The sequence below is a fragment of the Argopecten irradians genome, chromosome 11, assembly GCF_041381155.1.
Source record: "Argopecten irradians isolate NY chromosome 11, Ai_NY, whole genome shotgun sequence".
Lineage (NCBI taxonomy): Eukaryota > Metazoa > Mollusca > Bivalvia > Pectinida > Pectinidae > Argopecten > Argopecten irradians.
The window spans coordinates 10,726,127-10,868,392 of record NC_091144.1 but is presented as its reverse complement, the minus strand read 5'-3'; the positions used below and the strand labels follow the sequence as shown (position 1 = coordinate 10,868,392).

The following is a 142,266-nucleotide window of genomic DNA, read 5'->3' as shown; positions in this document are numbered from 1 at the left end:
GTAAAATATTGTTATCAATATCTACATCTGTGATATCTTGTACTTCCGTTACAATGCTTTGTTTTTAATATCTACATCTGTAATATATTGTTCTTCCGGTACAATGCTTTGTTATTAATTTCTACTTCATTGATATCTCTGGTACTTCCGGTTCAATTTTTTTTACATCTACATCATGCAGTAATATCTGGAATTTCCGGTATGATGTTTTGTTATTAATATTAACATCTGGGATATCTGGTACTTCCGGTACAATATTTCGTTCAACTTTTAAGCTAATAATATTATGTATTCTTCAATATACTTGATCAGAAAACTTCAATGACAAGACCTTGTGCTTGGCGGCAGAGTAATATGAAAGTTTGCCTACACTAAGTATCATATTCGTTTTATCATTAATCAAAGTTAATTATGTAATGAAATTTATAAAGTAAATGATTCATCATTTGTTTTATATGTTATTTTATATTTGAGTCGTATAGTCTTTTTAACACTTTTAAAATAGAACTACCCATAGTTTGAAAAAAATGAAGTAAAAAAGTTTTTGTAAAATGAGTCAAATGAAACAGCATTGTATCACGCCGTCCTCGGATTCTGCCGTCATATAATTGTTTTCTGACGATACGTTATTAACAGCATGATTTGACAAAGAAACTCCTTCCCGACCCAGTCTTTGAAAGACGCTCGCCAGTTAGTATTGCTTTAGCGAAATAGGCATCAAGTGTAACATTGACAAAGCCAATGGATGCCTGGCGGTTTATGTGATAAAATTGTTTGTGTTGATATACATATGTTATTACAAATGGTTGACTGTGACCTAGAGTGACCGAATGACAACCGAGTCAAAATAAAAATTGAAAAAAAATTTAGATGTGAACGAAAGCTAAACAGACTCATAAAATCATTCAAATACTAAATTAAATCATATCGCGGTGAAAGTAAAACGTGATGTAAAGGATTTTGAAGATTTTGTTCAATAACATCCGTCTCAGATTTTCCTCTAATATGCAAGTAATGTTAACGCGATTACAACCTATCAATATTCGAAATAAATATCATTGTAGATTGTCGAATCTGAGCTTGACACGGAAAAGAAGACATAAGAAATAATAGATTATTCAGATATGTAAATAAAGAGGACGTATTGTCAAATGCCTAACACACGTGGGATGTAATATATTGTCTCTTTAAAATGTCATCTAACACATTCATAAACACTGACAATTATAGTTTCTTTTGAGAAGACAGATGAAGCACTGAAGCAAGGGTTAAAGATTTCTTGCGAAACTCTATTTCATGTCGATAAAAAATGTATTTGTTGACACGCATTGATAATCCAATGTCACAATGCGATTTTACATTGCCATTGGTAGATAGTTACGTGGAATTTTACTTTTAATTCTTCTTGTATTAATATGTTCCTGTAAAAATTGTATTTAAAATGTCATATTGGGCGGAAATATGCTCAAGACGGTAAAATCAGAAGTTCATCTAGGAATTGAAGTCTCATAGGCTCTAAAGATCTCAAACGCTGTGGAGAAAGCATGCAGAAAAGGAAGGAACAAGTTACATGCCATAACTCGTATGGGACCAGATTATGGTGGCTGATTTGTACCATTCTCGCTTTTTCGCACTTTTTCCAACGCGAAAAAGCGAAATAGCGAAAAAATGCAACTCAAAAAAAGCGAAAAAGCCAAAAAGCAAACATTGAATTTTCACTTTATATGCGTTTCTTTGTTTAATCATATTTATAGACATGTAGCTTTTTGTAAATGCCTATTAGTATATTTATTTGTAAACTATAAGTATAACGTATTCGATAGCGTAGTCGATAGAGTGGTAGACGATTGTGTTGAACTAGCTGTGTACGTAGTAAGTTCGAATCCGATAATGTGATGATTTTCATTGTATGCTATTTTTTATTCGTATATCTGTGCATTACAGAATGCTTGCATTTGTTCACAGGCACTATCTGTAATATCGAACATCAACATGCAATGTGAAAGTGAAACTTCATAATCCTTGCTTAGGGTGAGTTATCATTTATTTTATAGTTTATATTTGTGAGTACTATTCACTTGTCTGTAAAACATACTGTTCTTCGGTGTTATATGACAAATGTATATAATTTAAATAATTGTGTGAACTATAATAGATAATTTATAATTCTATTATATATAACTGAATATATTATCAGTTAATTGTTAATTATTCCCTATTTAGTTTTATCTGTGTAATTTGATTATATTTGTTGTTCTGCAACTGGATATGCTTTTTGTATTTTTGCAGACCAAATGCCTGAATTGTATTGATATAAACACGAAGGAATAAAACCAGTATGATACACACATCTTGAATTTGGTGCATTTCTTCAATGTTACATACCAAATAGTACAACAAAAGATATTTTCATTCGTAGACTTCCTGAACTATGACGGAACATAAAAAATACCAGGCGGATTCGTGCCTGATATAGTCAACATTCTTCGCAACTATAATATAATATTTCCATTTGCTCGGGACTGACACTATATAGATCCTTACCAAACAAAAAAGGAAATTAGGAATTTACGTGATGATAATTTTCCTATAATTCCCGTTGGTGTAGTGATATGTTAAACATGTATTGTGACGTCGTTCTGAGCGAAGTCATGACGTAATGACGCAATCCGATTTTTTTGTGTGTACTTGCATGCTTCCTGAATGAAAACCTCCAATTGTTCTATATCATTTACAACAATATTTGTAGTTATAATTTTGAAATATTGAATAACCTAAAGATGTAACATATTCATTAAAATTTTTGAAGTGTACTGATGATTTAATATTTATTTCCATATACTCATTTTTTACCGTGAATGATGTCGGGGGTTCTTCTAGGTTCCACTGATGGGATTTGATTTGTTAATAGCGATAACAGTGTGCATTGCAAATTGGCTTAGAAAATACAGAAAACGGAAATCAAAGCATTGAATTGTCTTCTTGGGGGATTTATGGTAAAAACGGTGTTGATATATCCAGTATAATTTCTAATGAAACAGGAATATAAAACTTCTCATCAAAATTTGCATGCAAAAATTTTAATTTATATTACAGGGATCCTAAAACGTCCTCCCGGCTGGCTATGTCCATGTTGACATTCCCACGCAGCCTCGATTTCAGAATTTATCTTAAGAACTGTGCTAAATTTACACGGGACCTTTCCATAATTTAATGGCCAAAACTGGACAGCGTAAGCAGAACTACTGTCGTTTTGATATGTAAGGACTTTTGGAAGGCCAACGAACGCATTTAGACTGGTTTCATTGCCTGGCTATTCACTTTAACTACAACAACTGACTTACTTACACTTTATTTGAAATAAGCAATGTATTTGGAGGCCAATAAGGGCACAAACTATACGTAGTCCTTTGTACTTATCTGATAACTCTCTATATCAGTATGCATTTTTGCATGGATTGTATACTGATTAAACCTAAAATTGTTCAACAGATAAATCATTTATTTCTTAAAATGCTGTGTTTTGTATTCAGAGTTATCTGCCCTCATGGGTATGTATTGATTGTAACGTCATGTGTTTGCAAGAAAACGACGTGAATTGCGCCCAGAAAAATGAGGGAGCCAACTAACTCTAATAATATGCAGAGGCAATATCTAATGATGAATTTGCATAGAAAAATAATGAAATAAGTATGTCACGTGTTGTTCATATATATCACAAATACAACTGTATATGTGATTTTTTCATTTCAAAAGTTATATACAAAATCAATACTAAATTAAAAGCCACTTACTTTCGAATATCATCGCTGAAAAATTAGAGATTTAATACAGACATGCCCAATATAATATGACTGAAGACAATGCCTTAAAGGGAGCAGCCAGACGTTTCAGTAACCATTCATTATGCAATGTTTATACGTTCAATTTATGGAAATAACGGAGCCGGATTTTCTGGGGTTTTTTTCTCTATATATTCACACCTCAACCCTTATTTGAGAAGGAAATCCACATAAGAAAAGGAAGAAATTTTTATTTTTGTAACCGATATTCAGGTTTTGGCAAGCTGATTATAATGGAAGGTATAGCACTTGAACGCTTGCAAATAAAGAGCAATAGCACTGAGCTTCTGACAGATGAAGATTACGTTTGTCGGATCATAAAAGCGTTTGTACTGCTTGATTATATAATGAGCTGACTCCAAAGCACTGCATTCACGCTGATGGGATTTTATATAGTGGGGAAAAATGGCGGCCGCAAACTAAAGCTGTCATTATGTAGAATTGAATTTGAAAGATTGTTTTTTTTGTATATTTTCATGTATGTGTTACCTCAGAAGTTCTTCGCATTTCGTGCCAGAGGTGTTTTTAATAAACAATAAATTATAACGGTTATTCTTGAAAGCCAACAGCAGGGAGATGGTCAATAATGTTTGAGGAAGTACTCGCACTAATTCCGTGTATGGCATTTTGAATGGAGTTTGTTAAAACCCCATGACGAGCTAAAATATAAAGAGTGTAAATGAGTATAAATCATATTCAGTAAAATGACAGATTCTGTATATAACATTTTTATGATTAGGCATCCTAATAACTGCTTTCGTTTCTTCACAATTTGATTGTAATGTAAAGGTAAACGTTAAACTTTTTGTGAAATTTTTTGTCCATTTAGAAAGCTATGAAGACAAGATTCACAATGCACGATCGCAAAGTATACAAAGCTCTGGTATCTACATATATATGAATTATATTTTTCACAAAAAAAGATAGTTTGATGTTTATAGTTACAATATTATCTCATTTGTGAGCGTAAACCAATAAAACCATTTATCAACAATTAGATTTAACCCACGAGGCGTAACTGCCGTTTTGACGGTAATCAGTTGACGTGCCCACGTCAACCTTAATGACGTCATAGTAGTCACGTTTTGGATGCCAATTATTCAAGCATTAAACTGTATTCTTATGGTCTATATAGATGCAAGCGCTTTGCAGACAATTTTCTGCGTTTAAATTTTGTCCTGACATGTGATTTTATGTATTATGATTTAATTCAATTTAGGTTACGTATAGGGAGGTTAAGATAAGTATAACCGAACTTATTGATAGATATTTTGAAATAGACCTGTTAGATATATGAAGAGAAGTGAAAAAAATTCAACACATCACGCTATCGCGAAAGAAAAACCCCAATTTACATAATATTAGAACTAGTGCAAATATTCGTGTTAACGACGAAGTCAAGTTATAGGTACATGTATTTCTTTTTAAGATATTGTGTTCGGTACCAACAAATTGTTTTGAACTAAATAAGAGTCCCTTATTAATATGAATTATACCATGACCAACTAAGTTATTTTGTTACAAAAAGCCATTTATCGTTCATACCTATAGTTTTTGTTATCAGCGGCATTTGCATAATAGTTTTATATTGTAGACAAATAAATGAGTTCAGGCCATCTCCCATTACACAAAATAATGCATCTGGCAATAGTGTGAGACAGCATAATTTTATACAACAAAATACGTTTAAATCAAATTATTGACATTTGTGTACTGCCGATGATAAGGTTCAATGTGCAAATTTATGTAAAAATATGTTTTGATCGTCTCCTTAACTTTCAGGACAGTAGCGAAGGTGAATATGTTGAGTTTCGAATCGTGACACATAACTATGTAAGTAGAAAATTTAAATACAAATTATTCTGTTGTCATCATACTTTATATAACAATGTCACCGTAATGAGAAGTCTACGACACACACACACATGTCCTCCGAAATTAATTGTAAGAAAAACTCATGGAAAATAGTAGTAAGGCGAAATCAATGAGTATATCCACACAACATATAAACAAAATTATATAAAAACATATAATTTAAAATTTGTTTGACATTTCCTCTCATAATTTATATGATCTTACAGAAACCATATACGACAGTATATGGCTCCGTACTTTATTGACAATACCACTCTAAAGATTTTCTTTACAATTAGGTTCAAGGGAATGCATAGATATTCCCCTTGACGAATGGAGAAAGGCTTTTTATCACATTAAGCGTGACGTATGTGATGCTGACCTGTCATGTAAAATGATGTGATAAAAAAATCAACTTTTTGTTTTTCTTAGATTCAGCGGATAGATCGTACAACCAAAATAACATCGCATTAAAGGGACATGAACCCAAAGTAAGTTTATATATTATTTTCAGATTCAATAAATGCCCAATGAATTCAAAGAGAGAAGTGAAAAAAGTTCAACACATCACGCTATCGCGAAAGAAAAAATCCAATTTACATAATATTAGAACTAGTGCAAATATTCGTGTTAACGACGAAGTCAAGTTATAGGTACATGTATTTCTTTTTAAGATATTGTGTTCGGTACCAACAAATTGTTTTGAACTAAATAAGAGTCCCTTATTAATATGAATCGTACCATGACCTACTAAGTTATTTTGTTACAAAAAGCCATTTATCGTTCATACCTATAGTTTTTGTTATCAGCGGCATTTGCATAATAGTTTTATATTGTAGACAAATAAATGAGTTCATGCCATCTCCCATTACACCAAATAATGCATTTGGCATTAGTGTGGGACAGCATAATTTTATACAATAAAATATGTTTAAAGTTGTATGGTCTGTAACTTTCGCTCTTTTTGTCATAGTGAAAACTGTTTAAGTGTTATTCATATTTTTCTCCGTCTGCCTGAGTTTTAAACTTTCTAAATTTACCACTTTTTATAAAGTTGCAGCACTGGAATTATTTTTAATTATAAAAGTAAAAAATCTTTTTAACGTGTACACGTGAAAAATAGGCTCGAAAGATGCCGAATCATTCCGAACTCTTCCGAACACCGTCGCGACAATCTCGAAGTAAAATGAGAGTTGTGAAACCAAGAGAAAATGTCATCAATTTTTCATAAATAAAACATGTGGTAGACCTCAGCAGACTCTATCTACAAAGAAAAAAATGCTCGCACATAACAATATTTGATACACACAATATTTTACTGCAATGTGTATATTGGATGTTTCAAATACTCAATCTGTGGACATATACCAGCATATTTTGCTCATATTAGCCAGAAGGAAAACGTAAACAAACATGTGCGCTTACGCTAGGTACCTGGCTCACCACGTGCAGGTAGTGTCGAACGTCAGCCACGTGATACGATTCGGAATCCGACAAAACCCGAAGTCACTGAACATGGCGGTGATTGAAGGCGCTTTATTCAAAACTAGGAATATATGACACCTAGATTTCGGCTCTCTTATAGGCCGAAATATGTTTTGGGGAGCTAAATCATCAAGTTACATGTCAATGTTTAAATATCAAATGTTCAAGTTACATATCGTTACAGTGAAATTAGCAGCAATACAACTTTAAACCAAAATATAGGGACTTGTGTACTGCCAATGTAAATATTCATATTGATAAGGTTCAATGTGCAAATTTATGTAAAAATATGTTTTGATCGTCTCCTTAACTTTCAGGACAGTAGCGAAGGTGAATATGTTGAGTTTCGAATCGTGACACATAACTATGTAAGTAGAAAATTTAAATACAAATTATTCTGTTGTCATCATACTTTATATAACAATGTCACCGTAATGAGAAGTCTACGACACACACACACATGTCCTCCGAAATTAATTGTAAGAAAAACTCATGGAAAATAGTAGTAAGGCGAAATCAATGCGTCTACAACCTACAAAAGTCCCTCATTTTCTATTTCAAAACATATCGTGAAAAGACCATCAAGTACCGCTTGACGATGGGCCTTAATACTGTAGGATATGTATAAATAGCGTTTTAGTACTGTCCTGATTCTGAAATCTTTTGAATAAGATTGGCCTATGACGGTTCATCATTATTTGTTTCCATAAATGATTCAGTTAAAATATCAGCAAAATCAATAAACAAGATTTATATTGATAAGATATCAAACGGTAAATATAAATCTTTATAGTATATCCCAATAGCTGTATGTATTTGAACTTATTTGATATGCCAAAATATTATTCCGGCTGAAATGAAATCTGTGAGAAAAGAAAAAGAAAAGAATAAAAAAACGTATCTTATCATGATTCATATTACAAGTACATGTATATCTACAATGAAATGAGAAAGGCAAAAGGGACTAAAAAATATATAAAATAACATATACCAGACAGATACAAAGGTCAAGGACACAGGTCACGGTCAGACATTAATGAATGTATTCGATAGAAGAAATAAACACACCTTCATCTGCATATCTTAATTTAGTAAAACATTTATAAGCAGAACGTATTTTTTATGCGGACCTGTTACACCTACCATTGAATTTTGCCCACCAACCAATATAACAAACCTCAGGCGCATTTCGTAGTACTATGACAGAGAACCGGTAAGATACCTTTAAAAAATTCAAAAGGCCCCAGGGGCCGGTGCTAGGGATGATTTAATGTTGCCTTCCTGAGGAATACACTAGGGTTTCTTTTTAGTCCAAAACTATATCAAATTATTGTTCAATTTTGTAAAACGATATTAGATTCTGAAAAGTATATATTTCTACAAATTTTGACTGAAAATGTGTGGCTTATAAATATTCAATGAAATTTTTACAGAGTCTTGAAACTAAGAAATGGCCAATTTTGAAGGCCTATTTTAAACAATATCAAATTTTCAACGACGTGGTACACTCAAAAATATTTTGTAATTATTTGGCCTATAATGTCAATAAAAGATAGTGAAAATTTAAGAAAAGTCTGAAACCGTTAAAATTGTCATCTAAAGATAAAAGGAAATACTAGACCTTTGATTGGGATTTTTAATTAATTAAGAAAACAAAATTATTTATTTTTAAACATATTCATGATTACATCAGTGAAGGTTCATCTAATGTTCAAAACAAATTGTATTGATAGATATTTAAGGAACGTTTTTTATTGTTTGTTGTTCATTGGTGTGTCAATTGCATTTTTTGTACAGATATTTTAAATGATGCACGTTATAAATATAACCTTTATATCAAGCCAATCAATTAGAACCTTACAATGTGGCATGGAAAATGTGAAATAACTTTAAGAGACCAATCAACTTAATGATTTTTATTGCTTTGGTTTCTATAACTCAAGATAGAATTTAGTGGAGTCTGTCCGCTCAGAATCCCATCAGGGCAGCCATTGTGAGATAAGGTGCATTTTACACTGGGACATTTTAATGTTTTAGGTTTTCTTTATCATAGCTGGTATTCTGAACATAAATTTCAATGTGTCTTTCTCAATTTATATTTGAGATATTGGGATAAGGACCAATAGAATAATATCAGTTTAAAATTCCACCATCCACCAGCCAGCCATTGTCCTGAACCCAGTTAGAGATGGCCAAGGATCACAGTTTTGTACAATTACGCATTTCAAAATCAGAAATTGAAACATATTTAAATTGTGCATACAACTGGTATGAACCCAGTGTTAATTGCATTTTTTTCCTCGTCATTTGTCTGCTTAAACGCCTGGTTTATTTTAAGTACTCTTGATATTCAATGCATGACTGTGCTCGGATCGTGACAAAATAGCCTTAATAATACATTGTATGTTTTATAACTGACTATCTTATCTTGTGACCTATATATCTACAAAGAAATGCGCATGACAAAATGGACTGTAAAATATATGACACCTGCCAGGTCGAGGTCAGACATGAATCAGTGTATTTAACAGAATACATCAACAAACCTATTTTGCATACGGTATCTTTATTAATTAACACTTATTGTAAGTAGAAGGCAATTTTTATTCAAATTTGAATGCATTCCTTAATCAATTCCATAACATATGTAAAAATATTAAAACGAATACTAATTAAAATTACTTACGATATTTATAGAAAGCGTGATGACCTTAAATGCTCTCTTTGAATTGAAACAAAAGGGAATATCCCAGAGAGGCGTGAAATGTCTTATACTACATGTAGGAGATTGATAGCTAAGGATATCACAGACGAAAGGAATGTAAAGAGCGATAACTCCATTTATTTAATTAAAAATAAGAAATTGCATTCCTATGCCAAATTAAGATTGCTTGTCATTTTCTCATTGTTTCATGATATCAACTGTTTAATGTACTTTAGTTTATAAATATTTATTGAAACAAAAGGATTGGGCACAAGTTATTTCAACTTATATCAAGCCCTCTCCAACAATATTACATATATACATACATGTAATAAACATTTTAAATGTAAAGACGTTATACCATTACTATTTGACATTATCATACCTCAAGTGAGAATGCTGCATTCTGATTGGTCGAGAGATATTTGGCATTTCACACTGTCACACGGCAGTAAGCATTAGATAAATAGGCGACAATAGAAATGTTCGTAGCACCCCCCCCCCCCCTAGCCACGGGTGATAGTGTATATTTGACAGAGCAAAATATTAACCGCCCGAAAAAGATGCACACTCGCTTCTTTTTTCGACGCCATCATTGTTCTTTTGAAGTGACCTTTTTTTTAAACAATGCAATGATAATAAGCGCTACTGAGTACAGCGCATGCTTTCAAAGGATTAAAAATAATAATTAACAAATAAGCAATACCGCCCATATGTGTTGATCTGACGAGTCGAATCGCATGAGTTTGTTGTCTAATATCAAGAGTGTGCGTACCAACCGATTCCGATCCGACTCGTCAGATCAACACATATAGGTGGTTTTGCATTTATCACATACCGGGTACCAAAATTATTATGATGTTTTAATGATTCTTTAGAGCTTTGTAAGTTTTAGTCATAACCGCTTCGCTTTAGGTTTACTTGTCAGTATCGTAACAAAGTTTTCTGAGAACGTAAATTCTCCCTGCTATTTGCAAATCATGCGAAATTTAATTAAGTCTATATTATGCAAATATAATCTGAGTATCTAAACATCAATTTAACATTTAAGTGATGCTGGTCAAACTATAACATAAGAAATGAATACATTAAAATTCCCGAAACTAATGTTTTCTCTTCTATAACATAAATTCTCCAAACATAGTCACTTGGTCATATGCGTGAGCTGCAGACCGCTCGCTTCAGTAAGGGGTTCGACTCCTGCTCAAGGCGATGTCTGTTGGGTTTGTTGTCCCTACGGTGGCACGGTGGTTTTCCTCCACCATTAGACAACAAGAAGTGTCAATGGATTCTTACCGGGTGGGGGGGGATCAGGGTGTATATGGTACTAGTTAAATTAATTGTTCTCTGTGTATGGTTTCATGTGCATGTTTGTATATAAATTGTAATTAGTTTGTGTTGGTTGTTGGATGCCATAGACACTAAACCAAAACTATCATATAGGCGGGTGCTCCGCCGGAATTTACGTACATACGTACATAGCTAGTCAAACCACGTCACAAATCATTAAAAAAAATGAACACACAATGATGGAGGTCATTCTAACAAAATCATGCATCATATTGTATTTTACCATGTTTCTTGAAAGCTAAGTGTATGCTATGAGAAAGGAGATGTGCAAGTATATAAAAAGGACTACGAAACGTTTGCAATAACATTTAGTCGCTGGATGACCTCGTCATCGTGGCCGGTTTATGCTAGGCCTACTTGTGTTTTAGTTTCCGTGATTAAATGTTCCTAGTCCAGACTAGTGTTCAGTTAGACGCATGGATAGCAACAGTTTAAAGAAATAGGGTAAATTTATTACCAATCAGTTGAGTAGAGTAACATACAGCATGTTTCTTAAATCATATTGGCTAGGTTTCATCTGTACTGTACCGCGGACTTAGTCGGCGAACCCGTGGACAATCGCAGAATTCACGAAAAAAGCTCTATGAAGCTGTGTTGATAAACACATGCAAATAAATCATTTCTAAAATCTTACTAAAACTAGAAGTAATAGATATTGGACGGTAGTTAGAAATACCATTTATATCACCTTTACATTCGTAAATAGCATTAATAGTAGCCATTTCCAAGACAGAGGAATATAACTAGATTGGTTTTCTTAATTAACAGAGTGAATGGAGTTATCAGTGACGGGGAAAGAAGTTTTATAACTTTTGGAATAATATCATCTGGCCCTGCAGGTTTCTTATCATTAAGTATGTTGAGTTGGTCCCTCACAACCTTCTCATGAAATAAAATGTTACTTAGTGTATTTGGACTCATGAATAGGAGGTAAGGGATCAGTATTATCCGAGGATGTTGATATGGTAGTAAAATAGTCAACAAGGCGTTCTGCTTTATCAAGAGGATGGAACAAAACGATATTGTTATGATGTAATGGTAGAAAAGCGGGGAATTTGTTATTAATTTTCAGGAAAGTTTTTTGCTGTTTTCCACAATTTAGATGTTGAGTTTTCTAAGTTTTGCATGTAAATTTCTTCAGTGTTAGGTATGAGTTGGATAAATTAATTTCTGATATTTGCCCAATGCTCTGGATTATTGGTCTGTATTGATATTTTATGAACTCTATTCCTCTCTCTTAATTTTAAACTCACCTCGTTTAACATCCATGGCTTATCATTTGGCCGAACTGGGACTTTCTTAATCGGTATACACTCATTTACAGCTTTAATTATATTTTCAACAAGTATAGCATTCAAAATCACTTACATCCTGTTCTGCATTAATACTTACCCAATCTATGCTGTCCAACATGCGTTTCAATGTCAGCATTATTATAAATATATATTTTTTGCATATGCATGATTTCTATATGTAAGATATGAAACATTGAAATTGATAACAGAGTGGTCACTACAGATTGGGGGTGATACCAAAACATTTCTTACAATCCTGTCATTATTATTCAGGACAATATCTATAGAGGTAGAAGATTCCTGAGTTATTCTTGTAGGATCTTTTACATAATTGTACATATTATATTTATTTAAATTTTTTTTGGTGTGGTTGAATGTTAGTCATATCGACATTGATATATCCAGTGATAATGATATCGGCATTTTTTTTTTTTTTTAATCATTAATAACATGATCCAATAAATTGTCAAGCTTTCCCCAATAGTTAACATTACTGTCAGGGGTCTATAAATACACCCAAGTAGTTATTATTGTTGACTGTAGCTTCTGTCTATAATAACTCTAAATCGGGCGACTCAAGATCTAGCCTTCTTCTCATGATATTGCCCTTATAAGATTTTCATTAAAACTATCTGCACAAAAATGCAAAATAAGTTTATCTTTGTTAAATATTCCACGTTAATTTTATTCAAAATCATTTGAGTAGATCGTACGGAAACTTTTGTTTGAAATAATTTTTGCGCATTGCTCTGTCATACCATTTCTCCCTGTTAAAGGGCATGTCCACAATTTTACCCAGAATTAAAAATACTCTCGGGATTATTTTTCATCTATGTGTAAATTAGTTCCGAAATTGAATTTCGGAAAAACAGTTTTTGAGTGACTTGAAAATAGTGAGTGAAGTATATAATGGAGCAGTTCTTTGTTAGTATACATAGATAGGAATAAATTTCACACGCTTAATATAATGGTAACACCTTTAAAGACATTGGTTGCCATGGTAAAACGGAGGCCTTTGGATAGCGAAAATTGGTACATTGGGTTACGAGGTATGCTGATTTACATGATATCACTTTTCAATAAGATTGGTTGCCATGAAAAAAAATGCCGGATTGATGGAAATTTAGATATTGTCAAATTTCAGTGAAATTTGGCATAGGGGTTATGAAGTATGCTCAATAAAAAAAGTTTTGAAATACTTCTTACCATGCTAACGAAATGAATTTCCCCGATTAGTTCAAATTAAGAGTGCAATATATTTTATTTAAAAATCAATAATTCTTTTTTCGCTCTTTAATCTATATTTAATTAACGTTCATTTTTAAGGAAAAGTAGATAGTATATAATGAAGAGAGAAACTGTTTCTCCGAAGAGTATATGTAGTTAGTACAACACTAATTGTTTTAATATGACCAACTTTGAATCTAATGACGCCTTGGGCAAATGTCGACTTTTCAGAAAAAAAATCATTGGCTACATTTCTGCATTTGAAAATCTACTTTCCCTTATTTCATTTTTTCACTTAAAGATCATACCCATGGCAAGTTTTTTGAAATAATTGTAAAGTATGGACAAAGATCGATAACATCCTAATGACGTGGAGCAAACCAAAACCCCTTCACATTGTTTATCATATTTTGTTTGAAAATCAATTTGTAGTCAAACTAATTAGTAACTACATTAAAAATGGATATAAGGCATGAAGCAGTTTTCATTAGCAAGAATAATTTTAAAAATTCAAAAATATGTTCAAAAGGTGGATACAAGGGGTCCCCTTGACATATACCCAAAATATTGTCAGAGTCATTATATGCCCTTTATTCCTTTTTATAAAGGCATAATAGATAAAAATTGTACCAAAATAATCATAAAATGTAGAAATATACCTAGACTTTAACGTTGCAAATTTTGAAAGATTACCATGTAAATAGAGGGGCAAAGAAAACCAATCTAATTACGTTTATTGGCCTTCCAAAAGTCCTTGTATATCAAAACGACAGTCAAGTTCTGCTTGCGTTGTCCATTGATGACCATTGAATTTATGGAAATTAAGCATAATTCTAAACATAAATTCGCCTAACTCTTTGAAAGCGAGGCTGCATGGAAATGTCAAAATGAATTTTCTTTGCATGCAGATCATTCTTTCTATTTCATAAGAAATTATACTGGATATATTAACACCATTTTTATCGACTTCTTTTGCCCAACTAATCACTTTTAAAATGACGTGGCTAATTTTGTCTTGAAATTAAAATTAATATAAATGTAGATTTCCATAACGCGGGTCGTCTCCTTGTTTCCCGCCGTCATCCTAATTAGCACAATAGTTTACTATCACTGCACCAGACGGCAAAACAGGAAGTTTGACTGTTAACATCGATTACACTCGGCATTCGATATAAGGATCAATATTACACCGAATACTTATATAAAATGTTCTGCTTCATACCTTATCCGTACATAAATCTTTTTTTTTTTCTGAATATTTTAATTGGAATAAGAACACAAGACTGACATTCTTTTGAAAGCTGTATTAAACCGCTGGATTGGTACTGGACGTGTAAAATGTTCATATCTGAGTCCTAAGGCCTTTTATGAAACCAAGCGAGCCACCCAACCTGAAAAATCCTGCATAGCAGGTTAGCAGGAGGTGCACCAGCACTCAATGCTTAACATTTCAAATGCTGGATATAAGATGGCCGTGAAAACAAAAATATGACCGAATAAGATAGTCTTTATTTATCAGTCTTAAAACGAAGAAAAATCCAGTGGCACGTTTACACTGTAACATCCAAAATGGGACCTTTCCATAACGTTCAGTCCGATGTATGTTGGTCCTTCAGGATCCTACACATAGTCTGGAACACTGCATTTTATATACACAGATATCATTCCATATTCTACAACAGAGAAAACATCATTAGTTCCTGCGCAAATTATCTATAAATGAAACTGAAACTGAATAGGGAGAAGACCTATCTAGACAACGCCTGCTGTCTAATCCCTTTGATATGTGTCAATGACATTGTTTTTATTGGAATTGAACACTTACAACTTCATATAAAACAAACACTCTACATAAATAACAAAACACGTCCGTATATGTGGTAAATAACATGGCATGGACTCTGCAAACACACGTACAATTTACTGCATGTGCCTAACACATACATCTACCCGACTCATAATTAAAATATAACGAAACGAAATTTATTGACTGTATTTATAACTAGATATAGCACCATATATGTACACATCAATCTGGAATTTATAGAAGTCCAGAAATTTGCCATGTATCAGAATTTCTAACAACAAGCCCGATTTCTCACTGACGTCCGACCACTGCCATTCTAATCTCACCATGATATGATAATTATTGAAATATTTACAAGCGTTTAAGGGTGCTTTGGTGAAAAGTACTATTTTTCTGTTGGCTAACAATTTTTTTCTTATATTGATTTCTGGAAAGAGGAGTTCATATCAAAGTTGACAATGGAATAAAAAGAATATAATAGTGTGTCTGATTTTGAGCTATTACATCGTATACATTAGATATTTATTTGAACGAACTATGGCGGTTGCAGTGAAGAGAAATTTCCTTTTATACTTAAAAATTAAGAAATGTTATTATGGGATTACTAAGCATGCTTTAGAACTTATAAAATCCGAAAACAAAACTTGTTATTTTTTCATCATTTCTTACTAAGAAATAAAACCACTTTTAACCTTATTAAAACGTAAAAATTGAAAATTCAATAGGTTCTAATTTCGCTAGACACAAAAATCACAAAAACTCTTTGATTGATATTGCGAGTGGAAACGGTTTGCACGTGATCGAATTAGGAACAAGTAATGAAATTTGAAAGTTTGAAACAAAACAAAAAGCTTTATGGATTGAGGGACAGACGGTCGACTAAATATAAACTAATTTAGAAAGTTTGGAACTTTTATGAAATATTGTGGGGGCAGTACCAATTGTAAAAAAAAGTTAAATTATCAAGAGGTTCAGAGAATATGTACTACTGTAAGCATAAGTCCTATTACAAATACTGTTCTAGTTCTGTATGGAAAAAAAATTATCACTTATTGCACATATACATTAAAGTAACACGATGCTGTCTCGTTCTAAAAATATTAAAAAAGAATAAAGTCGATTCCTTAAGATAGCAGGTTCATGATAAGGGAGACCACTTATGGTTTGTTTTGTATAGACGCTTCATTATTGACAGATCCCTCAATGCAAGCTCTTCAAGCGCGTCTTATGGAATACTAAGCATGTTTTAGAACTGATAAATCCGAAAACAAAAATTTGTTATTTTTTCATCATTTCTTACTTAGAGATAAAATTTCTTTTTAACTTTATCAAAACGTAAAAATCGAAAATTCAAGAGGTTCCAATTTCGCTACAGACACAAAAATCACAAAAACTATTCGATTGATGTCGTGACTGGAAACGGTTTATACTTGATGGAATTAGGAAACAAGTAATGAAATGTGAAATTTCGAAACAAAACAAAAAGCTTTAAGGGACAGACGGTCTAAAAAGTATTATCTAATTTAGAAAGTTTGGAACTTTTGTAAAATATTGTGGGGGCAGTACCAATTGTACAAAATAGTTAAATTATCAAGAGGCCCAGAAAATATGTACCGCTGAAATTCCTATTACAAATACTGTTCTAGTATCGCATGGAACCTGCATCAAATTTATCACTAATTGCACAGATACATTAAAAATTAAGACTCCTTAAGATGGCAGGTTCATGATAAGGGAGACAACTTATGGTTTGTTTTGTATAGAAGCTTCATTATTGACAGATCCCTCAAGCTCTTCAAGCGCGTCTTTTGAAATCACGCATAAATTAAAGGTATTTATTTCTAAATAACAGTTATAACCTCCATTATTTGATTTTGCGATTTGTTCACTATATATTTATTAAATATTGTTATTTAATTTGGAAGATAACTCCTTAATTAGAATTCGTTATCAATGATATACAATGTAATATAACAATAGTTATATATAAATATATGAAATCTATTATAAAAAGCAATAGTCTGGTCTACAAGACAGATGGTCATAATAGCTCAAGCCAGTATTTGTAGAAGAACAAAATTTGAAATTAACACTTATTACCAATAAAAAAATTCAATTAATTTACTTCATTTCATTAAACTTACAAATTAAATTAATCGTTGAACAATAATATACACAATTTTAGAATTTATGATAATATCATTACTAAAGAATATAGGAAAGAAGTCCTTTGGAGTGAGAATGTGAATTAGTAGTTTTAATGATAGGGTCAGTTCGTACGCGCCTCCCATGTCAGTCCCGTCTAGTCGTTTGTGTCCTGTCAGTTGGGAGGGTTGTTTGTCAATGTCTTGCAGAGTGAGTATAAGGATTAAAGAACATTACTTTCCTATATTCATTAATTGGATACTATAAAAAGAAATAAGGAAATGACTCAAAAACATGGCATGATATCAGATAAATTGTTTACCACAATGGTTATCTTTAAACTTTGCACAAGATTATGTGGGCACAATTGGAAGTTTATTCATTATAAAAATTATTTTCAAAAATATACTGGTTAATGCAAGAGCGAAAATGATCCTACTGGCTCTCAGAGACTAAAACATAACATTAACAAACGTGTCATTATCATTATTATCGAAAATTCTGGATTGTTTGCAAAATACTACTACATGTAGTTTGAAATTGGAGAAATTTTGAAATTTAAATACAACTTTTACTAACTTTTAGTGAATGAGGTCTGCTTATCACAAATGGTCTTTATCAAGAAATGCCTGTCGTTATTTGTTTATATCTTTAGTTAAATTTTACAATTCAAATAAAAAAAAATCATGATGGTTTAATAGTGAAGATACCTTAATGAAGCTCTGCTCATCACTATTAATATATAATGGTCGCAATAATGGAACGTCTGTTTCGGGTGTCACTGCCACTATCTCCATGGTATCATTATCCTGAAAATATGAAAATTTGATTTTTATTTACATTTTTTTTTGTTTTTTTTTTTGGTTTAGTTTTTTTTTTTGTTTTTTTTGTTTTTTTTTGTGTTTTTTTTTTTTTTTTTTTTCCATAAAACATTGTATATACAATTTAAAAACATATCCCTCGCAGAGGGACTTTCATTCATCACACCGTTGACACTAGAGACTTTCTCTCTCTCTATCTTCATGTATTTGAATACATGAGGCACTTTTATACTTCCTTTCATTCCTTTTTATATACAATTTAAACAAATATCCCCTCGCAGGGGGCTTTCATTCATCACACCGTTGACACTAGAGACTTTCTCTCTCTCTTTCTTCATGTATTTGAATACATGTGGCACTTTTATACTTCCTTTCATTTCTTTTTATATACAATTTAAACAGATACCCCCTCGCAGAGGGGCTTTCATTCATCACACCGTTGACACTAGAGACTTTCTCTCTCTCTTTCTTCATGTATTTGAATACATGTGGCGCTTTTATACTTCCTTTCATTCCTTTTTATATACAATTTAAACAGATATCCCCTCGCAGGGGGCTTTCATTCATCACACCGTTGACACTAGAGACTTTCTCTCTCTCTCTCTCTTCATGTATTTGAATACATGTGGCACTTTTATACTTCCTTTCATTCCTTTTTATATACAATTTAAAAATATATCCCCTCGCAGGGGGGCTTTCGTTCATCACACCGTTGACACTAGAGACTTTCTCTCTCTCTCTCTTTCTTCATGTATTTTAATACATGTGTCACTTTTGTACTACCTTTCATTCCTTTTTATATACAATTTAATTTTACAATTTCCGTCTCTTCCTGTCGTCCTGAATTTAAATGGCACGTGGTTGGAGTGGGAGTGGGAGTGGGTGGTTGGAACGGCAAATGGAAAATATTTGAAATAATATAACAAACTTTATTAGATTGGCCCGCAAGGTCAGGATAACTTATAACGATCGTGCACGCCTTGACCACCATCTTATAAGCAAACTGTGAACTTCTCAAGTTCCATTAATTCAGCTAAATATGTCTGAAATGATTCCGCCATAGTTCCAACCAAGTGTTCTTTAAAACACATTTTGAACTGCAAGGATGGGCGCAAAATTCGCCATCTTGAACAAACTTTTTATTTATATCTTTTCCAATTTCACTGGTGCTATAATTGTCAGATGACAATTTATTTTCCCCATGTGGGGCAGTTGCCAGGTACTGACGGCAGGTCGGCAATTTTTCTCCACCTTTGACCCTGGCATATACTTAAATGCCCCTACCGCTGTTAACAATATAAAAAAAACTTATCAAATCAAATTAATTATTTACAATTTTTTAGAAAAAGGTCAACTGCGAGTGTACATGTAGAAAGTAGTGGTTAGAATGTTAAATACTAAATGCGTACGCGTGCTGTGTTTGTGCTGGGGTAGGTGGGTTGGGTAAAGTGAGTATTGTTAGGACCAGGGACAAAAAAAAAAGAAAAAACTTATCGACTACTTTAATTTCTGTACACTTCAGTTGAGTCAAATCCAACATTGTACACAAGTACTGATTGTAATGGGAGCCATTACACATTTACCTCAAACAACACCACAGTCCTTTCACTGCATGTTTTCAGTGTCCCTCAATTTTCATTTTTTAGCAACGTATAAATTTCGACCAATTATAGGCCTCTGTACATCACCGTGTACGTGGCGACCGATCTATCCGAAAACATAGGTATGTTGTTTGGTATCCCTTCAAACCCCATTTATCAATTTTACAACAAAACCGGGGAAAATAGCTGAAGAAAGTGGACCCTGGTAGCCATGTTGAAATTTCTATCATAAAAACCCTTTATACACACCCCACGAGTGTGACTCAAGTTTCTGGATAATCGCTCAAAACCCTTACAGACACATGTATCATGTATACCTCAAATAACCCGAGAGTAACCCCACTGCATGGGTTTAAGTCTAATTAAGGGTGTACATTTTTAGGCGAGGGATTGGGGTTGGGACGATTATTGAGGGTTACCACATCCTCAAGCAACATCAGTCCATGGACTTAACAAGGATATTACAGTACATCACATGATGTAATCCTTGTGCCAGGCCCTCCTCACACGGCCAGACCTTCGGACGGACACAGGGGCTGGAGTGGGTGGTGTAGCTGGCTCATCATCTAGATCTGCAAGGCTAAGGCTATCCTCCCCTCGGCAGTCAGACGACGCAGTGAAGTACACAACCTGCAATAACACATGCTATATTTCAGTAAACAAATAAAGATGTATTATACCCAATATTTGGTAGATATACAAGTGAGAATCTGGTCTAAACAATGATCAGATATGTTTATGTGCACGTGGTTAACCGATATCACATATATATATGTAGACATGAAGGATATGGAAGGCAAAAATATTAATTTTTTTTATAATTGTACATCACATTGTATTGAAATAATACATTTTGTGATCCTGAGTGCAGAATATCCATATTCATTGTACATGAAAGTGTTTGGTTTCTATCATACCTCGATCAATGTTATTTTTAGAAAACCATGTCCAATAAAATTCTTCAAACATGAAAATTGTGTTATGTATTAAACATGAATCCAAATGTTTACCTACTTTACAATAATATCAGATTGGTGTCAAATTAATCTAATTAAAATACAGATCCTTATAATCAATGCATTACATAGATGAAAACTGAAAATTCACTTCCTAGTTTCTGGAAGCAGCAATTTGACCAGAACGTACCCCCTAATGGATTATTGCCAGATCCTCATCGAATGGGGTGATATATGTAATAAGGATATGTATTTTAATCGTATTGTTTTGAAATTGAAAGTTCCAATTGTACAGAGAAAACTGTATATGGTACATATTCTTTAAACATGGTACTCTGATGTACAGCTATTGTGTAACTAATCTACAGCTACAGGTAAGGCATTCAACCACCTTTGACATTTCAACACAATTGCATAATGTCTACTCTGGTCATGCATGCATTGCATGTAATTTTCATGAAATTCTATACCAGTGTTATTACGAGAGATTTCTTGTGAGTTTGAATTCTCTTCATTCTGAGTGGAGCAGTACAAGAGGCAAAATGGCAGAAATGTAATTGCTGTTTATGTCGGACCATTCACTTAAATATAACTTGGAAATTCACATGATATGAAGTATTACCATGGAAACGTATTAATTTTGAGTATACCGCTCTACGTTATGAAATGAAGATTATGATTGGTCCTTTTAAAAACCATAATATCGAGATTTAGTTTATAATTCTAAAGGAAACTACATTGAAATTCAGTGAAAACGGCAAAGTGATGAAAAGAAACTTAAACATATAAAATTGTTCGTTTGACTTTGTGCGATTCTTGGATAAGAAATTATTCCGAAAGTATTCAATTAAAAAAACGTGGATTTATGTGTAACATGTATGTATTCAAGAAATGAAGCAATTTAAAATCGGTGAAATTATTCAAACAATAAATATAATGAAAGTATTCAATTTTCAAAGAAAGAAAGTGTATATTTCTGTTTAAAATCTAATCAGCATTGTAGGATTGCCCTTGCTGTCAAAATACATGTACTAAAGAGTTTGGATTTTCATCACAAGGAGTAATTTTGATGTTATTTGATTTATACCGATGTCCGTGAATCAATATATAAAACATAAAATATGTAATGATATGTATTATTGAAGTTTTGTATTCCATTTATATTGAATTTAATTGATTTATTTGTTATTCATCTGCCCAATTTTTACAATGCTGCATTTAGTGTTGCTCTCTATACCTTTCACTGTACATTAGTTTACTTGGAACAATAGATTAGTTGAAACTAATCTACAGCTACAGGTAAACTAATATACAGTGAAAGGTCTACTTATCTACAGACAGAACAAGTACTTGAAAAAAGTCTAAAAAAAGCATGTGTGATAACAAAAGATGATATCCTCAAACTGTAGATAGTTTTCGGTGTTTCTCCTATACATGTACGTACGTACCCAGCCTGACTACACTTTAAAGACACCATTATCTGTCTAGAAGTCTTTCGAGCTACAATATTACAGCAAGGAGAAAATATTATAATATATTTACAAATAGAGTTAAACTAACTTCTAGAGAGTAAAATCTTACCACGGCCTCCGTCAGAGACAGACGACGGCCAACCGCAATAGCAATCGACATTGCTATCCGGCTAACCAGGCTAAGGCCACGGAAGGACAACAGCCTACAAGAACAAAAGCAACAGAAGTTCAGTTAACGAATTAAGACACAATATCCTGCAGATGTTTAAGTAAGCATCTGACCGAACAAATTGTTCAGATATGTTCCCGTGACCCCTTTTTCCGAGTGTAAAACCCCATAGGGGCCAGATCAAATTTTCTGCTGACCGCCACCTTTATTTTCTTCCAGCGGTTCCAGAAAAACTTCTACATATAGATCACAGAAAACATTTTCATACCCTCCCCACCTTAACCCATATAATGTAATTTCATGCAAATTGATTCCTGAGATGTGGGATTATGCAAACTGTTGATATTAATTTTGTTTGCCTTTAATATATAACTTTTTGATGTCTATATATATAAACTTTGGAATGTCTATATGTGTGTTTTAATGTTGATAAGATGTTATTTTTACACTATTTTCATGTGTATATTGATGTACGTTCGTCATATGGACATCTTATTTGTATGCTTGTTACTGTAGCTTGTTCATTAGGTGGGCGCTTAATTTATAGGCACCTTACCTTCTACTCACAGAAAAATACAAGTTAAAAGTGTTAAATAACCTTAAAATAACTTTTAATAAATATTCGGCCATTCAAAGATATGTAGATGAGCCCATTTTCCTCCCCCCGCCAATCCCTTGTTGTGTCATTTTCTCTGAGTATGTAGAGATGTTAGGGTTGAACACGCAGATGAAGTGAAAAAATTATCTCCTATCATGAAACCTTTACGATAACATTATTCACCTCCTTGACGATGATATACACCCGAAATGTCTGAAATTGGTGTCTAAATGTTAGCATCCGGGGTAAACTTTTTTCAAGGTGGGGAATAACGTGGCCTACAATTGGTTAGTAACATAAATTTAATTATCAGGGGTAAAATCTAATGTAGTGTATATTCACGAGCCTATGGGTGACAGCTGCTTGTAACTAGCTAGTAATGCTTAGTGTGGTCATTACCAATGGATTCCTGGTTTTTAATGACATGAAATGTTACAGGTATTACTAAATTACTTTTAGTATGTGTATTTCATTTAAATAATAATGTTAAAATATGTTTATCTGTATTTCATCATTCCAGTATCATTGGAAAACCATAATTGGTTGCACAGGAATATCAATCTACATTTACATTCAGGTATCATTGGAAAACTATAATTGGTTGTACAGGGTTATCAATCTACATTTACATTCCAGTATCATTGGAAAACTATAATTGGTTGTACAGGGTTATCAATCTACATTTACATTCCAGTATCATTTGGAAAACTATAATTGGTCGTACAGGGTTATCAATCTACATTTACATTCCAGTTTATCAATCTACATGATAAACTATCATTGGTTGTACAGGGTTATCAATCTACATACATTTCAAGTATCATTGGAAAACTATAATTGGTTGTACAGGTTATCAATCTACATTTTATTCAAGTATCATGGAAAACTATAATTGGTTGTACAGGGTTATCAATCTACATTTACATTCCAGTATCATTGGAAAACTATAATTGGTTGTACAGGTTATCAATCTACATTTACATTCCAGTATCATTGGAAAACTATAATTGGTCGTACAGGGTTATCAATCTACATTTATATTCAAGTATCATTGGAAAACTATAATTGGTTGTACAGGTTATCAATCTACATTTACATTCCAGTATCATATGGAAAACTATAATTGGTTGTACAGGGTTATCAATCTACATTTATACATTCCAGTATCATTGGAAAACTATAATTGGTCGTACAGGGTTTATCAATCTACATTTACATTCCAGTATCATTGGAAAACTATAATTGGTTGTACAGGGTTATCAATCTACATTGATATTCAAGTATCACTGGAAAACTATAATTGGTTGTACAGGGTTATCAATCTACATTTACATATTCCAAGTATCATTGGAAAACTATAATTGGTTGTACAGGGTTATCAATCTACATTGATATTCAAGTATCACTGGAAAAACTATAATTGGTTGTACAGGGTTATCAATCTACATTGACATTCAAGTATCATTGGAAAACTATAATTGGTTGTACAGGGTTATCAATCTACATTGATATTCAAGTATCATTGGAAAGCCATAATTGGTTGTACAGGGTTATCAATCTACATTTATATTCAAGTATTATTGGAAAGCCATAATTGGTTGTACAGGGTTATCAATCTACATTTATATTCAAGTATTATTGGAAAGCCATAATTGGTTGTACAGGGTTATCAATCTACATTTATATTCTAGTATTATTGGAAAGCCATAATTGGTTGTACAGGGTTATCAATCTACATTTATATTCAAGTATTATTGGAAAGCCATAATTGGTTGTACAGGGTTATCAATCTACATTTATATTCAAGTATTATTGGAAAGCCATAATTGGTTGTACAGGGTTATCAACATTTATATTCAAGTATTATTGGACAGGGTTATCAATCTACATTATATTCAAGTATTATTGGAAAGCCATAATTGGTTGTACAGGGTTATCAATCTACATTTATATTCAAGTATTATTGGAAAGCCATAATGGTTGTACAGGGTTATCAATCTACATTTATATTCCAAGTATTATTGACATAATTGTTGTACGTTACAGTAAAAAGCATAATTGGCATGCAATATAAACTTAAAAATATGTTTATTATAACTTAAAATTATCATTCCAATCATATCATTTGGAAAGCCATAATTGGTTGTACATGGTTACCAATCTACATTGACGTTATCAATCTGATGTGTTCTAGATGAAAATCCCCGCCATTTTGTACCGCTTCGCCAGTTATTATCTTTAGCGACCATCTCGTAAGAAAGATAGTGAAGCTATATATACATAATAATATTCCGTTTAGGAATTATCGGATTTATTAGATACCACTGTTGAACATGGTTTTATAGTGGAAACGAGCATGAGATACTTGTATGGACAGGGCACAAGGGTTTGTAATGATAAACTTAACACACAAAAAATCTTCCAATCAATGTTTAAATTCTCTGACTCTGGATTGTTTTTTTATTTATCATTACCAACCCCTATGGATGGAGCAATCTAAGAATTCAGATATTGTTTGGAATAAATAAAATGATAAGAGTCTCGCTGGTGTTTTGTCAGGACTTTATCGGGACCGATATATGGACAGATACCACTGTATTTTCCCAACTACAGTAAAATTAACTTAAAACCTCAAATGATGTCTCATATCTACGATATAGTAAAATTAATATCTTGTAAAAGTTGAAGAATATCATATAAAATATCATAATAGAATGAAAAAGCAAAGCCTTCTTTATTTGTATTTACGTTTGTACCCGAATTTCATATTATTTTCACTGAATTGTAAAGAAATTTCATTAAAATGATGCTGATGATATTTTCTCATTTTTTGAAAAAGACTGATGATATTTTCCAAATTTTTGCTAAGGGTCCCTTTTCCAAAAATAGCTGACAAAAATCTTTTATACGTAGCTTCAGAATTATTTGGCTCTATATATAAAGAAAACTCAACGACGGCTTTTCAGAATATCTGATACGGAGAAATGTTCAAAGAATGTGTCATAGATTTTTCTTTATTTTACACATTTTTTTCCGTTGTATTATATTTGACATATCATTTTATACATGTATACATATAAGTAATACAGTTTTAGAGAAACAATTTTATAGAGCCAATCGCTTGTGGTCCGACACTAATGGCCGCTAAAGATGACGCAATATCTGGCGAAGTGATGAACAATCGTCGACATTCCACCTAATACAAAGCCGATTAATCATTAAGATTGGTACCCTTGTTATATGCATCGATATTTAAGTTGCTTTGATCAAATTATCACGAAGAAGCAAAGATTTCAAATTCATATTAGAAACGGAAAACGAGAAGCCCAACATCTGGCAATTATTTATGTTTGGTAAAACACCCTCACCTAATTACTTTATTTTCAATTAAATAAACAAGATCTAATTGTGGCGGATGCCAGCACATAAAGTTCCTGCAATCTCCACAGAGCCTAATTTGACAAGAGTGACCTCCCTGAATGATGACGTGACATTGTTTTACCGTTAAATAAATTTCCTTTTGCAGAAGAAAAAAACCTTTTGAAAAGTCACATCATTTAAAGCTAATACATTATATAAGTAAGGCACGGCAATCTCTATAATTTTATTAGATTTGCGTTCTCAACCATGTTCCTTTTTGTTCAATTTTGACCTATTGCATGCCGTGGTGGCCATCTTGGTTCCTGGTCTGCAAAAGCTGCACATATACAGATCACCAAAAATGATCTCAAAATAGTTTTGTCACTAGTAACAAATGATAAATAACTTCAAAATGCAACAAAAATAAACTTAGACCTAAAACGGATCCCTGTTGACCAGTGAATAAAGGGAGATAACTCTTACTCTAAATTTGAAACAGTCACATATATTTTTCTTTCTTATGATTATGGTATTTTTTACTTTAAAAATTTAGAATCTGATTTTAACTACATATTGAAACCGATATCAGGCAAATCGGACCAGTAGTTAAATATATATAAGCAGATCGATTTTGAACAATGAATGGCTGTGTCGTCCATCTTGGATGCTGATCGGAAAACATGAAACCGGTCGACACATCTGCAGGTCACCAGAAATAGTCTCGCAACATTTCATGGCGATCCGAGTTTACGAGAAAATGGTCGGACAAATATATGAACTCGCGATAGAAAAAGAAGAACAAGAAGAACAAAAAGAAGACAATAACTTCCCAACTCCGCTGAGGAACTTAATAACGAAATAAAAATATATTTCAAAGTAGGAACAAAAATATACAATAGTTCTATAATCTGTGTAGATGTATAGGCTGGTGATAACACTAAATAGAGCGTTAGCTACGTATACAATAAGTAATGGAAACAGTGGATTACATAGGCAAAGGGAAATCACTCTGAAGTTGTCTTCGTGTAGCTCAAAATAGCAAAACAATTAGAAATGTTTATTGATTTCTGATACATTAAACCAATGTGACCTTGGAAATATTTGCCAAGGTCATGCTAGTGAACCAAGTATTTAATCATATTGAATGACACTTTTAACCTTTCATTCAGTGAGAACGTTTTCGATGACGTTATTGTCTAAAATTGTCTAAGTTCAAAACATGTACGTCAAAAGCGAAAACCCCATGAAAATCAATTTGTTTAATTTGATATCAGTCCACAAATATCATTTAAGTTATATCTTCAATATGCTAGTTAAACAGCGTAGAAAATAATAAAAAATACGATGACAAATTTAAAAAAAAAAAGTATTAAAAGCAATTTCTTACATTGGTTTAAAAACGACTTTTCAACTATTGGGACGAATTGTCTTGATATTGAACATTAATAGATAAATACGTTATACCCGTAATGTTAATTACGCCAGTACAATAATTGAAACAAGAGGCCCAAGAGTGCTGCTACAGAAAGAGCATTGCAAAGTTGGTTCAAATCTATAAAAATATTTACGAATTAAAATAAACTTTCAAGTTGAACTTTCGTGTTAGAATTGTTTTATTTTTGTTTTGTTTTTCATTTTGATAGTTAGCGTATTATGTTACCAAACCTTATGCTTAAAATTCCAATTTGCTCTGCTAACGTTAAACAACAAAACAAAACTAGAAATCATTCAGTGATTTTATAAATTTCACTTTTTAATCTATGGAGATTATTTGGTTCCATCAAACCTGTGAATTCAGAAGAAGAATTTTGAAATTTTAGCCATTTTGACCCATTTTGGTCCCGCCCCTCTGGTCCCTGGGGGTCAGCCAGGACCAATATGGATATGGTGTTAAAACGCTATTTCAGGCTAATGATTCTAACCCAGTTTGACTCATTTCCTATTAAAACTAAGCAAATAATGTTCATAAATGTGTTTTTCCTATTTAGACTATAGTAAATTTGACCCCCTCCCAAGGGGAAAATCTGAGATCCCAGGGCCATGAAATTCACAATTTTTGTAAAGGGCCTTAAGACCTTCCAATCCATGAAGAGTATTTGGTTCCATCAAACCTTTGAATTCAGAAGAAGATTTCTGAAGTTTTAGCCTATTTGACCCTTTTTGGCCCCGCTCCTAAGGCCCCTGGGGGTCGGCCAGAACCAATATGAATATGACGATAAAATGCTATCTCAGGCTAATAATTCTAACCCAGTTTGACTAATGTTCTATGAAAAATAAGCAGATAACATTCATAAATGTGTTTTTCCTACATAAACTAAAGTAAACTTGACCCCCTCCACGGGGGAAACACGAGACCCCAGGGTCATATAATTCACAATTTTTGTAAAGGGACTTAAGACTTTTCCATCTATGAAGAGTATTTGATTCTACCAGTTCCAGAATTTCAGAAGAAGATTTTTGAAGTTTTAGCTTATTTGACCCCTTTTGGCCCCACCCCTAAGGCCCCTGGGAGTCAGTCATGTAAAATTTGTTAATAGGATTCAATGGCCATTTCATAATGATAATTTTGACAACATTTGACTCATTTCTTTTTACAAACGACCAAATAATGCTCAAAAATATGTTTTCCCTATATAAACTATAGTAAACTTAACCGCCTACCCAAGGGGAAACCCGAGACCCCAGGGTAGTATAATTCACTATATTTGTAAAGGACCTTTAGACGTTTCTATCTGTGAAGAGTATTTGATTCCATCACATCTGTGAGTGGAGAAGAAGATTTTTGAAATTATAGTCAATTTTACCCCTTTTGGCCCTCCCACAGCCTCCTGGGGGATGGGGACCATAAAATTCACAATTTTAATTGGCCTTATGCCTTAGAAGGTTTGTGCAAAATTTCATTGAATTTGCTTCAGCGGTTTATGAGAAGAAGTCGAAAATGTAAATTGTTTACGGACATACGACGGACGACGCACGACGGACGACGACTGACAAAAGGCGATTAGAATAGGTCACTTGAGACTTCGTCTCAGGTGATCTAAAAAAACCAACATTTTTTTATTCTAAATCAAAGATTATCCTTGTAAGATAAATCCATTTATAAAAAAGGAAATCATCAAATCACTTGTAAACATTGCATTGTAATGTGTTGGGCGAGGAACAACCACCGTTACAACCAGTCAAGATAATCATGATCAAGAGGCATCACCACAAGATACTACTAGCTTACTTTGATGTGAAGTGCAGCCAAATTATATATATATCCTTACGGTAATATCCGCTAAAAATGGCCTACGTATCCTATAGAATGTGGAATTTCCCAAACAAACTTTGTAATGACGGACACGTGTATATATGTACATGACGGATTCCGAAATTAGCCTAAAACTCGCCAAATACGAGAAAAATACAATGCAACACAAATGACCTCGTTTGAGTAAAAACTAGTCAAACTCTGATAACAACGGCGATTTATATATGTCGCGATCAGTTTTAAGGTTCATGTAAAGGCTTTAAACAGTGATATTTAGCAAGCCGAAAACTCATCACTGTGCTGCAATTGAACAGAACTAATTTCATTAATTGTTGGTATGTACCCTGGCTAACTGTCAGTCTTACTGTTGATATGTAATTTGTGAAGCTGCTTGTAAAATTAAGTAAAATATGAGAAAAATGTATATTTCTTGAGAAGACATAGAACTCGTGTGAATTGCATTGATGGAATCAAATAATCATGCCATCGTGTTCAGTTGTGAATATGCCAGGTATTCCAACAGTTTGTTTGGCAAAATCGGACCAGCAAATAGCGCAGGAGCCTATTGTAGTAAATGCAAATGGCTGCTATAAATGGCGGATCGCAAATAAGAAGCCATCTCAATTGATACAAATGTTCTTATAGACACCATAAGGTACTCTGAACATGACAAGAAGACTCTTCACGAAAAAAATAGTTCAACCGATCTATTTGGGGCGAAAAATGCAAATTTCCGGAAAGAGCCTCAAAGTCCACATTTTAACTATTTTTTTTGTAAATAGTCTTCTTGTCATGTTCAGAGTACCTTATAGTGTATATAAGAGCACTTGTATCAATTAAAATGTCTTCTTATATGCTATATTTGTGATCCGCCATTTAAAGCAGCCATTTGCATTTACAACAATAGGCTCCTGCGCTATTCGCTGGTCCGATTTTGCCAAACAAACTGTTGGAGTACCTGGCATAGTCACTACTGAACACGATAGCATGCTTATTTGGTGCCATCAATGCAATTTACACGAGTTCTATTTCTTCTCCAGAAATATACATTTTTCTCTTATTTTACTGAAATTTACAAGCAGCTTCACAAATTACATAGTAAGACAGTAAGACTGACAGTTAACCAGGGTACATACCAACAATTAATGAAGTTAGTTTTGTTCAGTTGCAGCACAGTAATGAGTTATAGGCTTGCAAATATCACTGGTTAAAGCCTTTACATGAACCTTAACAATCTTTCAAAAACTTTTCCAACGGTGCTTAAAAGTGAAATAGGTCTATAATTTGAAACTTCATGCTGAAATGGAGCCGAAGGCGAGGGCACTTTCCCATCACGAGACAATACTATGAGGCAATAGTGCCCTCTCAACCAGGCCATAATGGGTTTAGTACAACACCCTTACACGAGACACGTTTACATGTCATCGTAACAGATGCACGTCAGGCAACACCTCGCGACGCTATTTTCATTTCCACACCACGTTGTTACATTAAAAGCACAACATGAATTTTCGCAGAAATCTGTGATTCTATAAAATGGGATTCAGCTTCACGAAGATTTAAAAGTAGATCAATGTAGTGATTTTGTAGCCTGCAAAATATCACTGGTTAAAGCATATACATGAACCTTAAACAGTTACTCGATCTCTGGTAAGCACTCCAATTTGTTCTCGATTTCACGCAAGATCGACTTCACGCTTCGCTGAAAATGTACATATAGAAATCGAACACCTGAAAAGGCCTCCACGGGGCGACTCGACAAAACTTGTAAACAAATAAAAATAAACTCAAACACGTCAGGTAGTTTGTACGGAAGGTCGAAAAACAGATAATTCTGCCAAATGAAGTCAAATATTTTCCCGTACTTTTATCAAACAAAACTTCTGAATGTATGCCTTTATATTCCAAAAAAGTTAAAAAAAAAAAGAAAAAAAAAAAGAAAAGATTTACAGATCAAAAGTTATGTCATTTTAAAAGTGTAACATGATTTATGGGACACCCTGTACAACTAAATATTATGATTTCATTGCATTATGCCTAGCAAAAGTGGCAGTGAAACCCATTCAGACAGTACAATGTACACGCAGGGGCTTGGCACAATGTCCAACCAACAGTCAATATTTAAATATATATTAATTTACATAAATCAGGTTCGGCACAACCCTGCATATGGGTAACAGTTACCCATTTGAGTAACAGTTACCTGTTTGAGTAATCAATAAGTTACCCAGATGAGGAATATTGTGTAAGAAAAATGCATGAAGTTGTTTTTAATTTTTTTATCAAAAAAAGGGCGCAGTAAATTTTGACACGGCACCATTACTAACATAACATAGTACATTATTAATCAAAATGGGACAAACGTCATTGTCTCAATTTTGGTAAGTCACAAAATAAACCACCTCCATTGCTTACTATGGTGCTAAAAATAGAACACAGGTAAAACTCATTCAACCATGACATTTGCACTGATATCCCCGATAGCTATACACCGAAGTCAATGGAGAGCACCTAAATTGTCATCTGACAACACAGTTAGACAACAGAATTTGATATTTCACCGTCAGAAACGTAGAGTCTTTGATAAGTTGTAAGGCATTCTAAAAACTATGACGCCCTTTTTTTGATAATTATTTTTAAAACAGCAATATGCGTTTTCTTTTCACATGATTACTCAATTGGGTAACTTATTGGTAACTGTTACCCATATGCAGGGTTGTGCCCAACTTGTTAATTCGTGCCGAGTCCCTGTGTACGCACATGCATCAGGTGCAATAAAATTGATGGCTGTTTATAATATATATTTAAGGATTTTTTTATTTTTAATATTTTTTTGTTGTTTACTGGTATTTATACTGCATTAATTTGTTGGACAGGTGTTTAAAATGACGCGCATTAGCGCGCCATGTTGGAATCTCGGAACAGGTGGCGCCAATTTCGCGGGAAATGTTGTCAAGTTTAAAAAGTACTCAAATTATAGTTCCACAATAACACAATCTTTTTCATTCCATTGATGCAATATTTCTGAATATTTGTTGAATAGATATTTTAAATGATGCGCGTCATGTTGAAATATCAGTCCAACAAATGCAGTTTACACAACAGTAAACAACAAAATAAAAAAAAAAAAAAAAATCAGTGTAAACTCAAATTCTGGGGTTTTAACCCCAGAAAGATATTTTTCTCAACCCCAGATTTATATGTCATCACATGTAAATATTAATTAACATGTTGATTGGAGAAGGCTTCATCAGTTGTAATAACATATGGCTAATCCCATTATTTTCTTGTTCAGACAATAAAATACATTTAAAGTAAAAAAGTAATTTAATGTTAATTTTAGTTTGGACTAGGAAAAAAAACTTAATTTACATACCTTTCCACGAGCAATAGCCTCGCATATAAAATGGAAGAGCAAAAACAGCAAAGCCTCCATGATTCTTGGATTCTTGGATCGATACAAAGAGCGTGCGTGTCAGTCAGAAGGTTTCTGAGATCTGGAAAGCGAGTTGAAGAAAAATTTCTGAACCAATAATATTCTTCGTTTTTGTCATGTGACCAGTATCAGCCAATAAGGGCATCTTCCGAGTAGTGAAAAGAGGTCAACTCACCACTTCACGGGTATACACGAGTCGGCTTTTTTTTTTATACATTAAAGTCCAATAATGTTTTTATGGATTTTCTTCAAACTAAACATCGATAATCCTTATGCATCTTTAATAAATTTTGTTCAAATATGTAGTTTCGACAAAAATGCATATTGAAAATATTTATAAATAGAACACGTAAATGTGTTTGTCTAAAAATAGCCTATGTCCTGCACGTACCCGAATGAGTAAATCTCAACGACACTACGGGGAAATTTAGAACATGTTTATATTTATTCAATGTTTTACAATGTTCATCCTTATAAAACTGGTTCTTCTTTCCAAAATAAAATACAATATTTCAATAGAACTAAACACTCCATTCTGACGACTTTAAACACGCTTTGTACGCAAAAACTACAAAAGAGCGAAGTATTACTGAGTAGAGAATACCCCTCGGTTACCTCTTAATCGAGCGCGTGTACCCGCTTCGCTCTTACCTGTGTAACTGTATTGTATATGGTCTCGTGCAACACTGATTGTTCTCTTAATACTTGCTTATTTTTAAATAACTGACTTTCAATGGTTAACTCCCTTACTGGTTTCATATGACCAAACTCTGATAAAAGTTCTTAAAGGATTTGAAGATTTTAAGTAGAATTTTAATTAAGGTCTATAGAGACTCATTTATAAAAAGACGAAAATAAGATGACAATACATTAGCGTCGTCTGTCAACATATCTCAATTGACAGACATACCTGGGGTCAAAGGTTATACAACGTACAAAGCGGCCCTCATGTGTGATTTTACCCATGTGTAGACTCTGGCACCAACAGAGTGTAAATAACAGAATCTCCAGATGTTTCCAAGTCATTGCTACGTATACAATCCTGATTAACTAAGGCATTTTAAATTAAGAAATATCGCCATAAGTTTATCAACCATATTATTTGGCAAAATTTTATATTTTTTCTACGATTAACAAAATATTACGAAAACATGATGGGATTTTAAAGATGTATCAAATTTAGATAACATAGTTTAATGACACACATCCTCAATATGCCAGGGGTTACTATCGCTGACATTATGATATATATTCACAACAAAGCTACATGTAGTAACTAATGTGCATCTATCGGTCTATCGGTAACTACATTGACCAGTCATATTTAGATTATCATCAAATATGGGGCTTGTGGAGCCTACATAACTTATCTAGATATTTCCGTAAAAAATAGCTAGGAAGGGGATCTTCTGGATAACTTTCTGATTTCTACCATTTATTAAGGTTAAGGCATATTGATAGTGTAGACACTCAAACCCACACATATACCGTTACATATCCTCGATAGGACTCCAATGACATATACAAATACTCCTTCTTTCCACATATAACATATACAAAACAGCAGCAGTACAAGACACAACACTCGTCGTCTTCAAGGCATACATCCCATGTACAGTCCTTGGAGCCTTCACAATCCACTTAAATCTACTCTTTTTATACCTTTTTTTATCTTCATGCTGCACAAATTAATATCAAAGTACAATGTATACTCCCATAGACCACAAATCGTCCATATTGACGGCCTGTACCAAGAAGACCCTGTTTAAACTAGTGATTTTTGTATGCCTATAGCAAATAGGTTTGTCCCAACACCTCGGGAAAGAGTTTTGTCTGTTGACTGAAAAAGCATGAAACAGTTCTATACTATTTACCGGCCAAGTTTGACTGCTGACCGGTGCGCAACGTTCCCATGCGCTTTATTGGTGACGTCTTTATATAAATACTACCTGCATTAGTGGGTGACAGTGCCTAGTGTCACCCTGAGGATATCACTGTCACCAGAGGCGAAGCCGAGGGTGACAGTGATATTCCGAGGGGTGACACTAGGCATTGTCACCCTCCAATGCAGGTAGAATTTATTTTATTATACCAAAAGTCTAGAAACAAAAGTAGTTTTCAAGTATTTGCAATCTATTGAAACATTTTAACTGATTTTAGCAAAAGTCGAACAGTCACCGTCGGCAGTAGAATAGCAGTGATAAATCTACGTGCGCATCCCGAGTCCTGGACTCACATTCAACATTATATGGCCAATAAAGACTCTGGTACTCTCATGTATCAACATTCAACATCATTTGTAGCCATCATAGACTCTGGTACTCCCGTGTATCCACATTCAACATTATTTGTAAGCCACCGTAGACTCTGGTACTCCCATGTATCCACATTCAACATTATGTGTAGCCACCATAGACTCTGGTACTCCCGTGTATCCACATTCAACATTATGTGTAGCCACCATAGACTCTGGTACTCCCGTGTATCCACATTCAACATTATGTGTAGCCACCATAGACTCTGGCATTCCCTCGTATCCACATTCAACATTATGTGTAGCCACCATAGACTCTGGTACTCCCGTGTATCCACATACCACATTATGTTGCCACCATAGACTCTGGTACTCTCGTGTATCCACATTCAACATTATGTGGCCACAATAGACTCTGGTACTCCCGTGTATCCACAATCAACATTATATGGCCACCATAGACTCTGGCACTCCCGTGTATCCACATTCAACATTATGTAGCCACCATAGACTCTGGTACTCCCGTGTATCCACATTCAACATTATATGGCCAATAAAGACTCTGGTACTCTCATGTATCCACATTCAACATTATGTAGCCCCCATAGACTCTGCTATTCCCGTGTATCCACATTCAACATTATGTGGCCACCATAGACTCTGGTATCTCGTGTATCGAAATTCAACATTATGTGTAGCCACCATAGACTCTGGTACTCCCGTGTATCCACATACCACATTATATGGCCAATAAAGACTCTGGTACTCTCATGTATCCACATTCAACATTATGTAGCCCCCATAGACTCTGCTATTCCCGTGTATCCACATTCGACATTATGTGGCCACCATAGACTCTGGTACTCTCGTGTATCGAAATTCAACAATATGTGTAGCCACCATAGACTCTGGCATTCCCTCGTATCCACATTCAACATTATGTGTAGCCACCATAGACTCTGGTACTCCCGTGTATCCACATACCACATTATGTTGCCACCATAGACTCTGGTACTCTCGTGTATCCACATACCACATTATGTGGCCACAATAGACTCTGGTACTCCCGTGTATCCACAATCAACATTATATGGCCACCATAGACTCTGGCACTCCCGTGTATCCACATTCAACATTATGTAGCCACCATAGACTCTGGTACTCCCGTGTATCCACATTCAACATTATATGGCCAATAAAGACTCTGGTACTCTCATGTATCCACATTCAACATTATGTAGCCCCCATAGACTCTGCTATTCCCGTGTATCCACATTCAACATTATGTGGCCACCATAGACTCTGGTATCTCGTGTATCGAAATTCAACAATATGTGTAGCCACCATAGACTCTGGTACTCCCGTGTATCCACATTCAACATTATATGGCCAATAAAGACTCTGGTACTCTCATGTATCCACATTCAACATTATGTAGCCCCCATAGACTCTGCTATTCCCGTGTATCCACATTCAACATTATGTGGCCACCATAGACTCTGGTATCTCGTGTATCGAAATTCAACAATATGTGTAGCCACCATAGACTCTGGTACTCCCGTGTATCCACATTCAACATTATGTGTAGCCACAATAGACTCTGGTACTCCAGTGTATCCACATACCACATTATGTAGATACGATGGACTCTGGTACTCTCGTGTATCAACATTCAACATCATGTGTAGCCACCATAGACTCTGGTACTCCCGTGTATCCACATTCAACATTATGTGTAGCCACCATAGACTCTGGTACTCCCGTGTATCCACATTCAACATTATGTGTAGCCACCATAGACTCTGGTACTCCCGTGTATCCACATACCACATTATGTAGCCACCATAGACTCTGGTACTCTCGTGTATCCGCATTCAACATTATTTGTCCACCATAGACTCTGGTATCTCGTGTATCCACATTCAACAATATGTGTAGCCACCATAGACTCCGGTACTCCCGTGTATCCACATTCAACATCATGTGTAGCAATCATAGACTCTGGTACTCCCGTGTATCCACATTCAACATTATGTGTAGCCACCATAGACTCTGGCACTCCCGTGTATCCACATTCAACATAATGTGTAGCCACCATAGACTCTGGCACTCCCGTGTATCCACATTCAACATTATGTAGCTACGGTGGACTCTGGTACTCTCGTGTATCCACACACAACATTATATAGCCGCCATAGACTCTGGTACTCCCGTGTATCCACATACCACATTATGTGGCAACCATAGACTCTGGTACTTTCGTGTATTCATATTCAAGATTATGTGGCCACCATAGACTCTGGTACTCCTGTGTATCCACATTCAACATTATGTGGCCACCATAGACTCTGGTACTCCCGTGTATCCACATTCAACATTATGTGGCCACCATAGACTCTGGTACTATCGTGTATCCACATACCACATTATGTAGCCATCATAGACTCTGTTACTCCCATGTATCCATATACCACATTATGTAACAACCATAGACTCCGGTACTCCATGTATCCACATTCCACATTATGTAGCCACCATAGACTCTGGTACTCCCGTGTATCCACATCATTTTCATGCTCATTTTCATGTAGCCACCATAGACTCTGGTACTCCCGTGTATCCACATCATTTTCATGCTCATTTTCATGTAGCCACCATAGACTCCGATACTCCCGTGTATCCGCATCATTTTCATGCTGATTTTAGAATATTTACATCATCGTTTGTTCTTTGCTATATAACCTTATCATTTGCGAAATTGTTTACACATGCGTAAACGCAGTGGTTACCGCGCAAGAATACACACACCGGAACACTGACTTCCGCAAGTAGTGTTAATGTGCATCCGGTTAGGCCTATTGTATCTGTATGACAAATCTTCAATATATTGCATGTATGAATGTTATGTAAATCTTAAATTATATATCAGCACATAAAATATTTAACAAATAAATGGGGTGAAAAAATATAAAGTTAATTTGGAACTATATTTTGAGTACTCTCTGAATTTGACAGCATTTCCCGCCAAAATGAAGCCAACTGTTCCGGGATTCCATCGATTGACTGGCTGTTCCAACAATCGTATAACATTGAGAAAAAAACAAAGTTTTATTTCGTTTGAACACTTAATCTTAATGAATTGGTCCCTTGAAATGTATATATAAGGACCGCACATCATTTAAAATATCTATAAAATATGCAGTTTACGCACCAGTAAACAACAAACAATAAAAATCAAATATTCCTTAAATTAATACTGATTATGTTGGCCACCAGTATCGTTTAGGTAACTCCGTGTCATACATAATATATATCATTATTATACCTCAAGTTAGAATCCTGCATTTTGATTGGTCGAGAGATATTTAGTATTTTACACTCTCACACGGCAGTTGGCATTAGAACAATAGGAGGCAATAGACACGTTCGTAGCAACCCGATAAAAACAATTGATTTTAACAAACGCTGGAGACAAGACAAGAATATTTCACTGAATGCTTATTGTGATTATTCTGTTTTACAATACAATTGTAATAGACGCTATTGTGTAGAAGCTGATATGCTATTTTACTGCCGACGGCGAGTTTTTGACTTTTACTTAAAATAAGTAAAATGTTTCAACAGATTGCAAAAACAACTAGTTTTGTTTCTAGACTTTTGGTATAATAAAATAAATACTACCTGCATTAGAGCGTGACAGTGCCTAGTGTCACCCCTCGGAATATCACTGTCACCACCCTTGGCTTCGACTCGGGTTACAGTGATATCCTCGGAGTGACACTAGACACTGTCACCCTCTAATGCAGGTAGTATTTATATAATAAGTTAAATAACCCAGAATGAAGTATAGTGGCCCAGTTAACGCTTTTTACTCTACCAGAAAATGCACATAATTTTGTTAAATAAAGAATAATATCTCCAAAACCAAATATCTGATATCTGTGTGCATGTAAAAATGTACACCAACTCATGAAGTGGACAACCACCACTCGTAAACTTTTGTACTAAATATTTGTAATCAATGCTGAATGTAATACCTATTACACACGCGAGCACGGGTTAGTAACCAGAATACCAACCAATTTGGAGCACGTGTGAGAGTCCATGTACAGCTACATGACCGAGATCACCGGATGTTTAAAGTAAGACAATTTAAAAATCTCACGAATATATGCATACACTTCAGTAAGGTTGACACCTTTATACAAAAGTATAGATACGACATCATAATATTCCCAACACATATGTTATATGCCTGTGATATTGACTATAAAATAAGGAAAGGAAACAGCAAATAGTTTTTTTAAAAAGTGTTTTACTTTCTAGTCTAACATTATAATACATCTATGAAAAGGCGAAAAAATAAAAGCGATCCTTATCAATTTCATCAATATAAAACAAATCTTTGAATCTAAAATCATCGGGCAATCACAGCAGCTGTACCATTGGGCTGAGTACATTAAAAGTTGTTGCAGATCGCATGTTGTAGTATTTCGGGAACAATAAAGAAATAAGACTTTAAAGTTATATTTCATGTAATTTTAACTCTACCAAACTGTTGTAAAACATACAATGGGTAAATATCAACGCATACTGTGAACGTACTTCTTTAGCTGTACTTTTATGTAGCTATTTTCGTGCTGTTTTTGAAGAGCTAATTCATGTACAACACAAGTCTGCTAAACCTACCTACATCATTATGTTTTTAGGTCTCTGGAATATGCTGTTGGTTGTGGTTTATCTGCGTGCATCGTTTTTCCGTTACGATCTTGTTAGCATTGTTTCTTAAAATCTAGTTTGAATTTGTTTTTGCCTGATATATAGTCTATATATATTAGGTATTTAAAAAGCCTAATAAAATAGGCAGGTTTATCGGACTAGTACAGCACTACATGTTGTATTTCCGGTACTACACCACAGAATAACGCTAATTTATTTTCGTACTGCACTGATAAGCCAAATCAAATTAAGGTAATAAAGAAATGAACTAAACGTATGGCAATCTTGATTCAGTAAGATTTACCTTCCTTCATGCATTTTAAGAATTGGAGAATGAAAGCTGCGACAGTGAGACAATGCGTGAAATTGTCTGATGTTTTATCAGTTTTTAAGCAAATACTGCTGTTTGGCCTCTTTACAGTAAATACACCATTGTTTCCAATTATGAAACCTAAATCTTACCGAGCAAACAGTAATCTTATTGACACTGTGACGTCACAAGGTGGTATTGCATGGGTAATACTAACAGAGTGAAGGTTACGTATCTGTAGGGGAGTAGGAGTTGTTTCCCTTCTCTTGCTGCGTTATAAGCTTTTTCATGCGATTCCGTTCGCCAAAGCAATCGGCGAAAAAAAAATAGTTGTGTACATGGTAAATTTTGATAAAATATACAAAGAAAATAACAAAAAAAAAAAAAACCCAACAAAAACAAAACGAAAAATTCCCCTTGGATCAGCCCCATATTTCTGTCATCAAATAACCATGTCATTTTCTTAACTATGTGTCTATAGCATTATGATTAATTACATGTAGATATCGAGTCGGTTCGCAAATAACAAGTGATAAAATAATTTACAGGGTAACAGTAGTAATGCTTGATGTCCCAATGCATACTCGCATAGTTTATGTATGTGTACATCTACGAAATGATATGAATATTAAAGATGCTCCTCCGCTGACAAATGGTATTTTTTCACTATCAAAAACAGGAGCAGATGATTAAGTATTTTTCTTCAGTTACAAAAGTTACTTACTTTACACCATTACCACCATTGAAAAGTTTTAGCTTTTAATTTTACTTCGTAGTTAAAAATATAAAAAATAATTAATTGCATCCCGAAAAAATTCCGTGGCACAATATCCTATATGGAATGTAGTACTTATTGTGCATGCATCAAAGGCAAAATAAATTATTTTAAAATATTTTTGTGTTAATTAGACATATATATACACGATTAAACACCGATTATTGTTCAAATAATGAATATCATGTATGCTCTGTCGGCGGTGGAGCATCTTTAAATAAAGTAATTTAAGCAAGGAATAAATTAGTATAATTTTATCAAGGGCTTGGCCTAACGTTCTTTCTAACGTCTCCATTGACATCGACTCACATTTGTCTTTTGTTGAGAGCTCGCCCCTGTGAGGTAGGCTCTGGGTTCTGTCCCCTGGCCGAGACACACCATGAATTCTTTAGAAGTATGTGACCTGTCCTGGTATGTTTCTGGTGTCTTCGAGCCTTCCTCACAAGGACGAACGCTCAACTCAAGGCCAAAATTGAGGCGGCACTAAGGGAGGCATAAGGAAAGATAAAGCCGGTTAGGAGGAAGAGAAAAAATAGAATCCTAAATATAGTCGTCTTTTACGATCATGCAATAGGGGCAGCAGGTACAATTCTAACGCCCTACCTAAAGGGCTGGTATGTTGTGGAATAACGGAAAACTATATTAAGTATTACACGAGAAGAAAATAATTTAGAGGTGAAATACGATCCGTCGCATTTAGCATACAAAATCAATTTGTGTCAAGAAAGTAAATCGACTTCTGGAGATGATAAGGATAACGTTTGGTCCACTCAGCAAAGATATGTTTCTACCATTATACAAATATCTTTTTCGGCCACAGTTAGATTATGCTTCTACAGTCTGGAGTCCACTGCTACTTAAGGATATTCAGGAACTAGAAAATGTGCAACGTTGGGCCATCAAACTAGTAAAAGGACTTTCCGACTTACCCTATTCAAACCGATTACGCCAACTTGGATTACCATCTCAAGAGTGCAGGCTAAAAGAGGTGATGTATTGAAGTTTTCAGATTTGTTAATGGAATTGACATAACCAGTGATAGAGGTCGAAGCATGCTGACCAAACAGGACCATCACAGAACAAGGGGACACAATAAAAGATTACTGAAACCTTTGCGCAATTATAATTAAGTACAGACTATAGATTTAGGTGGTTAAGAAGCTTTGCTAAATAATATAGACCAAAATCGGGTATCAATGTATATATACAAGAAGACACAGCACGAATATACCGCAGTCTCCCAAAACACGCACCGCGCACTTCATACACGCTACACTCCACATACATGGGAGGCCGTCCTTACATAACCCTGGCTGTTAATAGGACGTTATACATGGGAGGCCGTCCTTACATAACCCTGGCTGTTAATAGGACGTTACACACACAACACTCCACATACATGGGAGGCCGTCCTTACATAACCCTGGCTGTTAATAGGACGTAATTAAACAAAGCAAAGGCTCATAGTTAGAGGCTCACTGCCTTTCCGAAATAGCATTTAATTTTTAAAATAGAAATGTGAAACAAGAATCACCCTAAATAAAATCTTAAAGTTAATAGCTTATCGTTAATACTTCACTAGTCATCATCTTTTAAACAATTGTATTAAAATATTAAATATTAAAAAAAAAAATTCAGAACATTAATTTTGGATGTTTAATTCTGATTGGTTTCGTAGAATGTGATGTTTGGACAGATTAACTTTATTATTTGCATTGCTTAACTCCAAAGAAGGGTGATACAATGCGACTTGACGAATGGCCTCTATAGCGATTGCGTTTTTACCTTCTTTACTATATATTCCTTAATGCAGGGGTGATATAATTGTGAATTCCTATCGCAGCATCCCCACTAAGGTCTGCAAGGATAGAATTCCACAACGCGTTGTTACAGAATTTACACTTTTACCTAACCCTGTGGACATGCTAAAGTGAAATGTACATTTTTGCATATTTTGTCAACATTTACAAGCAACACAGCGATCTGCGACACAACAGGAATACCTTAGGTTAGGTCTGATGCGTACACACTTTTTGTACACTATATGTTCGGACGATGAAATGTACTAACATTCAGAATACTAATTGAAAAGTTCGAGAAATCTGCGCAGGCTGGCAGTGATGTCATTCAAGCCTTATTGCAGACCTTATGAAATTTGTGATCATTTAATAGAAGAATCTGTAGACCAATAAATGATATTTCCAGAATGAACTTTTACCCTTGTTTTTGTAATGACTACTGAATGCTTTGAATATTGCCTTTTATAGCTCCAATCATGAAGGCATGCTCCGGTCAACGAGCTTTCGAATCTCTACTCATGCTTGTGTTCCGGTAACGACCACAAACTATGATGCTTATTGCCGGCACTTGTAGAAACAAAGGCTTTCCATCAGAGCCTAGCTCCTCGGGCATGTTGTTGGCAGCTGGGCGTGGATATTCATTAATTTGAAAATCGACGAGTAAATTAATCCATGTTTGTCGTCGTTAATTGGTCAGCCTCTAAATGAATCGTGCCGTCAATGTGGTGGACGATCGATAGCGCCGAGGGAGCGGTCACTTTGTATCAGTATGTCGTGTCACTAATAGGTGGCTGGACAATTCGTCTCAATGAAGGCGTATTCGATTAAAGAACGTGTTCGGGTATGAATCCAAAGCGTGAGTCAATTAATCTAGAAATCCGTCTGCAATCCCCCTTATATAATTATATGCTGTCTTCTGTTTTACGTCTGTCACACCTGAATCGCCTTACAAATAACATACGGTTGATGTTTGATATTTACAAATGCAATTTTTGTCATAACACCTTATCCTAATTCACTTTATTCCTGTAACCCCATAACGTCAGTTAATATGTATTACCATTTGTGTCGAATTAACGTTTCTCAAGGTTGAGAAAATTTAGATATTTTTTATTTAGTGCATGCAGGATAGAATATATTTATGTAAAATCTCCTTCCAGAAAGAACCCGATCATTTTCTTATTGGGGTCATTTTAGGATGGCCTCCCGTGTATACGATATGTTGCGTATGTAAAGTGCGAGGCGCGTGTTTTGGGAGACTGCAGTACGTACGTGTTTTGACTCTTTAGAATAGTGGAACTATTGACCTTTTTATAGGTTTTTTAGTCCTATCTTACTACAGCATGCATGTTCCCATCAATGTAACAGAAGTAGAGGAAGTGGTATTATCAGGATAGTTGATATGACTTGTATGTGTTGCTGAATAATGCCATTCCGCTAACAAACAAAGAATACTTGGTTCAGTTTGTTACCTCTAACCCGGATGAGGGATCAATTCTTAGAAAAGAAAACCATATGATAATGCATTTTATTTGTTACCAATTCACTGACATTGGTTTGGTTTATGGTACAGGTTTTACGTATATATTATGTGTTTATTATAACAATGACACTGTTAGATAGACATTATACGATTTTACATGAAGGAGATAGGCTACACAATGCACAGGAGTGCACCTAGGCATGTTCCACCACTCAACCATTGGCAGCACCAGCATTTCCTCAACAGAATAGCAAACATTATTTGACTCCAACACGAAGACAATTTCTCTCCGGAGACTCATTACAGCAACGACCAAATGACATTTAATTAATGGGTTTAAAGCTCAAATTGAATTTCCTTTAATTTTTATGGAAGCTATTTCTCTTCTCGACTCTGCTAATCTCAGACCTGAGGCGTATTTACTGAGTATAGGGTCTGTTTGTGTTACATAAAATGTATTTATATCCGTGTTATCTGTCAAGTTTGAGTTTGAACATGACGTAACAATCTCACTTTCTCGAAGATGATAGCATCTTCACCTCTTCATTGTCAATAGCAGCATACTTAGCATTGTTGAAATAGTGCTGCTGTGTTTCACGGGCACACTCTCGACATGCTATCTAGACACTACCGCTTGTATCATTATGATCCTCTGCAGTTGATTTCAGTCGCGTCTTAGTATACACTGAAGACATTGCCAATCTCAGTTTTTGGCTTCTTTTGAATTTCGCAAAACTAGATGGGAAGTAAAATTATGTGAATGATAATGTCAACCGAATCAATTACAGACGGCTCAATTTCAAGCAGATTTTAAGACTGATGAAAAATCCTGTCAAACAGTGTGACATGCCAGAAACTAGAACCAGGCAATAACAGTTTCTCGTCTAGACGAAATAACAGACTGAACACACTATCAGCCTGAAGTTTAAAATGATGGACTATACCTAGGAGTGAGGGCCCTTCCTTTTCATCTAACCCTAATATTACAACATTCATCTCATGGGTCTGGCAATCGACGAGCATAGCTTTATAAGACAAAGAATTCTGTCTGCGATTACGCAGACTATTTTCAAATTGAATGACCACGAGATACAAATTACCTGATAATGCTATATTGGGAAAAATTGTTTGCAAAGAGAGATTTCGATCAAATCCTTGTATAATAAAGCAATAAAATATGTTAACTTTTCTTGGAATCATGTATATTTACTTAAACATATAGGGCCATTCTCAACTTTGGGGACATAGCTTTTAAAGTATAAAATGTTCCTTTCTTTGTCGTAACAGCCACACGCTAACTGTCTCTAATACTTGAGAGCAAAGCAAACAAGAGAACCGAACTGTACCTTATTTATGATTTTTCACTTCAGACAACTGACTTATTCACATAAAATGTATTGTACAGTGTATACAGATGTCCTTATTGTACATTACTTATGTTATATTAATCTAATTAAAATTCGATGATGGTTATCTACTCCGTAAATTCCGTATAAAGTATACGGAGTGGATAATGAAGATCACATTTTAATTGGATTGTTTATGTCTAGAAATAACACAAATATTATCAGGTATCGCCTTCAATCTGAATTAAGATTACCTGTCTGATGTCAACATAAAAAAATGTTAGTCAATTGATCTCTGGATTATCTCGCACAGGAAACGATGCTGTGTATTTCTTCTTGATTATTAGCTGTGATGAATTGCAGATGTTTTAAATTGTATGTTGACTATTCAGTTATGTATTAAGGCGTCTACATGTTTCCCTGTCTGGTCACTCAGTGCCTTTGTCATTTTTGGTCTCTGCAGACGACGCAAACATTTGTTTACACAGACATTGCACTAACTTCCTCTTTATCTCGCGATCATGTTCTACCAATGCAGGCTGTCTTAGTATGGGACAACTATGTATATAATGCTCTCACCAGAAATGCGGACAACAGCTAAAACAAAAAACTCGGATTTAATGTATCTGAAATATTTTTAGTGTTTTAGCAGTTTATTGTTTTATCATAAAAGGAAAGACACAAAAAAGAATATAATAAATTACAAGACATACTTAGGATCTTATTTGGATTTCCCCATCATTTTGTCTTCATGACAAGGTCCTTTTGTGTACATCATCCCATTACACCTGTCTGCAATAGTAAATCACGTAGCAGACTTTTCAATGCGTCTCCCGAGATATTCGATTTTCGCGATCTCCGTCATATATATTCAGCGCTGTCATGTCCATGACGCTTTGAAGGATACATGTGTTATAAGCGATAAAACTTAAAATCGTCACTGATTATATACAAGGAATACGAGTGGATTATCACTAGGTTTATTGTATTACTGCGCCAGACGATTTCGTCTGTCTACCCCCTCTTCGTCAGAGATAGCTATCGGTATTATTACATCAAGTCTTAGGCGCTGGTAAACTATGGCACGCCTTGAAATGCTGGCTCTCAATCTACTTTACGAACGTATCCCCTCTTTCCTTATCGCTATCTCGATAAGAAAACCTCACACTCTTTTCAATTACTCCATTCGTAGTAAGAGTTATGAGGCAATGAAAGTGATATAAGATTATTTTCTATTTTCCAATTGTAAAGGAATTATTTTTTCTCCTCTGGTTATTATAAAACGCCAACCTTTGCGATATAACGATAAAGCGTTTAAAGTAGCAAAAAGCAGAACACTTAAGTAACAATTTTATTTGATTATGTAAACGTCCTATAAGCAACCAAAGTCATTTAAAGGACTGCATCCTTTGTATACGGTGTGTTAAGTTTTGAAATGCATACGTTTTCTAGGAGACTGTGGTATGTTCAAATTCAAATCATTTAATTGCATTAAGTTATTCCAATTTATTTGCGCAAATATTAGATAATATCAGATAACGAACAACATTTTTACATATTTTCTCAGGGTTGTAACATTATACAAAATTTATTCAGATTTAAACTTATTTTTGTAGTACTTAAACGTTTGACTAACTTAATAACGGATGATCTTTGCCAATAATTTCTTTAAATGTTGTACCCTTTGTAATTATGGACGTCTAGTCCTTGTTATCACACTGCAACAAGCCGCCAGAGACATAATAAGCTTATCCCATCCGGTCACATACGACAACGGGCAAACCAATCGTCTCACTCCTTCTGCTAAACAGTAGAATAAACTAGCACTTTTATAGACTATTGTGCATCTCGGCAGCAGAGAACCTTTTCATAAACAGCAGCTGTCTCTTATTAAAGGTAAGTGTTTTGAGAAGTAGTCATTATACGAAAAAAGAAAACAAAAGATACCTCACCAATTGTGAAACCGGTGATCGAATTGTCATTGTCAAGACGCAACATTCGCGTCTTTTTGATATCGATGACATGGATCCGCTGTTTCTGGATTTTGTTTGTTTGTTTGATTAATTAATGTCCTATTAACAGCAAGAGTAATTAAGGACGGCCTTCTATGTATCCATTGTGTAGCATGTGAAGTGCGGATGTATGTTTTGTGAGACTGCGGTATATTTGTGTTGTGTCTTCTTGTATAGTAGAACTTTTGCACTTTTTATAGTGCAATATTACTGAAGCATTCCAAGACACCCCTACCGGTCACATTATACTGACAACGGCAAACCAGTCGTCCTACTCCCTGTATGCTGAGCGCTAAGCAGGAGCAGAAATTACCACTTTTATAGACTTTGGTGTGTCTCAACCAGGGGACAGAACCCAGAGCCTACATCACAGGGGCAAGCACTCAACAGAAGGCCAAAAGTGAGGCCATGACAAGGTAGACGTTAGGAAGAACAAAGTCAGTTAGGAAGAAGAGAAAAGATAGTATCCTAAATTTAGTAGCTTTTTACGATCATGCAATTCTAGCGCCCTGCATGCTGGGGAATTATCAAATGCATATATTTTTTAGACGCTACACACCTTACAACGGACTGCGAATTATACCTTAGCATTAGTTATTATCTAAACCGCAGTATTTCAATATGACGTATCAAATGATTCAATATGTTTGTATAATGCTGCAAAACGATCGAAGTGGTTAAGTAAGACAGCACAAATGTTGTACCGTAACAGATACAGATATGTCGTCTTCCGTCTTTCTATGACCTATACCCAGTACCAGATTTCTGTAATATTAAGACGGCATCTCTCGTCGTCGGCTGTTTGACAAGTCGGTGGTACTCTGGTACTAAACCAAGGAAATGTCGAGCTAGGTGATATTCCTTCTGCGTCACTGATTAAAAGTTTTTGAATGTGATATCTGACTCGACATACATATGCTTCAACAGCATAAGTTCAGTTCCACTATACAAGAAAACAACACGATTATACCAGTCTTCCAAAATATAGCCTCGCACAGAAACTGGAGTCGGTGCTTAAATGACCGAGGTTTTAAGGATGTAAATATAACTAATAAACCATTAAATGTTTTATAAAAATCAATTTATAAGTATATATTCTATTTGAATTTTGATCTGTAAACGCGGAGGAAGCAATATTTCCTTTAACATTTAACGTTTTGTTGTACAAAAAAACACACCGTGGATTCCAATGTTTTCTTCGTTCTCTATTCTACGTCAAGAAAAGAAACATACTACAGCGGGTCTATACACTTACGCAATGCCTGGAAGAGTTGGGCAGATTTTGTATGGCGATTGTTAACTCAGAACGTCTAGCACACACTAACTAACCAGTTATTGCAACTTACGTCACACACATTGTACGTTTATACCTACGTAAACCATTTCATTCTTCATTGTTATATAAAGTCTTATTCTGTCAGCCTAGTCTTCCTCAAACTCCTCTGACGTAGTCTTTTGATTTCTCGTTAACAGCAAAAAATATGTAGAATATTGTAATATTATAATATCTTCAGTCCGTAGTTCCATATTTTCCATTCTTATTTCGGCTTCTACTGATGGCGCGGACTATCTGACAAATTACTATATTTTACAAAACAAATATAATCTCAAACAATCAATAAATAAAGACACAATCATATCGTTTTGAGTGTCATCTATGGACATGTACGTCCTCCAAAAACCTAAATTGTTTACACTGTATAGCCTTACTGACGACTTCTATCAAATCGTTTACACTGTATAGCCTTACTGACGACTTCTATCAAATCGTTTACACTGTATAGCCTTACTGACGACTTCTATCAAATCGTTTACACTGTATAGCCTTACTGACGACTTCTATCAAATCGTTTACTCTGTATAGCCTTACTGACGATTTCTATCAAATCGTTTACACTGTATAGCCTTACTGACGATTTCTATCAAATCGTTTACTCTGTATAGCCTTACTGACGATTTCTATCAAATCGTTTACACTGTATAGCCTTACTGACGATTTTCTATCAAATCGTTTACACTGTATAGCCTTACTGACGATTTCTATCAAATCGTTTACACTGTATAGCCTTACTGACGATTTCTATCAAATCGTTTACACTGTATAGCCTTACTGACGATTTCTATCAAATCGTTTACACTGTATAGCCTTACTGACGATTTCTATCAAATCGTTTACACTGTATAGCCTTACTGACGATTTCTATCAAATCGTTTACACTGTATAGCCTTACTGACGATTTTTATCAAATCGTTTACACTGTATAGCCTTACTGACGATTTTATCAAATCGTTTACACTGTATAGCCTTACTGACGATTTTATCAAATCGTTTACACTGTATAGCCTTACTGACGATTTTTATCAAATCGTTTACCTGTATAGCCTTACTGACGATTTTTATCAAATCGTTTACTCTGTATAGCCTTACTGACGATTTTTATCAAATCGTTTACACTGTATAGCCTTACTGACGATTTCTATCAAATCGTTTACACTGTATAGCCTTACTGACGATTTTTATCAAATCGTTTACACTGTATAGCCTTACTGACGATTTCTATCAAATCGTTTACACTGTATAGCCTTACTGACGATTTCTATCAAATCGTTTACTCTGTATAGCCTTACTAACGATTTTTATCAAATCGTTTACACTGTATAGCCTTACTGACGATTTCTATCAAATCGTTTACTCTGTATAGCCTTACTGACGATTTCTATCAAATCGTTTACACTGTATAGCCTTACTGACGATTTCTATCAAATTGTTTACTCTGTATAGCCTTACTGACGATTTTTATCAAATCGTTTACACTGTATAGCCTTACTGACGATTTCTATCAAATCGTTTACACTGTATAGCCTTACTGACGATTTCTATCAAATCGTTTTCATCAAATCGTTTACTCTGTATAGCCTTACTGACGATTTCTATCAAATCGTTTACACTGTATAGCCTTACTGACGATTTCTATCAAATCGTTTACTCTGTATAGCCTTACTGACGATTTCTATCAAATCGTTTACACTGTATAGCCTTACTGACGATTTTTATCAAATCGTTTACACTGTATAGCCTTACTGACGATTTCTATCAAATCGTTTACACTGTATAGCCTTACTGACGATTTTTATCAAATCGTTTACACTGTATAGCCTTACTGACGATTTCTATCAAATCGTTTACACTGTATAGCCTTACTGACGATTTCTATCAAATCGTTTACTCTGTATAGCCTTACTGACGATTTCTATCAAATCGTTTACTGTATAGCCTTACTGACGATTTCTATCAAATCGTTTACTCTGTATAGCCTTACTGACGATTTCTATCAAATCGTTTACACTGTATAGCCTTACTGACGATTTCTATCAAATCGTTTACTCTGTATAGCCTTACTGACGATTTCTATCAAATCGTTTACACTGTATAGCCTTACTGACGATTTCTATCAAATCGTTTACTCTGTATAGCCTTACTGACGATTTCTATCAAATTGTTTACACTGTATAGCCTTACTGACGATTTATATCAAATCGTTTACTCTGTATAGCCTTACTGACGATTTCTATCAAATGTTTACTCTGTATAGCCTTACTGACGATTTCTATCAAATCGTTTACTCTGTATAGCCTTACTGACGATTTCTATCAAATTGTTTACTCTGTATAGCCTTACTGACGATTTCTATCAAATCGTTTACTCTGTATAGCCTTACTGACGATTTCTATCAAATGTTTACACTGTATAGCCTTACTGACGATTTCTATCAAATCGTTTACACTGTATAGCCTTACTGACGATTTCTATCAAATCGTTTACACTGTATAGCCTTACTGACGATTTCTATCAAATCGTTTACACTGTATAGCCTTACTGACGATTTCTATCAAATCGTTTACTCTGTATAGCCTTACTGACGATTTCTATCAAATCGTTTACTCTGTATAGCCTTACTGACGATTTCTATCAAATCGTTTACTCTGTATAGCCTTACTGACGATTTCTATCAAATCGTTTTCAATGTATAGCCTTACTGACGATTTTTATCAAATCGTTTACACTGTATAGCCTTACTGACGATTTCTATCAAATCGTTTACACTGTATAGCCTTACTGACGATTTCTATCAAATCGTTTACACTGTATAGCCTTACTGACGATTTCTATCAAATCGTTTACACTGTATAGCCTTACTGACGATTTTTATCAAATCGTTTACACTGTATAGCCTTACTGACGATTTCTATCAAATCGTTTACACTGTATAGCCTTACTGACGATTTTTATCAAATCGTTTACACTGTATAGCCTTACTGACGATTTTTATCAAATCGTTTACACTGTATAGCCTTACTGACGATTTTTATCAAATCGTTTACACTGTATAGCCTTACTGACGATTTTTATCAAATCGTTTACACTGTATAGCCTTACTGACGATTTCTATCAATCCTGTGAGTACGCCTACCCGTCAATGGTAGACTGCTCAGAATGGCTGGTCCATAACCCAAACGTATTATGTGTAAAACATTCGTTGTATACGTTTTTTACTCTGGACTATACACTTTAAATGTAAAACAATACATTTTGTTTTGTGTCATTGTAATCTTTTGGTTAGGTTAATTATAATACCGTCGTCTAATAACAGCCAGGGTAATGTAGTGACTTCTGTGCGTGTTTTGGGAGCCTGTCGTACTGTAAATTCGTGTTCTGTCTTCTTGTAAAGTGGAACTCTTGTACTTTGTTTTAGTTCTACATCACAAAGCATGCCGCCGACGACACCAAGCTACACATCCCACCCGGTCATATTATACTGAGAATGAGTGAACCAGTTGTCCCACTCCGTTAATGCCGAGCATTAAGCAGGCGACTTATATAGAATGTGGTGTGTCTCGATCAGAAGACAGAGCCCAAAGCCTTCCGCACAACGGCGAGCGCCAAATGGAAGGCTAAAAGCGAGGCGGTGTCAAGGGAGACGTTAGGAAGAAGAAAGTCAGTAAGGAAGAAAATAGATACACATATATAATATCTTAAATTCAATTGCGTTTTACGTTCATGCAATAGAGGCATCAGGTACAATCCAAACGCCCTACCTGCAGGGCCGTTCATTCTTCATAGAATTTTAAAATAAAGTATGAAAATCCAAATACTATTATGGGCTCTTTGATTAGTTTTTAATTTCTTTAAAAATTGTTTTTAAACTGTGAATCCACGAAAAGTTTGTAAACACATTATTTTTCATACCTCGATGAAATTAAAAACAAGTGAAATCAATGCTTGAAATTATCTTTTAGACTGTTTGTTAAAATGAAACATGTTTTATGTACTATTCCATTGGGATTTCAATGGAATATTTTCCCAAATAAATGCACAACGTCAATCTTTCTATTGTGAAGTCACGATACCGTCGTGTTTTCGCGCCATTCTCGATATTTTTTTCACATAGATACGAAAAAAAGAATTGGCCAATCAGAAAGCCGGATTTTGAACAAAAGAATGTTTAATTATTACCAATTGAAAGAATACGGCGCACAGGTATATAGATTTGCCAAATAGTAGAAGCAAAACACTAATGACGTAGACAATGCAATCATAATTGGGTCAACCGAAAAATTGTCGTACCTACAGGTGTAAACTAACAGCGGTATTTCTAATTGCTAATTAAAAGTATATAATTAATCAGTACTTCTGTAATTTTAGTAGTGTCTATGAAACTTTTCAATGAGTGCTCTTATTCCGATTTATATTTAGCGTTTGGATGCAAATCTTTTTCTGAAACTCGTTAACAATACTACCGTTGCTCTAAACATTTATTGAATAGCTATAGATGATGTAAGAAGATACAGAAGCACAAAAATAAGTTTAACAGGTACGAAGTATGTTAATTCATTTTATTTTCGGTTGTAGTTTTTTTCTCTGTAATATAAATCTTCATTTTTCAGTTTAAGTGTTAGTTTGTACCCCGTGATCTGCAGTGGGATTACTACTCCGTAGTATTGTATTCGCGTGGAACAAATGATGACCGACTGTACAGCCGGAATGGCTCCGTGTACCTATGATGAATATGTCATATATGTTATATTCTGATTAAGGACTGCCTTCCCTCGCAGCAGACTTTTTACTGTCTTTTTTTATTTCTCCCGATCATTTGTTATGAGATAAACTTATATTGTTATATACAAATCGATGACGCATAGAGAAGAAATGGGAACATGTGCGCTACTTGCTTCTAGACGGCCAGACAACAAGACCAAAAGGATTTTGCCATACATAAAACTGAGAGGCTACCCAGGTGGGTACCTTTCCATTCGGTCTCTAGACACTTTCAAAGATTAATTTTCGTCATCTAAAAGTTTTTCGTTGGTGCAGTAATTCCCCCGACAGTGGGACTACTACTGTCTTGTTTTGTATCCTCGAGAACGATCACCGACTGTACGGCCGAAATGGGTTCATGTACTTAAGATGAATATGTCATATAAGTGATATTCTGATTTAGGACTGTCTTCCTTCGTAGACTTTTTATTGTCTTTTTATGTCTCTAGATCATTTATTATGAAATATACTTTATATTGTCATAGCAAAAAGGATTTTGCCATAGCAACAAAGAGGACTGAATAGCAACCTTAGTGGGTAGGTCGCTAGTCGACAGTTTCAAAGGTTAATTATTTATTGGCATTAATTAATCATATAATTGTATCCGAAGGAAAAAGTCTCGATAACACAATCTAATTGCATGATTTTAGTCTATAATAAAAGTCAGTTGTTGTTCAAACTGAATAATAGCTGGAACAACAACGACTGTAAAATACAGAATCGAGAAAAATAGTTTGTCAACAGAACATGGCGTGGGATACGAGCACATTAGAATGACAACATATTTCCAATGAAACTACCAATGACAATGGAATTATATATCTTCATTCAAACATTTACTTATTAATAACAATTTCAATTAATTTCATTTCATAGAAATATGAAAAGGGATCAAACAAAGACTAAGTCTATATAGGTTTTCTCCCAGGTAAACGATGGCCGACAAAAAGCCTGGCAAAAAGATATGAAAAAAATGTAACGCTTTTTATCATGGTGCATTTTTTCACATCTTTTTGTACCATGATATGGAACAAAAACATGTGAAAGTGCGTTACAGAAAGATTATAAACATTTCTGTAAAATTCAGATTACAATGTACATTCACTTGTTTATGTATCAATAGCCGAAATGAGCCGGCAAAACAAAGATGTGAAAGTTAATTTTTTTCACATGTTTTTGTACCATTAATGGTACAAACACATGTGAAAGCATGGTACATAAACATGTGAAACGACTTACCTTTCACGTCTTTCTGTACCATCAGTGGTACAAAAACACGTGAAACCGTAGTACACAAAGATGTGAAAGGAGCATTGGGATTTTGTTATATAACACCATCAACAGAGCTGACCCCGAATAGTAGCGGTTTGATTAAAATGTCTTTAAGCACTTCTGAGGACAAAAAGAAACAAAACTACTTTGCTATTTTTCGGGTGTAATTTGGAGTCTACGATTGTTAGATAAAACCGGTATGACATGGTCATTCTTATTATATAGATAAATAAATGAAACATGGTTCCCAACAATATCGTATTTGTCTAATTGTTTTGTGGTGTTTTCCCATGACGATGTATTCAATCAAACTGTTGACAACTTCATCAGGAAGTCATTCGTCAAACTCAGTAACCTTCGAGTCTTTCGCCTTTTACATATTTCTGTACCATGGCTGTTTGCGGCCGCTGTTTTGGTACAGAAAGTTATAAAAGTGACTGCTCACATAAATACTGCTTTCACATATTTGTGTACCATGCTTTCATATGTTTTTGTAGCATTTATAGCACACACAGATGTGAAAAAATGTACCATGATTGAAAGCGTTACACTTTTTTTCATATCCTTTTGTCAGGCTCTTATCGGCCATCGTATAGGTAACATTACCATATTCTAATAAGGGCGCAGTCATTCGTGCCCGATTGCGAAGCATTTCTAAGGTAACACATTCATGGAAATATAAGAAAAAAACTCAATCTTCAAAATGCAATCCTTCAAACAGACAGATTCAGTTTGCGGCCGCCATTTTTACCCACTGTAAAAATCCCATCAGCGTGAATACGGTGCTTTGAATTCAGCTTATTATGTAATCAAGCGGTTCAAACGCTTTTATGATCCGACGAACGTAATATTCATCCGGCAGAAACTCAGTGCTATTGCTTTTTATTTGCAAGCGTTCAAGTGATATACCACCTTCCAATATAATCAGCTGACTAAAAACGGAATATCTGTTACGGAGATAAAAAATTCTTCTTTCTTTTGTGTGGATTTCCTTCTCAAATGTAGGTTTTTGGACAATAGTAGAGTGTGAATATATTAATAAAAAATAAACAGAAAATTCCGCTTCTATAAATTGAACTTTTCAACACTGCATAATTAATTGTTACTGAAACATCTGGCTGCGCCCTATAAGGCCATGCCTTCAGTCATATTATAGGTCTAATATAAACTTCTTAATAACAGCTAAGGTTATTCTAGTACAATTCCTGTGTAAGCGTAAGACAAAAAGTAGTTTAAAAATAAGATTCCAAATTTAGTCGCCCTTTATCTTTCGCCTAGCGATAGGAACAAAATGTACAATTCGAACGTCCTAGGTGTGGAACATATAATTACAACAATGATGACAGATGACATCAGTCAATAACACAAATACAGTGTAAGTTGTTTGACTGAAATTACTTTCATATTTACCAACTAAACAACAATGTCATGAAGTTTCCTATATACCCGTTGGATAGAACTAAACAACCGTGTCATGAAGTTTCCTATACACCCGTTCGGATAGAACTTTTTATAATCATTTCAAAAAATTGGGTAAAAAATATCGTTTTACACTTCAACCGCCACTATTGTGATATTGGAAGGGGTGACTGTGTTTACGTTATGTTTGCTTAAGAAAAATAAAGTGCCAAGAATTTCGTTCAGAGAATAATGACATTAGAATTGATACCTTCCCGAAATAGAAGTAACTCTATAGTACACAAAGACGGAAATAGTATTGAGTTGTTAACACAAATATGTAATATGGAAGCGATATCAATATTTGGTATTATTGTCATTCCAACAGGAATCATTCTATGCATCTGTATTCACAACGACTGTGGATGATGGTAGGAACGTGGTATATGTGATCCCACATAGTCATGTCAATGTGAACTGAACCCCGCATCGTATGGTAACATATTATATATTACTATTTTACATTAATTCAAAAGAACATTTAATTTAGTTTAATGTCCAAGGGATGCCTGGTATTGTTAAAAAACGATGATATTCCTTTTTGCAAATGAAAGTCATACCATAGAGGATAATGAGAGAGAGAAAAAATATATTCGCGTGCTCGTTTTTAAGTAATTGCAATATTTGACAAAATATGACTTTTATTTGAATTATGTCGTTTTGGCCATGTACGCGGTAAATTAATTTCCTACTGGCTCTTACATATCTCTTATATAATGTTTTTTGAATTTATTGCACAATTATCTAAAGCAATTATGTTTGATACGATTACTATTTTTCTCAGAAGAACAACATATGCCACCCCCATCCCTTAATTTGCTGTTACAAAATGCACCAGTGAGGCTTAGCCAATTTTGCCTACGGTTGGCCTATATAGAGAGTTCTGGTATTAAAGTTATTGGGGAAAATGGGAGAAATATTGGTTCCTTTTAATCAGGCAAAATATATCATTTTCCACATAACTATGACATGTAGTAGCTTGGATCCTTTGAATAGAAAAGAAAGACTGTCATCGGAGTCGGGCAGTAGGTTAAACAATCAAACACTAATGTGATCTTTTTATGATTGCTCAAATCAGAACACATTTGTATTTTTGAATAAATGTATACGCTTAAAAAAATATTTGCAGTTTTACTGAATAAGCAAATTGGTATTTTTCTAAAATCACAATTGAATTCTTTTTCTTTGTTCAATTTGAATTCGCGCAAATAATAAGACAGTCATTAAGCATTTTTTGTATTTGTATATCATTTCATACTCATGAAACAGAATTTCTGAATTAACCACATAATATACAGTATATAACATACAATTATGGTCTAAAAATAATAAACGTTGATATATATATATATATATGATTATACTTAGCATGCTCAACATGTCAAGTAGGACAAAAAAATTAAAAAGAAAAAATACTGTCTAGCTTTTGATATGAATGCCTTGATCCTGCCCATGTTCAGGAAATTCATAAAGTTGTATTCCTATAAAAAGCTGTAATACGACATCTTTAGATATAACACGTCTACGGACGCAATATTTAAGAGTTAATAGGTAGGTAATTCAATTTCCTGGAAGTGGGCATGCTCGTATACAGTCACTGTTACCAGAGTTACGCATTAAGTCTACGTAATAGTACACGGAATTCAATATGCCCTGTATACCTAGACAAAGTATTGCATAATGAAAGCGCTCAAACATTACCACGAGAAAACTATTAACAATGAAACGTATTTGTCTTTCTTGTAATTTCACAGTTTTTTGTTTTTTATTACGAAGACATAGCTCTCTTATTGTAGAAACCAATTTATCTTTCAGACAACCAACTGCCGTTTTAAAGAAATTCATCTTCACTATGATTAAGGCTTCAGGGAAATTTCTTATTCTGTTAAGCCAGCTACATAAAATGTAGTCTACAGAGATACATAATGAAGTTAAATGTCACAAATATATAACTAATTCTTCATTTACCGATGTCGAATGCATTATTCAAATTTACATCACAACAAATTAAACAATTTAGGCTTTGTGTGTGAGCGGAAATCGTAGCTTTATTTTAACCCGGAGTTCATCTAAGTTTTCATGTAGATAGTAGCAGATGTAAATTTTATCGATAAAATAATTCCTGTTTTTTTATAAATGCTCGAACAAAAGTTTACATTTTTTCATAAAATAATATGTTTTAGGATTTCCTATTTTCACTTACAAAGTGCATTGTCGATAACGTCGATAATTTGTTCTAAGAGATATTGTGTATTTATGCTGTGTTTTATTGCGACAAAGGAATTTTTATAGTGTTATCTTACTGTAGTGTAAAGGGTACCGAGTAACACCTCTTATTCGGTCATCTAATAATAAATATGGAAAAGCTACCCCAGTTGTGGAACGTAAAGGGAGAGTACAAACTGTGTTTTTGGAGACAACTGTCAATTTGTACTATGTCTCTTTGCGATATCAGTAATCTAACCTTGTTACTATGACTGATAGTCAGTATTGATATCAACAGTATATCACAAGTATCACAAGTATCACAAGTATATACTGTCTATTATCCACAAATTATACTACATATATGTACCTGTAGATCGTTTGCATGTTATACAAAAATACTTCTTTATTCAGCAAAAGGTTCGAGGCATTTAGTAGTATCATAGACTAGTATTAAAACACACGTTTTTGGTTCCATTGCAAGTCTTTTTCTAAATGTGTCAATGACGGTATTTTTGACATATTCAATAAGTAAAAAGAAATGTATACCCATCATGGTATGACTCTGCGGTATTAAGGCTCGACAAGGCCTTAATAATCAAGATAGTGAATTGTCACCGCCGCATTATACCTTGTATTTTAGTTTTCCTAATTCCCAATTTAAACTTGTGACAGCTGTAATGTATTTGTCCTCCCCGTAATGAACCAATATGAAATCCTAGCAGGGACTTCTATACCTAAATACTTTTGTTTATAACCCCAAACAGGCTAGATTAGGATAAATTCATTTTCTCCCATGTTCAATTCCAGAGCAACAAAATTGACTTTTTAAGCAATCTCGTCCATTTTCTTGGCGGAGTAATTAAATTGACCGAATGATCAGTCTCTGTGGCGAACAAAATGAGTGTGTGCGGTAGAATATCAATGGCTAAGGTAAGTGAACTCGGCTGATAGAGGTCATAATAACAGTATCAATGTGTTCCTAAAAAGTAAGAATGACTAAATAGCCAAAAGAGTTAAGATTTAGTATAACTAGTGTTAACTGTTTGTAAAACAATGATAAACCAAACGAGGACAGGATAAAAGAAATTGTGAAAGTCAAAACAAAGGTTCTTAATTATGACTAGTCAACAAGAGTCCAAAGTCCAGCACATTCATCGAAACATCCATGCTGTGTGGGAACAATGTCATTGCTAGAGAAACAGGGGTATATTTTTCAACAAGAATTTAACATAAGAAAAAAAAGAATCTATAACTAAATAAAGGACATTGAGTTACCTTACAAATAGCTCTTTGACAATATGTCAATCTCTCATGAAAAGTATGCATCTATTAGTCTTCGAATGGAGTTTTTTTTCACTTATTCCAAAAATATGCATTTAAAAAATGATGAAATACACATTAGTAGCCAAAAAAATTGTAAACACCCTCGCTGAGCATAGTGTATTTCGGAGCAACCGATTAACCTAATTTTACTTGTGTAAATTATGTAAAAACGATGGATCATTCTGCGTTACTTCTATCACATCCTCAGATGATTCTGCCATTAATCAGTCCCCAAGAAATGAATTTCAATGCCCTTAACAATTAATTATAGAAAATCACAATCAGTTTCAAAACTTTTTTCATTAGAGAAAATAGAAACGCTTACCGTTTTTAATTAGCACCTGCGTATTTGATATATTGCTTTGTCAATACCCCGTACGTATTTAGCACAAAAAACAGCTATGATTAACAGAAAGGTGGATGAATGTTAAACTTCTGTAGTTATAGAGGACTTTGATGTAGTGTTTTCAACACGCATATAAATGTACCTAAAGATTAATTTTATGACAATTTGAAAAATCTTGTAATCTATTTGATAAAGTCTGTCGCGATAGTGTAGAACTTACAAAGATTAGGCTGGTCCCCGCCTTCCTTGCGGAAGCTACACAGAGTGAGCGGAGCGCACCCTGGCGGGAGTGTTGATAACTAAGGGAAGGGAATAAGTCTTTGACTATTACAAAGGTATGATGAAATGATAGGGATATATCGTATCTCTAATGGAGAGGACGACTTTTGGGTGATCATAGTGAGAATTGTCATTCAGTATGACTGAAACGATGTAGAACTAGATGTCAACTATTCAGTCTTCTGAATGAATGTTTCAGTAATAGCGAAAACTAATCAAGGTGGTTCCCAAAACAACAAACAGAAGCATTGTAAAAGTCTGTCCTTAAGCAAATATTGTGCTAAAGAATATGAGTAATATTCACATTAAGCAGTGATGTTCTACAAAAGTGAATAATCATTGTTGCCTAAGGCAATGGGTTCTCGTTTAATATACATGTACGTCGTTGCTCTTTTTCGAGGACTTCATCTTAAAACTAATTTATAGCGATGTTTGCGAAATGACAAACGTGAACTGTTTATGAACTAATACTCAAGCGAGAAATCATCTTATTATCATGGTAGATATGTTGATGAAACAATCTTTGATTTCTATCACCGAAACCTTTTACACGTGTATACTTACAGATGACATTTATAACATGAGATGGTATAGACCTACACACTGTTAGTATTTACATATTAAATGAACTGGTTGTAGTGTTGAGTCACTATGCAATGTCACATGATCTCAATCGTCCTGTTTGTTCTGTAATTAGTATACGACTGTTTAATAAGTACTACCATTACTGCCATGTAGGATGTATATTTTATATATAATTACAAAGCTAATATTGTGGTTGTTCATTGATTAGATTGTTGTTGATATACTCAGGGTGTAAGTGTTTATGTACAGTACCTCCAAGTGTAAAGATTATACAACACAATAACATCAAAGGTGCCCGCCATATACATCACATCGCCATGTTTACTGTAATATATAAAGATACATATGTAAGTATGGTTTACACAATGGGGATTCTTTAAAGCATTAACAAAGCTTTGTACCTGAGGCGGCAATTATATCGTACACAATATCCGGCATTATTAATGTTTACCAATATGTAACCTTTACGTATTCTCCCGTTAGTGATAAACCTACTATCCTTCTATGTACAAGCAAATCAGAAGATATTTATTGAACATAGGATTTTATGTAATTCGCACTTACGAGCTTACAAAGAAAAATGTTTAATTTAGAAATGATTATGACGACGCTGGTTTATTTTAGTAATCATCCATAGCCTCTAGGTCTGAGAGAGATAAGAATAAATGTAAAAGTCAGGAATAAATGTTAAACAAAATGAAATAGAACGAAATGCGCAATTTGAGGAGCTGAATGGTTTTTAATGCTGTAATTCAACTTATTTCCAAGTATAAACAGGAAAAGAATATATTTTTAAGTTTGTAATAAACCCATTCATATAGAATGCACCAAATGAACCTTTGAAATAAGATTGAACGTTTGTGTGAAGATTATCACATCAGGTAGCTATAATACTAGTCCCAACTGTGATCAATACCGGCTTTAAAGCGGAGCAGTATTGCTATGCCTATATAGTATAGACATAGAATTAATGGTGACTTATGAATATCGCAAATAAATGTAATAATATTATAAACAAAAATATAAAGCTGATGATTGGTTTTGTGTAGGAATATTTAGCGCCCTATATATAGTTTTAAAACTCATAAAAGGACAGCTTGACCTGTGTGAAAATTACTTATAATTGCTGCCTTAGATTAATGTTTATTTCTTTTAAAATGCATCCTGCATTCCCATTGTTACACAATGTACTTTCACTGCCGTAATATGCATATCATAGAGTGATCTGCCCTGATTGATGAATTAAATGGTATTCATAAGTATTTAATGCTTATGTCGACATTTTTGCGATCGGAACGTCATACAATTTAAAGAAAGGAAACTCATTGTGTAGCACAACCCCACCAAATCATACAGCAGGCGAAACTATCGGTCGTTGTAGACTGGTCATTCCCTTAAACGAAATACTTCAGTCAATCAAGACGTAAAAGCAACACATTCTTTATATCGGAATTATCCTTGTACAATTTATTTGTGTTAATGAGTTAATGTATTCTTCCAATGTTCCATCTAGTACCGTAATTCTTTAACAAAGTGCAGAGGAAGCGATAAACACATTTGGAGTTTCCAAGAGTAGTCCTACAACGTCACTACTTCCATGATTTTACCACATCTCTTAAAGGCACTTGTGTGAACATGAAATTCTGTTTGAAAATTCCCTAACGAATTTAACCTAAACAACTTGTTCTGTTTTTAACCGCTTTTCCTGGACTCACGGTTAATAGAATAGATAGCCGATTCTGAACTTACGCAGAATAGCAGCCATTTTAACTTAAAACAAAACCCGAATTCGTCTTTGTTTACTGCTGCCTTGTCCAATAGGTGTAGAGTACCAATGTGTCTGCGTCATATCGTTCCACCTATAAACAAGCACGCGGGAAGGAAATATTCTGTAGACTTCGACAGGCATAATTGCAAATGCCTGAAAAAATCCCCTAAGTGCATTTTTAATGCAATAATTTAGACTTTAGGTTGCCATGGCGGCATCTGTTTTTATTAAATCATTAAGGAAATTTATATAAAAAAAATCTTCCCACGTGCATTTGAACCGCTTGGATATGCAGGTGCAGCATTTATAATTCATGCATATTTAAAACGGTTGGATTCGGACTTGGCAGAAACTCCTTGAAATAATCAATTTTTACAAAATGAAAAACATTTTAATTAATGAATGGCTCGATCACTAATGACTCATCTTGATCCATGAGAAGCCAAAGGAATCACCTACAGATCTCACAAATCAATCAGACAATAAACATGCTCTTTGTCCAAAGATCAAACAGTTTCCAAATCCGTCTCCTAGATTCCTTAATTAGATTAAGATTCCTCTAATATTAAAGTGTGTTAATTCATAACGTGCCTACAAAAGGTAATTTTAAAGGGACGATGCTAATTCTAGGTCGATATTTTAAGGCCAGGATCAAGTGATATTGGTCAATTGGCCAAATTATATTAACTTACCATTAACACAAAAAGTATCATAACTTCATAACTTAATGGACTTTTTTTCAATCTAAAAACAAAAACAAAACACTTCTATAACGCTGGTCGTTTAATGTCTCCCGTCGTTGTTCGTATTGTCATGTAGAAAATGACCACGTGCTTAAACTGCAAAATGTACACATCAATAAATCAATACATTGTACATTTGTTTGATGCTTTAAGTTATCTTAGGTCATCGATATTGATGTTCTGGTGTTTTGATGATGTGAACAAATTTGTAATTTTTGTTTCGGATAACATTGAAACTGTAAATTACATTACTTTGAAGTTACATACCTATTACACTTTCGTTTGTGTATCCATAACATGGTATAGTTTCAGATATACTTAGACAACGATAACGTTCTGGTGGTGGCTTTGTCTAGAAGTGCGACAGAGAAGCCATGTGGTGATGAACTGATCCAGATTGAATTGTACTCTAGTTTGTACTTTTGAACAACCTGATAAAACCACACGAAGTGTATCATTTGTTAACAGATAATTGTAAATAAACCACAAAGCCTCCCTCATCTTTACCCATTACACCGCCAACGGACAAAAGCAGAGCATCACCAAGTATCGACATTAAACTCTAACGAAACAAGGAAAAAGATACTTTATTGAGATGACTAACATAAAATGTCATTAAAAGGCCATGAGTGGTATTTGGTACTAACGTAATGATAAAATAAAGTTACATTGGAATTTAGCTGCTAGATTAACGTCCTATTAACAGCCTGGGTCATATCAGAGCGGTCTCCCTTTTCAGCAGCGTGTTGCAGTGTTTAGGGGGCCTGCGGTATTTTTGTTTTGGGTTTAGTGCTATCATACTGAAGCATGTTGCCAAAGACACTGAACTAGCACACCCATCCGCTTACATTATTGTAAAAACTTTGTGTGCTCTAAAAATAAACAGCTAAGCAGTTTATGATGAGAGTACACTCAGATTTTTGTGTTATATCTCCATTATACGAAAAATATATTCAAATTAATCCTTATAATTCATTTTACAAAAAATAACCTATTCCAAATTCTGAATTCATTTTGGGACTCTTCTTTCTATGTAATTTTTATGCCGTTATATCAGCCAAACAGAAGTGACGTTACAAACGCAATACCATTACTTTATGAACAAAATAATTTTTAGCCAATATACATCATGAAACCCAGTCGTCTCACTCCCGTGAAGCTGAACGTTAAGCAGAAGCACAAGCTACCACTTTTATAGACTTTGGCGTGTCTTAGCCAGGGAATACAACCCAGAGCCTTCCTCGCAGAGGCAAGCGCACAACTGAAGACAAAAAGTGAGGTAGTGTCAAAAGAAATCTTCGATTTTGACATTTACGTTTGTTACCGCTATTTCTCAAAAAGTACTGAAGGGATCTTTCTCAAACTTCATATGTACGTTCCTCTAATGCTCTAATTTGAAAACAGTTATAATTTACCGACATATGGCTTATGCTTATCAAATGAGTTAGAAGAAGAAATAAAGATATGTATCTGGTGAAACCCAACAAAAATCCATATTTTTTTTAGATCAGTGAATTATCATCAGTTTATATTTCGACATCATACTGAATATTGGGTCGATTGCTGCTCCCTGTCATCAGTGGTTTTAGTATTAAATTCTAAAGGAGTATCCGCGTCTAATGTATCTATCGATGTCCGTACCTATGTCAGCCAATAGAATATGATTGAATTTAAATGATGTATGCTATAATTCACCCAAAAGATCAACAACAATTTCCTCCTCAAATGCGCCCATTCATAAAAAATTCACATTCAATGTCATTCTATATAATAGATATGGTATATTAATAGCCATAAGACGTTAAATATATAAATATTACATTAAGCACATGCGGTATTAATGACGAAATGTCGCTTAGGCACATTGTACCCTTTTAACTCCATTTTATTAAGATTTTATGACACTAAAGGCATAACATCCCACCAGCTTTACCAGACGGCGTGTGGTACACTAATCTATACCTACTATGTCTGGTTTATATGTATCCGACGCTGTAATTTGATCCCTTATTCCCTTTACAGTAAAGTAGTATAATACTAACAATTCTAGGGTTTTTATTAAAAGACAATAAAATAGTTTTTGTTGTGTTTGGAATAACATCAGTTTATTCTTGATCAATATGATGACGGTAAAGCTGACAGAACTTGAAGTAGTCAGGCACTAGTGTACACGGTTCATTGAAGTTTCACTAACCAATTTCCGGGCATTTCTGGATCATTGAATCCGACACGGACACATCACTAGACTAACTCACGCTGGTGATAACATGCAAACAGACCTGCTAGGCGGACAGCTGGGCTCTCGGGCAGATTCCTTCAAACATAGTGACGATCCTGCCTAGAGCTGCTCCCTTGGCTCAGCTCCATTTAAAACTGTACACATTCTGCGTGTAAAGAGCATTTGGGCGAGTGTAGCGTTCAGTGTGCAGCGTACCTCTAGAACACGCCACACCTGTTATAAGGCACAGCGATTACAAATCATCACCCGGCCTAACAGCCAGGGGGCAGGCTGTCAGCGGACAGCCTCTGGTCAGCCTCACGGTCAATCTCTCTTGACCACGCGTTCCACGTGCTGAGTAGTCAGTTAGCTGTGCTTACACTTCTTTACGTCCTAGGAAAAAAAAGGTGCGATTCTCTCAATGAAGCTATTAGACGTTCCAATGTTATTGCTAGCAGATTAAAGTTAACATTTCAGTCTCGTCTGTGTTGAGGGGAGGTTTACACAGGCGTATTATAACGAGGTTGGTGTCAAACTCTCTACAGACTTCGATGTTCAACATCCTATAACGATATATACACGGGGTGTAGAGAGGTGTACGTAGTAGTAGATCCGACAATATAAAAGAAAACTTCCAGATGCTAAGTATATAGAGCTGTCAGTGTCAGAGACAGCTTTGCGTAACGGTGTTATGTTATATTACTAGGATTTACCTGTTCAATATCATCATCAGATAGTGAGAAACCCGTAACTGGACGCCATATTTCCGACGCCGACCTGTTTAACTTTGTGAACTTGTGCAACTTTTCATTTTTTGGAATATTTACTAAGAGTTGTAGTGTCTGAAGTTCTCAATATAAATACCTGCTGAGGCATACTGATATTCAACGGATTTTACAAGAGCAGCTGATAAGAATCCCCCTGAATGGATTCTGTATTATTTTTGGCATTATCCGTCAATTGATTGATTATTCAGGGAGAAGTATATACGTTATTCACTTAGGTCATTTTACATTTTGGCAGAGATTCCGACACGTAATTGACGAGATGGTTGTTCTGAAGCCCAAAAGTACGAGTTGGAATAGTCTGTGGTCAATTATCTACTGTTTACTTGTGCTGGGGATCCAAAGCTACATTTCTTATCGAGCAATACAAACTTTCCAGGAAACTATTCTAGAACGATGGAAGGAGTACTATCCATCGGCATTAAGCGCCAAACTGGGACTTACCATACTAGGGTTGATTTTAGCTCCCCTCTTCATTATATCGTCTGTTTTCAAACTCGGGAATTACGCTAACGACGGCTTTAAGCTAGGACGTGACCATGCTTTATGTCAAACAAGTGAGAGCTTCGTCGACAAACTGAGCTCTGAAACTGTCAAACAATTATGGAAGAACTTATTCCCCTTCTCCCAAACTCTCCATGTGACTATTTCCTTCTTTCTTCTGATGCCTGATACACTAGTTGAAGCCTCAGATGTTTTTTACGGTCATCGACATACGAGTAAGTATAGAAACTCATAAGTTCATTTTGAGAATATTACGTTACTGGTTTAATTGAATTAAAGTGCAGCTGTTTCAAAGCAAATTAAATTAGCGTAGAATCATCGTTTAAATATATATATATATATTTCTTGGTAACATTTTTAGCCTGTAGTACTGTATCTGCCTTAAGAGTTACAGAATGCCGTATCAGTAATAACAGCCTCTCTTTTAATACTCCATTCCTCTTAAATAAATGGCATAATGTTGTAGATACGTTATAAAGATAAATGGATATTTGAGTATAAGTGCAACTTCCATGTCATGTATGTAGCCTTAAAGCAATTCACCGGGTTCACCTAGATCCATATCCTTGTCATTTAAATCAATATTGTAGTTCTACGGAAATATAGAATCATTTTTGAAACATTTTCAGATTTCCATATGGCATGCCATAATGGCGTGTCAAGGTATGATTTGGTAAGGCCTCGTTGATTTAAATACGCCATGCAGTAGGAACATCATTGTATAACTGTTATTATCAATCGCTACAATCCTTTTAGGTGATTTATCCATACAACCGAAAAACATGTCTCAGATAACAACTACTGACATCCAATGACATAAATATGTGGAACAAGTCTGCCTTTTCAATTAAACACGTTTTCTTTTCTTTATGAATTAAAAATTGATATTAGTTTCACCAGCTGACCGCGGACTATGATGGGGGTGGACCTCAGATGGTCGAGGTTACATGTAAGAGGAATATGACATGTAATTGTGCATGATGCTAAACCGTCAGGAAATTACGTAATTACATACCATTCGGAAGAAAAAGACAGACGCATGCAAGTTTTTTGGTCATCAACAACAAAAATGATTGTGTGTTACTGGCACCAGTTAGTTATATAACACACTACCTTAGATATACATATAACACAATACTATGGAAGGTTGACCAGGTGCAAAAGATGGTAACAAAAACAACAGCTATCACCACCAACATGAACTCTTCGATTTCCCACACTGATTTCGAAATTAAAAATTCGAAGGTATGAGAAACACAAATACGCCTCATGTTTTCTTTCCACTGATATCAATCATTCATTGTTCCCCGTGGTGTTTTCTATTCTAAAGGTCTTCATCAAAGCGAAATGGCTTCAATAAAGCCCGTTATTGTGTTTGATATAGACAGACAATAGGCTGTTGGTGTTTCTCCTCGCACGTTCGTTGTTATTGATGAATCGCTACGAGTCATCTAATTGAATCCGTAACATAGTCTTGTCCATTTAAATCATACGCAGCTTTAAACTCATTGAAGTGGCTTTGTATTGTTCAGAAAGAACTTTCCTTTCTCTGCATTTATCAAACAGTGGCGCGTTTATTTATCCTACTATGACAAAAAGGATATAGAAATGTCACTGTCACTGTTATTTATTTGTATATACAGTTTCCTGTGTGTATTCCTTAAGCAAGCAATTATTTTATTGAAATACTGGTGATTGGAGGCATACAAACGTCTTACATTGTATACTTTAAAGCGTGGTTTTCCCCATTTTTCTTTACAAAATAGCAGTTAGACACTTAAACGTATAGTTAGCTTTTTGTCCGTGTTCACATTTGTGTACATTTCTTTTAAAACTGTCATCAAGCATATTCACCTATGATTTATACACAATATCCATGTCTATAATAACGTTTCAAAACCGTACGTAAACTTGATTCCTTTATTTCTTTGCAGAAAAACGATATATGTTTTGTTGCAATAAACTAATTAAAGATGAAGATGACTAGATATAATATCCTTACGGGAAATTCACATTAATAATCCCAAATGTTAAAAGCATTTTGACGAATGGAAAGTGTAATTCTTAATTTTTACGATATTTCAAAAACGCTTTTTAATTTAACATATCTATTTTGAGCATGACTTGGCAATTATTTCCATCTCTATGAAACATGTTCTTTAAATGAGCCTACCCAACTATTCCCTACACCATTATGCACTTAAGTCAAGCGTCCATTATGACCAGCGACAATGCCGTATTTCAACTGGAAATTCTTTAAGTGGTGTAGGAGTAAATCAACACAGAAATAATATTGTATAGACAACCTTTCGCCCGTGTCAAACAAATAGATTTTGTTGACTGTTGTATTGCTAATGTCCGACATTAAGATTCCTATCACATTCAGCGTATTTTACATGTTAATAACAACACAACTACCGCACACGTGTTTCTGTGGAATGTGGAGAATTTTACAGAATAACAAGGGGTACCAGTACCGGCCAAATTATCCTTTATAAATGTTGATTATGATTTAAAAAAGATAATGATATACAAATGTTTCAATAATTCCAATTGCTTATATTTCTAATTATTGGCACATTCGTTTATCGCTTTTCTTTAGGAATGTTGTTTACCATTGATATAGTTTCGGGTTGCTTGATGCCGAGATTCAGAATTTTTTTTATTATTCAGGTGTTTTTTTCTGCAATGTTACGGTACATTTTCACTGTATGTGATGATGAGTTTTCTTTCTGTGTTGTTTTGTCTATGCAATTACCAAGTCTCTGATTGTTGTGGAAAATGGCCTAAATGTATCATAATCAATTTTGACCTTACAATATAACAAAAGCTTTTCACTAAGTCAGCTTGACATTCTGATGATCTAGATGTCGTGTTAGGCGAGATAGATAATAAAGAGACATCAAACAGGGTTGACATCTTTTTGACATTTGGCTTTAATGTCATTATAACGGATCGTTGAGTTATATGCCTTAAGCTGTTTGTGAGTTGGTCCATAGACCAGATAAAGGCGTAAATGTTCAAGGTAACGAATTTATTGAATTCATTGAACTTGTTATTTTATCCATGATAGAATGAAATGGTGTGTCGACTTTAGTTTCCCCATCAATTTTGAGGAAAATATATGTTACGTAACCATCTAGGGTTTATTCTGATTTACATAGATACTACGATATCTCTGGCAAAATCGTTCATCTAATTGCTTATTTAAATCAAAATATTGGAATTCAAATAGCGTGTGTCTGAATTAAGGAATTACTTTTAGAAGCTTCCGAGAGTTACACTATCCATATCCCAGTTACATGTACGCTGTATGGAGACTTTCAGAAGAACCCGACCCAAATAAAGATTAAAGCACAGGAATGAGATCTAGACTATGTTGTCCTATTTGTATTGATTATATGGAACTCAAATCCAAATGTGAAAGTAGCATCGTTCTTTTAATTTAATTTTAAATGCAGAAATTACCATATATCACTCCTATTCTATTGTAACTACCCATTTATAGATAAATAACATGTTTTCAACATTATATAAGAAAAAAACCACCATATGTCTACTAACATTTATATTCAGTATAGCATAACTCGCCTTTTTGAGTATTCGTGTTTCACATTGGATGTTGCCTTATATAAACAAATCTTTCTAACAGTGTCCTTCGATCTTCTTGTGGTACAATGAAAGAATATGTAGATAAGAGCTTAAGGACGGCTTCTTCTGTATACAAGGTGTGAATTTCGTCTGTGTATTTTGGGAGGCTGTGGTATGTTCGTGTTGTCTGTGCAATTTGGGAGGCTGTGGAATGTTCGTGTTGTGGCTGTTTGCAAGAGTGGAAACTCTTTTCTTTCCATTTTATAAGTGTCACCGGCCAGTACCCCACACGGTTACATTGTATTGACAACTGGCTTACCAGTCGTCCTAAGTTCGTTTTGCTGAGCTCTACAACCAGGAACAGAGGCTACCGCTTTTAAAGACTTTGGCATATCTCGTCCAGGAGACAGAACTCGGAACTTCTCTCACAGGGGCGATCGCTAAACCAAGTCCGAAAGTGAGATGGTGTAAAGGGATGCCTTTGGAAGAATAAAGTCATTTAGGAAGAAGAGAAAAGATAAGATCATGCAATAGGGGCAGTAAATACATTTTTAAAGTCCTGCTTGCAGAGCCAGTAAATACTTGTATATTTTCTATCATATATTTACAAAACATCATTTTACAAGGTCGATCGTTAATTTGACATACAACAAAGGGCGAGCGAGATATTTGTAGGAGAGTCACATAGACAATCAATATATAGTCATTCTTGATTCATTCTGACGTCGATTTTATTTAAAAAATACAGTTTGTAATGTAAAAGATAAATTTGAAAATAAATGTTATTTTTTATTTATAAACCATATGCACAAACATATGGAGCAATGCACGTGTTATGAAATATGATATTTCTATGCTGTAAAACTTGACCACCTCTGTATGTATACAGACCACTAGCTATACAGACTAAGTTTCCTCTGTCCCATTTGTGGTCTAATAAACACTGTTTAGCCCTGTAGGTAGGGTGTTAGAATCGTACCTACTGCCTCTTTTATATGATCGTAAAAGGCGACTAAATTTAGAATTTTGTTTTCTTCTTCCTAACTATCTTTGTTCTTTCTAACGTCTATCTTAATAGTGGTAATTTCTGCTCTTGCTAAGCACTCAGCATTAAGGAGGAGGGACGACTGGTTCGCCCGTTGTCATCAGTATAATGTGACCGGTTAGGGCGTGGTGCTTGGAACAACACAAATATACCGTAATCTCCAAAAAACATTCATCACGCACTTAATACACACCTCATACACGGGAGGCCGTCCTTACAGGACCCTTTTTGTTAAAAGGATAGTTATTTAATCAATAAAACAAACACAACACATGTTAATGTAACATTCTGTTTGTTCGAAAATAGTCCCAAAGTAATGGCATGTACCACTTTATGATCATCAATGACCCCCATGACATTACAACGAACTAGAAATACAATGTTTACAACTAATGACAATGGCATGCGAAGTCGTAACATTATTTTTAAGGAGAGATTTAAACTATGTAGATCATGCACTAAACGTTGCGAAAGTGCGTTGTATTCATGAAAAAGTCTAGACATAGTTCAGTGTACCACCGGTAAGGTTAAACAATACAAAAACTCACAAGACCATAAAATGTTGCCACCATACTTTCTTAATATTCTTGGTTATTTCACGATTTGCCAAGGGACATGTAAAAAACATGTCCATTAGAATATAAAATATAGAAGGGAAGTAAACGACTATTTCAACAGACAGTAATGTCGGCGGCGCCTTATTTAGGAATGTTCATTAAATCGTACAGATATTTTACGTGGGAGACATACCGATGGGTTAACAGATTATAGAGATGGATAAAAACATGTTGTAACCCTCATGAATCCAAGACACAAATATATAAAAGTGGCAAACGTACAAAACGTAGCCTGTCAATCTTCCTATACACGAAAGAAAACATAAATAGTAGTACATTTAGAGTTTACAACATCCACACCGGTATTTCACTATTCAGGTGCATAATACGAGTTCAAGATTAGTCCTAACCCATTCAATATAGCCGCTTCAACAATATGCTGTACCAATTTCTATTTTTCATAACATTTTACATATTGTCTTGGTTTATATGTTTGTCGTTTTATAAATGGTTTAAAAATTATAAAAAGGTTTAGGAATGTGAAAACGACTAAATAAAATTGCAGTGATGTAAAATATAGAGAATGCAGTATACGTCTAGAAATGTTTAGAATGCTTTTGTCTCCATATGTCATGATGCGTACGGGGGCTATAGTGGCGGATGTGACTCTTTGAATTCCAAAATACATATGTATTGCCAGACTTTATAGTACAGGGCGTGTCGCCTTCACAGCCGGAACTAGAGCGAAACAAAGCGATAACACGCCATCGATACTCCGCTATCAACAATACGGGGAGATAATTTATAGTTTTTGTCTTCTGAGTAGCAGCGATTTGTCCAGAATCAGTAGACATATATGAATGGCATTAGTCCAAGAATATCACTGAGAGCATAGCATGCTATAGGTACACTTATCAACAGATCGTACATCGTTTCCAATTACCTCCCCCGTTTATCGAAGCAGATGAACATGGCAAAAAATCATAGGATATTGCAACATGAAAGAGGCAGATATCAAAGCTGGCCAACATGCCCTGAGATTTACTCCCACTTGAAGTCAAACACAGATCGGAAAACAAGCCTGCTAGTGATGTGTTAGTAACGAGGTTCAATACTACACCACCGCGATAATAGGCAAAAGACGTATTAGATTATTCTCGTATGGCGTAGTATGATGTTTGGAAAGAACTCAGCAAGGAAACTCTCCCCAGCAGCGGTTTGTGGTCGGTAGTATTAGGATGGTGTGACACTTACCGCTAATAATGTTACCATGACACTCTACACTGATTAATGACGTCATACACCCTTCCAAGGCCCCTCCAAATCTGTCGGCCTGAATTGCACGGTACATGCCATGGTATTGTGGTTATTTAATGTTTTAACCATATATCCATCAAACGGTTGATGTTTGGGTAAAACCGGGAAATAAAATGAAGCATGTATGTTTCATATGTGATAATTTCTTTGCACGTGCGAGTTTCGTGAATTTACGCTTAGTGGTGTCACATGACTTGCGAATTTGTATTACATACATCTGTGAAGGTTTTTACCAAGGTATCTGTTTTTTTTATCAAACTAACCAAAATATATTCATGGACAGTGTAAAAGACATATTAGTATGGACATTGCAGGTCTTCAACCTTTGACTAGTATCAGTAATTGTCCTGCATTAGTTGAGGTCAAATAGTGGGTCCAAAGAGGCAGATAATTGTACATTTCACGCCTACTTAATACGTTGCGAGTCTTATCATACTTCTTCTTAAATCATTAAAAGATAGAACCATCAATTGTGCACATGGAGAAATTCGAGAGATAACAATAATCTATTCTGAAAGGTCATTGAAATACAACGATATTTCATCTCATTTTTACACTTTAAGATTTAAAGTATAACACTAAACATTTGGTTCCGATCGAAGTCTTACTAGAAGTAACTTAACGCTTAAACATTGGAGCACGTAAATACTGTATTGATTTGTTTTAAATATTCGTTTTTTAGTCGTCTGCAGTCATAAAAAGGATGTTGTACAAATAAACGGTTAAATTGCGGATTGTCGAGTCTTTGGAAGATATTTATCGACAAATGAGCGTTTTAATGGCAGATTACCTACGCTGTCATTAGCGTTTTCAAGGCATGCTCCTAACACACAAAAATGTCAAGGTCACGATCGATCAGGATTACATAGGCCTTGACGAGAGGCAGCAGAGTCAAACGCATAGATGAACTCGAAAAAGACCTGTATGAACTCGATCTGGTAATACTAATGAAGTTGTAACGTACGATAACAACTAAAATGTGTTCGCTATTCGTAAGTCTAATGCCAGAATAAAACGATATATCGAGACTGTAAAGAGTTGACTTTTAATTGCATGTCTTGGTATCAATTGTATTCTTCACCGATATTTACTAGAGACGTACATGTCTTAAATAGGTTTAGCAGAAACGCAGATTTAAATCCGTTGTAATCGCATACTGAAAATAGTAGTTTATATTAAAGTCTTCATATCACTCTAAACACAGAAAACAACACATACAATCTGTTTGCAGCCTTACCAGTCATGCAAATTTAGAAAAAAAACTGTTATATTTTTGTGCTGAAGCCGGGAAGTTAACATCAGAAATAGAGTATAATGCGACAATCTCTTGATCACGAGTTGAAAAGTTAGCCGAGAATTTCCTTCATTTAACCATTTCAATTTGCACTATATTTGTTTGTACGAATATACAGATATACTTATTCTGTTGCATGTATTTACCCAACATTGTGTTGCATTTTTGACGCAACATATATATTTTTCTGTTGATCATTGCCGGTTTGCTCTAAGTAAAACAAAAATATAGTTAAACGTGTCCCGTTAGTATTAACACAGCATTCCAATAGTGGACGGGATATTGATATGTTTATGAGTGCAATTCACATATACATATCAGAAAAAACATATTTACTACACTTAATGACAATTAATTCAATACCCATTACATACCGAACCTCTTTCGCAGGCGATCTTAGCCCTTATTTCAATTTCTGCAATTGAACCTCATTTATAACTTACAAAAATAAATAATTTGGAATGCAACAGATTAACCTTACGGAGTATAATTAAAGTACATTACTGTACTGTAAATCTTATTTCCTCAAGCTTGACATAATCGATAAATAGTATCACTCATATGATAACTCTCGGTATTCATGGTGTATGGTGACTGGTTCGGTATCGAAGGAGACGCGGTTATATATAAATACATTTGAAAGCGTCCTTTAGTACAATGGATTCGCTATTACATTTACGGGTATGGTGTGTTATGACGCAAGGTCATATTTACATCTAGGGTTATTTAAAGATGGCCTATCTTGAGTTGTATATGGCTAGTTCATGTATTTTTGGATAAACCAGTAGAAACATACCAACAAAAACATCAATCAATGTCGCATTTCCTGTATACTAAACGTTAAACTGGACCAGAATCTACCGTTTCGTACTACTGTGTTTACTCACCGTAAGACACTATGCGCGTTTGTATCCAACATCATTGAAAGAGTTACACTTCATAGATAATAGCAATGCGATACTTCACGATTAACTAGTACTCTAGCAGAAATCATGCGGGATTACTGGATGACCAATCAAATACTGATACAGTCTCCTATGCTTCATTAGTAATGCTTGTGAGGACCAAAAGTATTCATAACTAAACTGAATATTCAAGATGCGCCGCCGCCGACAGAGCTTAAACGATACTAATTAGGGTTTGTTGTATATGAGTGACATACACTAAATAAAAATAAAATTTTCTCGATGTATGTATGTTCGTAGCTGTACAGAAATTTTATCCACATCACTGTAGGTACATGAAATGGTGAATGGGCATTTGTAATGTCCTCGACGGATCACCCAACAGATCCTACCTACATGATTCAGAAAAGATGAGCTCATATCATGACGGCTTATCACCTTCATTTGCCATATTCTGACATAAAATGTTTTTTTAAAATCCAAATGCCTGAAATGTTAAATGATCTTATTGGCATATTAGGATAAGACGCACTGTAACTATTTCGGCATTTGTGCATTAAAGGACATTCCTGGTATACAAACTAAACGTGGTATCGGCAACGTTAACGACACAGCGATGGATTTTCAATAAAAGGACTTAAGACACCTGTTGACAACATACGAAGCGTGGTAACACCTACATAATTTATTCTGAGTTTCAATGTGTTTTTAGTAAGCCTTTACGCTTCATGAAGAATCCTTCACGGTTATTCAAGGCACGCTTTTGAAAGATAAGTGTCGAGAAGAAGCTTACAGTAACATTACCGTCTGATAATGGTCTTCCGTTATTCCAAATGAAAAGGGTTATGCATGGCAAAAAAACCTATCTTAATCCCGTGGCAGGAACTATTGATCCATTGTATGCGAAACTGAAATGGTATTAAGGTCCAGATCGACACTCATTAATTTGTTGAAATTCATTAAATCAGTTATAGTATAATTATGGGTCAGTTTCATTGGTGTATTCGTGTAAATTAAATGAAGAAAAAGCATGTAAAGACAGTAAATAGACAATCAAATTTTCTTTTTTACTTAAAATCATATAAGAAATCGAACGATAATACCACGTGCTATTTAATCCGGATACATGAAAATACGTCCTGTTGTAGGTTAGTGTATAACATTCGTATGGTGTAAATACAGACTACGATGGAACAATGAGGTACATTCTTGTATTTTTGCTTCCCATCAAGTGAGTTTACTTCCATCCATCTTGGTATTTCACAGCACAATACATGCAGACAGATCAATGGGAACATCCGAAGAGGGCATTACGGTTTATGATGCCGTCCTAAAATCATTATTTACTGTCATAGTCCGCCCGTTCATACCAGATAGGGGAGTTATTGCTCTCCAGATATACGTTATACGACAGTGGATGTATTGCTATCCAGATATACGACAGCGAATGCATTATGTTAGTTTAAAGACAAAAGGCAGAATAATTCAATAAAATAGGTTAGGCCTGCCTTTGTCTATCAATAAGCACCAGTCTTTATAGTGTCTGTATAAATCCCATGGTCATCTGCAGCGTTAGGGAAAAGATGACCTGAATCACGAAGCTATTTACATTTACTGACAGAGAAACTATCTTTAAACGTTCTTTTGATGTTTTCTTACTTCAATTCAAATCTGGTTTCCTGATATATCAGGTCTAGAGAGATCGGTCGAGAGTGGAATCCATTTCGAATAAGCCATTATTTTCAATCTTTGATATCTTAAAACCGCTTGAATGAGTTTAAGGTAAATACTTAATCACTATATGCATGGGACTCAAGACATCAATACGGCGTACCATACTTATCTGGGGTAAATATTTGACCTTTCGTATGACAACTTAAGTGAAATAAATTAGTAGATATGTTATTTGAATTCAATTCAATTTATTCCATTTATGTGTCGGAACTTCCAGTGACTAACAGTAGAAAAATATACTGGCATAAGTGACAGTCGCTGATCAAACGACACAGCAGTGGGTTGTAGTCAGGCGGTTTTGAAAAAAACTAATATATACGAAATGTTATTGCTTTTTCATGTAGATGATAAGTACTGGGGATGGGGATATTTGTCTATACCCTAACTTAATGCTGATTAATGTTGGAGTTGTACCTGTGCCCTCTTAAATCCTTAACGATTGTGTCGTCGGATACACACCTGATTGAGAAGTGTGGGGAGCAGGGGTGGTACGAGTGCAGACGGGGTGTAAATATACATCTGGTCTGGTCTCAGTCTGAAACCAGACTCGGCCAATCTATCCATCAGGATACCAATGCCTGGTACCGGGTCAGAGAGGCTACGTTTGTGGTTCATTCATGCACTACATCAGCTGCCGGTCGTCCAATGAGTGTCTTGGAAGGTCATGTGATGATGTAGGAGCTAATACTACCCGTAAATATCGATATGGTCATCTTCGAATTCAATAATAGAACATAATTTGAGCCAACATATCCAGTCATATTGAACACTAGATATCATTTACAATTAATTGTCGTACGCCCATTCTTATAACCACACCAGTATATCCAGTTACACAAGGAGAAGTGTCAATAATAGTCTCAGACTAATGGTATAACGCCACAAAAGGTGCGTTAATGGTCAATTGTATCATATAGAAAATTGAGTTTAACAGCAGTAATCTGTTTATATGATAAACAAAGGAAAATGGGTTGACAAGGATGTCTGAAAGTATGATAGGTTGGAAGAACGTTAGTATTAAATGGCGAGGTTTAGCTTGCGTCCCTTATCGACAATATCGCTGATAATCATTTTATACGTTCCCTTTAAGAATAAGTGTACACTTTTATTAAAACCTAAAGAGTGGAATTGGTCCCGTCGAGTTTACTCTTATTTTATTCAAACCACCCTTACGACGTTTACAAGTGCATGAGAGCTATCAAGTGCAGGATCTCACGAGGACGGACTTATTGCCAAATTAACACATGTTCAAGAGACTGGCGACACGCATGCTTTTAATAGTAATATCAGGAACGAGTGCTTTATCGCATTACCGAGGCATAGTCTCTCCACGTCGCTGACTTTTTTAGAACTCCATTAAAATTCTATAATGCATGGTTTTATCACTGCCAAAAGTGTAATTCAAAATAATATGATACTCATTAGATACAGGGATCCTGGAAGAACTGCAAATGTTTGCTTTAAAGCATTATAGATATATTTTCTTCAAAATAGATACATTTTAATGGATTTTTATATGAGCTTGGCGTCCTCAAAGCTTTAAATTTTTTAACATTGGTGACAGCATTAGCATGTATTGTAACAGCTCAGAAAATCAAATGCTTTGTTTCGATGACACAGCTCAGAGAATTGTCTGATCGTTTCGATGACACAGCTCAGAGAGTTGTCTGAAATATGTAACTATCGAACTTCAATAAATGGATAATCGATACACTGTCTCTATTTTCAATGGTGTAATATAAATCAAATAAACAATTATTTTTAAACGTTTTTTTTTCATTCAGTCTTTCGTTGTGTACTTCACGAGTTACAAAATTTGTGCGAGAGTTCCTTAGCGAATTAAAATGTTACGCAAATATTTGAATATGAATTCACTATTGTCAGTCAGACACCTTTTTAACTTGCTAATTTAGGTATTGGTAAATATGTTGAGAATAACAAAAACGCGAAAAATTGTATACGCGATTGGTTTACAGTATTTTATATGCAATATATATCACCGTATATCACTTCCTAAACGGTCACTCTGGAGAACTAGGCCTGGCCTACTATCGACTGATTTTCAACTTACTCCTTCACGCAATTTATTTCTATAGGATTTCAAATCGTGTCTTCTTCGATATTTTGGTTGAGTTTTCCAGACAAATTAAGTAGATTTGCTCCGTCAGATTGAAAAATCAGCCATCGACCTATTTCAGCAGATGTGAGAAATGGTCGCGTTGACAGCGGAAAGGGGATCAATTTATTTAAGTGATTGATCTGTGTTGTTCACAGGGACAGTGGAATAGATCCGAGTGTGGCTCTAGGGAACACGTGGGCTTGAGACTGTAATGTAGAGACTCCTCCGTGACATATGTCTCTGTAGCCTGCCAGGGCTCGGTCTGTCTGTTGACGGGAAACTGGCGGTCTCAACTCCTACATTCTCCACAGGCATACACAATACAAAAACATGGAATCTGTGCTGACGAGCAACAATCTGCTGTGGGATAAAAATGCACATGTGCAAACCCATCTACTGGCTGATTACAAAAACAGCGCTTGCCACAGGCATTGTTTCAAGGATTTGTATCTAAGGTTAAGTCTCGAGCTTTACACGTGTTCTTATCGGCACACTGATGATAGAAAATAGGATAGTCGTTATATTCAAAATATCTAAATATTTTGGAATGCATTGCACTCAAATTTATCATTCCAAGTTTATCAGCAATTGTATGCTGTAAATGCATATTGACTTTCTTGGTTTGTAGAGTTTGCCAAAAACCCAGAAAATAAACAACAAACATCTTTCTAGCCAAGTACTCAAAAATGGATATTTCGGGACATTTATAGAGACATTTTCTATGCTGATAACCCGTAACAGTCGATTGCGAATTGATTCCCCAAACTTGTGTTGGTGTGGTTTAAAGTAGGTGGAAATGTGTTGGTAATAATCGACATGGTAGGGATAACAATACACCACAGTGTGATGAGAGAGTTATATTAAGCTGTTGTTTGTTGGAAGATTCAAATGTATCAAGAGAAGGCTGATTAAATAAAACAGCAGTGTTAGAGATCGACGTACAAGTACCATGTGATCTGACCTTGAGTCTGACATCAATACGTTTGTCTGTTAACCTCGGAGAAACATGTCTCTCCATTTCAGCCCTCCTCTAGATCGTTGTTGAATGTAACTGAAGCCTTCGTCTTTTCTAACGTCATGTACAGGCTGTCAAATGTAGCCAGATTCCCGCTCATTCAGACACATAGTTCCCGCCACAAACGTTCACTCAAACCCAGTGAGAGGTAACACGCTACCAATACGCATTTCGATAATAACTGAATTCTTTGTCAGGATGTAATATTGTTCTGAGGCTTGAGATTGTTTGCAATGGAATGTTCATTCTTGCTAATTTCATTCTGGTAATTTCCAGTTGTCTATTACTTGGCGAGAAATCCTTGGTGTTCTATGTATACGCACTTTTTTATAGTCTGACAGATTCTGTTTTACATCGTCTGCACAAAGCGGTCTGACTTAGTCATACCGTGCGATATTTTTGTTGCGCTTTGCTAATTGTATTTCAGTTTTGTCCAACAGGTATATCGTACTACTACGGCCGTCAACGGTAGTTATAAACTGGCATGTTACTACTTCATGAGGCTGTGTGCCCGCCAACACGTGTACTGTACATGTGTAGATATCAATTTGCTTGGTGTAGACGCGTACAAAATTGAGATATACAAAATCACTGCCGTCAGTAATACTGTGATACATATACTTGCAGGGTATAATAAAGCTTCTAAATTGTAATATAAAAGACAATTGCAATCATCAATCCTGTACAGCTTAGCAAAACACTCCACTCGCAATACAACTTTTTATCAATATAATTACAAACAACGTCATTTGAGTTTATGCACTGAAGGCATGTTTAAATATACGTTACAGTGCGATTAACCATTTTTTCTCTCTCAAGTAAAGATTGATTTGATATCAGTATTTATATGTCCTCATACTGACTTCTACCTACAAAAAAATCAAATCAGGTTTTGTGTAGTAGGTTTAACGTCCCGTTAACAGCCATGATAATATAAGGACATTAGGAAAACAGGTCGAAAAGAAAGATGATATCATTAATTTAGACAATCATGCAATAGGGACAGCAGGTACATTTTCGATTTTTGATGCCCTACCTGCAGAGCCATAATGTCATCTTTATAAAGACGAAGGCAATGTCTAATATTTATTCAGAGTAAGACCTACCTCCATTTCCATACTGATGGTTGTTTGTTTTTCTCCATACGAGATAAGCTGGTAACATAGATAATGCAATGTTGTTTTGTCTGCAGTCAGGCCTGTCTTTACTAAAGTGATTTAAAACAGTTCCGTTCAACTAAGTTTGTAGCATAAGGATCATCACTTATACAAATTATTTACGAACGGATGTATATATATTTTCTATGTTTATAATTGTATTACATGGACAACTTCCATTTTCGGCGAAAAATGTGTATTTACCAAGTGTGTCTATACTTCTATATGTTGCATTCAGATATTTATGTCTGATCATGTATATATAATAGTGGCATTTGGTTGTAATTGATTAAAACCACATTTAAGCAACACTCGCAACAGATTTGTCATGCCAACATTTGAACACCTTGGTAGATCTTTTGACGTCATTTGTCGGGTTTCCGGCCTATTTACAGTCTGGTCACATATCTAACAGTGGCGTTATCATGTCCGCCGGCGAGATTTGGTAAAACACCAATAGTCTGAGGGTGTTGAGTGTCACTCTGCGAGATAGCGATGTGCCTATAATAACAGATTGTACCAAACACCGTTATACCGTAATGTTTTACAAGAAAACATTATTGCAAATTAATACAATATAAAAGTAGTTATTTTCCATTGATTTTGTATGTGATGTTTCTCCCTAACCAAATAAACCTACTGCGTGGTCTTAAGCTATCATTCTTCGTTTCTGGTAGAAACCATTATAGCTATCAATAGGACTCCAAATACTCATTCTACTTCATTACCAAATGTCAAAATAGTCACATCTCGCTTTATCGGATGGATGTCGGCTGCTGCCATTATGAGCTGTACAATTAGATTGCCTATCATTGATGAATTGTAAATAAGGTGGGCGTACTAAAACGTTTGTTTACTGTTATCTGTAACAAATCAATGGAGAAATCATTTTTCTGTTTCATTGTAGAATGTAAACAGATTGTTTATTCCCGTAGATATATGTTTTGATACGGAGACGTATTTCTAATAAAACAGATTTTTTTCTTCTACAAAACTGCACCCACAATCTCCTTTCGTAACCACTGCATGGTAGCGCAAAAGAATTGTGTCTGTTGTCCCCATGGCATGATTCATTAAATGCGTCTAAATTTAAGGTTTTTTTTCTTTCTTCCTCACTCGCGTCCTTCTTCATAGTCTCACTTGACATGACATTCACGATTCCTTGAGTTGAGCGCTCGCCATTGTGAGCAAGGTTCTGGGTCTTGTTCCTTGGCCGAGACTATAAAGGTGGTCAAAGTTTCCTATTCTGATTCACGTTCAGTATAAAGTTTGTAAGGTTTGTTCATTGTCAGAATAATGTGATTGGTTGGGTGTGTTGCTCGGTGTCTTCAATTGATTATTAACTTTTGTGACATAATGACATGTTCATATACTTCACAAATTGCCCGTCTGTATATTTTTGACAACATGCCATTATTGACGCTATCTTTACAAGTATTATGTCTCATGTTGCAACTCTTGTCGTATTTCGTTATTTGGTCCATTTTATAAAGTGATAATAGTCACTTCTTAGCATACATTATATTTCAATTGAACTATTCTATATAATAAATGTTGTTTTATCACTTAATGCGTCTATTTTCTATTAACTGCAACTTCTGTAGATTGATTTGGTAAATCCATTGTGTGGAGAAGAAAACTCGGTAAAAGACATATGGACTTCATGGCTGTTGGTCTAATGATTCTAAAACATTTTTGCACGTTTAGAGGAAATAATTTAACAGAAGTTCTGTCTAGATTACGACCTGTTATCTCCAGAGACTTTCTGTTGTTTCTCCTGTTGCTAAGGAACCTTTGCTCCACCCAAGGGTATCGGGCACCTGCTGGGACGCCGTGGGTGTCACGAAGGGGCGTGATGGGAGGGGGCAACTCACAAGGGACTGGCGAAGGGGGACAATTTTATATTGTAAATATACACTGATCCTATAGATTGGATGGGCAATCACAGGACTGCGAAGGGGACAATTTTATATGTAAATATACACTGGTATTCTAATAGACTGTTGGTATGTTGGGCGTGATGGGAGGGGGCAACTCACAAGGGACTGGCGAAGGGGGACAATTTTATATATGTAAATATACACTGGTATCCTAATAGACTGTTGGTATGTTTCTTGATTTAATGTTCATTAGATGTTTAGTAGTTTGCAATGATAGCATATCAATATGTAAGCATAGCTATTTCGGTATAACACATCATAACTAATACATCAGGCTGAGTAGATCCTTGACTTAACTGCTGAACCAATTTACTAAAATCTGGTCAACCATTAAAGTACAAACTGAATGTTTTCTGCTATACGCACTGCCAGCTCATTATTTTAACCTAACATTAAGATTTCAAAAGCGTTTTAACACTTAATATTTCAATTATTTTGTTTAATATAATGAAAAGTAAAATTCCAGCAGTTTTCTCATTGCGGTTCTCCCGCATGGTACCCCAAGGCACTTGTAACCTCGCGCTAGGCAAGGGAGATAACACACAAATACCACGTCACCCAGGGGAAACTATGTGAACCGGAAGTGAACTTCTTTCATCGTTGATAAAGAAGTAAAGCTTTAACAGGTTGCGTACATAAATATCTCTGTATCGAGCACGGGCAATGATAATAGGTCCGAGGCCTGCACTTGTATAGCCTATCAAGCATACTTAGACTCAGCGATGTACCACAGATAGGAAATTTCTTTATAAGACATATGTTAAAACTGAGATAAGATTTACTCTATAAATTATATTTAGATTTTCTAAAATGTATTTTAAAATGAGTCACAACAAATTACAGGCTAACGTAAACCTGCGTCGGTTGGACTTCAACTGATTTAACATTACAATAGCAATAATCATGATATAAAAAAACTATATGACGCCTGTTTTGTAATTAATGCAACTTCTTGTGATTTTTGTGTTGGCTTGGTCACAGTGTACATTCATTCATAAATGGCATGCCCATTTCACTTATGATAATACCGTTTACGATTTCTTTTTTTTTAATTCTTAGAAATATTGATACATGTATATGTCATTGATCTCTTTACCAATGTTTACTTTGCTGTTTATTGTCTAATCATTCAAAACCAACTTTGCCCGCATCGCATCATATCTACATAGCTTATTGTCCTTGGGACTGCTTAGTGCACTTTGTTAACTGTAAGTGACGACTAGTTCTTCCATATTATTAATACTATGTCAAAATGGATGTATTATAACCGATTAATATTCAGAAATGAAGTAGTTAGCTTGCACGTTCCAGACAACATCTCGGGACCAATCGCTCTGGTTTTTGTCGTTGCTAGTTGCATCATGTATTCCATTACAGTTTTTGTAATGGGTTAATATGATGGACTGTATGTCGTGTTCTCGGGGTTAGGAGCACTGTATGTATCTATTATCATTGAACTTCTTAAACGCCATTTAATGGATAAACGAGCACCGTCGCTGGGATTTATTGTAAAATCGATGTCAAAAGAACCGTAAATATTTGGCATAATATTGTATCAAGAAAATGTCTGAACGTCAAAATCAAATAACGGAAAGAGGTTGTTTATGAAACATATATGGCAATCGGGTTTACGAAAAAAATATCGTTTTGGTATTTTACGTATTGCTTGACAGATTATAGCAACTGAACCTGCACCGAATATTATGAATAAGTGTTCCTTTCACGCTGCCGTGCTCTAAGAGCGATACAACGACATCCACGCCACATAAATTAGATGTATAACGAACTTTAAAAATGTGCCAGATTTCTGAGTAGACAACCATGATAATATCGTATTATTTGAACATCGTGTCAACGTTGCCTGCAAAGATGCCACTCTAGAAGTTATATAAATCAAAACACGATACTCCGACGAGGTCGTACATGTATGTACCAAAAGTACTGCAACTGTCAAAAAGATTGTCCGTTCTGTATGACATAGCCAGTTAGTACACTTCGTACACTATCAATAGACAACAATAAATAACACGCCATTTAATCATCTGATGAAATATTCACGGGTACTTTATTTCGTGGTTTCGAACTCTCAATGCATTTCATCGTTACTTTTCTTTTCGCGATCAGAGTATAAAGTAATGGTAACAGTATGATTGCGTACAGCTAATTGTGTTGTATTAGTATACCCATGGTTCTATTACTTAGCGAAGAAAACAGCTACATGTACATATAGGTTGATAGTTTAGGAGACGCCGTCACAAAATTCCCGAGAGATATTTATCCACTAATTTGACAATGGCGGTATATCATAATGAAGTATGTATAGTATTTGTTAATAAGTCTACTGAGCTGGAATCTACAACCGCATCGACATACCATATGCTGCGTAAATACGTACTAGCACGTGCGGGCGGAATCGTGCAAATGAAGCTCATATATTGAAGCTCATGTCGCATGTTCACGTGGAAACAACATTAACATGTAAATATGTACATATACCCTCTTCTTTGTTGTCAGCAGCAGTCATTTGGGAATGTAACAAACGTCATGGTGACTAATGTAAGGTCACGTGTAACTGGTATAAGGTCACGTGATGCGTCAGACTTTGTTATTTTAAGATATATTAATTGTCTCGTGATGAATGAGATATGAGATATCCAGTGATAATCAGGAATTCAACGTTATTTTAGGAATCACATTAACATGGTATCGGGTATAGCATACATTCATAGAATAATAAATATGCTATTGTATTTTGGAAGGCACGTGCTATTTTTGGGATAGTTGCTTTTGTCGGAAATTCCTTGTATAAATATTGAACCATCAATGAATACATATTATCACAATCTGTTAGTATTCTTTTTACATATATGATTTCACATAGGTTTTTTTATCATGAATCTTTTCATTAAGTTGATATTACACTTTGTTTTGTGATTTGAAATATAGATTTTGGTCAGTTGAAATAAAACTGGCGGCAACATGCCAGCGTCAGATATTATTTGTGATTGAACTCTCGTAAGCTGCGTAACAAGAATAACATGTGAAGATAAACAACATGCTGACGCTTTTTTTTCTTTATTACCAATTATCTTTGTTCTCCTCTGAAGCTATATTTATCAAAGATAAACAGATCTAAGGTTATCATCGCTAGTACTGGTCGACTTTACGCTGGTTTAGACAATGTTTATTATTTCAGAAGCGTTTGTTTTTTCTATCAGCCTTTAAGTGTATTGGTATTGTAGGAATGTTTTTTTACCTTTTAGATATCCTAGCAATGTCCTCACGTAAAACATAGTCCGCTGTTTTATTTCGTCAGTTTATTGATACACAAGTTTCTACTTCTAATGTGCTATATCCCAAAAAATGTGAGATGCATCTTTAATAAAACAAGAAGCTTTAAAGCTTTTATTCTGTTAGTGTTTCTGTTGCTTATGCGTGTTTTTAATATACACCAACTCTTCATCTTAGAGGCAATTAAAAAGGTAATTCCTCGCCAGAATACAACTTTTGCGTCCTTTAAGCTTTACTAATACATAAATATCCGGTGAAGTTTGAATTATTTATTCATGGTCGTGAAAATGTTTATATTGTGCGCTGGACGTTCTGAAATGGTTATTATGTCTATAATATGGCAATATCGACGTGCATTTCACCACAAAGAAAACAGATGGTGTCGGAGTAAACAGCAAATTTGGATGGTGAATGACTTTTATGACCAACCTCCTTACCTGTTTTCACATAACGAGTACATCAGATGGGTACGAATCACCATTTATCTGAATATTTCGGCTGACTCAGGCGCCATCTTAATTATGTTGCCTTTGTCCACATACCGGTGTAGTCCGGACAAGTAAGGACGAGTGGGGGAGAGGACCACACGAAGGAGGCAATGATTATGGCTATCAAGGTGTATAGGGGGGAATCAGCTTTCAGATACAGGAGAGGTTGTGGGGAGAGGATGTTAAGCTAAATATGTACAAGTAGGACCTAACAATTAGTACAAAAGACGTATAATATCATAGTATCAATAATTTCATGGTTGGATTAATAAATGCATGTTTTTTTCCGTTTATTTGAGTTTATTAAACAAATTACTAACAAAAACTAGTGAAGTAATAAAGTATGATTTTAGTTATTGAATAGAAATCAGTTATTGAGTTTACAGCTGAACAATGAAATTACACTGTACGCGGTGTGTTTTCATTAATATAACTGTCCACTCATGGTGTGTTGTAAATGTGAAGACAGAACCACTAAGGAATTTGCTTCTGTATACTTTACTTCAACATATCTTCCGTTATATGAAATTGCTGATTGTTAAAAATGACCAACTTTCTACCTGGTTAAAGGTATTGAAGTAAACAGATACTTCGTCGTTAAATTCGCTTTACACAGTAATAACGATTATAACTACCATTTAACTTAATCCTTTGGTGTAAAATAATATGTAAATAATCACCAAAGCATCCCAACACCCTGTCATTCGTTGATCTTCGCCCTGATTTTGATTTAATACCATTTTTGTAGAGGAGGGTGTTTCCAATTCATGACCAGTATTGTATTGAAAAGACAAAATGAGCCGTTCAAATTCAGAACGAAATCGCGTGGCCGAGTCGAGTGTGTGTAATAATTTAACGGTCAAATTATGGAAATTTGTGATCGAATGGCATGATAAGGAAATTCATCTGTAATTGCTTAGAGGAGATCGCCATTCCGTTCCATTCTTAGACAAACACACTTATCGATGAAAATACTTTTATAGTTTAACCGATAAACACCATAATATTTTTAATTTCATATGCGCGATTGCTACAAATTGGTAACTGTTAAGAAGGAATTTATTTTATTTCAATAAAGCATTATTTTGTGTTGTTTACTGCATTATAACTTCGATACCTTTTAAGAGAACTATTAAAAACTTATTTATTTCAAGATGTTTGTTTGAAATCGGTACAGATATATTATAATTAATTGCTTGATTCTATGTTTTATTATCTAGAAAACGACTTGATAGTTATTTGAAAATTGCATTCACGTTGTATCATTTTGATACAAGCAGGTGCATCGGAGAGAACGGAAGAGGGACTTCTGTATGTATGAAAAAACCTTTAATATGTAATAAAAGTTCAGTAATTCTCCGATGGTGTGTGTATGAACAATTTCTGAAGAAAAAAAATTAATTAACCGATAAATCATGATAAAAGTTTTAGATGTATGATTTCAGTGGAAAACAACAGGTAAATTATTTATTTTGTATGGTGGCAATATCGTATTAAAACCGCGTTTCTTTATACTCATCAATTTGTTAGTGTATTCACTCGAACTAATGACGGCGATGAGAAGGATACCATTACCAGAAACAACGCCTTGTCACGGTTCACTTCATCACATTCCCATACGGCTTACAGATAGCCAACTACACAACTGAACGATGGACTGGTTCAAAGCAACAGCATTGTATGTATATCTTTACCACACTATATCACTAAGCCTAATTAACATTCAGATTTCAGATTTACTGATGACTGTTCAGTGTACAATTATCCTACAGATGTATCTGTCGATGATATAACACTTGAAACTCGTTATGAACCTAATATAAAAGAAGTTGACATTCGACATCTTCGTCAGAACTTCTGGGTGTGGCTGGTAATCTTCTGTCACGAGAATGGTAGTATGGGTCCCCGTCATGCTATTGGCGTTAGGTACAATGGTCATACCACATGCTTACACTTGGAGACGCCAAGGAATAGTGTCATTATTTCTATTTTACTATTTCAGGAATCCCTTAGATATGATAGTTAATAAGTAGAACCATGGTTTAAGCTATGCCCGTCCATACGCAGTGTGCGTTAACAAAGGGCTAGATTTACAGCGCGTGAGGAAAAATAAACGTTTCAATGACCCTGAACATGCTTCAGTTATAGCGATGAACGATCGCAGATGGCGACCTCCTCACTAGCCCGAAATACACTTTCTTTATGACATGGCCAGTTATGATGGCTGTTGGCAAACGTTGTTAGAAAACTCACTAAACTCATTCCTATATCACACGTGCTTTTGTAATTTTTATATACCAATTTCATTTTTTATAACATCCCTACACGAGCAGATTTATCTATGATCTGCTTTTGAGAACAGCTCGCACTGTGCCTGGATTTTTGACATTTATTTCTGATATTGTTTTAGACAAACTTCCCACTGGGAATGTCTACATCACGAAACACAGTTAAACCGGCTTGTTTGAGTTTTCATTGTTTCCAGATTTTATAGATATATAGCTTGCATATGTGATCTGAAATTTAAGCTTAGGAGTGGAATCTCCGAATGCCAAAATAAGGTCTATATGCATGCCCTACATTGCGGAATGTTTAATCAGTATAACAAGATATTATTTTATTATATATTCCTTTTTTATATGAATGTACTACAGAAACATAACAACAAATCATGAATGAAACGAACCATGTGTGGAGTTTGGCGGCCAATTTATAGCCGCAGATCATGAAATCTACAAACACAAACGTAAATGTTCGTTACAGCCATAGGATTCAATAATAATGACTACTGTTTGCCAACAGATGGGAATTCCTTTTGTCTTTCAATGTCTTTGGTACATGTAACATCGGTCTGCTTTGTTTAATTTTTTTTGCGTCCTACTATTGACTCTGTGTAGTATCGTTTTGTTTTATATTGTCTCTCCCTCTATTGGCTCTGTGTAGTATGTTTGTCTCTCCCCATTGGCTCTGTGTAGTATGTTTGTGTCCCTCTATTGGCTCTGTGTAGTATCGTTTTGTTTTATATTGTCTCTCCCTATTGGCTCTGTGTAGTATCGTTTTGTTTTATATTGTCTCTCCCTATTGGCTCTGTGTAGTATTGTTTTGTTTTATATTGTCTCTCCCCATTGGCTCTGTGTAGTATGTTTTGTTTAATATTGTCTCTCCCTATTGGCTCTGTGTAGTATCGTTTTGTTTTATATTGTCTCTCCCTATTGACTCTGTGTAGTATCGTTTTGTTTTATATTGTCTCTCCCTATTGGCTCTGTGTAGTATCGTTTTGTTTTATATTGTCTCTCCCTATCGGCTCTGTGTAGTATCGTTTGTTTTATATTGTCTCTCCCTATTGGCTCTGTGTAGTATGTTTGTCTCCCCCTATAGGCTCTGTGTAGTATCGTTTTGTTTTATATTGTCTCTCCCTATCGGCTCTGTGTAGTATCGTTTCGTTCTATATTGTCTTTCCCCTATTGGCTCTGTGTAGTATGTTTGTCTCCCCCTATAGGCTCTGTGTAGTATCGTTTTGTTTTATATTGTCTCCCCTATTGGCTCTGTGTAGTATCGTTTTGTTTTATATTGTTTCTCCCCTATTGGCTCTGTGTAGTATGTTTGTCTCCCCCTATTGGCTCTGTGTAGTATGTTTGTCTCTCCCTATTGACTCTGTGTAGTATCGTTTTGTTTTATATTGTCTCTCCCTATTGGCTCTGTGTAGTATCGTTTTGTTTTATATTGTCTCTCCCTCTATTGGCTCTGTGTAGTATGTTTGTCTCCCCCTATTGGCTCTGTGTAGTATGTTTGTCTCCCCCTATTGGCTCTGTGTAGTATCGTTTTGTTTTATATTGTCTCTCCCTATTGTCTCTGTGTAGTATCGTTTTGTTTTATATTGTCTCTCCCCTATTGGCTCTGTGTAGTATGTTTGTCTCCCCCTATTGGCTCTGTGTAGTATGTTTGTCTCCCCCTATTGGCTCTGTGTAGTATTGTTTTGTTTTATATTGTCTCTCCCTATTGGCTCTGTGTAGTATCGTTTTGTTTTATATTGTCTCTCCCTCTATTGGCTCTGTGTAGTATGTTTGTCTCCCCCTATTGGCTCTGTGTAGTATCGTTTTGTTTTATATTGTCTCTCCCTATTGGCTCTGTGTAGTATGTTTGTCTCCCCCTATTGGCTCTGTGTAGTATCGTTTTGTTTTATATTGTCTCCCCCTATTGGCTCTGTGTAGTATGTTTGTCTCTCCCCATTGGCTCTGTGTAGTATCGTTTTGTTTTATATTGTCTCTCCCTATTGGCTCTGTGTAGTATGTTTGTCTCCCCCTATTGGCTCTGTGTAGTATGTTTGTCTCCCTCTATTGGCTCTGTGTAGTATGTTTGTCTCTCCCTATTGGCTCTGTGTAGTATCGTTTTGTTTTATATTGTCTCTCCCTATTGGCTCTGTGTAGTATCGTTTTGTTTTATATTGTCTCTCCCTATTGGCTCTGTGTAGTATGTTTGTCTCTCCCTATTGACTCTGTGTAGTATTGTTTTGTTTTATATTGTCTCCCCCTACTGGCTCTGTGTAGTATGTTTGTCTCCCCCTATTGGCTCTGTGTATTATCGTTTTGTTTTATATTGTCTATCCCTATTGGCTCTGTGTAGTATCGTTTTGTTTTATATTGTCTCTCCCTATTGGCTCTGTGTAGTATGTTTGTCTCTCCCTATTGACTCTGTGTAGTATCGTTTTGTTTTATATTGTCTCTCCCTATTGACTCTGTGTAGTATCGTTTTGTTTTATATTGTCTCTCCCTATTGGCTCTGTGTAGTATCGTTTTGTTTTATATTGTCTCTCCCTATTGGCTCTGTGTAGTATCGTTTTGTTTTATATTGTCTCTCCCTATTGGCTCTGTGTAGTATCGTTTTGTTTTATATTGTCTCTCCCTATTGGCTCTGTGTAGTATCGTTTTGTTTTATATTGTCTCTCCCTATTGGCTCTGTGTAGTATGTTTGTCTCTCCCTATTGACTCTGTGTAGTATCGTTTTGTTTTATATTGTCTCTCCCTATTGGCTCTGTGTAGTATGTTTGTCTCTCCCTATTGACTCTGTGTAGTATCGTTTTGTTTTATATTGTCTCTCCCTATTGACTCTGTGTAGTATCGTTTTGTTTTATATTGTTTCTCCCCCTATTGGCTCTGTGTAGTATGTTTGTCTCCCCCTATTGGCTCTGTGTAGTATGTTTGTCTCTCCCTATTGACTCTGTGTAGTATCGTTTTGTTTTATATTGTCTCTCCCTATTGACTCTGTGTAGTATCGTTTTGTTTTATATTGTCTCTCCCTATTGGCTCTGTGTAGTATGTTTGACTCCCCCTATTGGCTCTGTGTAGTATGTTTGTCTCCCCCTATTGGCTCTGCGTAGTATGTTTGTCTCCCCCTATTGGCTCTGTGTAGTATTGTTTTGTTTTATATTGTATCTTCCTATTGACTCTGTGTAGTATCGTTTTGTTTTATATTGTCTCTCCCTATTGGCTCTGTGTAGTATCTTTTCGTTTTATATTGTCTCTCCCTATCGGCTCTGTGTAGTATCGTTTCGTTCTATATTGTCTCTCCCTCTATTGGCTCTGTGTAGTATGTTTGTCTCCCCCTATTGGCTCTGTGTAGTATCGTTTTGTTTTATATTGTCTCTCCCTCTATTGGCTCTGTGTAGTACGTTTGTCTCCCCCTATTGGCTCTGTGTAGTATGTTTGTCTCTCCCTATTGGCTCTGTGTAGTATCGTTTTGTTTTATATTGTCTCTCCCTATTGGCTCTGTGTAGTATCGTTTTGTTTTATATTGTCTCTCCCTATTGGCTCTGTGTAGTATGTTTGTCTCTCCCTCTATTGGCTCTGTGTAGTATGTTTGTCTCTCCCTATTGGCTCTGTGTAGTATCGTTTTGTTTTATATTGTCTCTCCCTATTGGCTCTGTGTAGTATCGTTTTGTTTTATATTGTCTCTCCCCTATTGGCTCTGTGTAGTATGTTTGTCTCCCCCTATTGGCTCTGTGTAGTATGTTTGTCTCCCCCTATTGGCTCTGTGTAGTATTGTTTTGTTTTATATTGTCTCTCCCTATTGGCTCTGTGTAGTATCGTTTTGTTTTATATTGTCTCTCCCTCTATTGGCTCTGTGTAGTATGTTTGTCTCCCCCTATTGGCTCTGTGTAGTATCGTTTTGTTTTATATTGTCTCTCCCTATTGGCTCTGTGTAGTATGTTTGTCTCCCCCTATTGGCTCTGTGTAGTATCGTTTTGTTTTATATTGTCTCTCCCTATTGGCTCTGTGTAGTATGTTTGTCTCCCCCTATTGGCTCTGTGTAGTATCGTTTTGTTTTATATTGTCTCTCCCCTATTGGCTCTGTGTAGTATGTTTGTCTCTCCCTATTGGCTCTGTGTAGTATGTTTGTCTCTCCCTATTGGCTCTGTGTATTATCGTTTTGTTTAATATTGTCTATCCCTATTGGCTCTGTGTAGTATCGTTTTGTTTTATATTGTCTCTCCCTATTGGCTCTGTGTAGTATCGTTTTGTTTTATATTGTCTCTCCCTATTGGCTCTGTGTAGTATGTTTGTCTTTCCCTATTGACTCTGTGTAGTATCGTTTTGTTTTATATTGTCTCTCCCTATTGACTCTGTGTAGTATCGTTTTGTTTTATATTGTCTCTCCCTATTGGCTCTGTGTAGTATCGTTTTGTTTTATATTGTCTCTCCCTATTGGCTCTGTGTAGTATCGTTTTGTTTTATATTGTCTCTCCCTATTGGCTCTGTGTAGTATCGTTTTGTTTTATATTGTCTCTCCCTATTGGCTCTGTGTAGTATCGTTTTGTTTTATATTGTCTCTCCCTATTGGCTCTGTGTAGTATGTTTGTCTCTCCCTATTGGCTCTGTGTAGTATCGTTTTGTTTTATATTGTCTCTCCCTATTGGCTCTGTGTAGTATGTTTGTCTCCCCCTATTGGCTCTGTGTAGTATCGTTTTGTTTTATATTGTCTCTCCCTATTGACTCTGTGTAGTATCGTTTTGTTTTATATTGTCTCTCCCTCTATTGGCTCTGTGTAGTATGTTTGTCTCCCCCTATTGGCTCTGTGTAGTATGTTTGTCTCTCCCTATTGACTCTGTGTAGTATCGTTTTGTTTTATATTGTCTCTCCCCTATTGACTCTGTGTAGTATCGTTTTGTTTTATATTGTCTATCCCTATTGGCTCTGTGTAGTATCGTTTTGTTTTATATTGTCTCTCCCTATTGGCTCTGTGTAGTATGTTTGTCTCCCCCTATTAGCTCTGTGTAGTATGTTTGTCTCTCCCTATTGGCTCTGTGTAGTATGTTTGTCTCCCCCTATTGGCTCTGTGTAGTATGTTTGTCTCTCCCTATTGACTCTGTGTAGTATCGTTTTGTTTTATATTGTCTCTCCCTATTGGCTCTGTGTAGTATCGTTTTGTTTTATATTGTCTATCCCTATTGGCTCTGTGTAGTATCGTTTTGTTTTATATTGTCTCTCCCTATTGGCTCTGTGTAGTATGTTTGTCTCCCCCTATTGGCTCTGTGTAGTATCGTTTTGTTTTATATTGTCTCCCCCTACTGGCTCTGTGTAGTAGTATGTTTGTCTCCCCCTATTGGCTCTGTGTAGTATCGTTTTGTTTTATATTGTCTCTCCCTATTGTCTCTGTGTAGTATCGTTTTGTTTTATATTGTCTCTCCCTATTGGCTCTGTGTAGTATGTTTGTCTCCCCCTATTGGCTCTGTGTAGTATCGTTTTGTTTTATATTGTCTCTCCCTATTGGCTCTGTGTAGTATCGTTTTGTTTTATATTGTCTCTCCCTATTGACTCTGTGTAGTATCGTTTTGTTTTATATTGTCTCTCCCTATTGGCTCTGTGTAGTATGTTTGTCTCCCCCTATTGGCTCTGTGTAGTATCGTTTTGTTTTATATTTGTCTCCCCCTATTGGCTCTGTGTAGTATCGTTTTGTTTTATATTGTCTCTCCCTATTGACTCTGTGTAGTATCGTTTTGTTTTATATTGTCTCTCCCTATTGGCTCTGTGTAGTATGTTTGTCTCCCCCTATTGGCTCTGTGTAGTATCGTTTTGTTTTATATTGTCTCCCCCTACTGGCTCTGTGTAGTATGTTTGTCTCCCCCTATTAGCTCTGTGTAGTATGTTTGTCTCCCCCTATTGGCTCTGTGTAGTATGTTTGTCTCTCCCTATTGACTCTGTGTAGTATCGTTTTGTTTTATATTGTCTCTCCCTATTGACTCTGTGTAGTATCGTTTTGTTTTATATTGTCTCTCCCTATTGGCTCTGTGTAGTATCGTTTTGTTTTATATTGTCTCTCCCTATTGGCTCTGTGTAGTATCGTTTTGTTTTATATTGTCTCTCCCTATTGGCTCTGTGTAGTATCGTTTTGTTTTATATTGTCTCTCCCTATTGGCTCTGTGTAGTATCGTTTTGTTTTATATTGTCTCTCCCTATTGGCTCTGTGTAGTATGTTTGTCTCTCCCTATTGACTCTGTGTAGTATCGTTTTGTTTTATATTTGTCTCTCCCTATTGGCTCTGTGTAGTATGTTTGTCTCTCCCTATTGACTCTGTGTAGTATCGTTTTGTTTTATATTGTCTCTCCCTATTGACTCTGTGTAGTATCGTTTTGTTTTATATTGTTTCTCCCTATTGGCTCTGTGTAGTATGTTTGTCTCCCCCTATTGGCTCTGTGTAGTATGTTTGTCTCTCCCTATTGACTCTGTGTAGTATCGTTTTGTTTTATATTGTCTCTCCCTATTGACTCTGTGTAGTATCGTTTTGTTTTATATTGTCTCTCCCTATTGGCTCTGTGTAGTATGTTTGACTCCCCCTACTGGCTCTGTGTAGTATGTTTGTCTCCCCCTATTGGCTCTGTGTAGTATGTTTGTCTCCCCCTATTTGCTCTGTGTAGTATTGTTTTGTTTTATATTGTCTCTTCCTATTGACTCTGTGTAGTATCGTTTTGTTTTATATTGTCTCTCCCTATTGGCTCTGTGTAGTATCGTTTTGTTTTATATTGTCTCTCCCTATTGGCTCTGTGTAGTATGTTTGTCTCCCCCTATTGGCTCTGTGTAGTATGTTTGTCTCCCCCTATTGGCTCTGTGTAGTATCGGTTTTGTTTTATATTGTCTCTCCCTATTGTCTCTGTGGTGTATCGTTTTGTTTTATATTGTCTCCCCCTATTGGCTCTGTGTAGTATCGTTTTGTTTTATATTGTCTCTCCCTATTGGCTCTGTGTAGTATGTTTGTCTCCCCCTATTGGCTCTGTGTAGTATTGTTTTGTTTTATATTGTCTCTCCCTATTGACTCTGTGTAGTATCGTTTTGTTTTATATTGTCTCTCCCTATTGGCTCTGTGTAGTATCGTTTTGTTTTATATTGTCTCTCCCTCTATTGGCTCTGTGTAGTATGTTTGTCTCCCCCTATTGGCTCTGTGTAGTATGTTTGTCTCCCCCTATTGGCTCTGTGTAGTATCGTTTTGTTTTATATTGTCTCTCCCTATTGTCTCTGTGTAGTATCGTTTTGTTTTATATTGTCTCTCCCTATTGGCTCTGTGTAGTATCGTTTTGTTTTATATTGTCTCTCCCTATTGGCTCTGTGTAGTATGTTTGTCTCCCCCTATTGGCTCTGTGTAGTATCGTTTTGTTTTATATTGTCTCTCCCTATTGACTCTGTGTAGTATCGTTTTGTTTTATATTGTCTCTCCCTATTGGCTCTGTGAAGTATCGTTTTGTTTTATATTGTCTCTCTCTATTGTCTCTGTATTGTATCGTTTTGTTTTATATTGTCTCCCCCTATTGACTCTGTGTAGTATGTTTTTGTTTTATATTGTCTCTCCCTATTGGCTCTGTGTAGTATCGTTTTGTTTTATATTGTCTCCCCCTATTGTCTCTGTGTAGTATCCTTTTGTTTTATATTGTCTCTCCCTATCGGCTCTTTATAGTAATCCAATACTGCCAATTAGTGTATCATAATGATTAATCATAAGAGTCTATAAGTTCGTTATTAGCACACATAGCCATACTCCGTATGTCAAGTCGTGTTTTAATATACCTTTGTCTTAGTGCAAGTAGCCGTACCTTTGGCATCTCAAAAGGCTCATACAGAACGCATACCTAACGCCCAACTGTCATTTTAGGAGGACCTAAATCTCTTCGCTCAACTATTGAGCAGAAACATGGAAAATGGAAACTCCCAATTGCTTAATTGTCCCTATTGTAAAATGACGGAGTTACTAATCTCTCATATACGTTGCTGTATTGAGGCACCAATTCGTTCCAGCAAAAGTGAAATATAGAGACATACCTAATTAGACTGATTTGCCAGCTCTATAAAACACAAAACCCACATGGACACAATATTGACATTATTTGTAAGAAGATGATAAACACAATATTATACAGTTAATTTACATTCTGATCTCATCATCTTAATCCTTAAAAACAAAAAGAGGTATATTTGATAAAGCTTACAATAGTTCAAAAGATTCAAAAGCTTTTTCATTTTGTTTTGCTTTCTTTTTATCAGTTTCGGAATGGTTAACTTATTTTTAAACTTCTTCTTTGATCAATTGATGATTCGTTTATTCCACGCTTAAATGGATCCCTGCTGGTATATAAACCGTTACTGGATAATCTTACAACGGCGGAATTATATTATTACTATTTTGGCACAACGTATGTAGCCAACTATTTCAATTGAACCGTATTCATACTGTTTGTCAAATTGAATATATCAAAACATCAAAATATGTTTTACGACCTTATCCAACTTCATGCATGAACAGCTTGGTACAGTTAATAATCAATGAAACTGCGAATAAATATACTGGGCATTAGAACATACTATTCTAGACGAACTACACAGCTACTATTATATTTTTTATAATTCTCAAATATCAATATCCTCATTATGGAAAGTTGATAGTCAAAAGTAAAAGCCTCTTAGTGAGAAAGCTGACTATACATGTAAATAAACAGATACGTTTGGTTTTGATTAGCCTGTCTTATTTCGGCTATCTTTATTGTCCCTCATTCATCTATGGTAGGTCTAATGTCGTTTTATATTTCCAAGACTATAATAATAATCAATTTTCGTGAAAAATAGTATCCATCATTTTCGGAGTTGTGTATTCATTTGACATTCATTGACGTATGATACATTACAAATTACAAACGTATCTATGGTAAGGCACGAGAAGGCACACTCGTCTCACGTGCGCTAGCTTCTTTGTCCCATACCGAAATTCCTGGAATGAGTCCAGTTCGTATTACCTCAATTATCCGTAGCCCTAATGAATGCACTCGTAACGAACGCATTGTACACCAGTTATACCTTTTTTACAATAATTGTGCGTATATTAGGAGAAATTTGCAGTTACATAGCTGATGGAAATTTAATCAATGGAAAAAAATCTATTTACCTTAGATGTAATATTTTATTAGTGACGATGTAAGCGGCATTTCCATAGATATGACGTCAGCATATGCGTTAAATGGCGCATGTCTTGATTTTCGTCTGTTTCATGTCCGTTGTGTATCATGCACGTATCTGAAGTATGGGTGTCGCCAGGGAGATGTTTTATCCCCATTCACGTCCGCTGATATATTAGTCCTACTAGATTAGCACTAGTCAAGATATTTATCGAAAAGTTTGGGCTTGAGGTGTGAAACTATCTGGCAAAGGTAAAACTATATTGCTAAATCTGACAAAAGGAAGATGCTTCATCCGTTTTGCTTCCAGACAGGGTCTACTACGAGGCGCCCAATGGGACACTTGTGATTTTGTATACGATATCCAACTTTGTGTAGACAAAATGAATTTTGTTCACCAAAAATGAGTGCAGATTAACAAAATTAATAACATATTACAAAAATAAGTTTTGTTATACAAAAAATCGTTCAGTGGACAAAGATCATCACGAAATCCAATTTTGTAGGCAAAAATCAATTCCATGACACAAAATTGAATTCTGTCGTAACAAAATCATTTTCGTCTGACAAAAAATGATTTTTTATAATAACTTCATTTCCGTTATGACAAAAATAAATTTTGTTAAACAAAATCATCTTTCAGTGGACAAAAATCATTTTTGATATGACAAATTTCATTTTTGTGGACAGAATTCATTTTCGTCTCGACGAAATTTAATTTCGCCTCGACAGAATTCATTTTCGTCAGTAAAGTATTCAAATTAGTCCATGTTTGACCTTTACTTGTAAGCTGCACACCGATTGGTTGAAACGCTTACAGTTCGCCCAATCTTTGGCGAAGGATAACCGGACTTGAAAGTTGTATTAGTGGACGAATATTTGTTGAATAGGTACGTAATTATTACGATTATGACAATTCATGTGCATTTCCTTGAAAGACTATTTTCCATAGAGTATAAAGTTTTCATTTCTGTATGTACGTAATCGGCCTGTACTTGATATCGTAACCTCCCTCCCCTTCTACTAGGCCGTATAAATGATATTCCAGAGCATGCGCCTTTTACGTGACATAATCTGCTCATTAAAGTAAATATATTAAACATCCAATGACACGGATGATACAAACACAAGTGCTTTCTTCAAAATCCCTTGTAGCCTATCCATTATATAATTCCACATTGGTTTAACACCGTGTATGCGTGCCATACCAAAGGCCACTATATCCAAGGAGAGGCCACGTCACAAAAATCGTGGTGAGTCAGTTCATTTGCATATATCCATATTTGGATTCGGTGACAAAATTGACTTTTGTGACACATAATTAATATCTGTGTTCAATTTTCACTTTTGTCTAACAAAACTCAAATTTGTCCACAAAAAGGAATTAAGTCATGACAGAAATGAATTTTGTGTTCAATTTTCACTTTTGTCTAACAAAACACAATGTCGTCCTCAAAAATGAACTTTGTCATGACAGAAATGAATTTTGTGGAATGAATTTTGTGTTCTGAAAGATAATTTTGTAAGACGAAAATGATTTCGTTACGTCAGAATTCAATTTTGTGTAGGCAAAATTGATTTAGATTACAAAAAGATAAAGTCCCAATCGGCGCCCCGTATCTACAGAACGCCAAATTTACAAACAATATAAGTGTAAGACGATGATACTTTACATAAAGTATCGACACAGCTTCACTACTTAGATTGTCTCCGCCTACATCTCTCCAAAGACATTTCCTCCCGGCATGCGTTACCCTGACTGTTGACAGGACTTTGCTTAAATCAAACAAACAAGCAAACAGTGCATAATCATCTGTTTCGATAATGTTTGTAATGTATAATACATTGAATTACACGTACAATCTATATTAGTGTGTGTGTGTACCTTACTGACATTCAGATGATAATAACAATACTTATGTCATCACTTTAGCATAAACATGATATATCATCTGGACTTGTACCAATCATTTCCCGATAGATATGCATGTGCCAGGTTTAAAATGGAGTTTTCATATTTGCTTACATTGCATGATAACATTTATCTAAGAAGATCTAATTCAGCCATCAAGGAAAGTGTATTGTGATATGGATCATTTGGTGGTTATGGCGAAACAACACTTTGCTTTTATTCGTAGCCTATTGGTTACACGTACTATTGACTTCCCAAATTGTCTGCTGATGTTTTGAATTTCGAATACATATTATGTATATATGTGTTTCAATTCTGGATTAATACCTTTCTATTATAAAATCCAAAACACAAAATTGATTTTATGTGAACCAAAAATGCTTACTATTTTATATCCAATGTTGGAGATGGATCTAACATCAGTGTTAGACAATCGCATTGAGCAGATTTTGTCGAGTTTTGCGGATTTCGACCGTGGAGTCTTCATACATTTTTTATGAGCCGATTTTTACAGTTGATAAATATTTTGAGGATTTTCACCTCTGATGTACCTTTGATGCTGAATACTGCCTGTTAGCTCAGTTTGTTACAATCCGTAGGCCACTTAAAACATGGCGACATTAACTATATAAAGTAGGTCACTTAAAACATGGTGACATTAGCTATATAAAGTAGGTCACTTAAAACATAGCGACATTAGCTATATAAAGTAGGCCACTTAAAACATGGCGACATTAACTATATAAAGTAGGTCACTTAAAACATGGTGACATTAGCTATATAAAGTAGGTCACTAAAAACATAGCGACATTAGCTATATAAAGTAGGTCACGTAAAACATGGCGACATTAACTATATAAAGTAGGTCACGTAAAACATGACGACATTAACTATATAAAGTAGGTCACGTAAAACATGGCGACATTAATTATATAAAGTAGGTCACGTAAAACATGGCGACATTAACTATATAAAGTAGGCCACGTAAAACATTGCGACATTAACTATATAAAGTAGGTCACGTAAAACATGACGACATTAACTATATAAAGTAGGTCACGTAAAACATGGCGACATTACCTATATAAAGTAGGTCAAGTAAAACATGGCGACATTAACTATATAAAGTAGGTCACGTAAAACATGACGACATTAACTATATAAAGTAGGTCACGTAAAACATGGCGACATTAACTATATAAAGTAGGTCACGTAAAACATGGCGACATTAACTATATAAAGTAGGCCACGTAAAACATGGCGACATTAACTATATAAAGTAGGTCACGTAAAACATGGCGACATTAACTATATAAAGTAGACCACTTAACGTTTTCCACGAGTTTAACATAATTTCATTATTACAACTATTACGTTCTGGGTATTATGATGAAGATGTTTTCGTGATCAGGCTATTTTCAATCGTCGCTATCTGTTGACGGCAGGCCTCGAAGCTGTACCGAAAGGGTACAGCATTAGTACTAGTCTATATGTAACTACTCAACACTTTGCTTTTTTTGACAGAAATTCTAACCAATCTCAGTTATTGTTGCTTCCATGATTACGCGTGTTCTTACTGAAATAAAAAAAGAAGATCTACGTAGTGACCGCGGATTTCAGTGACTATAGTTTTTTCACACAATGTTAACTATCAGCTGCTGCTGTCGTCGGCACTTGTCTTATAACAAACTAATGGTAACGACCGTGCTAGCGAATTCGTAAGAGCTCATTACAAATTCTCTTTAATATTCAAGCCATTCAAATGCATCGTTAGAAACAGGACACACAGCATTTGTATGTATAGCAGTACAAACTCTTTTTTGTCTTCAACACGCGAAATGAAAATTAATATTACGTAACGAGACAAGGCGGCGACATTTTATCACAAATGTGACATGTGTATGCCATGCTACGAACCAACGGATTTACTTATTTCTTAAATTCTTGCCGAATGATCCCCTTGGGAGCAACTTCAGATCTATCGGAGCGCCGGGTCGACAATATGTCATCTGAATGTTCCGAGTATAAATCTGAACCCTGATCTTACTTAACGGTAGCATCGTTTTGAGACTTCACACCGCAAGCATGTATTTTGTTGGTTTTACATAACCTAGGGAAATGGTCCATTTATATCGTATGTGGATATCATACCAGGGCTGTGTCTCGACTTTGGATATTGGGATACGTCACAGCAACGTTAGGTGATGTTAGGTCGTTAATCCGACTAGAACCAGTGCTGGGTCTTCTCTCCAACGTACCATTACGATCTTCATGTAAATACTGGCTCGCCAAGTGTGATGTGTTCTCTCGAAACACATGGTGCTGCTTTTATTGAGAGGCTGAGCACGGAATATGTCAGGGTTGTGTTGTTTCAGCAATTTATGTCAATATGTACTGTTCTGGTCGATTTCTTTATCATTTGGCAGAAGATTGCTTTTATTTGCGTTTTCCAGCTTCCTTTCTACCGTTTGAAAGTTTTACACAATGCATTAATCTGTAACGGAATGTTACTATAACGCTGGGTGTCCATGCCTGTAGAAAACAATGCTTATTATGACGTTAGCTACGATTAAGTTACTTAAGCTTGAAATGATATGTGCCGTAACTGGACAAACATTTGGACATGTTATTGTTTCTTCATTAATGTATTGAAAAACATAAAGTTTGATTAATGAAGTTCTGGAAATAATTCAAATGGCTTCAGAGGCCTGATAAACGTTAGTTACAGCACAGAAATTATGAACAGTTAAATTGTTGTTTTGTATGCCTTATGTTGCCTGTAGAAATCACTTTACAATTACTAATAACACTATAAACATGTAAAATGAAACTGTAGACCACAATTTGGTTTTATGGTCAGACCGAATGTACTCATTTTACTTCATTCTAGATGTAAATATAATGATTTTATTTGTACTTGTAAAATTAAAAACAACAGAGAAGCGTTCTACTTTATTTACTTGGTTGTATCCATAATATATAGTGTGTGGTTTTAATTGACTCCTATGTCCGACCTCAGCCGAAAAGCGAGCTAGACACATTTGTTACCAAATGGTATTGTGTAATTTATAAGTGGATGTTTTCCTGGTCGTTTCTTGTAAGAAAAAATAAAATATCTCCACTGGTAACCTTCAGTTGCGCTATAAAATCCAAGGGTGTAATGATTTAATTGTGTCCAGCCTCAGCATTCCAATGTCTCCATGTAAAATTCTTCATGCAGCTGGTTTGAAATACGAATTGAAGAACACTGTATAACTACTATATATAACTACTACAATGCATCAGACTATGTTCTTTCATACAATGCCTCAGACTGTACACTTTCATACAATGCATCAGCTTGTACACTTTCACACAATGCATCAGCTTGTACACTTTCACACAATGCATCAGCTTGTACACTTTCACACAATGCATCAGACTGTACACTTTCACACAGTGCACCAGACTGTACATTTTCACACAATGCATCAAACTGTACACTTTCATACAATGCATCAGTTGTTCACTTTCACACAATACATCAGACTGTACACTTTCACACAATGCATCAGACTGTACACTTTCACACAATGCATCAGACTGTACACTTTCACACAATGCATCAGACTGTACACTCTCATACAATGCATCAGTTTTTACTTTCATACAATGTATCAGCCTGTACACTTTCACACACTGCATCAGACTGTACACTTTCATACAATGCAGCAGACTGTACACTTTCACACAATGCATCAGACTGTACACTTTCATACAATGCATCAGTTGTTCACTTTCACACAATACATCAGACTGTACACTTTCACACAATGCATCAGACTGTACACTCTCATACAATGCATCAGTTTTTACTTTCATACAATGTATCAGCCTGTACACTTTCACACAATGCATCAGACTGTACACTTTCATACAATGCAGCAGACTGTACACTTTCACACAATGCATCAGACTGTACACTTTCACACAATGCATCAGACTGTACACTTTCACACAATGCAGCAGACTGTACACTTTCACACAATGCATCAGACTGTACACTTTCATACAATGCATCAGTTGTTCACTTTCACACAATACATCAGACTGTACACTTTCACACAATGCATCAGACTGTACACTCTCATACAATGCATCAGTTTTTACTTTCATACAATGTATCAGCCTGTACACTTTCACACAATGCATCAGACTGTACACTTTCATACAATGCAGCAGACTGTACACTTTCACACAATGCAGCAGACTGTACACTTTCATACAATGCATCAGGCTGTACACATTCAAACAATGCATCAGGCTGTACATCTACATACAATGCATCAGTTTGTACACTTTCATACAAGGTATCAGACTGTAAACTTTTATATTTTTTATAAAATGTATCTGCAATCTCCAAAACTAAATATGGCCATATAATAGTACATGTTTAATGATTCAAGACAGGATTAAGATCAACACTGCAAAACATAAAAGCAACACAACCCTCCGGAATAATATCGATTCACCTCCTTAAGCACTAAATACTAACATAAAAGGCGAATGAGCTACTTCGGTGTTGCACGTCTTGCCCTACTCAACCGTTATTTATGATATGTCAGTCACTTAACCTTAAAAAAGAAAACAGTGATATACGAAAAAGGGTGTAACAAATTCTTACAACATAAATATTCAAGTAAGATAATTGGATCAGTCTCATTGCAATAAACATTGTCTATTCTTATCAACCCAAACACGTGTTCAGGAATCAGATGTGCTATATAACAGTGATATGCTACCTCAGATTAGCGAGCCAGCCTTGATCAAAGTAACACGTCCCTGAAAGCATTTCGTTAACACGCGAACCTTGTGGCCGAGGTACAGTTAACTATGTTTAGTCCTGTCCAGTCTTTGATGTAGGGCTTCTTCAGTAATCCTGAAGCATGCGCTACTACGTCTCTGCTACATTTGTAGCCCCCCAGTATTAGCCATGACGAGCCCTTCTGTTATGGTAAGGGGTTATTGCAGACATCAACCGACACACAAAATGTAAAATATAATCCTCAAAATTGACAATGATTGGCACATGACGCGATATGAGTTGACCGTCATTATAGCGGAACAGGAAACTGTGGCATACTCTTCAACCCAAAGTGTTATTTTGTATGACAGGTCACAGAGCGCCCTAGTGAGGTCTTTGATGGTTAAGCATGTCTCACAAGAACCACCAACCCCTGTATACATCTTAATCAAGAAGGTTTTAACATGAAATTCCAAAATTGTGTCATCTTCTGTCACGGGTTCGAAAAATTAGAATACGTTTATAATCAAATCCTACTTCGAAAAGTGCAATTTAACACCAACTCCATTATAAAGTATCTATAAAATCGATTAATGGATATATAAATAAAGAAAAATACAAAAAATATGCTCAAAAATAGCCAGTCATCACAAACGTAATTAAATAATATGCATGTGCAACTAGGGAGGCACTTTCCAAATTCTTAATGCATGTACAGATATGATAATAAAACCTTTGATAACGAAATTTTTTTTAAGTTATCATACCAATTTAGTATATTTTGCTGCAGAGACAGTTTATGGTAGTGGAAGTTGAAAAAACTCTAAGGAAGCAATAGCGCGTAATAAAACACTTAAAATCATAAAGAATGCGCTATAAATCATACCGCAGGCCATAAAAGTCGGCCTCAATTTTTAACAACATAAATAAAATATTGATATTGGAAGCCATGACGTTCATGTACTGCAGTGATTAAGCTAGCACAGCCAGCCCATCATTCCAGTCAATTAATATAAACGGGCAGTGTAGAAAACAAGGTACAGCATATGGCTGGATAGAAGACACGACATTGATGAAACGATGTCTATTCATCAGCATTACGTGGACCGTACTGAACAAGGTACTGGCATGTATAACGCTGCTTCTGGCGTCGGGGTGTGCTTGGTTCGCACAACGCCAAGTGTTCTGTAACCAGTGCGGCAATTACATGGGGTCTGCGTTCTGATTGCGTGTCTGTGTCGGTGAATGGCGTTACACCTGCCGTACCTGGAGGACACACTTGTATGCCCATGATTCAGAACCACAGGGAAACAAGTACTCCTCATAGCTAATGGTACCACATAATTGGGTAATACTTACTACATCTTCAGATATCTAATTGGTAATATCGTACAAAATATCTTGAGGGATGGAACATCGAAACCAATCACTGGTTAAATGTGGAATGTGGTCAAATTGATCCTAAGTATCTTAGGAGTCACCTGAAATATATATACAATCAGATATATGTTAACTTGTAATGTTGAACTTGTATTTCTCCTGCCGTGCTAAATAGGTCTGGTTCCTTCACTAACTTACGGTAGAGCATCTTTCAGAAATAACACTAATTGAGAGCACCCAATGTAGTCAGTATCATAACTGAAAGATAACATATCGTTCATAAACCTAAACATTTATTGAGGACATTATATCGAAGTGTTGTAGTATAGTATTTTAAAAATAGAAGATTTCATTGATTAATCAAGTCATAATTATGGTTGTATTTTGTATCGAGCATCATACAGTATATCAAATATCAAGGATCACTTGCATTTTCTTCAAAAACTATTTCGCACCTTTTGAAACACAGTTCTTTCTGTGCCTTCTGATCGTAATTACTTGTAATAAAACACCTATTTATTGTATACAGCCACAGCTAGCTCCCGTCCACTTGGTAAAGACCTATCCAGAGAGACTGATTTCACCAAAATGTGGTGGTAAAAGAACTTAGAACTCGGAATTAAACGAGCATCCCAAATGGAAGTTAATGATTCGAAAATTCAATGTAATTGGATTGGATGAAGATTAAACTCTAATTCCACGTTTAATCTCTAGATAATTCAATCATGATAACACGATTAGCATTGAATGATACAGGCTTAATTTGTAGTGGAGTTTAATGGTTAACACGTTAGCGAATTAAGGTGCCACATTCGGGAATGTTGATGTATCGGTGATGTTGTATCGATCACCCACCACCGTGCTTCAACCCTTCTAGATCCGTGTATCGAGTCACGTGTTGTCTATAAACTCCTTATATGGTCACCTGTGATATCTATGACTCATACTGAATAGGACGTGATTGGTTGCTTGATTAGACCAATGTCCAATTAACAGATAACATCATTTAAGAAAGAACTTCCGTGTGTGCATGTTTTTGGAGACGGCAGTATGCTCGTTTTTTATATAGCTAAACTCATTTTATAGTGCTATTTCACTGATGCATGGCTTCAGCGACTTGATTTAATTTAGTGTATTAAGTTTAATATCCTATCAAATGTCGGGCCCCCATGTGTGCATTGTGTTACTGGTATGTTTGGGAGACTGTGGCATATTGGTGGTGTGTCTTCTTGTTATAGTGAAACTCTGCCCCATTTATATCTCACTGAAGCATGCAGATGACGACAACGATTAAGCAAATTCGCATGGTGACATTATACAGACAATAGACAAACCAGTCGTCCCACTCCCTTTATGCTAAGCGCAAAGCATTAATACAATGTAGAAACTGCCACTTGTATACACTATGGTGTCTCTCTGCTATGCGACAGAACCCAGAGCCTTTCTCACAGACACAAACGCTCATCTTAATGTCAAATGTAATACGGTGTCAAATAGACGTTTGGAAAGTAAGTCAGATCTGAAGAATAGAAAAGATAACATCCAGGATCTAGTCGCTTTTCATGATCATGTTATGATGAAACAGGTACTATCCTATTGTAGGACAGGTTTCTATTGAACTTATTACCTGACTGCAGTGAAATAGATCAGTGCTGGATGTCCTAGTCAAATGAATCTTATGAGATGTGAATAATTATCCTTTAACAATAATGATAAATTATATTCTTAATTTAATAAGAATAATTGTAATTTTACTTTGGGTGGAATACCCAGGATACATAGGAGAGCTCACGTATTAGTGGACAGTTGCAAATATGGTTACCATTTGACAATTGGTGTCATCGGCGGCATGCTTCAGTGATGTAGCACTATAAAAAAGTTCCACTATACAAGACACAATCTGAATATACCGCAGTCTCCCAAAACACACACCAGCACTTTATAGACGCAACACACCACATACATGGGAGGCCGTCCTTACATGACCCTGACTGTTAATATTATCATACAAACAAACTCAGTATTACAATATGGACAATATAAAGATCGTGGCCTTTTCATGAACAAAGGAGCCGTAGCCTTTATAAAATATCTTCAGACGTAATAAAGTACGCTATTGAGAAGCACATTTTGCTTGATCGGTAAAACAGAATGCCAAAAAGACAGCCGTGGTCTTGAAAAGATAATATAGACTATACTCGTGTAAACACAGACAAAGCACGTGGTAATAATTGTCTCGGTAGAGACCAACTAGTGCCCAATATGACCAAAGTTTATGACACGCAAACCCGTTAGATCTGCAACACGCAGGCCATCCCGGTCGGTGTTTATGCTGTTTTAATATGTCTCACAAGAGATTTTGTTTAAACAGTTCCTCCTAAAACGTGAGTCAAGTCTCTATTATTTCAACTCGTCAGAGAGATTTGTTTATGTAAGAGGGAATTAATCCGGGAAAATCTTCACCTGTTTATATCGGTCAGCCATGTTGACTGAAATAATATCATCCTGCCAGCGGCGTGTCTCCTTTGTTATGGTTAAAGGTTGAAGAAGGGGACGCAATAAAAATAAATCAATAATCAATGTGATATAACGCTATGTGAATGCCGTCATCTTACTCTCAAATCGACATAAGCATCAGACCACATGTACTTCCTGGTCGTTGTAACAAATGCATAATGAATTTTAGGTATGCTATAAAATATTTGTCTGACTTATAGCTATTGCAGCTATGTGTATCTTCTTTTTTTTATTTTTTTTTATTTTAGTACAATATTTACTCTTACGATGGAAAATCGTTTTAACAAAATTCTCAAAATTTATCGTTCGGTAGGACATTGACTTGTTTATTAGACTTGAGTAGTGACTTTTTGTCAATTTCCGGATTTGCTCCATAACTTTGTAGGTTTGGTACATAAAATTGAAAATATAATCTCGACGTAATGCTCGTTTTGGGGTACTTTCTAACTCGATTGTAGCTTTAGGATCCATAAATAAAATTGATTCTAGTTTAAGCCTAACTTTTGCAAAATTCTAAAACATGTTTTATTGATTTGTTTGAGGACTATACAGTGAAATAAATGGGTTTGAGACTAATTTGGAATGTCCGGTTGTATTATTTCGCCGGATTTCGTGCAAATGGTGAAATATTGAAGACGGATCTAGTCCGGAATACGATTTCTTCCCAGGATATTATACACCGGACGGTGAAAATACGAAATGAGGAAAAATCGCCTTTCAAATTATATTTCTGAAACAAGTAATGATCCATTTTATTTATTGTAAAAAAAAATATTTAAAGAACATCGATCATACAATAACATGGTGATATCCTACAGCCTCGTATAAAGTCATAGACATATCCATTAATTTTAGTAACTACACTGAAGATTCACAAACATATCTAGTATGTCATACTGATGTTCGCTTATATTACTATCGGACAAAACCGTAACAAAAAAAAAAGAATAAGAACACTTATACATTACCTTAACGACGCGTTTTTTTCAAAGATGGAATACTAGTTCGCCTTTTAAATTAATTCCATCTTATGTGATTTGATATGAAGGACAGAAAAGACAAGCTTATATTTGTTATCGATGTTTACTTCAAAAACGTTACAATTATGATAAATTCCTAGTTTGAACTCTTACACGAGTACGACACGTTGAAAAGCTATGACATCTGGAAATAATACCTGCCCACATTTACATTTTTAATATTCAACATTTGATCCCATCACCCAAAAAAAGTCCTAAGATAAATTAGGAGTAAAGCATGTTTGGTGCTTTTGCACTTAAATAATGTCATTTATGGACGAGTTCTCCTTTAATGACGTTATTAACAAATCAACAGTGTTCGTGTTTGGAAAGTGCAAGTTCATTACTTTACTAAGACGCAAAGTGTACAATTTATTACTTTACTAAGACGTAAATGTGTAAAAGTTTATTACTTTACTAAGACGCAAATGTGTACAAGTTTATTACTTTACTAAGACGTAAATGTGTACAAGTTTATTACTTTACTAAGACGTAACTGTGGTATGTAAGGAATGTACTTTACATCGTGTTCTGGGTCCTTCTGGTAATACATGTACTTGTTCTGGTGTTAACAACCTTACCATGCTCATAATGACAATGTTCACTCACTAAAAATATAATTTAATCTCATCAGTCACTTTCAGAAAAAAATTGATAAGTTTAACGCGCCGAATGACACTCGACCCCGGAGCCAAAACCAACTTATTCTAGCTGGCGCTCGCTGTATCACAATGCGACGTTCGTATAATCCATTCCCATGTTCATCTCGCTGACCAGACGTAATGACCGCGATAGTGTCGATTTTCAATTTGTTAAAATAGAAATCGAATGAGAGGTATACGTCTAGACACGAGATTTACATACTAATCCCCTCTCTCCCATATTGTACCTAAAACCGACTGATTAAGGTCTACAATAACGATCGGAGATTTCTATTAGCTCGTCTGAAAAATTGTTTAGCCTGATTTTGCAGATGACTTATAGTTGGGAATCACCAGCTTTTCTCACAATTGCTTTCCATTAGCAACTTAAATACACCCAGTGGTGAATTGGTCTCCCTATTGAACCATCGGATTATCCTTACTGTACCAATCGCCCGAGACAAGTACAGTCTACACAAACGTTTGGTACACACTTTATATTATCAAAAAATAATCTAAGAATATACAGCAATTCATTATTTTTATGTTTTGACTTTAAAGATGAATGAGAACAGTTGGTTACAATAATATGTATGTATTTTTGTAACAAACAGAAAAGACAAATTCGCATGGTTTTGCATAATTTATTACTCTTTGTCAGCGGTTCAGCACCTGTAAACAATCTGATTACAATACAAATCTTTATCCTCGCTTTGTGCCTGACACCACCAGATCGGAGTCACAGCCTGTTGACTTTTTGGATAGACAATTTAATAGACAACAAATAATATAAGAATAACTTCTACACATAGTGCATTTAATGTTATAAAACATTCAACATAAGATGATGACTGAACATTTCTACTTACGTCATTATACAGTACCTTCTTGATTGAATCTTTGCTGCTCTCATTATCAATATCTTATTATGAGATTGGCTTATTTTGCAGAGGGAAACTGGGTGTTTTTTCCTCACAGGGCCAATATAATTTGATGTGAGCCTAGTATGGTCTATATCCCAATGTCAGTAGTCCCAACAGGACTATTTGTGGCATCGATGTATCAATGTTATATCATCGGGAGCTCTATTGGACTTCCCGATGCATCTTTGTAGTCAATAGTACAAAATCAGTGTTAGTCTTAAATGTATACTTATCTTTCAGACTTGCCCGAATCCATTAGACGGGGATTTTGTGTAGTACTTTAAAAGAAATATGGTTTAATGTTAAACATAGCCAAAAGTAACCATCGCTTCAATGTTACCTTATTGGAAAGAATCGGGATAGGAAACTTATATTTAGATTTTTGATATCATCCGTCAACACGTTTGACATAGAAATGTTAACTACTTTATAATTGTTTAAATCTTTTAGAATCTTACTTGTCTGTTTCGCTTACGAATGATACAAAACGTCTTTTTTCTGTGTTTTTCAGGTAATGTGTGGAGGTCGAACATTGACTTCTTATTTCCTGATGAGCGGCGTGGATGGAGTGACTTTAATGCCCGCATGAACACCACTGTCAAAAGTAATGCTTCCGCTTTTAATGTCGGCATAATCTACACACTCGGGGATTCCGTGATGTCACCGGAATTTATCTTCTTCGTTTCCGGGCTTGTCGCTTTTACAGTTCGGTATGCCTCTGTATTTTGGTATACAAACAAGGCCTTGTCATTAACCTTTGCTATTCAGCTACTTTTCATGAGTGTGGAATCAATCTTCGCATATACGGGATTTTCAATATTGTATAAAGTGACTATTAATTATTCCCTATACAGTCATAACCTTTCACTAGCTCTGGGCCCGGGTGGGTCGCTGGTTCTTTATCTTTTTGGTGGAACTATTGTACTATTGTCCACGATAACTGTATTTTATTACGGTTCCTACCATTTCCACGAAAAATTCAGACTCGTCGACCGGAAACATAACCCAGAAAAATATGTCCGGCATAAACGTAACTACAAAGGACCCTGTAACGGATATGTGTCTCACTCATGCGCAGTCGGCACACTTGTACTACTTGCAATATTCAAAGGTCCCATTCTTTACGATTTGGTTACTATTTATAGACTCACGAGCGATAACCTCGTTCTGACTTGCGTTGTTATCGATGTGGCATACATGGTGTGCTGGATTTGTTTATGGACCCTGCTAACCGTTAAGGAACAATGGTTATTCCGGATACTCGACTACGCCAATGTAGGTGAACCGATCTTTGTTATAAAGAGTGACAGTTTGTTGAGAACCCCATCAATTTCAATCGGTTCAATTGAACTAAAAGACATTCAGATGACTCGCGGTAAGCGACCAAGCTCGGTACCAAGTGTTGATATAACCGCGAGTGAAAGTGGATTTGATGAGTTCGAAACCGCTCCTTCAGAGGAAGAAGAGCGATTCGAACTCTCCCTGCCAACGGTTAGTGAGAATCCTGATGCATGTGATGATGATAGCAATAGTGTGATAATGAGGCGCTCACGAAACAGGCGCAGTGGCGCTCAACGTGTGACGTTTCACGAGACTGTGCGACGATCGAGTGATAATCTTCTCCGCTGTCAGTCCCCATACGAAGGCGACACACGCGTCAATGTCACGGCTGATGTGCATTCAGGAAGTAGGCGAGGAATGGTGTCACCTTTCCGTCGGAGTCTATCCGACATTGATACTGGTCGGGCAGTGTCTCCGGCCAATAATAAAAGTTCTAGCTTACCGCGATTTCAACATTCTAGGCAGAGAGAAGATTTTAATGAACCGCTTTTAGAATCAACACAAATCAATCATTCTGACTCACAGAAATCTGATAATAGTTTAACACCTGCTTCTTCTGAATCGGAATCAGAAACAAGGTTACCTAATATAAACACAAAACCGCCTAGGCCTCATAGCAGTGCGGACATCACAAGGCAGCCTGGTTATAAGCCTTCCAACATCGAAACCGCCGAGCAACGTGACAAGCTGCAAAAACAGAGCCGGTATAAATCGGCCGACAAGGTGCATCCTAAAGACTCGAGACTTACCGTCAAGGACCTGAATGATCCTAAAACTAACAACGAAGTGAAAGTAAAGCTTTTAAGTGATAAAGACTACAATGATATATCTGCTGAGAAACAGCCAGACATTGTTCCAAAAGACAATTCAAATCATCTATATCCTAAGTCTGTACAAACATTAAGTAGTGGTAAATCTGACATAACGCGGAGGGACTCGGCAAATTACTCCATGACGTCATCACAGGACAATTCATCCAACGATTCCGACCACGGCCTACATCAGTCTCGCGCCCTCTGTAGTCAAGTATGATATCGTTTCTGGTCTTCAACTGTTCTCGTTTGTGCTTCGTAATGCATGTGTAAATGTCAATACTCACAAAACATTCAAGGTCTTCCTTCGTTTACACTGACAAAAACGGTGTGTTTGGAAGTTAATGTCTGTTTTATGTGGCGACCAATTACCTAGTACTAACATTTAGGTAACATTTGTTTAAAGTTAAATTATACATTTTTGTAACAAGCAACCTATTCCTGTAATTTTCTATAGTTTGTGTAATGAACAATGAACACTTAATTAGACGTCATCCTCAACTGACAAACGAAATCTAAGTGCATTGTGTAGTTTGTGTATGACTGACGTTCATTTATGAATTAACAATTAACATGGCATGGGGTGTTAACTTCTACCCGAATTAACATTCATTCACTACACTGTATCCCTCATTGTTTACCCCATCAGTCTCACATGAAAATAATAATATCTGTTTTGTAAGGTTTTTGCAATCATATTCTCATTCAATGAAAAATTGCAATGTGTCGAGTTGCTACGACAAACATAGTACAGATCGAGATATTGCTACACTTTTCATATATCAATACATATCATTTGTTACGAAGTACATATTGTAAATAGTGTATGCATGATTGCAATTATTTTAGATTACTGTAATAATTCTATGTTCGTTATACAGAAGTAGTGTGAACTACATAAGCAGGCAGTGAACGTACCTGATGTAATGTTTAATGTACACTGAATCAGTTCATTATGTAATTTGTTGTAGCAAGATTTGTTTCGATAATGTCGCAAAAATGACGTTGGATTTTCCGAATTTCCGAACAATATTTTTCAACTTTAAAATCTAACAAATGCCTACTCTGTTTTCTTTCAGAATCTGTTTGCGAAATATTAAATCCCTTTCAAATAAAACTGATGAGATTATCTAAAGTTACTGTATAGTTAACATCACCTTCAGTTTTATTAGGAAGTAAACATTGCTACATATGGATTGTAAGATATTAGCATGATGACATCCTTTAATTGTTTGTGTATTTATTGCTCCATAAACTGTTTGAATGTATCCCTGCTTGTTTTCTTTCTGTCTGCAAACCAATGGGACTTTTTGAGTTCTTTATTACATATCATTACTATCGATGAAAGCAATTTGGAATTGTATTCAACTCTGAGGATTAAAAATAATTCAATCTAAGCACGAAATAACAGGAATATTTCAAAGAGGTTTTGTGAAAGAAGAAAATTCGTATTTCTGCTCTAATCTTATCAACTTCTGCCGTCTGGAAACGGTGCTGTATATAAAGTCGTAGATAACAGTTTATTTCTTTGACAAAAACTAAAATTTCAATCTAAGAGCTGTGTAATAAACCAGACTTAAAGTAAGCATTATTTGTCGATTCGATAGATATTATAAAAGGAATCCCTTACGCATGGGAGATATTCCGGAAACAGTGGTACGGATTCCGCGCCGGATTTTATGAGATTGTGTTGTGATAGATCGCAGCATGATGATATGGTGTGGGTGGGAAGAGTAGTCGGGGATGCGTTATTAATATATATATACTATAATAAAATGAACATCATTTCCTCTAAAACATTTCAAATTGGCATTGCTAAACATTATCCACATTCAAAATGTCAGAATCAATGCATTAGCACTGAATCACAAACCGTCATATATATTATACAATTTTTATAATGAATGAACAATTTTTGAGTTTATTGTTTATGCTTATTCACCAATTGATTAGCATTAAATAAGATTTTAACAAAATACATGTTACATAGAAGTATTCCTATTTGTATTGACGATGTCTGTTAAATGAGAAAAGTACACTTTTCAGACAACCAAGGCTCCTGGCATTTTCTATTTGTGTTTAATTTGAGAAATTCGCCACATGCCGTGAGTACTTTAACTTTAAGAGATAAAATGTCTGTGTTCGTAGCGGCGAATTAGCGGGAAGCAGGTTCTTCATAGGAATAAATGGCCAGAGTCTCAGACACTTCCCTTTTATCAGTACACAAGTCTGTTCCTGAATTCTGATAGACACTCGGAGGAGTCTAAGAATGCTCAACTGCCGTCTCCACCATTTTCATGAATAAAGTTACTTATTCCCGAAAGATATATAATCCACACAGTTGAGTATAAAAATATTTTTCGAAAACCATTTCGTCTGCAAGGTTAGGGTTGAAACAATACAAAATATTATTTAATATTTATAGACTTTTTTTATAGCAATAAAGACTTACGAACCTATTACGAACAAGTTTAAACGTAGAGAGTCACACGATGAAAGGTTACGTGGGCAAATTGTGATAATCTTTGTACAAATGAAATAGTTGGTTTTCGTAAGGAATTTGAATATTTTATAAATTCACGAGATGTACCTAAAGGGGCTCTATAGTATAGAAAACTTGAAAAACGTCTACAATACTGTAAATTTGGGACTGGCGAACTATATGTATCTTGTAATTAGGAGGATGTTATTGATAGGGGATCACAATGACAGTTTTATCTGTTTTTAACAATATATAAAATATTCTTAATGTTCCTCCCTTCCTATATACCCAAATCAAAAACCATATAAACGATTGGGTTTTTTTTAATGGTATTTTATTTTAAGGTGAAAAAGTTGTTGTTAGTAAAAAAAATATTTACTTTTTATCCGACAATTTGTCTCATAATAAAAGACCTGAAGAGATTCGAAGAAATTTTGAGTTTAACTTAACAATTGAGGAAATGGCGATGTATCTATAATACTCTACCAAACACTGTATTGGCAGGTAATGTATATCTGTGTTACCCGGTCAACCGAATATAACCCAAACACTGTATTGGCGGATAATTCATATCTGTGTTACTCTGTCAACCGAATATAAACCAAACACTGTATTGGCAGGTAGTTCTTATCTCTGTTACCCTGTCAACCGAATATAAACCAAACACTGTATTGGCGGATAATTCATATCTGTGTTACTCTGTCAACCGAATATAAACCAAACACTGTATTGGCGGATAATTTATATCTGTGTTACTCTGTCAACCGAATATAAACCAAACACTGTATTGGCGGATAATTCATATCTGTGTTACTCTGTCAACCGAATATAAACCAAACACTGTATTGGCGGATAATTCATATCTGTGTTACTCTGTCAACCGAATATAAACCAAACACTGTATTGGCGGATAATTCATATCTGTGTTACTCTGTCAACCGAATATAAACCAAACACTGTATTGGCGGATAATTTATATCTGTGTTACTCTGTCAACCGAATATAAACCAAACACTGTATTGGCGGATAATTATATCTGTGTTACTCTGTCAACCGAATATAAACCAAACACTGTATTGGCGGATAATTTATATCTGTGTTACTCTGTCAACCGAATATAAACCAAACACTGTATTGGCGGATAATTTATATCTGTGTTACTCTGTCAACCGAATATAAACCAAACACTGTATTGGCGGATAATTTCATATCTGTGTTACCTGTCAACCGAATATAACCCAAACACTGTATTGGCGGATAATTCATATCTGTGTTACTCTGTCAACCGAATATAACCCAAACACTGTATTGGCGGATAATTCATATCTGTGTTACTCTGTCAACCGAATATAAACCAAACACTGTATTGGCGGATAATTCATATCTGTGTTACTCTGTCAACCGAATATAACCCAAACACTGTATTGGCGGATAATTCATATCTGTGTTACTCTGTCAACCGAATATAACCCAAACACTGTATTGGCGGATAATTCATATCTGTGTTACTCTGTCAACCGAATATAACCCAAACACTGTATTGGCAGGTAAATCATTTCTGTGTTACCCTGTCAGCCGAACATAAACCTTGAGATAAGGTAGAAATAAAACCTTTTTTTTTCATTTTTTCTAGGAATATCTAACACAATAACTAAAACTCCTGAGTTACATTATTCTAACTGTTTCCAAGGAATAATTTGCCCTTTACTTGTCGCTCTCCGTACTGAATTATCTCAGAGGACTACTAAAATCAAATCAATTCCTATTGTTTTATTATTTTATTCCCGTGATATATGGAGCCATTATGGACGAAATCATTGAACATATAGATGAGTTGAGATAACTAAAATCAAACCAAGAACATCCAACCAGCTGTAAATTCAGACAGAACAGTTTGTAAGGTAACATACCTACCTACATTGATCGCATAACACCAAAGCTCAATAACATGTCATAAACATATATCTATCAGCGTTACATATGTCAATCCATAATATAAATGACCTTGGCATTTTAGCTAGGGACCCTTAGCTATGTCGTAACACCGCTAGGTACATCAATCGGGATAAAAGACGTGAATTATACATGATAACGACCGTCGGGACGGACGCTACATCATTGGTGATCAGAGTTCCGGAGGTGGATTGTGACTTTTCACGGGTGTCAAGGATTATAATAGAAACTGAAGGCCAACAATTGAAGAAGATGTATCGCTCGTAAACGTAGCACCATAAAAAGGAAGTTTAAGTGCCTCAGAAATCCCAAGGTGGGGTTGATTCAGAAGACACAAAACTAATTCCTAACATATATTGCATACTACATCCATCGTTTATTTACATGACAGCGTGAGAACTCCATTGCATATCACGTTTTGTATCGTTGGAGTTATAATTTACAAGTTACAGTTGTTTTGTATATATGTAAGGGACGTCTTTTCCGACTGACAACGTTGTTGAACCAACAATACAAAATCCTTATAGTTCAATTTAATCATAGTGCTATTCCATTTTAGAAACTTATGGGTTTTTTCCCTAAGATATCATTCAATTTGGACTTCAAAATGTCCTTGGAAAAGGCCAAAAGACCAACTTTGAGCACTCATATTATCTCAGGTAAAGTAAAATGTTTTACTTTTAAAGCCTTTAATCAACAAGTTTTATTTAAAAAGATTCCACAAAAATGAGTATCAATGGTATTGTTGATAATAACAATTTTTTATCTCAACAATCCAACAAAAGCATATTTGGCTGTTGCAAGGACATAATTATGATATTTTCATGCTGTCATACTTTTTCCCTGTGTTGATTTCAACTTATATTTTTGGCAATCTGAGCTGTCCTTATAACGTTCTTGTCGTACAGAAGGCTCTGGGTTCTGTCCCCTGGCCGAGACACACCAAAGTCTATTAAAGTGGTAGTTTCTGTTCCTGCTTAGCGTTCAGCATACAGGGAGTGGGACGACTGGTTCGCCCGTTGTCAGTATAATGTGACTGGGTGGGGTGTGTTGCTTGGTGTCTTCGGCGGCATGCTTCAGTGATATAGCACTATAAAAAGGGCAACAGTTCCACTATACAAGAAGACACAACACGAACATACCGCAGTCTCCCAGTACACTCACCTCGCACAACATACACGCAACACACCGCATACATGGGAGGCCGTCCTTACATGACCATAGCTGTTAATAGGACGTTAATAAATCAAACAAACAAACCAACAAACAATCAAAGTTGGCAAATTATACATATATCCCTATCTTTCTGATTTTTTGGGGGTCAAGAAAAACACTTTCCCAAATGTATAAAACAAAGTCATATCTGTATGAAGAACAAAGAAAAAATTCTGTTGCAAATATTTTGGGGTAACACCCTATCTTTACTAGGCTATTAACCTCCTATTAACAGTCAGAGTCATTAATTAAGGTCAACTACCATGTGTGCAATGCGTTGTGTTGTTGGAATGTCTATATGTTTTAGGTGGCTGCGGTATATTTGTGTTGTGTTTCCATGTTATCATGGAGCTGTTGCCCTTTTTATAGTGCTATCTTACTGAAGCATGCTGCCAAAGTCACTGGACAAGCACACTTCACCCAGACATATTACACTGATAACGGGAAAAATCTCTTTATGCTAAGCGCTAAACGGGGGCAGAAATTACCACCTTCAGAGACTAAAAGCCTGAAGGGAGGCCATGTGAATGAGACGTTAGGAAGAAGAAGAGGGACGGCAGGTGTAATTATAATGCCATACATTCAAGGCAGTAAATGCGTATTCATGAGAGACGTCTAATAAGTTCTATTTAAGCAAGCCTTAGCGAGCAAGAATTAAAACTTCGAACGCGTTTCATAAAATCTTATATGGTAATATATTCGTTAACCCACATAAGTATAAAGTATAGACTGACTAGCCTGGCCTTAAACGGAGGTAAAATGTCAAAATAGAGGTCAGAGTGACCAGGTTTGGCATCTCTCTCGACCTACAGAACATACCATACCAGTGCATTTATTGATAAATGTCGACATAAATATGTATATTGGTGATGACGAGACCCCTTGTTGAGTTTGATAACATACCCGATTGGCATTAGATGAAATATTTATTTACGGTCTTAAGATTAAGAACAGTTAGACATTATCTGGGTTGGCAGATCTACAATGTACCTGATGTGTCGAATATTTTTACCAAGAAGCCAAATTTTTTAGAACTTGTTTCTCCTTACCATTGGAATCATTGTAATTGTTTCGTTTCCTATTTTTTTATATTTTTTTTTATTTTGATAATTTTCATTTTAAAAAGATCAATGTCTCCGATCAACAGAAAGCTTAACATTTAAACGTGTGCCTCTTCATCATCGCCACCCCCGACACCACCACCATCATAATCATCATTATCATCATCATCATCATTATTTATTATCTGAGAATTCTCATCACCACATCATCATCATCATCATCAAGAACAACCACTATCTTAACTACTACTAATAAAACTGTATTTATAACTAATTATTTATATGAGAATCGATCGGTTATTCAAACAAGAATCGACGGGAAAATGTATGACCATAAACTATTTAGAATTACCTCCCTTTACACTACTTTAAACCATAGACCATAAATCACCCATCTTAGTTTTGATGCATCAATATCTCTTAAAAACATAACACATCAAATTTTACCTCAGTTCACACAAGAGAGATCAGTCGAGAACATAACACACGGTACATGATCACTCAGTGACCTGAGTTCAACATATACATGTACCTGAAAACACATATCCACCTGTCTAATCTGTCTCCATATGACATGCACGTGCTAGTAATTAACCAGTGCCTTTGAATGACGCCAATATACACTGATTAAAGTCATCTGCATGTACTTTATATATTGCGACAAAGAATATGTGTTTAAATGTAGATCAGACGCCGATGAGTGATTATTACTTAGCGTCGCTTTTGTAGAGTAATGACTTAGCACTCGCTTATACTCACAGGAAACTAGTTATTGACAATGCCTGGACAGTCAGTCGGTATACTAACATTACTTCGTATATCTAGATAAAAGTACTGCTAGAGGTCAAATATATGCAACAAACCTCAGTTAGGTGTAAACTGAAATTAACTGTTCTCCATACAAATGTCCGAATGATATTAACTGTTTAAAATATATCCCTGCTTACATGAACGCAATTCCCTACCAATATATTATCAGATAACAATTTTAGTGCTCACATATTCTTCTTTTGTAAATTGTACTATGTAAAATAAGTAGACAATTTTAATGTAAACTAAATTAATTTTCTATTTTCAGAACAAGGCTAGATAAACTAGTGAAGAGATCATCCAATCACAACCATTAGTGTCACCATCATTAGATTAAAGTCCAGAGGAACAGCTATGCATCAAACCTGGAAACGATAGATACAGACCTGCATCATTTCACAATGTATTTTACTTGTACCATTGACTTTCAATCAGTTATAGCAATCAATGGTATATATGAGGTTTACAAGTTATCAACAAACGTTTAAATCCAGTCCCTCTCAAATGTATCTCTTATTTCATAACCATGGATGTATGTGTAAGCCCGATACACTGTATTGCATAGTTGTATCATTCCATTTTTATGCAGGCTTTTCTTTTTAATTGCTAACATCGATTTTTTATGGGCCTAACTAGCGTACATTTGTATGTATAGTTAAGTAAAGAACGAGATGAAAACAACACAATACCGTTTAGACGATAGTTGTCACGGGATGCTCTTTTCGTGTTGTGGGATGTTGTTACGATCGCAAAACTAAAATCCGTGAAAATCTAGACATGGTTAAATAGTATATACCCTAAACGTCATGCTGTGAAAACGTAAAACCATTAAATTATAATCTTCTCGTTTTACTTAAAAGCGAGTCATATTTCACCCGCTTTAATAACCGGCTATCACCTATCAGTACAAATGACCCCATTGAAAATATCGGAGGATATAACCTAACATGTAATGGGATAATATAGCATGCTAAACTCCATCATCTTACAAAACAATAATTGATAGAAATTATTTAAATGAATCTTATTATCAGTTATATAGTGTTCATTCCCTGCTATTTGTTATTTTCCACAATTTATGTTAGACTGCCCTTAATTTGCAATCTGTATGAATATCATTGTATGCTTTATGTATATATTGTGAACACTTGTACATTTTAACATTTGTATAAAGACAACCATACTAGCAGAGTTATTTATTCTTAGGCTAGAATGCGATTATTTATGTACGGAAAATGAATGAGATAAAGTATTCTAAAACGAACCTGTTGTTGTTATTTATATATCAGGTGTTTGTTGATGTTGTACAGCAAAAGGGAGCACACTCTGATATGACTAAAGGAAAATATAGAAATACACACAGGACATCGGCTGTAAGATAGAAATGACCTGAATTACAGTGTCCAGAGAACTTGTTTAATTGCCTAGGAGGTTTCCATAGCTGCAAAAATTAAAGATAATTGTGGACAATACGTCATCTTTAAAAGTTCAGGAGTGGAGGTTACTAGTCGGATGACACCTGAAGGATGTCACAAACAAATTTGAACGTAATGTGAAGACGTGCGCTAATTCCAATAATTAGAGTTTACTGGAAAAACAACTCCACAAAGAGATGGAGAGGAATGCAGCGGGGAAATTGATTATATATATATTGATTTTTCTCACGAAGAGGAAAGTTAAAGTCCTTGTATAAAACAGTGGCAAAACTACATCAAATTAATGTTCAATTTCGCAAAACGACATCGTATTTTTAAAATTATATTACAACAAATTTTATCTGAGTATATGTATTGATTTAAAAATTCTTGTCCACCGCATTTATTTTGTAATTATGTGGACTATAATGTCAAGAACAGATGGTGGAAATTAAAAAAAAATCTGAAACCAGTAAAGTTGTCATCTAAACATTAAACTGTTGGAAGGTCTATTTTAAAAACTCTGTTTGCAATTTATATTTTATCAGGAAAACAATATTATTTACTTTCAAACATATCTACTAAAATGTTCTACCCAGGTCTTTAAAATTCGGATGTAGTTTGTTTATGTTCTCAGTCAATACTTTCTCTTTAATGTCCAGTGAAGTTTCTTACGCTGATACAATTGACACTCATTTATGTTTTGAACTTCATATCAATATGTTATTACTTCAGATCAATAAAACATATCGAATGGAAAATATATATTCAAATTTGGTTATAAGAATCAGATGTGTACATGAAATAGAGCCAGAACACAAACAAAAACTCAATATCTTTAAGTGCTTCGATTTTTGGAAAATTTTAGTGCGTTACATCTCTTCAAAACGATAATAATGTCTGTTTAGGGTATACAGCCCTATTTTACTTGCGTGTGATATTTTCAGTACGAATTACCCCCCTTCCAATAACGTTACGTAAACATTATACGATACAGTTATTACATACAAATGAAGTTAACCACTATCAAGCTGGTGTTGTATTAGAGGACTCAAACGACAGGTTGGGAGGGTGGACTATACAGTAAAACCCCGTTATATTGCCACCCGTTTTACCGCCAAACTCGCTTATCGCCATGAATTTATTCAGAACGGATTTCCCTCCATACAAATACACCCGTTATATCGCCAAACCCGCGTACCGCCATCCGCCATCACATTTGCGGAACAAATGATTAAAACAACACTATAATGACCTCGTTAATATCGCCAAATTCTGTTGATAGGGACACATGTTTTCGTAAGGTGCTCATGATCAACTGCCGACTGACAGGTAATCAGCTACACACACTATGGCCGCGTGTACGACCGCGTGTACACAGTGAAATCAATTAATATTATGTATACACCTTTGTTATTGTTTAACAGGTAGGTGTCGCAAGTTGTGGTGAATAAAACCACTTCTGTACATGTGTTTTACGTACTATTAACGTTAAGCTTAGTTATTTATTGACAAAAAGGACCCACAAGTCTGTTTCTCGATATCGCCGTTCGTTTATATTGGACCGTAAAACGCAACTAGCAATTTCAAGAGCGATAGAAATATTACGTACGTGCAGAAGAGTCCGCCGTTTATTAATAAGATCAAATCGTTGTCTGAGTGCCGTTTATTACCGGAGTACCCGTTTTAAAATTTGCAGACATGTGCGCGGAAGTGAGGTCACGACCGCACTGCGCTTGTTCAGAACTTCTATTCTTTGTTTCCGGGCGGGATTTCCCGTGTTAAAAATATCATGTAACCGAGAAAATACCAGATAGCAGGCACGATACGTGGTAGCACAAACGAAACGAGTTCGGTTTTCGTATTTTACACACATAAAGCTGACATATTTATTGAAAGACTACTATCGAAATTACTTCAATTTTGGAACTATTCATATTAGAAAATACGAAGTGGCCGTACAGTACACAGACTGACTAGAAAGTCTGTTTCAGTACGGCACCGGGGGACTACAGTACCTATATTTAGGCCTAATCAAGATTTCAAAGACAAATCCGATATACCGCCAAACTCGATATATCGCCAAAATCAAGGAAAACAGAAGGTGGCGATATAACGGGGTTTTACTATACATACACGTCAGACGACTAAACCTAAAACTGTGCTAATATCATAATCTCCTGGGAACACTACTCTGGTGATTATTGCACTATCACTTATAACTTAGTTTCTTACACGGTATTTCAATTAAGGATTGATTGTCAATTTTGTTGCTTGCGTTGACTGATGAAGAAAGTTAATCTCGTGCAAATGAAATAAAAAAAAATATGATCAAACAACAGGCCAAGTCTAAACAGGTTCTCTCCCAGAGGGAGGTTTAATATCAAACAGGGTATATTTATTATTATGCGGTGTACAAAGTATAAATAACTGCTCGGCCAGGTAGCCAAATGATCCCGATAGCTTCGGAATCAGGTAGCACTGTCTAAACTGAGTGGTGGCATCGTCCATCGTATACAAAAACGCACTAATATTTATTGGTTAAAATAATGTTCCAGCAAGCACAATTAATTACTATTCCAAAATTGATCGATACGTATTTTCATTTCGATATATTTCATTGAAGTTAAACATTACAAAAACATTCAGTTATACACAATAATGTATATATATATTAACAATTTGATTAGACAACAAATACTCGTCCTTTCCACGAAGCTATATATAATATGGTATGTAATTGAATTAAAATAAACTCTACCAACACATCAAACATGATAGGTATTGACAATATCACATACCATCGTTAATGGTATATATGGGGAGAGAGAGAGAGCGAGAGAGAGAGAGGAGAGGGAGACAGACAGAGAGAGAGACAGACACAGAGAGAGACAGACAGAGAGAGATAGAGAACAAAAATACGCCATATGATGACAGTCACTATCAATTAGTCTACTAAACCTGCATATATAATTAGGCTCTTATAACAACTATTCGGTAAAACAAAAGCCTAATAATATAGACACGTTTAGCGAAATAGGCATCAATCTAAGTGCTTCAATTGTGTTAATTATTCTTCACTACATCTACAGATAATACTGTCAGAATGAAAACTACTACTTAATTGACTGTACGTCACACAACACCACTTGGTGCTTTCTGTTATCTCCCTTCCGAAAACGTCTAGTGAACATTGCACGAAACATTTTATAGACAAATAAGTTTAACCACTGTCATACAACACTTTTTGGGTAGATAGTGGATTTTTCAGGTAGATATACAAGACAGCCAATTCCACTTGTTTTCTATAAAGTCATATGCACTGTACAAAAGGGAAATTACTCTGGTTATCATATACAATATCTCTGAGATATATTTTTTTATTTGAAAATTAAGAAAGCTCTCTAATAAATTTATGTTTATCCGTCGATACGCAATTATTTATCCGTAAATATCGTACCAATTCACGTGAATTTAATTATGCAATGTTAAAAAGTGCATTTTATGGAAATAATAAAGCCAAATTTTCTGTTTATTTTTTATTCATATATTCACACTTTATCCTTGTCCCAAAACTCCCATTTGAGAAGGAAGAAAAAATTTCCGTTACAGATATTCCACATTTTGGTCAGCTGATTATCTTGAGAGGTGATACTTACTTACTTAGTCTTACTTAGTCGATACTGAACGCAGGCCTTAGGCCTCTATATTCAGATCCAGATCCCCCGTGGCAAGTGTAATTAAAAAAGCCTAATAATATAGGCAGGTTTAGCGGACTAGTCTCCACGATCCCGTCTATATTTCAGTGATGGCAACTTCAATCTCTTCAATCTGTCTTCATATTCAATGTCCATCATCCCTGGTAACAGCTTTGTTGCTCGCCTCTGCACACTGTCCAACAAGTGATGTAAATTAATTAAACGCTTTCAAATATAGAGCGATAGCACTTAGCTTCTGCCGGATAAATATTACGTTTGTCAAGTCATGACAGCGTTTGAACCGCTCGATGATTTAATGAGCTTACTTAAAAGCATCATATCCATGGTGATAACCCATTTCCCCCCTCCCCATATGTATAAAAATGGCGGCTGCAACCTGAAACTGTCAGTATGTAGGATTGTATTTTGAAGATTGTTTTTTTTTATATATTTTCTTCAAGCACGAAGGGCTGCGCCCTTATTTTATAAGTGAGGTGTTTTTGTCAAGCAGGGTGTTGTTTTGAAAAACAAAACTTTTGATCCCGTGATCGTAATCTCGTTGTAGGGCGTGTGGTGGTCTTACCTTGTGATTAGTGATGATCCCATGTCAGTTTTATAGTTACTATATCTGCAGCATGCCGCCGAAGAACAAAAATGCACATACACCCCACTTGGTCACCAGTCTGCCTATTTTGATCGGTGCTGGCAGATCATATGTACATGTTGGTTGGGTAGGGATAGCCCAATCACTCTGGACATCAATAAATCATGCACATCTCATTGAGATTACTTATAATAGTTTAAATGAAACGTCTGAATAATTTTAAATGTGAAGGAGTTCATTAAGCTCCGCAGTTATAGTCAAACACCTTAATTATAGACATGAATATTAGCATGGTAAATTTTAACACACGCCACATTCTCAGCTGCATCAAGCAAAAATGATTCCTGTATATCTAAACAGCTATTTAGCCTATGAAATATTTATTGAACAGAGGTCAAGTTTCGCGATTAAAGTTGTCCATTTATGAGTGAGCGGGATGACGCGTGAGTTCATTGACCTGCTTGTTTTACTGTGTTTTGCCAGCTAATAGACGGTCTTTGGTTTAGCGAGATACTGCTACCTACTGAATGCAAAAGTGGTTTTGGCTTGGGACGGGATAGATCTTTCTTGTCAAGATTTAGATTCAGCGTGCTATTGTTGAAGCTTAATGATAGAGTCACGAGAGTATCCAATACAGGTTTTAGGCCTTGATGCTATGGGTGTGGATCTTCCTGAGTTAGAAAAACATTGATTTCATAGGCGTTAATTGTGTGCTACGTGGCTCCTAACTTCTTGAAGATTTGTATTGAGTCAAACAAAAAAACAGTTTGGGTTGTGATGCTGATGGTGTGACCTATGTAGTAGACATAACTCATAAATTGGTTACTGTGCTTCTTGTCCATACTTCTTCGTCATTGAATGAACATCTTATGGGGTTTTGTTGGACCTGTGAACACTATCGATGGAGTAAATATGAACCGATCGTAATGAGCGACTTTGTTTGTAGACTAACAGAAAAGATCTTTCCGAAAAATGTTTTTGATTGACGGTAGTTGACGGCTACGATTATTGCTATTTTCACTGATAATTATTGTGATTGCACCTTGGGTGACCTTGGGAAGTAGATTATAAGAACGGATAACCTTAATGAAACTTTGTCTATTAGTACTAACATTAGATAATATTCGTGGAACGAGGTTCGAACAATCAGTTAGATTAAAACGGTAATTTTACGGAGCTGATTGCTCCTTTGTACTAATTATTAAACATCCGTAACTTCGAGTAAAATATAAATTGAGATTATAATGAAACTTGGTAAGTTGACTAACATTGGAAAGATCTCTGGAAGATTTAAAAAAATCCGCCTGAATTGGATCATAAGTTAACAGAGTTATATTGGCGTTAGTAATAATAATTATGGAACCTTTTGAATATTGGTAATGTGAATTCTTTATGTAATTTGTACCAAGCTTAAAGGAAACGTTGTACGTAGAAACCTATTAGTTCTAAGTTCCTATTTCGTGAACAAAACGTTATATCAGTTGGCTTAGTAAATGACATAACTCAAATTAAAATTTGTAAATCAAATATCAGGGAACCGGTAAAGGTCCGAGGGGCCTCTTGAATAGGCTAGGAGAGTCCCCACATTCCACTCCCCCCCAAGCCTCCGAACCAATATTTTTCTTAGCGCCTTATGTTACAATATTAAACTCCACGGTACCTGTTTACGCCCCCCCGCAGATTCCAAATCAAAATGTAACATTGCAATAGGTTTGGTTGAACTGTCGCTGTATAAGACGCAATCAAGCATTTCCTCATCTCCGAATTCACATATTAACAAGAAAACTATACCTAACCAATACATTTAAACGCAAAAGTGCACGACCATGATGACACAAACATGACTACAACTTATACAACAAGTACATATAAGTCACATAGTAATCATCAATATAAATTGGTTTATGATTTTAACGAAGGAAATAATAAAAATGGTATTTTTAAGCACCAAAAATCGTAATTTTTTACGCAGATTTCTCATTTATCGGATTTGACGCGTTGCTATAAAAACCACTCATTTCAAATAGTTTTAAAGCGGCAGAAATGTTTCCACTTGCAAGAACTTTCCAATAAGTTTTTGACCACGTCTCAATCATGTTGAATTCATTAATATCACCCAAAATTCCTATGATTACATTGTATAAGTTCCGGTTAGGACGTCATCAAACTAAAGCCGCCATCTCGAAATTCTCAATAAAAATTGAAATATATGGCCATTTACATTGACAAATTTCTCCAAATAAGTAGGACAGCATGATGTTATCTAAACTGGACCACAGCGTAGCACAACTAATTGATTACAGGAATATTAAATCCAAGATTGTTTTAATAGTATTTATGCTACGCAGGTAACTGGATAAAATTAGATTTGTAAGTAAAAATCAATGGTCAATTTCTCAGCAAATTTTTCAACATCTGGCTATATATAAAAAAAATTTTAAAAAATATATAAAATTTTTATAAAAGTATTTCCCAACAACAAATTATTATTCGTAACTAGTTATTAAATCTCTTGTCAATCAGTAAAAAACAACAACAAAATATATAGAAATGCAAAAGAGATTTATGTTATACCATCATTTAACATGTACGATTCATAAGTAGAAAAATTAATGTAACGTAGACGAGAAAAAATCTAGATGTTTGGACCAATGAAGGAAATCATGACGATATCAGGTTTACTGTTAAATATAATGGTGGTTTTATAGTTTGGTGGCAACACATTCATGTTGAACATAAGAATGTACAGGCATACCTGTTACTTGATGTTTTTTCGTGTCGAGTCAGACAATCAGGTAGAAGCTGATATTGTTAGTTTCCATTCTTTTCGAATAACAACCAAAAATAAGAAAGCCAAAACCAAAAATCAAACGATATCACACGAATTCTGAATAGTTTATAAATGACCACTGTTTTTAACCATAAGACATGTGGTCAAGGAAAGCATTTACTGATTTTTAAATAAGACAAGTGTATAAAGACCACTGTTCGTTCTAGTATATGACCTGTGTATAAAGACCACTGATTATTAAGACACCTGGTGTATAACAGACCACTGTTTAATGGAGTAACTTTAGACTGATGTGTAAAACCAGAAACATACAGCTTAGTAAGACATTGTGTTTTAAAGTACCATCTGTTAGCGTAAGACCTGTTATATAAGACCACTGTTTAGTTGAAAGGACCTGTTATATAAAGACCACTGATTTAGTAAAAGACATGTGTATAAACGACCACCTGCTTAGTAAGACATTTGTATAAAGACACACCGGCTGTTATTAAGACATGTGTTGTATAATAAAGAACACTGTTGTAGTAAGACATGTGTATAAAGACCACTGTTTAGTAAGACATGTGTATAAAGACCACTGTTTAGTAAGACATGTGTATAAAGACCACTGTTTAGTAAGACCTGTGTATAAAGACCACTGTTTAGTAAGACATGTGTATAAAGACCACCTGCTTAGTAAGACATGTGTATAAAGACCACTGTTTAGTAAGACATGCGTATAAAGACACCCACTGTTTAGTAAGACATGTGTATAAAGACCACTGTTTAGTAAGACCTGTGTTTGTCTAAAGATTGTGTATAATAAAACCTGACCACTGTTTAGTAAGACATGTGTATAAAGACCACTGTTTAGTAAGACATGTGTATAAAGACCACTGCTTAGTAAGACCTGTGTATAAAGACCACTGTTTAGTAAGACCTGTGTATAAAGACCACTGTTTAGTAAGACATGTGTATAAAGACCACTGTTTAGTAAGACATGTGTATAAAGACCACTGTTTAGTAAGACATGTGTATAAAGACCACCTGTTTAGTAAGACATGTGTATAAAGACACCCACTTAGTAAGACATGTGTATAAAGACCACTGTTTAGTAAGACATGTGTATAAAGACCACTGTTTAGTAAGACCTGTGTATAAAGACCACTGTTTAGTAAGACCTGTGTATAAAGACCACTGTTTAGTAAGACATGTGTATAAAGACCACTGTTTAGTAAGACATGTGTATAAAGACCACTGTTTAGTAAGACCTGTGTATAAAGACCACTGTTTAGTATGTGTAAGAACACCTGCTTAGTAAGACCTGTGTATAAAGACCACTGTTTAGTAAGACATGTGTATAAAGACCACTGTTTAGTAAGACATGTGTATTAAAGACCCTGCATAGTAAGGACCAGTGTTTAGTAAGAGACATGTGTATAAAGACCCCACTGTGACATTAGTAAGACCATGTGTAGTAAGAAGACCACCACTTTAGTAAGACATGTGTATAAAGACCACTGTTTAGTAAGACATGTGTATAAAGACCACTGTTTAGTAAGACCTGTGTATAAAGACCACTGTTTAGTAAGACCTGTGTATAAAGACCACTGTTTAGTAAGACATGTGTATAAAGACCACTGTTTAGTAAGACCTGTGTATAAAGACCACCTGCTTAGTAAGACCTGTGTATAAAGACACCCACTTAGTAAGACATGTGTATAAAGACCACTGTTTAGTAAGACATGTGTATAAAGACCACTGTTTAGTAAGACATGTGTATAAAGACCACTGTTTAGTAAGACATGTGTATAAAGACCACCTGTTTAGTAAGACATGTGTATAAAGACCACTGTTTAGTAAGACATGTGTATAAAGACCACTGTTTAGTAAGACATGTGTATAAAGACCACTGTTTAGTAAGACCTGTGTAGTAAGACATGTGTATAAAGACCACTGTTTAGTAAGACCTGTGTATAAAGACCACTGTTTAGTAAGACATGTGTATAAAGACCACTGTTTAGTAAGACATGTGTATAAAGACCACTGTTTAGTAAGACATGTGTATAAAGACCACTGTTTAGTAAGACATGTGTATAAAGACCACTGTTTAGTAAGACCTGTGTATAAAGACCACTGTTTAGTAAGACATGTGTATAAAGACCACTGTTTAGTAAGGGACATGTGTATAAAGGGAAAGCAAGACCACTGTTTAGTAATGACGTGTATAAAGACCACTGTTTAGTAAGACCTGTGTATAAAGACCACCTGTGTTTACAGAGACCCACTGTTTAGTTAAGACATGTGTATAAAGACCACTGTTTGTAGTAAGACACCTAGTGTATAAAGACCACCTGTTTAGTAAGACATGTGTATAAAGGACCACTGTTTAGTAAGACATGTGTATAAAGACCACTGTTTAGTAAGACATGTGTATAAAGACCACTGTTTAGTAAGACCTGTGTATAAAGACCACTGTTTAGTAAGTACATGTGTATAAAGACCACTGTTTAGTAAGACATGTGTATAAAGACCACATGTTTTAGTAAGACATGTGTAGTAAAGACCATGTTGTATAAAGACCACTGTTTAGTAAGACCTGTGTATAAAGACCCACTGTTTAGTAAGACCATGTGTATAAAGACCACTGTTTAGTAAGACCCCTTAGCTGTGTATAAAGACCACTGTTTAGTAAGACATGTGTATAAAGACCACTGTTTAGTAAGACATGTGTATAAAGACCACTGTTTAGTAAGACATGTGTATAAAGACCACTGTTTAGTAAGACATGTGTATAAAGACCACTGTTTAGTAAGACATGTAGTAAGACCAACTGTTTAGTAAGACCTGTGTATAAAGACCCACTGTTTAGTAAGACATGTGTATAAAAGACCACCTGTTAGTAAGACCTGTGTATAAAGACCACTGTTTAGTACATGATAAAGACCACCTGTGTTAGTAAGACATGTGTAATAGTAAGACCTGTGTATAAAGACCACTGTTTAGTAAGACATGTGTATAAAGACCACCTGCTTAGTAAGACCTGTGTATAAAGACCACTGTTAGTAAGACATGTGTATAAAGACCAACTGTTTATAAGACCTGTGTACAAAGACCACTGTAGTAAGTAAGTTTAGTAAGACACTGTGTGTAAAAGACCACCACTGTTTAGTAAAGACATGTGTATAAAGACCACTGTAGTAATAAAGACACTTAGTAAGGAAGACCTGTGTATAAAGACCCCACTTAGTGACATGTAGTAAGACATGTGTATAAGACCACCTGCTTAAGTATAAAGACATGTGTATAAAGACCACACCCACTTGGAGTAAGACATGTGTAAAAGACCAACTGTTTAGTAAGACCTGTGTAAAAGACATGTGTTAGTAAAGATAAAGACCACCTGTTTTAGTAAGACATGTAGTAGTATAAAGACACCCACCTTTAGTAAGACATGTGTATAAAGACACCTCACTTATGTAAGGACATGTGTATAAAGACAACACTGTTTAGTAAGTCATGTGTATAAAGACCACTGTTTAGTAAGACATGTGTATAAAGACCACTGTTTAGTAAGACATGTGTATAAAGACCACTGTTTAGTAAGACATGTGTATAAAGACCACTGTTTAGTAAGACCTGTGTATAAAGACCACTGTTTAGTAAGACATGTGTATAAAGACCACTGTTTAGTAAGACATGTAAGACATGTGTATAAAGACCACCCTGTTTAGTAAAGACATGTGTATAAAGACCCCTGTTTAGTAAGACATGTGTATAAAGACCACTGTTTAGTAAGACATGTGTATAAAGACCACTGTTTAGTAAGACATGTGTATAAAGACCACTGTTTAGTAAGACATGTGTATAAAGACCACTGTTTTATAAGACATGTGTATAAAGACCACTGTTTAGTAAGACCTGTGTATAAAGACCACTGTTTAGTAAGACATGTGTATAAAGACCACCTGAGTAAGACATGTGTATAAAGACCACCCTGTTTAGTAAGACATGTGTATAAAGACCACTGTTTAGTAAGACATGTGTATAAAGACCACTGTTTAGTAAGACACTGTGTATAAAGACCACTGTTAGTAAGACATGTGTATAAAGACCACTGTTTAGTAAGACATGTGTATAAAGACCCCACTGTTTAGTAAGACATGTGTATAAAGACCACTGTTTAGTAAGACATGTGTATAAAAGACCACTGTTTAGTAAGACATGTGTATAAAGACCACTGTTTAGTAAGACATGTGTATAAAGACCACTGCTTAGTAAGACATGTGTATAAAGACCACTGTTTAGTAAGACATGTGTATAAAGACACACTGTTTAATAGTAAGACATGTGTATAAAAGACCACTGTTTAGTAAGACATTGTATAAAGACCACTGTAAAGACATGTGTAGACCACTGTTTAGTAAGACATGTGTGTATAAAGACACTGTTTAGTAAAGACATGTGTATAAAAGACACCCCACTTAGTAAGACATGTGTATAAAGACACCCACTTTAGTTAAGACAATGTGTATAAAGACCACTGTTTAGTAAGACCTGTGTATAAAGATACACCACTGTTTAGTAAGACATGTGTATAAAGACCACTGTTTAGTAAGACATGTGTATAAAGACCACTGTTTAGTAAGACATGTGTATAAAGACCACTGTTTAGTAAGACATGTGTATAAAGACACCCACTTAGTAAGACATGTGTATAAAGACCACCACTTAGTAAGTATAAAGACCACTGTTTAGTAAGACATGTGTATAAAGACCACCTGCTTAGTAAGACATGTGTATAAAGACCACTGTTTAGTAAGACATGTGTATAAAGACCACTGTTTAGTAAGACATGTGTATAAAGACCACTGTTTAGTAAGACATGTGTATAAAGACCACTGTTTAGTAAGACATGTGTATAAAGACCACTGTTTAGTAAGACATGTGTATAAAGACCACCTGTTTAGTAAGAAATGTGTATAAAGACCACTGTTTAGTAAGACATGTGTATAAAGACCACTGTTTAGTAAGACATGTGTATAAAGACCACTGTTTAGTAAGACATGTGTATAAAGACACCCACTTAGTAAGACATGTGTATAAAGACCACTGTTTAGTAAGACATGTGTATAAAGACCACTGTTTAGTAAGACATGTGTATAAAGACCACTGTTTAGTAAGACCTGTGTATAAAGACCACTGTTTAGTAAGACATGTGTATAAAGACCACTGTTTAGTAAGACATGTGTATAAAGACCACTGTTTAGTAAGACATGTGTATAAAGACCACTGTTTAGTAAGACATGTGTATAAAGACCACTGTTTAGTAAGACATGTGTATAAAGACCACCTGCTTAGTAAGACATGTGTATAAAGACCACTGTTTAGTAAGACATGTGTATAAAGACCACTGTTTAGTAAGACATGTGTATAAAGACCACTGTTTAGTAAGACATGTGTATAAAGACCACCCACTTAGTAAGACATGTGTATAAAGACCACTGTTTAGTAAAGACATGTGTATAAAGACCACTGTTTAGTAAGACATGTGTATAAAGACCACTGTTTAGTAAGACCTGTGTATAAAGACCACCTGCTTAGTAAGACATGTGTATAAAGACCACTGCTTAGTAAGACCTGTGTATAAAGACCACTGTTTAGTAAGACATGTGTATAAAGACACCCACTTAGTAAGACATGTGTATAAAGACACCCACTTAGTAAGACATGTGTATAAAGACACCCACTTAGTAAGACATGTGTATAAAGACCACCTGTTTAGTAAGACATGTGTATAAAGACCACTGTTTAGTAAGACATGTGTATAAAGACCACTGTTTAGTAAGACATGTGTATAAAGACCACTGTTTAGTAAGACATGTGTATAAAGACACCCACTTAGTAAGACATGTGTATAAAGACCACCTGCTTAGTAAGACATGTGTATAAAGACCACCTGCTTAGTAAGACATGTGTATAAAGACACCCACTTAGTAAGACATGTGTATAAAGACCACCTGCTTAGTAAGACATGTGTATAAAGACAACCACTGTTTAGTAAGACATGTGTATATAAAGACCACTGTTTAGTAAGACATGTGTATAAAGACCACTGCTTAGTAAGACATGTGTATCAAAGACCACTGCTAGTAACCCACTTAGTAAGACATGTGTATAAAGACCACTGTTTAGTAAGACATGTGTATAAAGACCACTGTTTAGTAAGACATGTGTATAAAGACCACTGTTTAGTAAGACATGTGTATAAAGACCACTGTTTAGTAAGACCTGTGTATAAAGACCACTGTTTAGTAAGACATGTGTATAAAGACCACTGTTTAGTAAGACATGTGTATAAAGACCACTGTGTATAAAGACCACTGTTTAGTAAGACCTGTGTATAAAGACCACTGTTTAGTAAGACATGTGTATAAAGACCACTGCTTAGTAAGACATGTGTATAAAGACCACTGTTTAGTAAGACATGCGTATAAAAGACCACTGCTTCGTAAGACCTGTGAAGAAAGACCATCTGTTTAGTAAGACCTGTGTATAAAGACCACTGTTTAGTAAGACATGTGTATAAAGACCACTGTTTAGTAAGACCTGTGTATAAAGACCACCTGCTTAGTAAGACCTGTGTATAAAGACCACCCACTTAGTAAGACCTGCTTTTAAAGACCACCTGCTAAGTAAGAAATGTGTATAAAGACCACCCACATATATATTAACTTTTTATATTATAGAATTTTGGAAAAAGGAATTCTTACTAAAGTTAAACATGTGATAAAATGATATGGTGGTGTGGTTGATTTTAAGCTATTATGAAACAAAGATAGCTATTTGACGTAAATTGTGATTTTACTGGAATTTCACTGTTTTTGAGCATATACACGACAAATTAAAGCAATATTTTAAAAAGTAGTTATCTGATAAGTATGAATATTCGAAAAATAGACAAAACCAATGTTTTCTTTACTTAGGAAAATGATCATATCACACAGTCAACCCATTATTTTTGCTCTTAACAGCTGTACAGGTTACCCCTATCCGTTAAATTTTGAAGATGAGTATACCTTCATACTACAATTTTTCAACGCTTCACAGAAAAAGTTCTGATGAGTAATTGTTTCTAAAATTTTGAAGTTCAAAAGAACAAACGTTGATGTTTCTATAATAATAAAAGTATGGGGTCAGTGTGCTTGATTTTTTGTCCTGTTACAAAATTTGTTATTTTTCGCATTTCTTTCTAGAAATCCATGTTACTTGTCTTTACTAAAATATCAAAATTAAAAACCAATAGGTTATGATTCCACATTTAAATGCTTGTCATTTTCATCTCAATTAACCTAAAAAGGATAAACCGCAAAAAGTAACTTGATATAACTAAAAGCATTGTTTCACTAGCGAGTTAAATAAAAAAAATATTGAAGTAAAAATGGTGAAATTTCACCTGTCTACAAAGTGTAAGAAATGCACCTTTTCAATAATGAATATGGCCGCCAGTGCAAGTTAGTCATTTCTTAAAATTAGTGAATAACAATTCTACGGAGTAATGGAAGTCTTTTTTTAAAGTCTTTTTTTAACGTGTTTTCTATATGGCAACTTGCTACAAATTGAGGCCATTAGTCTTTTGAAAATCACAAAAAATGTTGACTAATATTGAAACTAGACTTCAAGGAGACTAAAACCTTGCCAGAGCAGATCCTTAAATTAGTATCACATATACTATAATAAAGGATAAAATATAAAGCACTGGTATTATATAAACATGGTGTTACTACAACATATCTATAAAACAGTTTATATAACTCTAAGTTAGATATATGTTAATATAGCCAAGGATAAAAATTGATTGTATTTACCAAAACAGATTGAAACCGGTTGTTAATGTTGTCATGTTACAAAGCCAATTAACGAGCACACCATATAATATGGAACACACTGAGTATGTAGTAAATACTGTAGGCAGACATAAAACATCACAAAGCAGTAGCAGACGAGCATCCAGAACAAATCCCAATGGGGCCAGTGTGAACATTAAAGTTGATACCTTTCCTGTATTTATTCGATAGGTTTTTTACCGCGACCGAGATGCCTACAATGAGAAGGATCTTTAATCATACGTAACCTTGTTTGGCCTTCTAGTTTCTGTTTTTTCTCTCTTGTCTGAAATTTACAAAAATATACTCTGGTCATATCTTGTTCACAACTTTTAAAACCTCATCATGCATATCCTTCAGCCTTTTCACATTTTAAAAGATCATATCCAGATTATTTTTAAAAATAAAATTAAAGGCTCACCGTCTTTCCGAAAGATTTTTTTTTTAATCTTGAAAACAATAAAAACAAGAAAATATGTATCGATGGTCTAAGATGAGGTTACAACAACAAACAAATGGTAGATTTCCTGTTTAATCTTTGTAACAGTGAAGATTCATGTCGCTGTTTTGCCGTCTGGTGCTCAACTAACGTGCAGTAATTAGGACGCCGGCGGGAAACATTAGACGACCAGCGGTATATGAAAATTAACATTTGGTTTATTTAAATCAAATTGTTCAGAAGATAATGATACGTATAGTATGAACGGTAAGTTAAAGATGCTCCACCGCTGACGAAATGATATTTTTTCATTATCAAAAACAGGAGCAGACGATTTAGTATTTTTCTTCAGTTAAAAAAGTTACTAACTTTAGACCATTACCACCATTGAAAAGTTTGAGCTTGTAATTTTATTTCAAGTTAAAAATATAAAAAATAATTAACTGCATCCCGAAAAAATTCCGTGCCACTATATCCTATTTGGAACGAAAAACTGATTGCGCATGCACCAAAGGCGAAGTAAATTATTTTATATTATTTTTTGTGTTAATTTTACATAGATATACACGATAAAAACACCAATTATTGTTGAAATGATGAATATCATTTATGCTCTGTCGGCGGTGGAGCATCTTTAATAACTTTTGCGACTCTAGAAAATTGTCAATCCATTTTATATTCCCATTCCCGTTTATTTACACGTTTCATTCTAGTAAAATGCCACACAAGAGGACAAAAGTAAAAATTTGAAACTATAAAAAGTAGAATATTACAGTCAATCCTTTTTAACTCACGTAATTAGTTTGATGCTTTCCACAAATTTCCGAAAAATAAAGGTCAATGTTCAATAGTAAGTCAAACTTGACACCAAGAAGCTTCTCTGTTTTTCCCTGCTGAATTGAATTAGATAATTTTTTTACAGTCAGTTTCCAGACTCTCTAGAATCAATAACAATATTGTCATCATACATATTATACATCTTTGATGACTTTACGTATAGAAAATATTAACAGATAATTCACCAAGACATTAAATATAGGAATGGGTCCAAGATTGATTCTGAAGGAACTCCTTTCTGAGCTTTTAAGCAGTCACCGCTCACGGATCCAAGTCGAGCCTGCTATTTAATTAAGGATGTATTCTTCTGAGGTTTCAGTCCCGTTGAAGTCTCGTTTCGACAAAGATCAAAAACGTTATGAGATTTTCAAATACAAATTATCAATTTATGTAACAAGTTGCCAGTTGCAAATTTTGTCAAAAAAATACAGTTCTAACTTTGGCAGATTTTTTTAAACGGGGATTTTAAGAAATGGCCCTTTTGGCGGCCATTTTGAAATTGTGTCTTTTTTCGCTTTGAGTAGAGCCAAAGTTTTACCATTTTTTACTAAAATTATTTTTACTTAAATCATCACTGCATCAGCATTTTTAGCTGTATCGAGCTAATTTTTTCTGTAAATCTTTACTTGGTTCGTGGTAATTTAAATTTTGAGCATTAATGTGTGAAATGATTCACTTTTTTCACTTTATTTTTACATTTAATGGTAATTTGAGCACTTTTATTTTTAACTCTAAAATACTGAAAAATAACGAATATTCAAGTGGGGCAAAAAAGTAAGCACACGGACCCCCCATTTTTCTGCCTGATTTTGAAAGAACAACCCTTTTCTTGATAATATGCAAAATATTAGCAAAAGTTTAATACAAGAACTTTTTTTATAAAGGGTTAAATTTGGCAAAAATGGCTGAAATTGGTGCACTTTGGCTCAAAATTAAGGGGTAGGGGTAGCATATGTTGTTATTGTGAGAAAAAATATTAGTCTTTTTAATCAAAACTGGTATATTTTAAAAAGAAGACTACTGGAAAATAAATTCTACAAACATTAATACATATCAAACACCTCATTAGGAAATTATGGCTTTAATCTCTTGTGTATATGGTCAAAACGACAAATTTCCCAAAAAATCCAATATTTTGTCAACTAGGCATATTTGAGTGACAGTAGCTAAAAAACGAGCACACGGACATATGTTTTTTCTTTCATTTTCTTTCATGGAATGGACTCCATTTTCCAAAAATCTATATGAGAAAAAAAAGTTTAATACAAGAAAATTTTGACTTCTCAGAGGAGTACATCCTTAACAGCTCCTCTTCAAAAACCTTGGCGATAGGGTTCAAGGTGCTGGAGCAGTAGGTTGTGAGGGAGACAGTCTGATATCTTAGACAGGTTCACAAGTATGACGGCGACATACTCATGGTTGTCCAAAGCACGACGCCAGTCTTCAACAAGTCTCAACAATGTCGACTGACACCCATATTCTGGCCGGAAGGCAGTCAAGAAAGTATAAAAAGTTGTTAATATATTTTGCCAGTTGGTTTCTAAGAGCTCTCTCAAAAACTTAAAATATACACGGTAAAATACTAACTGGCTTGTAATTTCCCTTCAGTACATTTTTCTTCTTAAAAACTGGAACAACCTGAGCCTCTTTGAGGCTGCTGGGAAACAAATCCCCTATGTACCTATGTAATGGTTGACAAGGTTACATAGTTTCTAGTTTTCTTGCTCTATTAGTTTCGCTGAAGTCTCATCTATTCCAGTGGCTTTCTATACGTGAATTTTACGATTTGCCTTTTCAATATTTAAAGCAGGCGAAATAGGGCGAAATTCAAAAAATGCATCGCGTCTGATGTGATTTTGATATTGTTGGTGATGAGTTGCTCATTACAGCTACCATTACCACCAATATCAGAGGCCACATTTCCATAAAATGTATTGAAAGTATCACAAATATCTGATTGGTCACTAAGAATATTGTCACCTTCTCTTAAAATAATGTTGCCGTGGCCAGTTTCCTTTTAAATAATGTTGTCGTGGCCAGCTTCCCTTAAAATAATGTTGTCGTGGCCAGCTTCCCTTAAAATAATGTTGTCGTGGCCAGCTTCCCTTAAAATAATGTTGTCGTGGCCAGCTTCCCTTAAAATAATGTTGCCGTGGCCAGTTTCCCTTTAAATAATGTTGTCGTGGCCAGCTTCCCTTAAAATAATGTTGTCGTGGCCAGCTTCC

General features: G+C 35.1%; 1 protein-coding gene and 1 long non-coding RNA gene across 2 annotated transcripts; one reads left to right on the top strand and one right to left on the bottom strand.

The window, feature by feature from the left end:
* Window positions 1–15,046: 15,046 nt before the first annotated feature.
* LOC138334736 (uncharacterized) lies at window positions 15,047–33,428 on the bottom strand. The gene is made up of 3 exons (XR_011210149.1): window positions 33,316–33,428; window positions 18,420–20,761; window positions 15,047–15,430 (listed from the first exon to the last, which is right to left on the bottom strand). It is a non-coding gene; the product is annotated as an uncharacterized lncRNA (long non-coding RNA).
* Window positions 33,429–66,261: 32,833 nt separating this feature from the next.
* On the top strand, window positions 66,262–123,656 carry LOC138334735 (uncharacterized). Its single transcript, XM_069283430.1, has 3 exons — window positions 66,262–67,874; window positions 113,230–115,085; window positions 122,661–123,656. Exons 1-3 carry the CDS (start codon window positions 67,418–67,420, stop codon window positions 122,673–122,675), a joined length of 2,328 nt encoding a protein of 775 aa, XP_069139531.1. The 5' UTR covers window positions 66,262–67,417; the 3' UTR covers window positions 122,676–123,656.
* The last annotated feature ends 18,610 nt before the right edge of the window (window positions 123,657–142,266 follow it).

What these genes read in the sequence shown, in the direction of transcription:
- LOC138334735 (XM_069283430.1), top strand. Translation starts at nt 67,418, where the DNA reads ATGGTTGTTCTGAAGCCCAAAAGTACGAGTTGGAATAGTCTGTGGTCA. An exon ending in TTACGGTCATCGACATACGA is followed by an intron (nt 67,875 to 113,229) that starts GTAAGTATAGAA and finishes TGTGTTTTTCAG; the next exon opens with GTAATGTGTGGAGGTCGAAC.